The 144,179-nt window shown below is 40.4% G+C and overlaps 1 protein-coding gene across 1 annotated transcript; it reads right to left on the bottom strand.

The window, feature by feature from the left end:
* Positions 1 to 40,959: 40,959 nt before the first annotated feature.
* Positions 40,960 to 137,280, bottom strand: DICER1 (dicer 1, ribonuclease III). Its single transcript, XM_065404308.1, is given in 30 exon segments — positions 40,960 to 41,193; positions 41,514 to 41,589; positions 41,688 to 41,850; positions 44,398 to 44,666; positions 46,636 to 47,518; positions 51,553 to 51,708; positions 52,497 to 53,280; positions 53,586 to 53,761; positions 53,872 to 53,977; positions 54,308 to 54,490; positions 56,871 to 57,024; positions 57,447 to 57,660; positions 59,161 to 59,340; positions 62,815 to 62,954; positions 69,668 to 69,743; positions 70,224 to 70,356; positions 71,106 to 71,260; positions 71,351 to 71,593; positions 73,790 to 73,922; positions 81,055 to 81,527; positions 83,293 to 83,461; positions 91,183 to 91,343; positions 92,867 to 93,001; positions 95,080 to 95,210; positions 95,787 to 95,949; positions 98,806 to 98,928; positions 98,930 to 99,002; positions 109,813 to 109,890; positions 113,035 to 113,135; positions 137,146 to 137,280. Coding segments are annotated over 27 exon segments (5,769 nt in total). The 5' UTR covers positions 98,954 to 99,002; positions 109,813 to 109,890; positions 113,035 to 113,135; positions 137,146 to 137,280; the 3' UTR covers positions 40,960 to 41,027.
* Between the last annotated feature and the right edge of the window lie 6,899 nt (positions 137,281 to 144,179).

Raw genomic sequence — 144,179 nt, 5'->3', positions numbered from 1 at the left:
GTCCCCCATGATCATGCAGCTTTTTTCCTGCACATTATAGACAGGTGCATAAGGAGCCAGACATCCTAGTGTGATTTGGTGGTCTATAGCAGACGCCAACTAATACCTCATCTTGTGCTTTATCTATTAGGATGTTGATCCAGAAGCATTCAAGAACATTTTCTTCTGAGTTATCAGTGACTCAGAACCAGGTAATGCCATTTTTTATATAGAGTGCCACTCCCCACCTCCTTTTGCCCACTTGATCCTTCCTAAATATGTTATAGCCATTGCTTTTAACATTCCAGTCATGGGAATCATCTACAATGGTTTCTGAATTTATGCTTATAAACGAGTGATTCCAGTTCCTCTTGTTTGTTACCCAGGCTCCTAACACCGGGGTATAGGCAATTCAAAAATTTCTTCTCTTTGTGTCCTTTGGTTCATTTTGTTCTCAACATCTCGATTTTGTGCTAAACATGTGCTCAAATCTGCCCTCTTTTAACCCTCCCCTTAGTGCCCTCCTGACTACTCTAGCCAGCCTGTCGCTAAAGAGATTGGTCTCTTTTCTACTGAGGTGGAGGCCATCCCAAATTATACAGCTCTCTTTCCCCATAGAAAGTGGACCAATGTTCCACAAAACCAAAATGCTATGCCACTTACCTAGCCAGCGGTTCATTTACAGAATCTTCTGTCTTGGCTCATGGGACAGGAAGCATCTCAGAGAAGATTGTTTGAACATTATTCATGCTTCTGAGTACCCTGAAGTCACCCACTATCTACGAGATATCCCGTGACAGTGTCATTAATGCCAATATGAACCATCACCAATGGGTCCTTGACTGATGACTTCAGAAGCTATAGTGTCTTGGCTCTGGGAAGGCAGATCACTGTCCTGTTGTCCACCTCCCCCTTACAAAATGTTATTTCAATTCTTCTGAGTATTGGATCTCCAATAAGGATCATCTGTCTTCCTTGGACCATTGGAGAACTCTTTGTGGGCAAGCTTGATTTTCTTACAGGTTGGACAGAGCTCTCATCCACAGGTGTTTCCTATTCTGTATGGTTGTTTAAGTCCAAACAATGTTTCAGTCAAGATGTTTCGTTCTGTAAATGTTATCAGAATCATTACAGACATAGTTATTGACACTTAATTTGCCCCAAACAAATAGTTTTTTTTCAGGAAATGAAAAACGTCAATAACCATGTCAATACTGATTTTGATATTTGCAATAAAAATGTTGATAGAAAATGTTGCAAAAAAAATAGTAGAAAACAAAACAAAACAAAACAAGCAAAAAGGCAAGTTTCCCAAAATAACTTTTGCTCGAAGGAGAAAGCCCCTTTAGGGGGAAAAAAATGCTTTTCATTCTGAAAATTGACTAGCTCTAGCTGAGTGTCTCAAACAATGATACCAGTTACCAAGATTCTGGAAGTGAAATTCTTCATTTAGGAACACCTGTGTAAACTCATTGAAGGCTAATTTGATGTCCCCATCACAGCCTGTCACCATATCAGTATGGCAGCCTCAGCAGAGAAGCCAAGGTCTACCCAGGCATGGAGAGTGAATTACTTTCTCATTCCCTAGTGATGGTCCCTTTAAACTAGGGCAAGGCTGGCAGGGTACTGGAGACAAGTGTGTTTTGCCACTTCCCATGCTGTACTCATTCTGTTGTTTCAAAAGAGACTTCAGCCTCCAGAGCGGTCAATCTGGCACTTTCCATCAGCACTGAAGTCACTTCAAAAAACATTCAAAAACTATTAAAAAGTGAGATCCCCAAACCTGCTCTATCTGAACAGATGATAGTCTTCTGCACATGAAAGCCACCTTTGTAGGTGAGGCTGGCTGGCTTCAGCTATTCGATTTCTTTTCAATGGAGCAGGAGCTCCGTGTTTGTCATGTCTAAACTGTCCATTTCCATCAGCGGAAGGTCTTACAAGCACAAAACATATGCATTGCCTTTGGGCCCGGTTTCAAATTTCTGCAACACAGTAAATCGGTTTGTTTTTATTTCTTCATTCTGTAAACATTTCTCCATCTAATATGGTAACTGCAGTTTAAACAGAGCAGTAGAAATGCAGGTCAGAGCACAATAAGATTATAACCTTACTTCAATATGTCCAATCCATAATAAACTAAAACCTTACAAACTATCCAGAGGAACAGTTTGGGGTTCTCTATGAATTAATGTATGTTGTATGGAAGGATGTATTGGGACATGATATTTTCCACAGCTGTCAGGATTCATTTAAAAGGCAATATCCTTTCTCTGGGATTTTATTTAGGTTCTGTTTATACCATGAGTAGGATTGGTAATCCCATGATGTATGAGGCAGTGGTGTACGATTACTTGAAGGCAACATGTACAAAATGAGCTAAATCCTTTGGGACAGACTCTGGGTACCAGTTATGCTGGGCCAATTGCCGTTCAGGGGAGGAGACAGCACAGATGAGTGTAAATCACCTTTGTAGTGCCTCTGTTTTGTTGCTGCCAAACTGGTCTCCAGCCCAAAGTAAAGCAGCCTTCAAGGTTGCTCTAACTTATATCCAGCTCCCATTGGTCCCCCAGAGTCTATGCTGGTGAGCTGGGTTTGGCCAACAGGTGAAGCTCTTCAGCCAAGATTTGTTTTTCCCTACTCATGACACATGCACTACTAGGGCCTGTATTGAGGTGGCACAGAAGTGGCTCCACCAGCACTGTGCCCCCAGTAGCTTCTCGCAGGTGGGAGAAATATACCAGTTAAGATGGCTTGAAAGCTGCATTACATTGCAGGAGAGGAGCGGGCAAAGCAGCCTTAGCAGAGGCCAGACTCTGGTCTACTATTTGATATGATTTGTGAATGATTTACTGTCTTTGGATTTAAACATGAAATATAGATTTCTTTTATAGACCCTCACATTTACTGAGCTGTCCTTTCCATCAATTATCTTTCCTTTTACGCACAAAAAAACAGCAACATACCTAAACTCACTGGGTTAAATTCATCCCTGGTATAACTCTATTGACTTCAGCAAAGTTATAGCAAGATCATTTGACCCACTGACTTTCCCCACCCCCAAATTGTGATATATCCCTTCCAATGAAAGGAAACCATCTCCTCAAAACACCATAAAGAATCCATCTTTGTATGTTGTTAATTTTCCATTAGTCACTTATTTAATGCATTTGGTAGTTAATTGATCAGTGACTCATTTTGCTGGGGACAGTATCATCTTTTGTTTGTTCAGTGCCCAGCACATTGTGGGTGCTACTTGAAACAAGTAAAATAATAATAGGTAAGATTTGAAAAGTGCCAAAGGTTTCAAAGATATTTAGGCCCCTAAAGATGCAGAGAGGCACCTAGTGGGATTTTGAAAAGCACCTAGGACCCTAACGCCCGAAAATTATGTAAGCATGCATGGGAGAGAAGGATATCAAATGTATGGATTTGTTGAGGTGCCAGTTAGATTTCTGAAATCTAACAAACTAGATTTGCCAATTGAACAGCTAATATCTGAATGGAATTTAATGAAGTAACCCCCTTTAACTGAGCCCAGGGAGTGTGAGTTTACTAATTCTAATGCTAGGTTCTCCTGGGGTCTACTTTGTCCTGATCTGAGAAATACTGTCCAAGGTAAGTATGATCCAGAGATGCTCTTGGTGCCAACTGGCAGAGGGCATAAGGGGTACATAGGAGTTCACAGGGATCCCCTAGGTTGGATGTCTACATAATAGTGCACCAAAGGGTGGCATGTGAGATTTCTACCCATAGTTACTAACACACTGGTCATCCCAATCATTACAAGTTGTATGGATGGATGATATTTAAGGAGTTATGTATCTATATTGAAAACTATGTTTTTAAGGTATGCAAGTTAAGATAGGTTTCCTGAAGGTGATAAACAGGTTCTGCTCAGGCAGGAGACGTTTCTCTTTCCCTGGCTGGACCATTGTGTATTGTGTGTCTTATAATCTAAGTCTATTTGCATTCGGAGCCACCAGCTAATCAAGATTGCGCAGTCAAGAAGAGATCACACAAAATCTATAGGAAGGAACACAAAGCAGGCGAGTGTCCTGCTGGTGGCTAAAATCAAAGAATTAATCTGGTATATCAGGAAAATGCAGAGCTGCCCCTTCCTAGTGGACAAGCTGCCAGCATCCTTGTCTTATGAATGGAGGGTCACAGCCAGCCATGCTGATAAATGCTGGGAGAAAGCCTTGGGGTGAGCTAAACTTCATTAGACCAGGAAAGTGTCTTGTTAGTTAAGTCTAGACTCTAGAAAGTGTATTTTGATTTTATTTTACATGTAACCAGTTGTTTCCAGTACTTCTACCTACTTGCTATTATTTAAATCCCTGTTCTTGGTTAAATACACTCATACGGGTTTTCACTGTACACAAATTCAAGCACTGGAAGTTGAGCAGAGCAGTGATCCTGAGCTGAGGTGTTCTGCTCCTTTGGGAACAGCAGATCTGTGAATTCTGTGAGTGTCCAGTGGAATGGGGCTGGACACTTCCGGTGAATGCTCAGAGGGCTCAGGGGTTGGACAGTGCCTATTGCAGAGGGATAGTGGAGCATGCATAGGCTGAGAGGGGAGTGCTTGTGCTGCCCCTGGGCTGAGGGTGTCAGGGAGCTGACCCCAGGCAGGCACAGACACAGCTTCCTCATGCTAAGCGCAGGTGGTAGCGAGGTGCCTCACAACCCTGGGTACCCACCATGAAGCATCACAGTGAGTTTGTTACTCTTAACCAATCTACAGTTGTATTAATTCACCAAAAACTACATAGGGCCTAAGTGATTTAGGAGCCTAAGTCCTACTGACTTTCATTGAGACTTAGGAGAAGATCCTTGGCTAGTTTAAATTGTCATAGCTCCACTGAAGTCAATGAAGCCTTCAGTGGAGCTATGCCAATTTACCGCAGCCAAGAAATGCCTAGGTCACCTTTTGAAAATAAGAATTAGATGCTTTTCAAATTTTTATCCAATGATTGTCTGCAGTTTTGCCATGTGGGTAGTTTGATGATTTGTTGATAGCAGGAGGCTGGATGTTTTGAAATGCATCATTCTCATAAACAAGTGTAGTATTGAAGGCAGGGAAGCAAATTTCTACAGTGCTGAACTCAGCACCAGAGATGAGCTCGCTAGCAGAATGGAGTTAGTTTAAGGGGCAATTCTTTTATTTTTAAGCTGCTTTTTTTAAATACTGGATTTTGAAGGGCTTTGTGGGGCATCAGAAAACCAGGATAAAATATACTCACAAGACAGTCAGAAGGCATACCCCATGCTACCAGAGCTGGGTTGGAAGCAGTTTTCCCATCCTGTGAATATTTGAGAGTTTGAAAAAAAATTACTATCCAAAATCAGGACAAAAAGTCAAAAAAATCTCAAAAATGTTTGCAAATTGAAAAAAACTGTTTTTTCTCCTGTTCAGGTCAATAAAAATGTTATGATTTTGACTTTGTCATTTAAAAAAAAAATCATTTTTCAGCCTAATTAGCTTAAATTCTGAAACCAAAAATAATTTCAAACCAGAAAACTGGAATTTTTAATTTAGAAAATATAAAATGAAACATTGTTTCTCATCTGTTTCATCTTTCAAGTCAGGAGGCATCATAATAGGCATTCAAGGCACTTTCACTGGGTTTCAAAGGATGTGGTTAGATAGTTTTTATTCATTATTTGGTTATTAGAGATAAGAAACGAGTAGATGGTGCAAATGAGTAGATGAAAAAATAAGACATGCTGGGTGGCTAATCATGCCACTTTTGATTAGTGCTGTGTGAAATTTTTCCACCAAAAATTTTTCAGCAAAAATTGCAGATTTGGCAATGCTGAAACATTTCATAGATTCATGTCAGTTTCGCTGAATAGTTTCAGGCAACCCATCCATCCTCCACTCTCAAATTGAAGAGTTTCATTTCACCATTTTCAACATTTTAGTTCAAAACAAATTTCCCATTAAAAAAAAAAATTAAGGAACATTTTGAATCAGAAGTGATGGTTAAAATCAAAATATTTCACTTTAAAAAATATCAGTGAATTGTCTGACCTGAAACAATTTTTTTCCAATTTGTTTGAAAATTAAAAAAATCATTTTCAGTTTGACCCTAAATTAAATATTTTTATATTTTTTGAAATTGCCAGCAAACCAAAAACTCCATCATTTGTCCAGCCCTACTTTTGATATCCTGAACTTCATTGGAATGAAATGGTTATGTTTGTGAAACATTATGATATATTCTTAAAACCACCGCAGAACTAGGAATTAAAGCAGCAAGCTCAGTTATGTATTTCGTAAGGGACTGAGTTACTGAAAAACAGATTTTAAAAGGTTGAGTCGCATTAAGGTGATTTTTCTGAAATCTATCAATATGAGATCTATTATTAGATTGTGGAATAGTCCCTTTAGGGAAGTGATGGAAGCTCCACCACTTGGGATGTACTACTACGGCATGGATCATGGGTTGGGAGCCTCTAGTCTAGTCTAACTGTGGTTCATGGACCTTTGGTGGTCTTCTGAGCATCTGCTGGCAGTTTGCGGATAGCTGGCTAATCATATAGTGATGTATCTTTCCTCCTTATTCCCAGATTCTAACTTGCATTACAAGAAAAAGAAAATACTTCTGAATATCGCTTTGCCCTTATAAAAGTAATTGCTATAATTGCTACAGAGATGCCATATGATCACACCGGGGGTGGGGGCAAATAGTCAGTATTGGCAATGCCAAATGTTCCAAAATCATGAGTCAAGCCCCCTAAAATCAGGAGACTGATATTCAAATCATGAGATTTTTTTAAATGATAATTGTGGGGTTATTTTTGTTTGGCTTCTGGTTTTTTGAACCTTTAGGATAACCTTAAAAACATGAAGTGAGTGTTTCTGTGAGGTCAATAAACTTTTTTTGTTTTTGATATTAAAGCTGGGGCTTCAAGTAATACAGCAAATATTGTACGAGTTATGATAAAAATCGCAACAGTTGGCAGCACTGCCTAGTCCATGAGATGATCGCTCTGTTAAAATGTGGTGCACAGCATGAAAAAGTTTGAGAAATCCTAGAGAAACTTAATAAACTAACAGCTTTTGACTATGTAATCTGTCTATAAAATCTGACAGGTCTTTCCATTTCTCATTCCTATGGGCCAAATCTTGAAGTTTTTATTCAGCTAAAATCCCAATAAAGTAAGCTAGGCTTGAAGGAGCATTTATTTTAAGTAGGTGAGGACTGCAGGATTTAGTGCTGTGATTTAATCTCTGATACACACAAAATGTAGATCAGTCACATTTTGATACTACACAGGCCAAGGGTGAAAATCGTGAAGTCAATGGGAGTTTTGTCATTGACTTCAGCGATGCTAGGATTTCACCCCTAATCTTGCCTGCAAGTCTTTGTAAAGTTAAAAGGAAGGGCAAACAGACATCCAGTGTTGCGAACTCTTGTGATTTTATCACAAGCCTCACAATATTTTGTGTTTGTAAAGCCCCAGGTCCTGGAGTCATGTTATTACATTGCATTTTTTAAAAATGTAATATTTTAGCCCTCACAGTTGTGGAGAAAAGATTGAAAATGTGACTCCCTACAAGCTCAAAAACAAGGAGGCAAATAAAAAGCAGCCCAAATCTCATGATTTTTGAACAATCGGGGATGGCAATACTGTACTCATATTGGATTACCTCTTCAGTTCTGTGGCAGAATACACCCATGTATTCACACCCTACACACTATCATAATAAACTTTGTACAAAGTATGCCTTGTAAGGTAGTATTTGAAAATTCATAATTTGCTCATCAGTATTGTCCCGATAAAATGTGTGTGGCAACATTCTGTATGATGTTAACAACATGTTCCAAACCCCACAGCCCTGCCCAGGCAGAAGTCAGCAAACAGGTCTATCCTAAACAAAGGAATGTGAGCTTGCCTTGATTTGCATTTAAACAGTAAACAGAGTCATCAAGCAGGAAGGGAAAACAAAGGAAGCTCAAACAGGTGAAAAAAACCCAGCAGGGAACATCCTTCCACATAGACTCATTGTCCCCCGGTTCTCAACAGGAAATATTTTCAAGACGGGGAAATGAAACTATAAAAGGAGGGGCAAACACCCCAAGGTATCCCCCTCTCTCTCCCTGCCCATCATATTCTCAGTACCTGAGAAAACAAAGGAAACAGCCATTGGACTCTGGGGGAGGAGCCCTGACCTGAAGAGTTTGGTCAATGTGCTGGAAGCATATGGCGAGAAATTTTGCTTGAATCTAATATAGTTTGTTAAGTTAGGCACTAGAAAGCATTTTATCTTTATTTTTCTTGTAACCATTTCTGACTTTTACGCCTCATTACTTGTACTCACTTAAAATTTCTTTGTAGTTAATAAACTTGTTTTATTGTTTTATCTAATCCAGTGTGTTTAATCTGAAGTGTCTGGGTCACTCCATTTAAAGTAATAAAATGGTATACTATTCCAATAAAGGAATGACGGATTTAATATATTTGTATTGTCCAGGAGAGGGCTTGACAGTACAAGACATACATTTCTGGGGTAAAATCCAGGACTGGGAGTATGTTGAAATTACCCCCACAGTATAACTCAGGCTGGTGAGAGCCAGGGTGTGACTGGCAGGCTGTAGTACACAAACACATCTGGAAGTGATCTGCATGCTGGTGGCTGTTCATGAGCAGTCCAGGTTGGAGGCTACAGCGGCAAGGCATCCCAGGTTAGAGAGCATGGGTGACAGCCACACACACACACACACACAAGTCTGGAGTGTACCCGGGTGTGTCAGAAATTCACAACAATCTTTTTAGTTTTAAATGGCTGAGCACATAGAATCATAGGTCTGAAAGGGACCTCGAGAGGTCTTCTAGTCAAGTCCCCTGCACTCAAGTCGGGACTAAGTATCATCTAGACCAGAGGTGCTAGAACAATTTTTAATAGTACGGGTGCTGAGAGCCATTGAACCAAACTGTAAATCCTGTATATAATGGAAGCCACTTCAAGCCAAGGGGTGCAGCACCACCCCCAGTTCCAGCACCTATGATCTAGACCATCCCTGACAGGTGTTTGTCTAACCTGCTCTTAAAAGTCTCCAATGACAGAGATTCCACAACCTCCCTAAGCAATTTATTCCAGTGCTTAACCACCCTGACAGTTAAGAAGTTTTTCCTAATGTCAAATCTAAACCTCCCTTGCTGCAATTTAAGCCCGTTGCTTCTTGTCCTATCCTCAGAGGTTAGGACATCTCCAGCTAGAACCATTTACATCTAAAGCTTATGTACAGTTTTAAAGAGAAAGGGCCTGCTGGTGTAATTCAGCATAGCCCCCATGGACTTCGGTGGAGCTCCACTGATTTACATCAGGTGAGGAACTGGCCTGGAAACTCAGTAACTGTAGACCAGTGGCTCTCAACCTTTCCAGACGACTGTACCCATTTCAAGAGTCTGATTTGTCTTGTGTAACCCCAAGTTTCACCTCACTTAAAAACTTACAAAATCAAAACACAAAAATTAAAAAAAAAAAAAAAAAAAAAAGTCACGGCACGCTATTACTGAAAAATTGCTTACTTTCTCATTTTTAGCATATAATTATAATATAAATCAATTGGAATATTAGTATTGTACTTACATATCAGTGTATAGTACACAGAGCAGTATAAACAAATCATTGTCTATGAAATTGTAGTTTGTACTGACTTCGCTAGTTCTTTTCATGTAGCCTGTTGTAAAACTAGGCAAATATCTAGATGAGTTGATGTACCGTGGAAGATCTCTGCGTACCCCCAGGGGGACATGTCCCCCTGGTTGAGAACCACTGTTGTAAACCACCACAATTATGACATTTTAGAGCAGACAGAAGAAACAACTTTCAGTTGTCAGTTTCATGGAAACCCCAAGGCAAGACAAGCCCCCAAATGTGTATTTTTGAGAAAAAGAGGGCTTCACAATGACTCTAGCCTGTAATAACTAGGGCTTTCTAATGCTCATTACTTGTGACATACGTCACTTACATGTAACTCACTCCTCCAGCCCATAATGCTATTCACTAGTAATGTCACTCTCTTGCCTTCTATATCATTGTCAAGGTTATTTTATATGCTCAAGTGCCCCTGGCTTAGACACAGCCCTGCATACATCCTATGCTCCCGCTCTATAATTACCAAGCCATTGTAAAGTGAATTGGCAGATTCACTATTGTGATTCTGGCAGATTTATCTTTATTTGGCATAACCTGGTCCAAGGATGATTGGCTGTGACAAATGTGAATTCTCTCCCTGAAAGATAATAGGCAGGTGCTTCAATCATCCTTTTGACGGTTCAACATTTCTTTATAGCACTCAGCATTCATTTCCATAAAGAAACATTGGCCAATAAGCCAGATACATTAAGTTATACAAGCCCTGTACCTACCAGCTTATTGTGAAACAACTTTGGAACTTCAGATAATACGAGGGGCTTGCTGGGTAGGTGTCATTAACATGCCAGGAAAACCCAGTGCCATTGGGTCATGCCTGGACTTGTAACAAGCCTCAGCTGGGTCCTTTTCAGGTGCACAAGAGCAAAGGTTGTTATGTGACTGTTGCCGCCTTCAGGCAGGGCACCGCCTCCAGCAGTCTCACTCAGCAATCACAGGCAAGTCACTGAAAGCAAATCAAAATAGTCCCACATCAGGCCTACCTGCCCTCAGGGAGGCTCTAGCCACTTCTTGGCCCCAGCCAGGTTTCCCCCATGGAGTGAGAGCTAGAGGTCTGCTCTCCCTCCCAGCTAGCTCCCTGATGAGCTGAGCTCTCCCCCTTTTGACCCCTCCCTCCAAGCCTGATACCTGCTGCAGGTGTAGCGGGGCTGAGTGAGCCCTTGCTAACCCTTTCGTGGCCAGAGCTTGGTTTGTATTCCCCATCACAGCCAATGAATGGTTCAGCTCCATCAATTTTCCTTATTTGTGTTTATAAATACCATGTAGTCACCGATTCTTACATATATAAGCCCCTAAAGCCCATTACAAACAGAAACTGTACCGCATACCATCCGATTACACAAATCCACATCATAAAGGGATTTTAGATGGGCCTGAACTATCACATTTGGATCTGAACTTTTCCAACATTTATCAATCGTTATTGGGATCTGGAGTTTTGGGTTCTGTCAGTTCTCTGGAGAGGCACCAGCTGAAAAGTTCATATCTGGACTGGAGCTTTCCCAAACTTTAGTGGAGTTAAGAACTGGGGTTTTGTTTTGGGCATATTTCTGACTGGGAGCACTTCCTACCACTAAAAATGCAGCCAGTTCTGGGGGGTGGAGGGAGACGGGGACATAGCAGCTATTTATCAGCTGATAAAGACACTAATACAATAGATTTGAATATGTAGGGGGAATGTAGGTAGGTAGAATATAATAAACAAAATATGCTATGGGATCTTGAATTATTTCTATAATCCTATTGGTGTGCAATTTAGAAAAAAAAGTCATATTTAGTGACCACAAATTACCAGGACTGTGCTGGGACATAGGTTCAGAGGCCAAATTTGACCAGGTATCATTAGCAGCAAAATGCAAAAGGATTCAAAAGGAAAAGTCCTGACTACCAAACCAGTAACCAGGCGGTTACTAGTAGAGTTCCTCAGGGATCAGTCTTGGGACCAATCTTATATAACATTTTACTACTGACCTTGGCACAAAAAGTAGGAGCATGGTAATAAAATTTGCAGGTGGCACAAAGTTGGGAGGTATTCCCAATATGGAGGAGGACTGGAATATCGTACAAGAAGATCTGGATGACCTTGTAAACTGGAGTAGTACAAATGGGATGAAATTTAATAGTGCAAAGTGAAAGGTCATACATTTAGGAACTAACAAGAATTTTTGCTATAAGCTGGGGACATATCATTTGGAAGCAACAGAGGAGGAGAAAGACCTGGGTGAATCGATTGTCCACAGGACGACTATGAGCCGTCAATGAAAAAAGGCTAATTAACTCCTAGAAATACCTCACCTGATGCATCCTAGTAGAGACAGGGAAGTGCTAGTCCATTATACAAGGCACTACTGAGACCTCAGCTGGAATACTGTGTGCAATTCTGCTCTCCTATGCTTAAGAAAGATTTATTCAAACTGGAACAGGTGCAGAGAAGGGATACTATGATGATCAGAGGAGTGGAAAACCTGCCTTCTGAGAGGAGACTCAAAGAGCTTGGCTTGTTTAGCCTAAGCAAAAGAAGGCTGAGGAAAGATAGGATTTTCTCTATAAATAAGTCAGAGGAGTAAATACCTGGGAGTTATTTAAGTTTAGCACCAATGTGGACACAAGAACAATTGGATATAAACTGGCCACCAACAAGTTTAGGCTTGAAATTAGATACCATCAAAGGAGTGAAGTTCTGGAACAGCCTTCCAAGGGGAGCAGTGGGGGCAAAAAACCTAACTGGCTTCAAGACTGAGCTTGATAAGTTTATGGAGGGGATGGTATGATGACACTGCTTACAATGGCACGATCTGTGACTGCTAGCAGCAAATATCTCCAACGGCTGGTGATGGGACACTAGATGGGGAGGGCTCTGAGAACTCTTTTCCAGGTACCTGGCTGATGAGTCTTGCCCAGATGCTCAGGGTCTAACTGATTGCCATATTTTGGGTCAGGAAGGAATTTTCCCCCAGGTCAGATTGGAAGAGACCCTTGTGGGGGTTTCACCTTCCTCTGCAGCATGGGATATGGGTTTAACCAATGTAACTGGTGGATTCTCTGTAACTTGAAGTCTTTAAATCATGATTTGAAGAATTCAGTAACTCAGCCAGAGGTTAGGAGTCTATTACAGGAGTAAGTGGGTTAGGTTCTGTGGCCTGCAATGTGCAGGAGGTCAGACTAGATTATCATGATGATCCCTTCTGACCTTAAAGTCTATGAGCTCCGTCTCAGTCCAATACTGCTTTCTTATGAAATCTGATAGGATCACAGCACTAGTAGATATAGCTACTTACACTATAAGATACTCCAAGCAGTGCAGTTCTAGTAGCTTATTGCACTTCTTGGGTGACTTTCCCTCCTCCTCAAAATCAGTCCACATGACTGCATTTAAGGTCAAAACTCAGTCCCTTCCTAGGGTATGACTTCATTATCAAACAAACAAGTTCCAGTTACAGCTTTATTCCCAGGCTTGGCTCTTCCTAGGGTTCCTCTTTCAGGACTGTTCAGCCCACCACCCAGATCCTCTCTGCCTCTGATCAAAGATGCCTCTATCAGGGCAGCCCATTTCTGAAGCCTGCTTCCTCCTTTCCTATTCCCTCCAGCTGAAGGTCCCTCCCTCCAGACTTGACATTGCTGGTGAGTGTTGTGGGGGACAACCAGCCTCAGCCCATCTGCAGAATAGAAAACCTACCCCTTCCTGCCCTTGTTAAGTATTGGTTTTGTCTGCCCAGTCAATGATGGTTAAAGTCTGCCTGCTATTCCCTACTGTTTGATTACAGCTCTCAAGCCAATCCCAGTCATTTGTTTTATTTGGTGACTTGAGGACTGGTCAAAACATGTGTAAAACATGAGATCACTCTGGCAAGGCACTCAATCCTCTATCAATCCGTCTTGGCTCCTGCATGCAGCTCATCAGCATAGTGCTTGACCACTTCCCAAAATCATGACCTAAATACAAAGATATATGGGATCCTCTCCCTCTCTTCTCCCCCCACATGGATGGAGAACAGGGGCTAGGCCTTATTTTTAAAGTTTTTCAAAATAGTTTCCCCACCCATTCAGATCAGTAGGCGTGGAGCGTGATCGGCACCTTGCGGAATTGAGCCCCACTTTGGACCAGTCCTGGTGTCACCAAGGAGTATAATTGAAATACAATATCTGCGAGTGGTTGGGGGGCTCGACTAAAGCAGTAAGGCAAAACAGGCACTGTTTCTCTCGTGCAGTACTGTAACAAACAGGCCTCGAGTCCACAGGTACTGAATGGATTCAGCTCTTTGCAGTCAAAACTCAGTATTTTGCCATCTCAGTTCCTATAGGAATGAGTCTTGAAAGATGTCTGCATTCTTGAAGCAGTGCTTCCTTCTGATTAAATTAATCAGAGACTAATTCAGCAACACAGACACTATTTCTGGTAGTTCCCTGCCTTGGACTTCTTTGTTTTAATTAATTTTGGTATTTATTGGCACAGTAGTTATTAAAGATCTGGTCAGAAAACAGCTCCATCCTATAAAGAAACAAGGCCAAGGCTGCTTTTAAAGTTGTCTTGAATTAAAGCAATGGGAGACACTCATCATTTTCAAGGGGCTTTCAATAATGGCCCCTCTAATGTCATTGCTTCCTTGGTAGTTAAGGCAGAAGAATAAAAGATCAGAGTTTCTTTATGGAGTTTCAAGCCAAGCATATGTATGTTACTTTAAAAAATACAAACACAATTTCAGTTATTCTGTCTCCAAAATACTGCATAACTGTCCAGCTCTTATCAAATGCTTCACCTTGTCATCTCATTGTAAAGTCAGGGTGTCAAATACATGGCTAGCTCAGCGGATGCAGCCAGTGAAAAAGTGGAATCTTCCCTGTGGAGTAATTACAAAATCTAAAGGCACATTTAACCAGCACTGCTGGTTGCAGAACTTTCATAGTACAGATGAACTGGGAGTGGGAAGGGCAGCCAGGACACAACCATAAGTTGAGAATTCATATTTTGGCCGCTGTGTCCCCAGGGATCCATCTGTGGAACTTCTGTCAGTTGAAGAAGGCGGCTGAAGTGATCTTATTGGGAATACATTAGAGAGCTTAAGATGGACTTGCCTGGTAACTGCCTTTAGGAAAGTAAATCTTCTTGGTTGAAACTGGGTGGAATTGTATTCACTCTTCTGCCCCTTAGCAAAATCACTCTCCTCTTTTGGGCAGTCACGCTGTTGATGTAATCACAACCAGAGTCTATGGGTTTATTTCCGATGGAATTAGAAAGACATTACACCTGCAAGGAAGGAGCCCTTTTTTTCCCCATGAGCAGTGACAGTAGCAAATATTTTTCTAGAACTGTTCTAAAAGAAAAATGCTATATTTTATCCTACCATGTGCTTATTACAAATCCTAAGCAAAAACAAACAAGAATAAAATGAGGGCTAAATGGTTCCTGTTCCTACCATGATATAATGCTTGAAGGAGACGTCTTCTAACCCAGATTAAGTTTTCTATGGAGCACTCTCTCTAGGGCAGACTTTGTTACTTCCTAGAACAAAACATCCCAAAACAGCTCAGGCTCTCGTGACAACATTTTATCTAAATAGCAAGAATTGAACTTAAAGTGTCTTATTTCAGGTGTCCTCTAGACAAACTAATAAATCCTTGAACTTTTCATGAACTAGAAGTGCCTGGCATAGTTGTTGGAGAAAAGAATGGATGTCTCTGAAGCGGAAAAATGAAATGATATTGTGATAGTTGCTGCCTACACCAATTCCGAAGAGGATGTGGGGAAAGGAGACTCAACCAACAGCAAGAGACAATGTTCATTTAATATCTTGGGGAAGCGGGGGGCTGGTTTCTTTTCTTTTAGGCTGAGATAGAATTTCAGTGTCTTCCGTGATTTCCCTTTCTATGTTTGCATATTCCTGAGGTGTGTATTGGGGGAGAGTTGTTTTGTTTTGTTTCAGTTTCTTTCCTTCATGTCTCCATCTGCATTACAAAATCAACCCTGCTTGATTACAACAACAACATGGTTGCTTCTGATGTGATTAAAACATGCTTGCATATTTCATTATAGATAGGATCTAACTATGTCCCTTAATCATGTCAAAGTCCAAAGTGAGAGTTTTAGCTCACCACCACCAAGTTCTCAGCCTTAGCTTAACTGGAGCACACTTTTGGTTTGGTAGTATGATTAGAACCAGAGAAAGAAGACAGTATCCCAAAAATCAAAGCCTATCAACTTTCAATATACAAATTTGTTTGCAAGAGCTCAAGGAAGCCCAAGGTACTGTAAGCAAAGAATATAAATGTACAAAAACCAAGATATACTGAGAGTGAAATGGAAACAACTTAAACATTTGAAATCCAAATATTTTAAACACTGCACATAAGCAAAACAGCCTGCCAATATGGAATACATTTATCCCAAAATTCTGTCTCAGTTGGACATAAAATTCCCACTTTCAATTTCCAAAACGCCAATACACACACAAATATATTACTTAAAAGGACAAAGTCCACTTTGAATACCCACTATTTGTGTTGGTCTTTGGATTTTCTGTTTCATGTACTGAAAATTTATTATAGCTCATGTAATATCAGGGAAAATGTTCATTTATTGAATAATTTTATGCATTCCATCAACAATTTTTAAATTATTTCTTGAAAGAAGACTATTTGACCAGCTATAGAGTTAACTGAATAATTTAAAAAAAAAATCAAATAAGTTATTTGATTTAAAAAAATGTAAAAAACAATTAGAAACAAAATTGCCCTGTATGTGTCTAGTGGCATTCCATTTGCTCTACTATTTATGCAGTATTACTAGATATGTTAATTTTATGACCATTTTAACAAACATCATAAGCTCTTTTCTTTCAACCATCACCATCACTTTGATAGTCAGATGTGTTTACTTTGCCATGAAAACTAGCTGATTGGATCATTGGTATCAATCTAGTTAAAAGGAATAGCTCAAGTTTTACCTAGAAGTTAAAATATGGTGAATGGGAGGTGCACTGCTGTAATTCTCTGCTAAAAACAGAGGGAGTGCTCCACTCCTTTCTCTGGACTGGGATAGTAGTGTTCCCCCACACCTCCCCCTCCTCCTTGGCTGCTGTGGTAAGAGTTCCCCCTCCTGTCTCTATCTACTTTAATGATTGGTTTTATCCAGTGATACTGCACTCAGACCACCTTGGCCTGTGACCTTACTAGATCTCACAAGCGAAGCAAATGCAGGCAGAGTTGGTATTTGGGCAAAAGACCTTTAGGGAAAACATACCTTTCTTATCAGCAATTCATTAGATATACCTTGGTTGGATGAGATCCTGCTCGGTTCTTGAATTTGTAGAGTAGCTTTCATAGCACAAGCAGCGTAACAGGTAGTTTGTTCAGAATTCTCCTCAGCTCTCAGAGTCTGTGACCTACTGCAGAAATGTGTGTCTGCTTTACTTCCATATGCTTCACTGACAAGGACTTTATTACTTCTGACAAGATGGAGGTTTTGAAGGACACTAATCCTAATCAATGTTTCTCAGGTGTTTTATCCTCTCTGAAAGGCTACCAATCCCAGAGAGCCTAGCTGCTTCTTGCTCTTTTCTTATGCTCTCTGGGATTGAGCAGTCTGGCTGTCTTTCAGGAACCACTCCCAGGACCAGTTCTTCAGATTTCTAACAAAAAAATCTTAAATAGTGTGGTTGGCCCAATCGGTGGAGCCAGGGCAATCCTCCAGAGTTCCCAGGGGTGGTGCCTTGGCTGGGGGTATAGCCCTAATAGCTTTTCAGCCCAGCTGGTTTCAGTAGCCAGTGGATGGAGGGCCAGGGTTTGGCAGCTGTCTGGGGCCTCCCTGGGCCTGAGTTCAAGACCTGGGAGGTTACAGGTTTACACAGAGAGCTGGGGGTGTGATGCCCAGCTCAAGAAAATGTACCTACGCTAGCTCTGATCAAGCTAGAATGCTGAAAATAGCAGGAGGAACAAGCCACTGCTTCCCTGAGATGCTGGGCAAGTACTCAGGGTGACTAGCCCCTTTTAGTGCACTACCTTGAGCAGAGCTAGCATGGGTATGTCTTCTCGAGTTGGGAATTACACCCCCCATTTGAAGTATTGACATACCCACTGGCCCTGCTCTGAAGAGCTTATACAGTCTAAAGGCTTGTTTCCACGAAGCATTGAACAGCCATCACATACCCTTTGAAACTGATGAGACTGGATTCTCCCTGGGTAAGAGCGAGGCCTTTGTTCAGGCCACAACAAACCCAGGGGGATCAGTTCAGGTGCAAGAGGGTGTGGAGATATCACGGGCAAAGAGACTGACCTAGGGAGGCTTGATGAAAGTAATGAGGCTTAAGCAAGGATTTGCATGAGGGGAGAGTGCATATGTGGGGGGGAAGCATGAAAGAAGGTATAAAATCAGGAGTGGGACAAGGAGATAACAGAGCTGTAAAGAGGCTGAGGTGGAAGGGAGATACATTTACAATCTGGAGTCATTAAAACTGAATGACCAGTGAAGAATCACACATCAGTTATTAGTTTTGTGGAACCTGTAATATCACATCAATCAGCTAAATTCAGATCTGACATTAAGGAAGTGCCACTCCAACCAGCTTCAGGGAGTTTGCCTCTTTATATTAGAGGTCTCAATTAGTTCAGTGTACGTACTTAGCCAAAATAGACTGCAGTGAGATTTCCAAGTTGACATTATTAAAACACTGTGAAGGTAAGAAAATTTATCTGACCTGTTGAATTGAAATGAGACTTTTGATAGCTACATAAGTAGAATATACATCCTACTCACCAGTGCATTTCATATGGCCCATGCGATTGGCCTCAGCATAAAATACCTGTCAAGATTACTGATGAGTCCACTGCCAGCAAAAGGCAAATAAACCTCTTAGAAGAGGTACAGACTTCAACCAGCAGGGATCCAGAGGTTCCCGGTGGAAGCTGCTCCATTACAAACAAGCCTGTTCCTCTGCTTGGGGTGTGGTGAAAACATCTAATTTCTATTTAGTGGCTCAAAGGTTCACTTCTTTTCAAGCTGAGATGCAATATAAACCTGATCTTTAAAAAGTTATGAACTTTCTTGAACACTCCTTAATTTTAGCCAACTGAGCCTTGTTAACCAAACAGCTAGCGCTTGCTAACAGGGTGGGCATTCCAGTTACCTTACTGTTTGAAAAGATATCTACATGAGCTGCAACATTTTAAAAGCATTCTATCTTACAAGACACATCTCAGAAGCTGTATGTGTTTGCTAAGGCTACAAATCTTGCGTGCTCTCTTTTTGTATTACAATTCAGATTTCAACTTTTACTTATTTTTCCAAATAATTTGTATATGCCAGAGTTTAATATTTAATTATAGTTTTTATAATGTCAAGAACCAATGTAAAGTAACATCCACAGATGTAGACAAGGCAGTGATACTACCTTAAGATTCTTTAAAGAAACTATGCCAATAGCCATTATGACTGCAGGAAGGCGAGTTAATTCGCTAAACAGACTAGCTTCTCTGATATACACTTCTTCCTCTCTAATGAGCAACTTCCTGTTGAGATGCTGTGATGATGAATTACTCAAATAATAATAGTATCCAGGAATAACAGGTCTGGGAGCAAATTTTTTAAAAAAATAATCAGCAAAATGAGCAATACTTTCCCAGTGAAAGATATGAAACAAGCTCCTCTAACTCTATAGCACAACATTTACAATGTTGTATATTTCATAGGAAAGTAGGCAACAATTGCCATAGTGGATGAGACCCGTGATCCAGTATCCTGTCTTCATCAGTTCCCAGATGTTTCAGTGGAAGGTGCTTGTCATCCTTTAATAGACAGTTATGAAATGATTTTCCTATAGGAGAAGGTTCTCTCTAACCCCCATCATTTCATGAGCTTGAGGGTAGAAACCTTTCCCACTTTGGAATTCTTATTATTTATATAAATTTCCAATCCTTTTGGAATCCCAGAGTCTTCTTGGCCTAGTAATATCTCGTGGCAGTGAGTTCCACAGGTTAATTAATTATTTCCTGAGTTTCCTCCAAAAAACTCCAAGTCAAAGACAGTTCTCATCTTCCTTTGTTTTCAATAGACTCGGGGGCTCTTGGACTGTGCCAGACGAAGGCTGTACTGACAATGTGACAAAAAGCTCAATTACTGCATGTGAGTTGCATAAAATAGAGCTGATTCCAGCAGCCCTAATCTTCAATATAGATATGAAGGCCACATAAATTACTGGGCCCATGTTCCATCTTGATTCCAGGAGTATGGAGAACTGTTTATTGCAATATGTAGTCTGCATGGGGCATATCTCCATAGTAACAATAGAGGCGTCGGCACTCAAGAACACTATGGGTTGCATTTGGCTACTTTTGATGCAAGTCATGAGGGTAAAAAAAATTGTAACTGCGAAATGTTATCCCTAACAAATATTGAGTAGTCTTTTAACATGTTACTGCCAGTATCACGTCCTAGCTTCCTAAAATCATGTGCCAGCAATGCCCCTCTGCCATGTACACTGGCCAAACCAGACAGTCTCTATGCAAAAGAATAAATGGACACAAATCAGACGTCAAGAATTATAACATTCAAAAACCAGTCGGAGAACACTTCAACCTCCCTGGTCACTCAATTACAGACCTGAAAGTCACAATTATTCAACAAAAAAACTTCAAAACCAGACTCCAACGAGAAACTGCAGAACTAGAATTAATTTGCAAACTGGACACCATTAAATTAGGCCTGAATAAAGACTGGGAGTGGATGAGTCATTACACAAACTAAAAACTATTTCCCCATGTTAATTTCCCCCCTACTGTTACTCACACCTTCTTGTCAACTGTTTAAAATGGGCCATCCTGATTATCACTACAAAGGTTTTTTTTTCACCTGCTGATAATAGCCCACCTTAATCAATTAGTCTCATTAGAGTTAGTATGGCGACACCCATTTTTTCATGTTCTCTGTATATATATATATATATACTTCATCAGATGCATGCAGTGGAAAATACAGTAGAACGATATATATATATATCGTTCTACTGTATTTTCCACTGCATGCATCTGATGAAGTGGGCTTTAGCCCACAAAAGCTTATGCTCAAATAAATTTGTTAGTCTCTAAGGTGTCACAAGTACTCCTCATTCTTTTTGTCACAACACCGGTGAGGAAGTTACTCCTATGATGGTCACTTTCTCACTAGGTTTCACTTTTTGGACATAATATATGACAAACCCTGAAGATGTTTGTACAGCACCTAGCACAATGGGGGCCCAGGCTCCTAGGCACAACTGCCACATAAATAAAATAATAATAATAATGCATTGTTCTCCATTTACTCAGCTTTATACCTCCGAGTTCCCAGGCTTTCTAAATATGAGCTATTAGAAGAGCTCTAAAACTTTATACATTCCTTGGATCCTGTTGTAACTATTGGACCTACAAGATAAGCTCAAGTGTAAAAAGCATGTGAATGTTCATAAGATGTTACAATAACCATGAACAAACAGGTCAAGTTGTTCACGACACAGAATGTTGTAACAAGTGCAAAAGACCCAGACAAAGAAGCTGGACTGGTCAAAACCAAAAAGGCTACGTTGATATAATCCTAGGACTGTTGAAATTATGCTTGGTAAAAACAAAAGATGTAGAACCGGCTGTTAATAGACCAAAATTGCTGTGATGGATATTAGGCCTAATTGGTGGACAAAATAAGGAAAGAGATGATCTGTGACACCCACTTGTCCTCATTTGGGGCTCCTTAAAACAAGACTTTGAAAAAAGACAGGATCAGTTCTATTCAGATCAGTTCAGTACAACTCTCCCTCTTTTTCCTGTCCCACCTTGCATCCCAGCTCATCTCTGGAACTGCCAGCCCTGCAACTCATCTTCACTGATCTAAAGGATTTTCTTCCTGACAGAAAGGCCAGCTGGCTTTCACCTTGTTCAAGGAACTTTGTTTTCACCTGTGAGTACCAAAAGCCATCACATTATCATGAAATCCAATCCTCCACCAATCAATGGGGTTATCTAACTGCCAGTACTGCAGAGGCAGATAAGATCCTGCATTGTTTTCCCTTCTCTTGTGGTGTTATTTTCTGCTCCCTCCCCACCTTTCTTTCCTTCTGTCCTATTGCCCACTCTCTTGGTTTTTCATAGACTCATGGAGTCAACTATGCTGAATTCATCCAAATCTGCCTTGTCTAAGAAGAAAAGATTCAATCAGATGATGTCCCTGATCAGATGACAAAACAGGATTCAAACAGTAGGTGTCGTGGTCGACCTACCATCCAACAGCATCCACTCATAACTAATCAGCGGTGTAGCAGTCCAAAAACATCAACGAAAGTCGTATTTCACCCCCTTTTCGACCCCATCTCCCCTCCACCTTGTGACTGTCTGTCTGTTAAGCACAGGATAAGTGAATGCCCTCTACACGTCAAGACTGAGAGTAAAGGTTTTCATCAAAAAGAGGTTGCTTTGAAAATAAGAGACTCTGACATTTTTGCCTCCAAAAGGAGATAGGCTTTAAAGGTTCTAACATAGGTGCCAACTCCATGGGTACTCCTCCCTCCCAACACCTCCCGCCCTCCACGATCAGCTATTCAGCGGAGTGCAGGAGGCGCTGGAGGGGGAAGCAGCAGAGCTAGGGTGGGAGTAGAGCTGGGGTGGGAAGGGGTGAGTGGGAAGGGGGCCTGGGGCAGAGCAGGAGTCGAGCACCCCGGGGGGAAGTTAGAAAGTTGGCGCCCCTGGGTTCTAATTAAGTTTGTTTTCCATAATCACCCAACCACAGTTCCGATACAAATGTCTGTCTTGATTTCTTAATCACCCAACCACAGTTCCGATACAAATGTCTGTCTTGATTTCTTGTTCTTTCTTGTGTTTTATCAATAAACTTTTAATTTGAATGAATGCTTTTGGGTGTTTGCCAAGTAACTGAGTAAAACCAAGGCCCCTGTTTAAAATAACCCCGAACCTACCTATCACTGTTTAATGTTGGACAGTGAGAGAGTTTGTAAACACTTTTAACTCTTTAGGCCTTTGAGATCAATATCCATACAACACGTGAAGGACTAGGGACAGCTATTATAGATTATACAGGGGTGATGAAATGCAAAACTTGGAAGACTAGAGAAAGGTCCCACACGGTACCAGACCCTGCTTTGAGAGATTAGATGGGACATTTCTGGAAGCCTGTGTAGTAAGACTGTAGCCGCGGTTAACACTGACAGCATGTCATTCTTATCTTCCTGAGAAGACCTGCCTTATTTTTGAACCCATCACGTCTCAAACCAGATCAGCAGATACGGAGGTTTCCTTTCTCTCTCAGATTCCATCTCTCTTACTTTGAGGAATGAGAAAAGTCTAAGGTGACAGATTTTCAAAATTAAAAAAAACCTGGGATACATTCGTGGCAACATTTTTTAGGGTCATGAAATACTCCTAGAAAAGACAAAAGTACCCGTAGGATGTGCTAATTCCACGACTGCCAGCTTCTTATCCTACAACAACACATACACATTTCTGGGTGCAGAGGATTTTTTCTAGTAACCCAGCCTTGATCGTACAATGAGAAGGGGTTGAAAAAGCAGCTTCCAACTCAACACCTCCTGAGGACTCTCCCCCACACTTGGGGAATTCCTAGCGAGGTAATACCCAGAATCCATCCCTTTTGTGCCACAAAAGCCTACAGAGCAAGGCAGAGAATCTGGCATTATTTCTTCACCCCTCTACCTGGTACAGCATTTGTTCTATTTCCAGAGGCCTAGTGATCCTAGTATTAAACTGATCATGAGCACATTTATGTTGTACCATGGCATTAACAGTGGCTATAATTTTCCTTTAAAACTTCTGAGCAGCAGAAAGGTGGATTTTAGAAAAAGAAAGAATTAGAAATTGTACAATATGAGAGTGCAATTATTTTAAGTATAATTTTGAGCCCCCTTAACTACTTTAAAACAACAAAGAAAGGGTTCATTTACATTTTGATTTGCAGCTGAAGAGTGGAGTCCAGTAGGAATATTTGTCTTTGGATGTGCTAGTAAAATAACAAACCTATATTAATCCAGCGTTTAATATCACTGCCAACGTTTCAACTGTATCTGTCTGTTAACAGTACAGCAAAGCACTCAAAACAGAGCTTGTTTGAAAAAGGAATAAAAAGATGAAGCCACCATGAAGACAGGAGTCAGTTGCTCATTTTAATGCTTTTTGCAGCCATGCTTAGCGTCAGGAGCTGTGGAAGTGGTTGCTTTGCTTTGTCATCGACTGGATGGACGTGCAGTTGATATATGAGCAGCTATGCCAAAGACTGAATTAATAAACTTTTGTACCTTTGGGAAGAAGAGCAAGGTGTAGACGTATGGTAAAGATGTACTGTAAGACATTTTTCATTCTTGTTTCCTAGACACACTGGTACAATGAAGTCACCTACCGCATTTTACATTTGACTAATTAGTCATTATAGTCCAACTCCATCACACATTAACAGGTTTTCAACAGGAAAGCAGCTGACCTAAAAGCTGTTAAATGTTTTAATAGTGTCTACATTTAAATTCTACATGGTGGGGAACCCTCATCATTAGGAAGGAAGAGGTGGGGAAAGAAGAATTAACCAATTGCAACTTCAGAATTAGAAGATTAGAAGAGAGAGAAGGCAGAATTAACCAACATCAGCAACTTCACAATTAAACTATATTATATGTAACATATGTATTAGGGATGCCAATTTCGGTTGGACATATTCCTGGAGGTTTCATCACATGACATAATCTTTAATTAAATATTAATCTTAATTTCTGGAGACTCCAGGACAATCCTGGAGGGTTGGCAACCCTAATATGTATGCTACTCACACAAATGACAGAATTTCTCAGATGGAGTTTCTCTATGAAGCTACACCAAATCAGATTACAATGCCAGCAGGCTGAAACAATACTGGTATATTCACACTGGCCAGCACATTACAGGGGCCGATCAGCCATGCCTGGTACAGAGATGGCTGTAAAACAAATACCCAGGGCCAGATCCTCAGCATAGCTCGATGGAGGTCAGTGGCAGTAAACTGATTGACACCAGCAGAAGATCTGACCCTGCCTTTTTCAAGTACTCTCAGAACTTTCCAAAACATTCAACTTTAATGTTGAAATCCTCCAGTTTGGGTCTCTGCACCAAAGTGAAGTGTTTTTTTTTTTTTCTTTTTTCAGTTTGAGCAAAATCCCTTGAGCTGGACTGAGCCTGGGCGAAACAAACAAACAAACCAATAAATGTTACTTCATTTGAAATTGGAACCAATATTTTCCTTTTTTTAGCCAGGGTTACCCAAAGCCAAGAATCCGATTTCTTTCCTTTTTCAATAACAGCTCATTCAGCGTTTGCTTGTTTGAAGTATAATCAGAGATTGCAGGGCTGAGTGCCAGGCCTATCCCAGCTCAATTACACAAGAGCTTATTCGGGGGTGTTGGGGAGACCTGCTCTGTGGCATGCAGGGACCAATGCCCCTGTGGATCCACTCCCCCTATAAGCTCCATCAAAGTTATTAAATAATAATAAATATCACAGTCATGCCCAAAGACCTCAGTCAGTGTTGGAGCCTCGTTGTGCTGGGTGCTGTAACACACACAGATGAAAAGACTGTCTCTGCCCTGGAGAACTTACAATACACAAAGCACAAGAACACAGGGCTCAAACATGAGCTGGCCTATGCACTCGTGTATTAAAAATTGTGTTAAAATTGCACGCTATCACTTTAAATTATAAGGGGTTTCCTAACCCTGCTTGCAGGCTCTGGGGTTCTGAGAGAAATCATGTGATCTTGGTCCTCTTTGGACACTCTGCAAAGACAAGCCAGCCTAGAGCAAGGTGGGTTGAACTGTGCCTTAGGGAGCAGCCTGCTTTGTCTGTCTCTGTTTTTAGTTCTTGCATATTGGGATTCTGGATTCTAAAAAAGACAGTAGCGTTATGTTGCAACCTTACAGAATATTTTTACCTTACAGTATTTTTGTGTTTTTTCTAACTCGTCTGTGTGCACACCGTGAACATAACACCTGCCCAGGAAAGTAAGGGGACATAAGACACCTTTACTTCCACATTTGAGATCCCAACAAGGAGACTGGGGGAGAGAAGTTGGCAGCCTAATATTCCCCATCCCATACACTTAAGAGGAGCTTGTATCCACCCAAACTTCCCTCAGTGCACCTGTCAACTCTCTAAGCCACAATTCAACACCTGCACTGCCCCTTACTCAGGACAGATTGCAAGGTGCCATATACCCTATTGTGGTTAGTGCATCTTATGCCAGCTGTCTGCACCAGGAATGTCGAGTGATTTTTTTCCCCTCAACTTGTTCTGGTTTTTAATGCTCTGTTCAGATTACCCAGGTGTCTCAATAGCTGCCTTTACAAAATCTTCACTGTTTCCTAAGGGTCAGCTTGTGAGAGCCTTATTCACATTGAGGAGTATGAGCAAGGGGTTCACAACCTGGCCCTGAAATTACAAACTTTTATATCCTTTCGAAAGACACGTTTGAGGCCACAGTTCAGCAAAACACTTAAGCACGTACTTAACTTTAAGCACGTGCTTAAGTTCTGTTGTAGTCAATGGGTCATCGCCATGCACTTAAGTGCTTTGCTGAACAGGGATGGATTTAAGTAAGTGCATAAGTGTTTTGCTGAATCAGGGTCTATAAGCACTCCAGATTTCTGTCATTTTGGTCATTGATTTCATTGTCAATCCCATGTATTAATGAACCCACTTTCTCTTTAATACTTGAAGCTTTGTATTGATGCCTAAAATAAGAATTTCAATAACAATTGAGCACCATGCAAATTTAATGTCTTGGTTGGTGGCTGCTTATTCTAATGAGTAGAGAATATGTCTGTATAATACCTAGCACAATGGGGTCATGACTGGGGATCCTAGGTGCTGGCACAACACAAATAATAAACAAATGAGTCAGAAATTCTTGGGTAAAATCCTGGCTCCATTGAAGTCAATGGGAATTTTGCCATATATGTCAATGCAGCCAGGATTTCACATTTGTATTCCTGGCTTTGCCACTGACTTGCTATGTGACCGTGGCAAGTCACTTAATTTTTCCATGCCTCAGTTTCCCCATTGATGACAGGAATAATAATACTCAGCAAAGTGTTATGAACTTTAATTAATACTTGCTTGAAAATTATTTTGAGATCCTCAGATAATAAAGCACTATAGTTTACTAGTTTGCTGAGTGGCTCTTTAATATTATAGTTATGCTACTTTTTTTTCCAAAACTGCTAAAAGGCTTGCTCCATGATGTTAAATGCATCTCTATAAAATGTAGCAATTTGAAAAATAAAACACTGAAGGCTGCTTTTGGTTTGCAGCATTACAAAAAATATCTAAAACTCAAGAACTCGATTCATTTTGGAGCTCTCCAAAACACAAACTTTTTGCACCTTTGCCAATGACTTACGCAATCAGATTTCATCTCAATATGTTTTTAAGAGACTGAGGCAAGATTTAAACCCCCTGAAAATGACTGAAAAAGCTAACAGACCCTTAACAATGTTTGTCATAAGTACAAATAATACAAATATAAAAAACAGGATGGGAAATACTGTGAATATCAGGCAGGTTACAAACTTTAGAACACATAAAACTTTCCTAATAGGGCTCGTGTAGAAGTGTCTTTCTTGGACTTTAAAAAAAGTTAAAATTATTTTTCATGGTATCACATATAATCCAAATGATCTATCTGTTGCCTTTTTAATCCTTATTTTATTCTGAGTAATTGACCGTTATTTTCAACTTTTATTAAGTCTAGTAGTTCTTCCTGGCCATTTGAATCTTTACACTAAGATATATATTTAATTTTTCAGGAGCTCTGAAAAATGTTTTTTGTAGGGCAGTAAAAAAAAATGTTTTAAAGTTTTTTTCCTCCAAAAAAAGTTTGCATTTGTCAAATATAATTTATGCCCACACATAATTCATTCCTTAAAATAAATACTGAATCCCAAGAGAAAAGCCTTGTGCAGGATTTGTAAAGAAAAAAAGTGCCAAGTAAATGGAAGTGGTGGTTAACTTCAGCTACAGTCCTATTAGTATTCTCTGTGAGTGGTGTAACAGACTGGTTTTTTACTGGCCTCTATTGTGTCTGTTGAACTGTTGCTCTGTCTTTAGTAAAATCTCTAGCAACAGCAATCTTCTATTAAAACCACCTGCAAGCCTTTGTCAGCTGAGCTCCATGCTGTCAAATAACTTAGCTTCTTAAGCCAATACAAGTCATTAAGAAGAAGGTGAATTAGAGATTTAGACATTGCCGATAGTAACTATCTATGATCAATTGATATCTTCCTCTGATAAAGTGGAGTTCCACAGACAGCCCCCTCCCTTGCATCATCCATATAGGCCTCAACCACTGGATCTAATTATGACTGAAGAATACCAGGCCCAAGTCAGCGCTGAAAGGCCATCAGTAGGCCTATCCATTAATAACTCTCTAGTGCGCTGTACATTGTAATTGTCAGACTGCAATTTACAGTAATCCTCCAATGCAAAAACTTAAATAGCTGCAGCTGATTTGAAATTCATACAACCAGTTGAAAGAGAGAAAAACAAGATGCATGGGTTAAAAGGCCAAATTGTGCAAGTGTGTGCGCTGAGTGACAGACATTTTAGTACTAGCCTGGGACCATATTTTAAAAGGTCACTGAAAACTTTTGGCTTGGGCCCTCTGACAAACAATGAACTTTCCACATATTTATTTGCCATCTCTTTGTTTTTACAGCAAGCAGAATAAATGAGTTAAATGACGTTGTGCGGGTCTGCACATTGTCAGCACAGGTTATAAGTCATTATTAAACTCCATCAAATCAGCCCAAACCCGGTCTAGGCAATGAGACTAAAAGTTATTTGCATTCCTTCTGTCATAAAAAATCATATCCCCTTACCCAAGACTTTCGTTTCTTTATTAAATGCAGCCACAAGAGTATTTCAGGTCTGGCAATGTGAGCTCAGGAAAACCTACTCTGTATAACTCAGTGTAACAGCTTAGAACCGATTCCACTAAAATGTCCCAGTTGAGTGTATCTGGGCACTCAATCAAGACACACATATTACTTTTAAATAAGATTAGCTTTTATATTTTGCTGCTTAAGTTAAAACTTTTCATGTCATTCTCTCATTTTATGTAAACTCCAGCATAATTCTGTTTCAGAGAATACTTCAAACAAATTAAAAACCTCAAGCTGAATGTGTCTAACAAAACTTGCCTAATGGCCAAGCAAGATGTTTAGTGACACTAAAGCACATTTAAATAAGATGAATTTTCCCTGCAATGCCCTGGCTTTGTAATTACTGCTGCTGAACAGCATACGCCTTTGGCTACAATGGCAAAAGCAGCGGCTTGTGTTCTGAAACTTATTTGACAAATAACTTACAAGTGACCTGCAACATCTGTTTAAAAAATTGTCCTTTGGTATCTGCCTCAAGTCAAGTTCAGCATTAATTATAAAATGCAAACATATCATCTGGGGGCCAAGGGCACATTTTACACATACACAGGCTAGCGCGGGGCGGACAGAGAAGAGAACTGCAAACAAGTTTCTCTTACATGTCAAATGGAAACAAAATGTTTAAATAAACCTCCATTTGAGCTACCAGGTTGTAATGCTGTACTTCGATGCTGTCTAGGCCTAACTAAGGGCCCTGATCCTGGGAGGTACTAGGGGTCCTCAGTCCCCACTGACTCTAGTGGCAGAGGAATGCTTCCTTGATGCTTTGAGCCCTAAGCTCTGCATGACAAGGAAAGTTGAGCGATTTTTGTAGAACTGCTAAGCGCTCTCTGGGGCCATTGAATTCAGCTAGAGTTGTGAGTGCTCAGCACCTCTGAAAAATCAGGCTATAAGTCTTATTTTGTTGGAAAGTGCCCTGGACAGCTATGGTGTGGTGTACAGAACAACATATACCAGGAGCAACACACACGCCCTCACAAGGAGAATAAACAAAGGGCTATGAACCCAAAAGAATTGTAGTAATCGTACATTAATAAAACTAACAAGCGTTGAATTTACCCTTCACAGAATCCTAGAATCATTTGGGCTGGAAGAGCCCTTCTTGAATAAATAATAAAAATAGTTTATAAACAGTGTATTGCTACCTCATTAAGTCTCATTCCAGCTCATGAGGAAACGTGACTAGTAATGTAAAATCAGATGGAATACTGAAATGCGTCACTTACCTCTTCTTCAGAGATGGTGGGAATTTTTTTTTTTTTTTAAGTTTTAGAGAGTTTTGTGGTGGAACAAAAACAAAAAATAATGATCCTAGGTTCTGGATTAAACCAATTTGGTATCTTATTTTAAATATACCCAGAGAAGTCAAATTCTCTGAAATGCAATTAATATCTGCAGTACAGAAATGTCTTCATTATGTTTATTATTAATAATATTGCCACTGAACACAAACTTTCACAGAACTATTTGATCACTGTAATCTAAATACAGTCCTTCTAGTCTGTGTATAGAAGCGTATTAAAATACAGTTAGAAAATACTAATCTCCTGAGTTCTGCTTCTTTAAAATGTAAGGCTTTAAGGAATAAATCTGAAATCCACTTCCGCAGACCCCTTCACCCTACACTGCTGTTTCATTTACCTTGTTATATATGAACTTGACCAGCAAACAATTCAGCCATTGACTAAGATTTCAAAAGCTAATTATAGTGTATAGGAGTCCAATATGAAATATTACTAAGCGATCATATAATTCACATTTTGTGTGAAATATCAAGATACACTGCATAGCAAATGCCTACAGTAATTCACTGGATTTACACCCACCGTACTGTATTAAACATACAGTATCAACATTTATCAACCATTGCATTGATTCCTGTTTCAGCAGTATCTTGTACAATAGCACCTTCTACCCCAAAGCACTTTAAAAATCATACACGCGGGGATGAGTTCATTCACCATTCACAGTTGCCTATGGGGTGGAATGTGCTTTAATAGTACCTCGCCCACCTTGTTGCTCTAGTATCCCAGGACCAAGACCGCTACAACAACACTGCATTAACAGAGCTTAGTCACAGTACACAACTGATACACATGCTGGCAGGTTAGATGGATGGTTTGGATGGGAAGGGAAGAAAATTATGTCCAAGTATCAAGAGCATAACGTGACATAAGTAGGCACATGGCAGGCAAGGGAGGCGTGTCGCCAAGTTAGCTGAAACATATGCTAATTCAGTGCCTGGAAAGCCACCATCAGCAAGGTTTCTATAAAGCCCCAACCACTCACCAAAGCTGGTGTAAACCCTGAGGGAAGGTGGCAGTGCAAACACACGTGCCTTACAGCAAGGATGAATCCTGCCTGGAGGACAGCAGTCCCTGCGAGCTCAGGGAGTTGGGGCTGCTGACTACAGATCAGATCCTGTAGTTAGTTCTCTCTAGCTCTCTAGCTCCCAGACAAATCAACAGAGCCTGCAATGCCTGCTGTCACCACACAGGGTCTCCCAAAATCCTAAAATGTACTACTAATTACACTCCCGGGGAATCCAACCTAAGGAATGTAGGGCTAGTGTAGCGGCAGAGACATACTGAACAGAAATCTGGGGAATGGATAGCTGACTCCACAGTTAAATTGTCCAAAATAATCAATGACAGTTTGGTAGGAATTTATGATTTATGATCAGGCCACTGATCCAGTTAGAAGTTGGCCATCAAAGGCTGCTGTTCCATACACTGTTGAAAAGCTTTCACGTTGCCGATTTTGATTTCTGTCACTGTTGCATCCATCCAGCTTCGCCATACTTATATTTATGGAACCCAAAATAACCTCCACTGGCTTCAAGTCAACACTGAATCCTTCAGTCTGGCAACCCTATAAGAGAGGCCAACTTTCTACTTGCACAAAACTGAACACGCTTGCCCCACCCTCTGTCCCGCCCCTCCTCCGAGACCCTACCCATGCCCCACCCCTTCTCCGAGGCCACACACCCCTCTCTCTCCATCCCCCCTCCCTCTGTCACTCGCTCTCCCCACCCTTACTTCCTCATTTTCACCGGGCTGGCTCAGGGGCCTGGGATGTGGACTCCGAGGTGGGGCCAAAAATGAGGAGTTCAGAATGTGGGAGGGGGCTCCAGGCTGAAGCAGGGGGTTGGGATGCAAGAGGGAGTGAGGGCTCCAGCTGGGGGTGTGGGCTTTGATGTGGGGCCGGGGATGAGAGATTTGGGGTGCGGGAGGGGGCTGGGGTGCAGGCTCTGGCTGGGGGTATGGGCTCTGATGTGGGGCTGGAGATGAGGGATTTGAAGTGCATGAGGGGGCTCTGGGCTGGGACCAAGGGGTTTGGAGGGTGGGACGGGGATCAGGGCTGGGGCAGGGAGTTGGGGCACTGGGGGGAGTTCAGGGGTGCAGGCTCCGGGCGGCACTTACCTCAGTCAGCTCCCAGAAGCAGAGGATTGTCCCCTCCGGCTCCGACATGGATGCGCGGCCAAGTGGCTCTGCGTGTTGCCCTGTCTGCAGGCGCCACCCCCGCAGCGCCCATTGGCCACAGTTCCCGGCCAATGGGAGCTGCAGGGGCAGCACTTGGGGCGGGGGCAGCGTGCAGAGCCCCCTGGGTGCCCCTACACATAGGAACCGGAGGGAGGACATGCCAGCTGTTTCCTGGGAGCCTGCCAGCCCCGCTGCGCAGTGCCACCAACTGGACAGTCAATGGCCTGGTCAGCAGTGCCACTCTGTCAAAGAGTTAAATCTCAAATAGATTAGATCAGCCTATCTTACCTCAACCAGGCAGCTGAAATGACAAGCAGCAGTTGCTTCTCTTTTTTGAGCCAAATAATTTTGCTGTGCTGCATGTCAGATAGATTGCTGCAGAGCATGATTTAGGATCCTGTTCATGTGGTAAAAGTGCTGAATCCATGTGCCACTCACCATTAACACTCACAATGAGTATAGTCATCATCTGGGGATTTTAAACTGATTGATGGCAAAAGACCACTAATATAGTCAGCTGCTGCTGTAAGATCTGAGGCCTTTTTCTTTAGTAAGCAGCAGCAGCCATAAGCTAAGAAGCAGAGTCACACCCTCACAATCCTTCTAAATTACATCAAAACAATGTAATATCAGGCTGTTAAGAAGGCGCTCCTGGCCTAATCGATAAACAGATCTTAAGATTCTGAAAGAAAATTTTGTTTGATGGCATCACTTATTAACAGTTGTGATTGTGAAATCTATACTTATTATTGTTTTGCTTTTACGGTCCCTACTTCTCTATTGTTTATCTGCATGGGTTCTGTCTGATTCTTTGATTGTTTGTCTGTTACATAACTAATGTGCAAGATTTAAATCAACTAAGGTGGTGGGGTCTGATTGGTTCAAGAATTGTTTCATAATGGGCTAGGATTGGTGAAAAATGCTGTTTTGTCGGACTTTAGTTTACAATGATTGGTTAAGGGCTAGCTAAGCAGGACTCAAGTTTAACTATTTAAACTGGGGTCCAAAGAGAAGTTCTTTGGACCCTAACTCCAGGATACAGCCCAAAATCAGAGCTGCCAGCCCTCAGCACCCTTCCAACCATATTGTGCAGAAGCTGGAGGATCCCCGTACAACCTGATCCTGACTTGCCACCAGGAAAAGTTTGTCTGCCTTTTTGGAAGTGGCGAGTATTGGCCAACCCCCCCTGCTCCTTGTCCCCTGACCACCCCCTCCTGGGACCCCCGCCCCTTATCCAACCTCCCTGTCCCGACTGCCCCGACCCCTATCCACACCCCCGCCCCTGACAGCCCCCCCCCCCCCCCGGGACTCCCACAGTCCCACCCCCTATCCAACCGCCCTCTGCTCCTCATCCCCTGACCACCCCTGCTCCCTGACAGGCCCCCCAGGACTCCCACTCCCAACCCTCTCTGTTCCCCATCCCCTCCAGAACCTCTGCCCCATCCAACCCCCCTCCTCCCTGACTGCCCCCCAAGGCCCCCCGCTCCCCTTACCAGCAGCAGGAGCTCACAGCCGCGACACCCAGCCAGAGCCAGCTGCGCTCCCCACGCTGCCCAGCGGGAGCAACGGGCCAGAGCACGGCCTGTGCGGCGGCATGGCTGTGCGGGAGGGGCTGGGGACTAGTCTTCCCGGCCGGGAGCTCAGGGACTGGGCAGGATGGTCCCGCGGGCTACGTAGTTTGCCCGTGTCTGATCTAGACCATCCTTGACAGGTGTTTGCTCTTAAAAATCTCCAATGATGGAGATTCCACAAACTCCCTAGGCAATTTATTCCAGTGCTTAACCACCCTGACAGTTAAGAAGTTTTTCCTAATGTCCAACCTAAACCTCCCTTGCTGCAATTTAAGCCCATTGCTTCTTGTCCTATCCTCAGGTTAACAACATCATTTTTTCTCCCTCATCCTTGTAACAACCTTTTATGTAGTTGAAGTGTTGAGTGTTGCTGGCTGGAACATTATTCTGTACTATTCAAATCATCCTGAAAATAATAGGAATTAGGGCTGTCAATTAATTGCAGTTAACTCACGCGATTAACTCAAAAAATTTAATCATGATTAATTGCAGTTTTAATCACACTGAATACCAATTGAAATGTATTACATATTTTTGGATGTTTTTCTACATTTTCAAATATATTATTTCAATTACAACACAGAATATAAAGTGTACAGTGCTCACTATTTTTGATTACAAATATTTGCACTGTAAACACAAAAGAAATAGTATTTTTCAATTCACCTAATACAAGTACTGTAGTGCAATCTCTTTATTATGAAAGTTGAACTTACAAACATAGAATAATGTACAAAAAATAACTGCATTCAAAAACAAAACAATGTAAAACTTTAGAGCAGGGGTCCGCGGCCCGTGGAGTTATTAGCTGTGGCCTGCCAAGCTCCCCGTGCCCCCCCCCCAAGTTATTTCCTGCGGCCACCAAGCTCCCCTCCCCCGCCGCCCCCCCAGCGCACTGCGTCCCGCTCCTCTGCCTACCTCCAGGCGCTTCCTGCCGCCAAACAGATGTTTGGCAGTGCTTAGCGCTTTCGAGGAGGGAGCGGGGAGGAGGCGGAGAAGAGGCGGGGCAGAGACAGGGATTTGGGGAAGGGGTTAGAATAGGGGCGGGGCCTCATGGAAGGGGTGGACGAGGGTGGGGCCAGGGGTAGCGGGGTGTGTGTGTGTCAGTGATGCGGCCCTCGGGCCAATGTAATAGTCCTCATATGGCCCTCATGGTCATTTGAGTTTGAGATCCCTGCTTTAAAGCCTACAAGTCCACTTAGTCCTACTTCTTGTTCAGCCAATCACTCAAACAAGTTTGTTTACATTTGCAAGAGATAATGCTGCCCTCTTCTTGTGTACAATGTCACCTGAAAGTATGAAGGTCATTTTCCTTAAGGGAATGCACACAAGCCACTTTGATAATTTTACTTAAATGTTAAGAAATGTGGCAGTCAGAGTGGTGATCTTGCCTCTTCTTCATATAACTCAGTACTTTAGACTCAATTAAATGGAATCCATGAAATTATTACCCAATTAGCCACAAGCAGGTTTCAGGAGGTCTGCCAAGCAGGGCCAGTGTTTGGCTTTCTGCCCTGGGCCCCAGTGAGTCTAAGCCCCATTGCCTGGGGCTGAAGCTCGGGGCCAAAGCTCAGGGCCCTGAGCCCTGCCACCCAGGGCTGAAGCCAAATCCTGAGAGACAGCTTTACGGTGGCCCCAGGCAATTGCCCTGCTTGCTAACCCCTAATGCTGGCCTTGGCTTTTATATGCAGAAACCCAGTTGTCGTGGCACAGCTGGGCCATGGAGTTTTTATATCATACTGGGGTTGGCCTCAGCAAGAAAAAGATTGAGAACCCCCGTTCTAGGCTGCTCCCCCAATGCCCTCCCCCCAAAAAAATCAAAATGGCCCAGGGCACAGTTATTTACTTAACTATGCTGGTTACTGACGGGATGGCTAACTTTATACCCATTAACCAGATACCAGGCTGGAGAAGGAAAAGAAAAATGGTGGTGCCACACTGGCATTTTAGTAGGAGTTTCTTTATGCTTTTTAGTTTAGAGAGGAGGAGGGCTGGAAATTGCCCATTGCTGACGCCAAGAGGCAGATCAAACTGGGGTTTTCTCGAAGGGAGAGCAAATCCTTGATTGGTGACTGACAGGTCTCTCTTGCCTCCTTACACTTTGCAGCATGGGACTAGTGCACAAGCTGGACTAGTCTGTTTTCAGTATCCCAGATGAGTGAGATGCCAAAAGAAAAACACCATAAATGGGGAAAAAATGGTTTTACCGTCAATGTATTTTTATTTGCATAGGTTAACAAATTTGTTTCTTAAAAATATTGGCCCAAATTGTGCAATCCCACCTGTGCAGACAGACCCGGGTGCATACACGTCCCACTGACTTCAAGGGGATGTTGTGCAGGTGTAAGGGCACACCCACACGGATCCAGTTGTGGCTGCGGGGCCATTATTTCATACCTGAGTTAAGAGGTATGTATGGGGTTTTAAAAATAATTCTAAAGAAACCTTGAGAATTTTTTTCTGACTGGCCATCAGTGGAATGGGATGAGTGGAACTGTACACAAACATTATTTCCTAGTCTAGTTTAAATACATTTTACATTTACGTAAGACTTATTTAGATTCAAACTGAAAAGTAAAAATTGTGAGTAATAAAAGATTAATATTTCTTGAAAGGCTCTAACAGTCTAATTAAACTAAAGAAAGACAACTCAAAGTGAACAGACCATAACTTTATTGGAGATATACTCAGCTACAATTGTTACAAAAAACTATTAAAGGTAATTGTGATCCATAAGGTGCAGGCTGCACATTTCTGCAGCATGATTACAGTATGAATGAATTACATTTTATGTCCCTTAAAGATAGCTGCAGCATGTGATGGTAAATATTTTATTGTTCATCAAATTTTATTTGTTATTCATTCTACTTGATTTTAACCATCTTTTATGTCAAACTATATACAATAAAAACACCTGCAATTCCCAGTTCTTGTTCACAAACATTTGTTGTTGTTTTTCTACATAACTTGCTGCTGCAGTGCATTTTGAGTGCATCTACAAAGCAATTTAAATAGTCTGTGGTTGCTATCCAAATTAAAAGGGGGAAGAGATCTAAAGGATTTATTGGGTAAAGTGTATATATTTTTAGTTACTTTTGAAATAACTTAATTTTAACTGCTAGTGGAGTATACAACAATGACCTCTACTCATATTTGCCAACATAATTCTAATGGAGCTACAGCTGATATTTAGATTACATTTCAGGGTCGTAAACTGTAGTTCTCTGTTTTTTAACTTAATGTGTAAAATAAAGATTAATTTTCAAGAAGTTAAATGGATTTAAGTGGTTGAAAAATACAAATGTGTCAATAATCAAGTACCACAGGTAAAAATCCTTCTCATTGGACTCACAATAGATCCACTGATTTTCAATGAGACTGTTCATGTGGAAAAAAAAAAAAGTGAATGGGATGTGGCCAAATATAGACAAGTGTAACATCACCGCAAATTACATAGGAATGTGTTGTCTTCAGCTTCATAAGTGCTGCTAAGATTGTGATCCAAAGCCTCTTGTATTTTCTATATAGATAGGTGTGTCTACAGTACGTATGTCATACACATAAGCAATCACATTTCCCAGATGACGACTATTTTTAAACACCGGGACAGAAACCCAAACTCAGACAAACAATTAATGGCCTATCCTCAGCGGATGTAAACTGAAATGACTCTAAACCTCAATGGTGCCACGCCAATTTACACCAGCTAAGGATCTGTCCCTGTATCTATTAGGCTTTGCATTATACTCTGAACTGGTACTCAGATTGGCTTGAATTCTTGTTAAATTCTGTACTCTGTGGTCACAGCATAGCTTCATGTAATGAGACTGAAAAATAGTAGGCCTTTTGATATAATTGTTAGCAGCATCAACCTGAATAAACACTTCAGAAGTCACTACAGATCCCTAAATATCCAGAAAAAGGGGAGATTTAGTTAAAGTTGACCAAATTGCTATGGGCTGTCTTCTCGTAAAAACTACACTATGCGCACAACATGTTGGTTTGTTCAGAGATAACTACAGGAGTGTCAGAGGTCATTCTAATTTTAATTACTTCACATAACAGTAAAAATGATGTAATAAAAAACAATAGCTTTAAAATACAATCAAGAATTTCATAACGTCTTTGTTGTATTTTCATACCCAGTAAAAATGCCACAGACATTACAAATGACCTATATAAGTTGTGCAAGTAAATGACACATTGCAGGCATTATAATTATCTTTTTCAAACTCAGTAAATCAAAACAGCAGCAAGGCCAAACCACATTTTTCCTCTCTGTTAAGCATATTTTTTTCCTTGAAATGAGGTAAAGCATGGTACCAAGTGCAATGCTTATTTGTGCTACATGAATAGAACAGCGCAAAAAAAAAAAGCCATAAAAATAAAAACGCAGCATAGTTAGGAGGACTGTTTAAAGTACAGTATAATAGAACTAAGAAGATCAAAAACAAGATTCATGCCAACTAACCCCCATACTATTTATGAGGAGTCTGTGTGGTTGCTTTTGAAGATGGGTTGCAACAGTCCACTTACACTTGTGCTTACAGCATTGCCAAGTGATTTCTATCCCAACCTTCAAATGATCAGATTTAGGTCTTTAATAGCATACACTATCCAATATCACAATCATATCAACTGAAGAGTGAAACACATAGTTGTACAGCATGGAAACTAGGATGATTTTTCTATCCCAAAGGATATGAAACATTTCAATGAGGTCACACTGGAAAAGAGTTACGGCATTTAAAAAACATCAGCAGCAGAAACTATAGTCAGCCACTACACATTTCTTATTACCAATTCATAGGAAACACGGAACAAGGGGATCATTGGCCACTGCTGAAATACAGAGCATAACACCAAATTCAGTTTGTTTGTGTTCTTTACATCAAACACTTGGTAGCAAAAGTTTGATTTTCCATATCATTTTTTATTGCTAACAGATTTACCTCAAAACCGTGAGAATCCATGACTTTCAGGCATCCAAGAAAGAAACCTATTTCTTAAAGTGTTTGCAGAGGACCCCACCATTTTTATTTTATATTATTCATTGTAATATAATTAACTTTTATTCTTTTTAAGCCTTAGGGATGGTATGACTTATTTTAAAAATTGACCCTTGGGCCAGGTGCCATGGAATTTTCACGTTAGTGATAATCCACTTTCCGTTGGTGTGCTGTAAAATCCTGACTCCTGGCTGAACGAAATGGTTATCAATAAATGTTTAATTGTGTGGTGGTTCATACCAATTTACTCATACAAAGTTAATTCTTTTTTTTTCTTTTGCATAAAACAAGTTTAATTTAAATATATTTCAAGACTTGCAGGTTTTAAACTTCCCATGATACTTTTTTGCTCTCATAATGATTAAAGAACAAAAACAGTAATGTTATTTTGGTTTTAAAAACATAGCACTTGTATTATTATACTATTGATACCAGGAATTTGTTTTCAGGTTTCTATAAGAATTATTATAATTTTAAGATTAAAAAAACTTGAGATAGAAAATCTAATTACAAAATTCTGTATTTCAGAGAAGATTAATGTCCATCCCTTGCACGAAGGCTTTTTGTTTTCTTTTTCTAGAAAGCTAGAGCTGACAGGATTTGGTTTTTTGTTGTTGTTTATTTAGTGAGAGTGTATGGAAGGGAGTGGGGTTTTCAAAGCAGGAAATACAGTATTTATTTGTAATTTAAACACATAAAACAGCACCAAGTTCAGACCAATGTGCTGGAAAACATTAAAACACCTTGCTCAGCTTTCTCAAACTTCAAGCATAATTAACAGGGCAAAATTGCAGCAAATCTCTGCTGACATTGGTGGGAGTGCAAGACTGACCCACAGCTTTTTTAAAAAGGTAAATTAAGAGGTATTATAGTTACAGTGCAAAAAATTAAAATTTCAAGCATAATATATAAACATAGCACCAAAACAAAAACAAAACAAAAAACAATGCATGCAAAAAAGAAAAGAACAGAACAGAACTGAGGTATTTAAGTGAAGAGTGCCTACAAAAATCTAATTAAAGAAACATGTATGATTTAGGCAAAGCCTAAAAATGTATGATTTTTTTCAAATAGACTGAAACAACAATGAGCTAGTTTCTCTAAATTAAGGACCTAAATCACAGATTTATCAAAAGTACGGCAGTTTATCTCAAACATCAGCTTTCATGGCATTTAACAGCACAGCTTTGGTAAGTGAAATATGCATGCAACTCTGTGAAAAGCACAGTAAGAAATTTATGTGGAAATATTTCCAAGTGTAAAGGTGCTCCATTTGTTAAATAAGTAACCAATTGATTATAAAATCTGCAGCATATTTTAGGTGTGATATGTCTAAGGTTATTTTGTTAGAGCAACAGCCTGCACTGTGCAGTTATTCATTACTATTTGTTTCCAAGTCTTGGAACTATCTAGTTTGCAGGTTTGTGTAAAACTGGAATTTTAGCCAAAGACCATTTTTTGTTTGTAGTATAAAAAAAAAAAAATTCTGTAGACTTACCACCTCCTCTGAATTGTTAAAAATAACCTCATTACATATATATGAATACAATTTCTATTATAATCCTGTAATAAGTTAAGTCACAGCTATACTAATGTGTTGTACTGTAAATATAGAGCTGCATCATCATAAAATGCATAATAAAAATGAAGGGAATGTAAAACAAGTTTGCTCCAAAAAGATCAGAAATTAAAGATTGTTAATGAGGGTTTATTTACTTTTAAGGCAAGAACCTTTTTATGCAAGACTATGTGGCACCAGGAAGTTGAAATTTATTTCTGCCAGTATGCCAGCCATTTCAACTAAAAACCTGTCCCTAACAAATAAGTGCAATAATGACTGAGAATGTCATCTTGATGCAAAGATGACATGGGGGGGAGGGAGTGAAGGGACAACAATACTGGCACACTTATTCTCTCTTATACCAAATCATCCTGTACAGTTTATAAACTGCTTTATGACTGGCACTAGTGCACAGATTGAGGAATTTCAAGATTACTATGTATAAATCAAGCATCTGCATTAGGCATAAGATCCCTGGCCTTCTAACACTAAGCAAAGCTGTACTGACAGTAAAAATAAACCAAAAAAACCTGACAACAATTCTTTTGAACACTAACTAAATGTCATCATTAAAGCACTCTTGTGATTAAACAAAGCAGAAGTGAGGAAAGAAGACAAGATTGTGTTTGCGCAAAAACCTATAACTACAATTAGTTCCAAAATTTTATACACGTTAAATGTTTTGTTAGCTATTCTGTTATCAAACAAACATTAAATTCTGTCTTCAATTTGTTCCTCTCAACATCAACTTTAAAAAAAAATTACTTTATTTTGTGGGATTTTTTTTTTTTTTTTTTTTTTTTTAAGAGGCGTCTCAGCTGTTTGGGACCTGAGGTTGGTTTGCTTTGAGGCTTCGTAGTGCTCTTCTTGCAGCTGCAGATTTGGCAATCCTATAGCTTCTGCCAACACCTTTAAACTTTCCTTTCCCTACAACTTCCACTGTTACTCTGACCTTTCCATCGTAAGTTCTTTCTGCAGGACTGCAAAAAAAACAAACATACACATTACCACCAACATAAGCAAAGGTGAAAAAAGACTCTTCACATGGTCTTCCTATGGATAAAATATATAATGTGTATAAAATATGTAATTAAATAGGCTTTATTTTTATCTTTTACTTAGAAAGTTTTCTGAGGGAAAACGTCCTAAAAAAGTAATCAGTAAGCACAAAGAATATCTTTCTTGCTCAGTATAGGACAGATTAAATACAATCAATATCCATTAAAATTTCTCAGTAGTCTATGAAGCATGGTTTAAAAAATATTTTACAGCAATACTTACCAAGCAAATTTACTCTTACCTAAATTTGGCTGTCTCTGGTTCCATCTCCAGCAGCTCCCGCACTGGGGAACGAGGCACATTTGCAGAAAACTTTTCTATAGTTTAAAAAAAAAAAAAAGTAAACTTGATTTTTCCCCCCTTACAAGACAAATAAATACTAAAACTTTTTTCCCTATGAAAGCTGACACATTACCTATTAATGGCCTCATCATAGGATAGTACACATGCCAAACCATTTCCAAAGACATCCCACTATCCATATAAATGGCACCAGCTAGTGACTCAAATATATCTCCCATGGCCTTTGGTACTTCAATATCTTCTTCCTTCTCTTCATCCTCTTCAGATCTTCTGAGCTGTTTGAAATTATAAGAGACAGTTGTTACACTGAACATTTTTTTTTAAAAGAAACAATCTTCAGATATGGAAGTTCTCTCTAATGCCCTGTCCTATGTACCTTCTTTGAGTCTTTCAATGACACCTTCCCACAGCTAAATCATTGCTGTATTCCCAAATGAAACCAAGTAGCTGGATCTAGTGTTTTTCAAAATGTGAGTGTAAACAATAAAATAAAATAAACCCACCACATACAGATACCATATATGCTTTTTGAATCCCACTTGTACTAATTCTGCAGAATTTCACCTTAGGTCTGTTTTTCCCAGTAAGAAACAGACTTGCGTCTGTCAGTTAATGCTAGTAAGCCATGCATAACCAAGAGAGTTCATATTTTAAACATCTCCTATAAGGAGGCTTTCAAAGCCTAAGTCTAATTTTTGGTTGAACAGACCATGTTTAAATGGTATGAAACTCACATACACTCTTTCCATACGTTCTTAGTTACAAAAGGCAGGTGTAGCATAAGTGTAATTGAAATGAGCCATTATTAATAACAACTCAGTAGTTTCAGACTGAGTTTATACTATTTGTATGCTTAGCTACTTGATGCCAGAGAGGCTGCTTTTAACATATATGCAGCGTTTTATTCTATGGTTTATTATTGCTTTTATGCAGTTCTGTTATTTTTGCACTGTAAAAAGGTGTACGTATTGTGTTATGTGTACATCTTGATTTAAATATAGTCCTTTACAATAATATTTTTTTCAATTATATGCAGTTTTGTCCACATTTTGCCTTGGTGCAAATAACACAGGAAGCTGAATTGAATAAAACTGTTTTTGACCATCACACCCCCAAATAAATGGAAATGAACATTTTCCTATCTTTTCTCTTCCCCTACTGGCCGCCTCTCACTCACTTGGTTGTCGGTCAGGAGTTTAAAATTCTATGGCAAATACTTCGTCCGCCCTCTTAAGAGGTACAGTATTACTCCATGTATTAGTCCCATCCAACATTTACTCCTAAAATAGGTCTAACAGGGAATTAGACTGAATGTGCAAACTCTTCAAACAGCAATCTTATTGTTAAACAAATATGCACCTGTATTTGCACAGTGTATTTCACACCAAATGTACTGCAAAACACTTTAGGAAGTTCTATTCCCCTTATAAATAATAAAAGTAAGGTCCAAGGTAAGGGACAAAAGATGTTTTAGGAGTGAGATTTGAAAAAAGAAGAGCTGGTGACATGGAGAGATGCATGAGATTGGTCCAACTGGCAGGATCTGCTGAAGCAAAGGTTCTTGCATTAACTGTGATGAAATTAAAGGAAGAGACACAGTAACCCAGTGCCAGACTAGCACAGGGAGCAGGTAGAGTAGTAGATGGAAACAAGAACTAAAGAACTCGAGCCATTTGATAACCTGCTGGTGTTTCTGAGGTACCACCTCAACCATATTAAATGATTAGGTCACTTTCACAAAGCCAAAAACCACTGTTGTAAAACTTTAAGTCTAGCTTCTACGCCACTTACTCATACTGGGTAGACCCATTGTAATGAATACTACACAATATAACGGTGGAAGAGTCTGATCCTTTGTGATTACATCATTTGACACTTGTCCCCTCAGTTTTCTCATCTTGCAATGGAAAATTTAAAGGTTTTGGTTTGTAGTAAATGCAAGGGCGACAAAAATGTATATATACCTATATAGATTCAACTCCTTTGTCTCCTTTAAACTGAGTAATGGAGTGAACAAACTACTGAAGATAAAGATGGCAAGTATTTAGTCACAGATTTAATCAACACTATTCTTTGAAGGTAGGTTCTTGCTCTAAAAGCAATTAAACCACACTTATTAAGACTACTACAGAGGACACTTATCAGACAAAGATCAAACCAAAATGTTAAGGAAGACTGGATGGGGTTGATAATAGAAAGAAGGGTCTCATCTTTCTTTTCTAGGTAATTGGTTTGAATCTGACCCAGATCAGCTGAGACAGAAAGCCATTGCCATGATGTGGTTGTTTAGTAGCTTATCTGAAATGATTTGGTTTTAGTTCCTTTCCCAGCAAACAAGTGTCCATCAACATGTAATTTACTTAAGTTTTCTTGGCCAGTCCAAAGCCTGTGTTTACAAATCTCCAACCAAATTGCTCTTAAAATAGTTCACTTGAAAGATACTAACAGTGTTTCCCTGGCCAGTGGAAACAGGGCCTCTCAGTCAGTGATGATGAACATTGTTGAAGTGGTGTGGGGAAAAATTGTGGTATAAGCATGAAGGTGTGATATCACCTACATTGGATATCACAGAAGATTCCAGGGGTAAAATCTGGTCTCAATCCAATTAAGAAGTTATTTTCTGAGCACTTTCATTTAGTAAAAACTGCTTAATGAAAGCATGCAGTTATGCTAAGTAAATTACTACATTAATAGCATCCATATGCTTCTTTGGCTGCTATACATTCAAAACTAACACATTATAAAAATCTGTATTGTGCTAAGAATTCTGATGACATGCTAAAATCAGACACTGAACACAAATACTTTCAAATACTACTAACCTCAGAATCCATTCCTTGCATTTCATTCTTTTCCATCTGAAACTGTACAAAGTCATCAATAACATGAAACAGCTCAGGAGAGACAGCTTTGAAGTACTTGTGGTAGTCGTACTTTACAGCTAATGATGCAAAGATGGTATTATTGACTAGAGCGGATCGTAGGTCAGTTAGAACCCCTGGAGAGTGTTGCCGTGGGTCTTCATAAAGGTGCTTGGTTATGAGGTAGTCCAAAATCGCATCTCCCAGGAATTCCAAGCGCTGGTAACAATCTTAAAGCATTGGAAATAAAAAAAATGTACAGCAATACAATTAAATTTATTTAACTAACACATTCTTTCCGGGCCTCTCTGGATAGAAGGTTTGGTTTTTTACTATGTAAATACCACAAGTTAACCAATGCTCAAAAAAAGATAAATATCTATCCATGTTTAAACATAGATATCTTTTTACTGGATTTTGTTTTCAGTGTTATCTTAAAAGGTTGTTCTGCCTGTTTTAATGGATTCCAAATATAAGAAAAAGCTTCACAAATTATATGTAATAATGAAGCTTCTTCTGAACCAAATACTCACTTACAGCATCGTGGCAAAAATAGGGGCTTATAATGAAGGCTCAAATGCCTTAAATCTGACTGATCAAAAAGAACATCAAGTGATAGTACAACTGTGTTCATCTGAATAGACAATGATAACCAAGCTTTCAAAAATTCAATAAAGAAATCAATACACTAAAAAAAGAAAGTGGGGCACTTTCATAATTAATGTTTCTGAGCTAATTTTCTATTCCTTTAGAATTTTTGTAGTTTAAGTGTTCAATGATGTTTCACTCTCAGATGTGCTGTTTTTAATTTTGAATTAGGGGTTTTGTTGTTAATGTATAAATAAAAGCCAGCACAAATCTAGAAAGGCATGAGAAATGGGTTAAGAAAGAAAGAAAGAAAGAAAATCAAACAAACAGAACGCTTTAAAAATGAAATGACTAGAATGAAGCAGTTTTCACTACCTATAATATGGATCCTGACACATTTTAACTTTTACTTTTCATGAAAACATTTATCACTAACATTAATAGTTTCCCCAAAATATTCTTCCCTGTCAACTAAAGTAGGAGACTGGGAATTTAAATTCCTAGATTCCATTCAAGTTTCTGCCGCTGACTGTGTAACTTTGGTCAAAGCACTATGCTTCAATTTTCTCATTTGTGTAATAGGAATAACTACCTACCACTTACCTCATATGAGTATTGTGAAGCTTAATGTTTGTAGAAGAACAGCTCTTTCTCCAGGTAAAGCACTTTAAAATGCTATGTTAATTTTTAATACTACGTATATTCTCCTTGTTAGACCGCTATCGTAGCATATTAACATTTCAATAGGATTTGTGTTAAGAGCTCAGGGTTTTTTGAGAGGAGTTTCTCCTGGAAAATGATCACTCCCACTTTCCGAGGCCCCATGACGTTTGGTCAAGACGTCACTTGATTGAAAGTGATCCTTTCCTAAGATCTAGATCCCATTAGGTACAACACCCCTCAACTACCACTGACCTCAGTATGAGTTGAGGACACTCAATACATATACTCCACAGGACTGGGCTCTAAAGGTACTCCTGAGCATTCCCAAACTTGGCCATTCCAACGAAAAACAGACTAATTCAGCCTACAGGTGAAATCTCGGCTCCAGTGAAGTCAAGGTGGTTCGTGAATATTGTCAAGGTGATGCTCTTGGGATGAAAATCAGTGAAATAACTACTGTTTTTTTTAAAAAACACCATTTTTTAAAAAACTTTTTTTTTTTTTTTTTTAAACCACGGTGGCTAGTTCTAGAGGCACTGCAGTTTTGGAGGTTCTTTGCTAAGTCACCATGCTGAATGTAGGATTAGTATTGAGCACATAACAGCTGATGAGAGAGGGGACAGAGGTAAAATATGAAAAAACTCCATAGTCTAGGAAAAAACCCTGTGTTATGGTGCCCTATACCACGCACTTGGTCTAGGGAATTGTGAGTCGCTCATGTGCCCTGATAACATTTTAGGGAGTGAGAGGTCACACACAGTTAACTGGCAGACCCCTTAAAAACAGCAGAAAGAAGATCCTTCTTGGTATTCATTTTTGTATTAAGAGGCAATTATTTTCACATATAAAAAAGGTCAAGATCTGTGCACAAAAAATAACCTGCACTGTACATCCTTTATTTATATCAATCTAATACTGAAATGAAGTAATTTCTTTCAGACAACTTACCAGTAATGGTATTGTAATGGTAGGAGGCATGAGTAAATGCCTGAAGAAGATAAGCCTTATTCTTAAAACTGTAGTTAATTTTCTTCTCAAAATTTTCAAAACCAGATATCAGGTGATTCAGGGTTTTTTCAGCATCTGGGTGATCAAACATACACCTTGGTGGAATCTTCAAACAGCCATACTCCATTTCTTTACACAGAGAACACTCTGAATTGGCTACAGAGGCAGAAGCACAGTTTGGTGAAAGATTTTTCTGTTGACTGTTAAAATTCTCCCTGCTAGAACACAAAGCGCTGTTCCATTCAGTTTTTTTCATTACTGGGAGCACCTTCAACCCTAATGAACACAGGAAAAGCTGAGCAGCTCTTTCACCACAGCTAGTCAGATAGCAGCCCAGCAAGGCTTCCACACAATCTGCAATGCTTTTGTCAGCAATACACTGCTCTGTATGCAAGTCATACGAGATGGACTGTTTTCCTGTGTCAACACCACAGTTTTCTTCTGACGGATTCCAGAAGCCTACTACAAAATCATCTTCTTCGACAGCCTTGCTAGGATCCAGATAACACATAGCATCCCAAGAACTGTAGTCAAAATCATCAAAATCTGAAGAAAATTGAATATTACCCAGGGATGATTTTTTGGGTGCTTTCCATTCATAGCTAGAATCAGTGGTTGAAAAGGGTGAGAGAGAAATTTTCTTCACAAAAGCCCCAGATCCCATTAACATATTATCAATGAATTTGATATGTTCCTGATCATATTCCAAAAAATCATCTTCAAGGTCAGCTTCTTCCTTGGGTAACCTCCACATTAGGTCTTCATCCTCTTCATCGTCATAATCGTCATCAAGTTTACCATTCGCTAACAAGCTTTCTTTTGTCTGAAAGAAGAAATAAAATGAGGCACGGGGGAAAAAAAGGTATCATTACCTTTTAAACAAGTTTCATAACTCTGAAAGCAGAAGAGATAATAATTTTCAGTTACAACCACTGTCAGCTAACTTTAAAAGCATGACCATTTGTTTTTTGTTAATTGATATGAATTAACTTGTTTAATCAGATGCAAAGAGCAATACCAATTATTATTCTCATTCTAAGACTAAAGCCTTGGAGTACAATGAAATTTTCTATAAGCAACCTTTATTGTTACAATATATATTAAATATAATTTCTTACAATGAGCATCTAAGTTTCATAGGAATACAAAAAAAGCAGAGGATTTTTTTTTGTTTACTTGTGTCTAGTACATAAGTCGCTTAAAAAAAATAAAAACCACCCATAACCCACTTATGCACATAGAAACGGGGGTGGGGGGAAGACATGACACCAATTTTAAAATAGTGACATTAGATGTACCAAAATTTATTTTTCTCTCTCTCTGGTTGCTAAGTAATGCTACCATACACAATCAAGAAAGGTAACATGAATAGCATTTCTACAGTACATAAATTTTATTATAGGGTTTTTGCAAACCTTATTGGAGGTAAATCATAGGCATGCTGCCCCATATTCATGCTTTTGAGATATTCACATCAACATACATGAAACATGAAAAAGGGTTCCAGTGAAACAATTATAAAAATCCCTTTTATCCTTGGGCTACTGTAATAATTTTTCTCTAAGCAGCAAAGTGCCAGTTTTCCCACATTATCAAGTAGTTTGTAGTCTACTGGCAAACATGAAGGAAAACAAATTTAGAGAATCAACATACGGTGATTTTTATAGACAGACAGAAAAGACCAAAAAAACCAGGAGCTCTAATGGCAATTTGGCAAAAGTTTGATGTTTATGTGGGTGATGGCCTGGATAGATTGTAACTTGGTAAGTCATCTAACTAAAAAAAAAAAAAAGGGGGGGGGGGAGGGGGGAAAGCACAGGCCAATTTTTGATTATGCAATACGAGCTGTATTTGAAAAAAGTGAGTCAGAAAAAAATTAAGACAATGTAGGTTCTAACAGAGAACCTTCCACACTCTGTTTTGCCAAAAAGATTTTTCCAATTTGTCATGCATTTTTGTAATATTGCTAAGAATGGAGAAAACACAAATTTAGACAGCATGTTTCCTAAAAATTGCATTTTTGGACAAAATATTAATGTGCACATTGAGTGAAACAATACAATAACTCAAAAACTACTCCAAAGGGGATACATTAAGAGACTGTTAATTCTCTTAAGAGGTATTCAGTTAAGCAAAATCTCCTGGGTTACATTTTAGTTTAATTAGAAGTAGATATAATTTTTGTTTTACATTGTTGCTCGATTTTATTTCTGCTCTGTGAATTTGTCATTGAAAGGAGGAAAAATTAGTGATGCATATGATTAATGAAAAACAACAGGTATCAAATTTGTATGGCTTGGAGTAAATCATCAAAAACAGGTATGTCAAAATGTTACCTAACTAAGGATTGCACTGGCAGCTTGCTAAGGCCCTCACCCAAGAAATCACTTAAGGTCAGTGCAGTTGCTTGTGTGCTTGATCCTGCACCACTGAAGTCAATGGAAGTTTTGCCATTTCATCGGAGCAGGATCAGACCCAAAGCACTTTCCTGGATTGGGGCCTACAAGCCTAAGGACCATTCCACTTTGAATAAAATAGAAGAGTTTATATTTGCCCTCATTTTTAAGTATGGATGTATGGCTTGGAGATACTATGGCCCTAACATGCAGTGCTCCAAATAATCTGATCAGAAGGGAGCATATAGTATTTTGGAAAATGACGTATTAGGAGGCCACATTTCCATATTAGAAAGGAAAATGAACGGTAAACGCTCCATACTCCATATCTGGCCTGAAAGCAGAATTTTGACCACTCCAATTAAGAATGACAGATGCCCAAACAGCAGTTTCAAAATAGACTTAAGTGATTATGAATGAGATCTATCAATTTTAAATTTTCCCAAAGGAAAAAACAACACCCTGAACTCTGAGCAAAAAAGAGTTTTGATACAGATACGTGAACTCTGTGAGAAAGAACAAACTAGTCCTAATATTTCATTATATAGTCATTTGGAAGCCAAATTCTGATCATTTTGCTTTGTGCTAGATAGCACTTTTTCAGAAACTACTGCCCCTAGGCTTCAAAACCCACACAGGTCAAAAAAACTTCAATTTATTTTAAATAAATTATAAACACATTTTTTTCCTGTCACTACTTATATTTCAAACCAAAGATCAAATATGCTTAAATGTTCCTTTTATGCTTCAAATTTAGTTATTTAATCAGACAACTAAACTACTTGCATTTTTCTTATATGGTTCGGCCAGGCCAAGAATCCCAGCATTTGTCTACAATGTTTTAACAACAGTTATTCAAAGTATTATCAGAGTTCTAGTTAACCCTCTCCCCAAAAAGAATGGAATTTATTCCTTGACAGTGAAATTACTATTTTACACTTGGCAGCAATAAACATATCTTGTGAGATCACTGTCCGATATGAGTACTGGACTGAAATATATATAAAATTTGTGACTGGCAAGGACATAAGCAGTTAAAGGGTTACGAAGAATAATTTTTCCCCCCAAGTAATTTATCAGCTGCAGCCTCAAAATATGCCATTTTATTTTTAGAATAGTATAATGATAAATCCTTTTGAAATGAAACTTTGGCAGAATACAGAACTACAATAATCAGGTTTTATTCTTCAATAAAGATTTAGTCAGACAGTACATCTGTTTAACAGTCCTCTTGTGTGCCCTCTGGTGGTTCTGTAGTCAGAGTATTGTATTGAGTAAAAAAAAAAAAAAAACAACATTCTGAATATTTACCAGATTAAGTCATTAATGCCATATGATTAGTGATTTTTTTTTTTTTTTTTTTTAAAGCAAGAGCACCCATTTTTACTCTAACTTTTTGAGAGTTCATAGGGTGAAACATGCAGGTATTACAAGTCATTTACAAAATGAAATCTGCAAAGTTTTTAATTGAGAGTTGCCATTCTGAGCCTGCTGGTGGGCACAATCTCACAGAGAAGTGAAATCCATCACCTTGGCAGTATCGGGGCTTAACATTAGGGACCAAAGATCAGTTTACAGTCAGCTGCAACTCTGGTTTAGGATCAGCAGATGAACTGCACAATATGTTTAGAACTGCACTGTATGAGAGACAAACAAAATATCTAAAAGTAGTCCAGATATTTTTGTGTTCACTCTGGATAGGAGCTAAACAGATTCTTCAGCCCTCACCTATTTAAAGTTTAAATTTCAAAAAAGAAAAATGGTTCTGTTTGAGACCACTGTAGAAAAGGAATCATCAATCTTTAACCATTAAAGATAAAATGCCATCTGGCAACAGTCAATTACTATTGAGAAACTTCTCAAACCAATCATCACCTCCACTCAATCACACAACTAAGAAAATACTAGTTGTACTAGGTAGCAGTTTGGGCACCTGGTAAAGCAGGACAAAAACTAGCTCACAGAATCTGATGTTGTGCTGCCCATATTGCCAAAGATGGGCTCATTTTTCAGCAAAATGATGTTTAGCCACCAATAGTGTGCAGTACAGAAATGTTAGTCAAAAACATCATTTATGCATATATTTCACAGTTTGCATGAGGGGAGGAACACTTCAAATTACGTGCGCTTCCACAAAAGTGTGCTGAGAATAATGGATGGAAGCTTTCTTTTAAAATATTTAAGCTATTATGCCACTAAGCTATACACTCATTTCTGAACCATCTTCAGTAATTTGTTTCACAAATTGCCCTTCCTAAGTTCTCCATCAACATTTCTTTCCCCCATATTTTTCATAAATGATATAGATATTTTAAAGAAAGGTAGGAAATGAAAATGTAGGAAGCTACATTTTGCTGAAGCCTGATAAAATGAGAGCTAGTTTTCCCATCCCTCCACTTTGTGATATAATATTATATACAAAAAGATATTTAAGTCTTAACATATTTCAATGAGCGCTTACCATTTCATCTTTCTCCCATTTGTCTGCGTTACTCTTGTCTTGGTTTACTATGTAACCAGGGGGGAGCCAGTTGACGGGTGGATCAAAAATAGATACCACCATACGACTAGGCAGCCCTTTCTTCTTCCCAAGACGATACAAGTTACAATTGCTGACCTTTAAGAAAAAACCACTTATAAACATCTACGTATACATGCATACAAAAGTATATGAGAATACAAATATAGTCAATTTTATATGCCTAAACAAATTCTTGTCCCTTTAAAATAAATGATAGCATATTTGTAAAACAGTCATGCATTTCTTATTTAAAATAAAACACGCATATAATAATTTATATACAGATATATTTTCCAGTTCTCAGAGGTTATTATGCAGCCTTCCTAATATTGTACCTGTGACTGGTCAAATCCTGGCCTAAAAACAGAAGTAACATTTTAACATTTATGTCTATAGTTTCTTGAAAAATTAAAGCCTTATTTATAAATAAAATTATAACTTTCTGAATAATAGTAAAAATTTACACAATACACATCCCATTATACAGTAGCATTCTTGATTACCACCTTAACAAGATGTATCACAAGCCCATTGTTTAAATTAAACCTTGGCATAAAAAAAAAAATTAACAGTTCTGAGGAGAAGTTTGTCCATAAACGTAGCTTTAATTATGATATAATCCAGATATTAATTTATTTTGACGGTATATCAAATGAATTATTTTAGTCATTTTAAAGAAGAAAGGATTGTATTGTACAATTTTATTCCTAACATGCATGCAAGCAAATTTATAACACAGGCTGTAATTTTCTTTTAGACAGACAATATCTGGTACATATAAATATGTATTAACATATTACCTATTCAGTGTTCAAATATTTTATCTATAAATCATGTTTGTAGCCAATGTTTAACAAAATAGTGATAGATCATTAGCTACTCACTTTTTTACTTCGCATATATGACAGGCGTCCCTCATGAGCATCTGGGTAAGTGCAAAACAAATATGTAGTGATGGCATGCTTTAAAAATGAATCACCAAGCATTTCGAGCCGCTCTAGATTAAATCCATCACTAGCATTTGAAAGAGTCAAAGCCTGAAGAATGAGACCAGGGTTTGGGCCAAGAGTTTTTGAGGAGTATCCACTGGAACAGTTCTTTTCAGAATCCATTCTGTCTTTTGAAAAATTAAGAGCTTCTGAAATATTGGTGGTCACTGCCATTTTGAGGCTTCCATCTGAGGTAGATTTGTTAACATTTCCGTCACGGTATTTATTACTCAGTAGAGTACATTCATTGCTGGGCTTGGGCTGGTTCTCACTGTTGTATAAATTCTGAATGGGATATGAGGTAGTTGGTTGTACAGGTATTTCCTGCCTGCAGTAATTCAGTTGATTTCCTTGGCAAAAGCCTCTGTTAACTAAATCACAATTGCCATTGGCAAGATTTTTATTATAAGAAACACCATTAATTGCTGCAAGTTCTACCGATACATCAATTTGGAGTTTACTGGGTGACTCACTGAGCAATGTTATGTAGTTCACAGACATTTGGTCATGATTTTCTGCAGAGGAGGCTCTAGTAGCACCTTGATGTGCAGCATTTTCAGGGACTACAATTGTGCTGTGCTTACAGTAATTTTCATTCTCTGCTAAAGAAGAGCTAGGAATAGAGATGAAGGATTTGCTGTCAATGGACTTTTTCCACCCAAAGTCCAGGTTAGGATATCTGCAAAATAAATGTTGATTTTGATTAAAAAATATCTCAAAGCAAAGGCATGAGAAAACTCCTTATGTATGTACATTTTTACATATTAAAAAAGTAGGGCAATTTTTTTTTAAAAGAAAGAACAATCATTGTAGTATCCAACTCCACTATTTACAATCAAGTATTTTCTAGCTATATGCCCAACTGAAAAAATTATATGAGCCATACAGAGCAGATCAATTTTGCACTGTTGCAGCATTTGCAAATTTTCACTTAGTTGTTCAAGAAGATTTATAATGCATATATATGTGTGGCATAGTAAATACCTGAAGTCTGCAGGAAGTGATTTAACCCCTACACCAGCATCAGTGGCTGTTTGGGCTCTCAGTTCCTCTGCTGTCAACAGGCAGTGCAGACGATAAAGTATGCTGGGGAGACAAACTGCTTTTCTCCACAGCGATGCTGGAATAGGATGTATAGCACAGAGTTCCGGAACCAATATCTTTGAAGGAGGGAGAGAGTTTTACTTTTAAAAATAATCTCAAAAGTTCTTAAGTATGGTTAATTAAGTAAGCGGAATTTAACAGTTTAGAATGGAGAGCAGTTCATTACCTGCTTATTTTGCAGACTTTCCCACTTAGCTTTCCTCTTCTCAGCACTGCTTAGTGGAAGAGCTTTCCCCTTCTGGTTCAAATGGCGAGGAGTCAAAAGATTAAGTCTAAAAATATATTGTGAAAATATTTCCTTTAATGTAAATATACAAAAAATTCTAATTAAACCATGTTGAACTAAGTTTTCAAATGATTTTGACCACCAACACTTTTAAAAAAACAAACTTATTTTCAGAAAGCATTTGCCCGCTGAAAATCAGGCCCTTTAATGATGACTGCCCAAAAAAATGACATAAAATTTTTTGAAAATAAGATTGTCAACTTTATCACAGAGTTTACAACAGAACAAAATGGTTCATTATAAATGTTGCAAGACCATAAGATATAAAACCCCAAAAAGAGTTAAACTAGGTTTATACTATTCAGAATCTCCTCACCTTGAAGACGTGTGGTCCACATCCAGCAGTGGCTGGTTGAGATTGGTCAGGTCAAGATTATACTTAGTTTTATAATATTCAGCAAAAGTTTCATATTCAGGGGAAGGAAATTTACTGAGTGGAGTAAGATCAGTGTATACATCAGCTACATAGAATCGATGAGGCTGATCAAAATTTCGATACCTAAACAAAATCAGATAGTTTGGAATGAAAAGCATTCTTTGAGCAAATTTTCTACCTAAGGCTCTGATTCTGCATTGTGGGGAGGGTCAGCTCAGTGGTTCGCGCATTGGCCTACTAAACCCAGGGTTGTGACTTCGATCCTTGAGGAGGCCATTTAGGGATCTGGGGAAAAAAATCTGTCTGGGGATTGGTCCTGCTTTGAGCAGGGGGTTGGACTAGATGATCTCCTGAGGTCCCTTCCAACCCTGATATTCTATGATTCTAAGATAATACATAACTCAAGTAATTAGTTCTTTGTGCAGAAACTGAATAGATGTACCAAATCAAAGACTATGGTGATGAGGAGTACAGTATAAGAACTTATATACAACAGAGTAGAAAAAAATTAATTACCCTATACAATTATTTTCTGTGAAGAAATAGGAACCCAGAACACCTAATTTTAATAAAATTAAGTATCAATTTTAAAAGGGTTATGTATAATGAAATAAATATATACTTTAGACTGTCTGCTTCAATCTGAGCACTTATTTTACAAATGATAAATATTTTTGTTAACCAATATAGAAATTTATTCCCAACATTTTTAATTTTTCAGAAGCTCTTAAATATGTTTAAACTTTTCTATAAAAAGACGTTGGTCCTATCACACAATTTTAGAATGATTAAATAAACAGAATTTTTTTGTTATTTCAATAAGCTGTTATTTCAAATAAATAAAAAAATCCCTAAGACAAACCAAAAACATCACAAGCCAAATGCAAAATTAAAAAATCCCTTGAAGAAAGATATAGGGTAGGTGAATGTTCCACAGAAGCCAGAATGATACAAACTTATACCAATACTACACTTGGCATTTGAGTCTGGTTCTCAACCCATTTATGGCCTCTTCCTTCTTACAAAAATAGAAAAAGTTTCAAATATCCATTTTCTAACACTGGAATACTCCAGAGGTTTAGTACTGCCCTTTAAAGCTAGTATAAATGTGATGTTCACACACCATTTTGCACAAATTGAGATAGCTAGCAAGATATATTCTTAACTATGAGATTTGCATATATTTTTTGGCACTTTGGTCTTAGTTTCTGATGTGTCTGTCATTTTCAATTCCTATCTAAATATTTACATATCTGAGTAGACTTCTCTAAATGAACTAAAATCTCTAATAATTTATTTAATCTTTTCAACCTTATTCCAAAATGGCAACCAAGACTGTTACTTTCCATGACCATCTTTTTTTTTTTTTTATTAATTTTTTTCAAAATTCTAGAAAACAGTGGATGCTTAAGTTAAAGCAGCCTTCAGGAAACTCATTTAACTTATCAGCCCTTGCATACTTATTCTGTGTACTCTAATGATTCTGGGCACTGTACAAACACATAGTTAAGAGACAATCCCTTGCAGTCAAACAGGGGTATAACAAGGGTAACTGTGATAGAAACATGTTTATGTAAACTGAATACATGCACTATTTGCAGGTTTTAAGAGGTTTTCTCTTTTAAGATACAAACAAATGTGACAGAATATTCAATTATGTCAGTAGTCCATGTTGTCCACCCCACCTTGCCTAGCCATTACCAGTTGGCAACAAATAATTCTCGCTAGGAATGTAATTCAAGTCTCCCCCTCCTCAACTCCTAAGTCTCCCATTGTTACTACTACCAATGCAGTTCCACTGGGGGGTAGCAACAGAGGGGGTGCTAGTGAAGACCATCCACTGTCTTTTAACCACAACGGGGCAAATCCCCAGCTGGGATCAAATGTCATAGTTTCACTGAAGTCAATGAAACTATGACATTTATGCCAGTTTAGGACCTACCCCCATGTCATTAAGCCATTCTTAGATGACACGGTGGTTAAAACACTGGTGGCCACTAGCAGCTTGTCTCCGCTATCATTTCCATCATTGATACTGCTGATGGAGCTGCAGTGAGAGGGTCATTCTTCACTGTCTTTGGGACTGCTCTGGCAAGACTTCTGTATCAAGGAGATGTAACTAGAGATAGGCTCATCACCAGTCTCCCCAATTTAAAATAGTTCCAGTAAACTAGCTGCTGGTATTGTCACAGGTTTTGGCAGAATACTATGAAAGTTATGTGGTGACTTGCTCTGTTCCTTATGGGGATGTAACAGATTTTGTAGTGACAATACATTAAAATCCCAGTATTATATTTCTGTATGAATCATACCACAAACTTGTCATCAAAATGACACTATTATTAAATAATGTAATTTATCTTCAAATGTCATCAGGTTAATTGTGTATACTAAATATAGGCAATTGCTTTGCTCCAATACATAAGTTACATAACTTATATGGCAAATATTTATACAGATACATTTTCTACACACTGAACGTCACAGATGATACAATCCTCACCTTGGAATGATAACTGCATCCTGGTAATCTTCTAATTTGAAAATAAATGGAGTTTCCTTTGTGTACTTTGTACTGGGAATGCCTGTACGTGCTTCAGATTTTTCAATATCTTCCATAAACTTAAAATCAATGTCCAAAGTGCTGGAGTCATCAACTTAAAAAGAAAAGACATATTTCATTTATTTTGTTGGGTTTCCCAAACTGGAAGTTGCATTATTTTTAACTTGCAAAGACTATTTGCTGTCAATACACTCTTTGCCTCCCCTCTTCCCTAAAATCTTGAGGAAAACCTTGCACTTATAACAGCACATCTAGATAGTTTTAGATTCTTCCTGGTTCACCTGAAAACATACTGCTAAAAGATGATTTGTACTAATTTCAAGCACACTTAGAATTGCAAAGAAGTGGGGAAAGGTAACAGAAACCAACCTGCATACTAACATATTTCTGCTGTTGTTACAATATTAAAATGATATATGAAATATGATAACTCTGAAGGCTGACAAAATACTAAAGTAACTAGTTTGTTGTTATAAAGCAAACTAAAGGGAATGTTTAAAGAAACTCAATCCTTACCAACATTAAGAGGTAGAACACAATAGGCTGAATCAGCTTCTGTAGGTCTGAACTCTAGTGCAGGTTTCTCAAGCCGAAGAATATGTGAGAAAATGTACTGGTGAAGTCTTGTGATCAGCTCAAGCATTTGTAAAGACAACATAAAGCCAGACTTCTTTAGCTCAATAGATATAGTAACCTCTCCAGAACGTGTGTACACAGGAAAATGAGGAATCTAAGTACATAAAGAGAAACCAAAAGATAACAAAAATTAGATACTGAAAGGTGTCTTAGAAAATACCATACGTACTTCTTCCAGAATAGGACTGTCCCTATAGAACAGTGATTAATGTTTTTGTCAGGATTTAGGTATTAATGAACATTAATTTACACATACAGAAATGCAAGTGGAAGCCATCATTTTGATAAACTTTTCTGAACAGTGAAACTGTAAGTTCTCTCTAACCTAGAAAATGACCCTTTTTTAGAGAGCAGGGGCTACCTGATAAAGTTCCCTTTTTAAACTTTGGCTTCTCTCTAGAGTTTTTCTTAATTGCCCTGCATTTTCTTATCAATAACAAGGGCAATGCTATCCTCATGTCTTCACTGAGGATTTCATTCTCTCCTGTGAAGAGAGACTAGGTGAAGGACATTTTCTTCTGGATTTGATCCCTAACTGTTTCTTTCAGGATTGATCAGAATCTGAATCAAAAACAATGCAATCATCCCTTTCCTTGTGCTACTGAGAACTAGCATGAAAGATTTTACTTGTTTCTCAACTTGTCAGCAAGTTTTAGAGGAGGCAGGTGTGGAGAGCCATTGCTAGAAACGGGCTCGGTTGTGATGCTGTGCACGAGCTGATACACAAAGAGCAGGCACTAGTGAAATTGCAATTACATAGTTTCCTAGAGTCTGATAAGATTCTGTGCCCAGAAGGGCATAGAATTATAAATGAGTGGCCCAAAGGGTCTTAACGACATTGGGGGAGGAGTGTACTGAGAAAGAGGATGTATAATGGGGCTTGTGTCCCTATAAAACACAAAATCTATGGGATGATTTATGGGGAGGGAGATATTACCTTTACCAATAGTCAGATGCAAACTTCTGGGAGTGAGGGAGTTGATGAATGTGGGACAGGCACCCCAGGAATGCTAGGTGGACACTACAGTGAGGGAGCAGCAGAGCTCTAAAAGTGTCCATAACCCCTGCACTGTGATGCCACAGACTCCTGCTGCTATAGAGGTGCTGAAGGAGCTGCAGAGTGCTGGTGATACTGCTGAGTGCAGGGCTATGGTTGGTATTGTGTGGACAAGCCCTCTGAACAGGTAACAGAACATGATTTGTTCTGAGCACAACATAAGCACAGATCTCCTCTCAATGGATGGTTGGGAAAAAACAAAGAAAGAGGTATATTTCCTCAGCCTGTGCTTAGCCTTATCTCCCATTTTCAGCTCAGATGAGGCTAGTCAGAAATGTCCTACCTTAGAAGAAGAATTTGGCACTCTCAATCAGAGAATATAAAATTACAATGAGAAAAGTTTGATAGGAAGAAGTTAAACTGTGGAAATAACTGTACACAATACTCTATGATAATTGGAGATCCAGTTTTCAAGACTGCTCCAAGGAAGGCAGAATTGACATGTGCTCTGGTCTCTGGCCTGCCTCAGTGCTTTGAGTCATGAATAGTAGTAGGATTGTCAGGCACAGATGGGTAAGAGAAAGTCAGATTCATTACCTGAGGTATAGGTTTGGCTGTCAGTATTCCAAAGCATCGTGTTGTATCCTCAGGAGGATACAGCTTTCGCCTCCTAAAGTTGAGCTCATCAGGCAAAGGGGTAGTTAACACCATTCCTATTACATACAGATAACAGGGATGATCAGGTTTGGGGTAACTATCTCTCAAACATTCTGGAATCTACAATCAAAGAGAGAAAAATATGTTAATATGACTATTTCAGCAAAGTTCACTTGAATTCTCATTCCTAGAACAAATATTTCATAAGATTTGTTGAGACTGGTATGAAACAAAATCATAATACTTTATTAAAACCTTTGGAGAGATGTTTCTAAAAGGTAGAACAGGAAAATTCACCCAAACTAACCTGAATTTCTCCCCCCCCCCCCCCCCCCGCTTTTTTTTTTTTTTTTTTTTTTTTTGGAACAACAAGACCCATTATAACTGGTCTTCAGCCTTCTTGCAGGTTGGGGTCAAAACCAGACTTCAGAGTCATTAGTCAGCAGGAGAATGCCTCATGCCCAGAACTTCCTGCTAGCTGAGACAAGTATTACTTTCCTAAATTAACAATTGTGTTAATTCTACGCTGAAAAACAAAAGTCTCTCCTACTGCAGAGCACCAGAATAATATTCCCTATGAATAAAATGAAAGTTCTGAATGCCATTTTCCATATCTATCCACCTCTGGGTGAGCCCTTTGTGTCCATGCTCTATGGACCTTATTTCTCAAATAAAGGCAGCTTTTATATAAAGATTGGATAAGTCTTCCCATTCTTCATTCTGCTAAGATTCAAAGACCCATTGCACTAGGATTTTCTCAGTAGTATGCCTCCAGAATGAGAAGCAAGTTCAACCTTTACTTATGTACACCAAAAAATGAGGCAAACTATATCTACACCCCATCTTTCCTTGGCTGTGGCACTGGCCACAGAATTCTTCTGCCTAAAATGACACTGACTGAAGTTTGGATGACCAATCTGAGGATTTCAGTGAACATATGCATTTATGGTGACCATGTGACTGCCTTCCAGCTCTCCTTGTAGAAACGATATAACTTCTCTGCTCCTGTGCTCATCATTGCTCTTAAGAAATGGGATTTGATATTTGATAGATGAGTAAGGTTTACTATTTTGTAGGAGTGAAAAATGATCCATCTGGATTAATAAAAAAACTAGATGTTTTAGATACCCTCCTGGCTTTTACATAAAAAACACTGCGTGCTTCTTGTAGATCTGAAGTGTGCTAAAGCTTCTTTTCCAGATGCAAAGAGTTGGGACAAAAACACGTGAAAAACTCTTGATTTCTATGGGGGAAAAAAACAGTTTTCTTTTTGCCAGTTTGAAAAATCATCTCAGAATGACAGGTATTTTACCGAGCCTTTTGAGCATACTCCATATTGCAAAAAGTCACCTTATTGAGGTAATAGATATTGTCATATTTCCTTTCCATCAGTGTGTCCTTCCCAATACCTCTTCCAGTGGTTCAAACTGATGAGTTCTTAGTGCTGTAAGAAATAGGTTTTCCCCATTTACCCTGGATTGTTCAATCTACTGCTTCTGAAGAGGTCGTCTCTTTTGTTGTGCTTCTGAGACTGAAAATTTCATGTTATCTATATTCCTTTCTATAATATCTGACTAGGGTCAAGTTTTCCCTAGACTTTTCTGATGTCTGTGACTACCTTATCCATTGGTTTCCAAAAAGCTGCCCACTGGAGTATGTGGGAATTTCCAGAAGCTGATTTACCTGGACAAATATTCTCTACGATTGATGCTACATATGCCTACACGATATTGTATTGTACCCCACTGCTCTGGGTGAGAGCAATAGGATATCCCTAGATGTGACTGAAGGCTGCTGATAAAGAATTTTTCCAGAAAGATGACACAAAACTTCTCTTGCAAAGTACACAGAGGTTGTGGATGTCCACAGTCACCTTGCAACTCCTTCTGATTAAGGAGTCCACTCTCCCATCCATGATGTCTTTTTGGTGGAAAAATCTCCCTCAGCTGGGATCACCAACTCTTTGATAGAGAGGAGTGAGATACGTGTATGCACCAAGTCTATTTCTGGGACAGACACCAGGTTGGATCTGGACTGGTGCATATGGTAGAACCTTTGGGTTGTTTTTCCAGTCTCTTGGCTCTGTTTTTAATTGAGGTTGCCATGGCCCTCCTGAGCAGCTACAAAATACATTGGTTGAAAGGATATATCCTGTACTACTAATTACCAATCCTCTGGAAGGAATTTCAGGGAATGGGGCCTTCTTCTGCTACCAGTGACTGATAGGGCTGGTTCTACATCCATGGAAGCAAGTTGAAGACCCATCATAACGAATCTTTGGAACTTTCCATGATGAAGAATAAAGAATGCAGCTTATAACAAACCTGTCAAAGTGACAGATCAACTCTGCACTAGTTGTCCTATTATATATTATGTTAAACAAATCTAACAGAAGAATACTCCTGTAGAGTGATAAACATGTTTATGAAATAACGTGACTTATACCAACACTGTGCCTTAATAAATCTCTATTTGAAAAAAGTGATCTCTACCAACTTAAGGTTCAAACCGAAATTTGATGTTCCATGTTCAAATGCTAAACCTTTAAATCAAAATTAAATATCTGAAATTAATAAAAAGCAACAGAAGGTCCTGTGGCACCTTTAAGACTAACAGAAGTATTGGGAGCATAAGCTTTCGTGGGTAAGAACCTCACTTCTTCAGATGCAAGTGAGGTTCTTACCCACGAAAGCTTATGCTCCCAATACTTCTGTTAGTCTTAAAGGTGCCACAGGACCCTCTGTTGCTTTTTACAGATTCAGACTAACACGGCTACCCCTCTGATACTTAATAAAAAGCAGCAAGTTCTGCCTCTGGAAATGTCCAAAAGTCAAAATTACCCACAACACTACAACAGTCTGAGTCACATGACTTCATTTCACAGACTTTAGAAAAAGAAATTCTATACTTTGACATATTGAACTGGATGCTGAAGTTTTACAAACTTCTTCTGACACTTGTTAGTTTCTTTGGGATATGTTTTCCACTCAATTACATTAGTGAAACTTCACGGACTTCAACAGAATTGCACTGGTATAACAGAGAATTTGGTCCATGATTTTCAAGACTCCATCAGGGATAGAGAGCTATCTTTGTGATGTACAGAAGAAAAACGGTCTGGATATTACAACTAGACAATTTTTTTTCAAAAGAAGAAAAAAACGGAAAAAACTTCATCCAAAATTTCACAATTTCTTTTTGTTTCTTTTAACCAGCTTTGAAAGCTATACTATACATAGTAATTATACATGGGATAAAATGCAACTAGCTAATTTTTTTTAAACAAAAAAGAGTGCTAGCTAGCATGCAAAATATTTTTCATTCCTCTGAACAGATTTACCTTGACAGCTAGTACCTACCCTCTTTTCTCTAAAAGAGAGACAGACATGCAGCTAGAAGTCAGTACTATATATTTTTTAATGTAAAGACCATCCTGCTAAAAAGTTTGAAACACACCTTAAAATAAAACCTTCAGTTGAAAAACACTCCTTTGTCAGACAAGTTAGAGACTTAAACTTAGAAAGCTTGTCTTATTTCCAGCCTATAACAGAATCTATTAAATCTTAGATGTGGACAGCAATGAATGATACTAACAGCTTTAGGGTAGCATTGCCTTCGTTTTGTAGACCCTGGTCTTCCTGGAACACTGGTTTCTTCTTCATCATGTAAATCAAGCTCCTCCTCATACTTAACCGTTTCTTTTCCAACCGGCATCAAGTGATCATCCAGTTCACCTAATTTTATTAATGAGTACAGGTGAATAGTAGTATGAATAATCACATTTCAATTTTTCAAATATTATGGATTAGCTGTGTTCATTCAATGAAATAACTAGCATCTTGCAGGTTTTATGGAATTGAGGGTATGTCTACACTGCAATTAAAAATCTGCAGCTGGCCCATGCCAGCTGACTCAGGCTCACAGGGCTTGGGCTAAGGGGCTGTTTAACTGTGGTGTAGATGTTAGGGTTCAGACTAGAGCCCACGCTGTAATACCCAGTGAGGTGGGAGGGTCCCAGAGCTCAGGCTGCAGCTCAAGCCTGAACATCTACACTGCCATTGAACAGCCCAAGCCCCGCAAGCCCGAGTCAGCTGGCACGGGCCACCCACCAATGTCCGATTAAAGCGTAAACATACCCTTAGAGGCTACACAATATTTAGGTGGCCTCACTAAATATTAGTGAGAACATGCTAATCATGATACCGTTCACACTAACTTCTTACCAGTTAAAGTTGCTAATTTGTTCTGAGTAAAAATAATACTGATGCAGAACTCTAAGATTTCCAAAGTACATTTAAAATAAAAAATTTAAATATTCTCCCTGTGCTGAAGTTGTCACGGAAAAATCAACTTCCCACACCAATTAAAGGCAGCCTGGGACTGAATTACTTGATTGAACTAATTTGCACACAGTAATGTCAACTACCCAGGATTTCTTACTCCCTTTTCTTTGGATATGTACAGACTTTCTGTACTGGTTTAGAGCACCTCTAGCAATATTCTATGGGATGTTGGTTTAAAAAAAACACACTAATAGAGAAATGTACTTATGACATATTTACTAGCAGCAATACAGCTGAAGTCAGCATGAGATTTTCATTTTTTGACCATGTTCTATGGCTCAGAGAAAATCTGCTTTGCCCTCTTTAGAAATGGAGATTACTTACTTTTAACTGGAAGTTCTTCGAGATGTGTGGTCCCTGACTGTATTCCACATGTGGGTACACATGCACATTATGAGCCCGAGACCAGAAAAATCTTGCAAATAGTGTCTATTGGTCCATGCCTGCGCCCTGGTTTCCCTTGTGCTCTGCTCTGGGGATATAAGTGGAAGTGCGGACCAATGCCTCTCCAGTTCTTTCTCTACCACAAATCCAGTTGTAATTCAAAGCCGGGGGGAAGGAGGGTATGTAGTGGAATACAGATAGGAACACATCTTGTAGTACTTCCAGTTACAGGTAAGTAATCTCCATTTCTTTTTTGTGTGCTGGTCCCTATGTGTATTCCACACGATCGCTGACAAACAGTATTCGAAGAGGAGAGAGATGCGAGGATGCAGGCAGTATATATGCTTGCCACACTGCAGCTCCAAAGGCTATGTCAGCAGAAGAGGCTTGGGCCAATATATAATGTTTTGCTAAAGTGTTGCAGGAACTCCAGGTTGCCACCTTAAATGTCCAGTAGAGGGTCTTCTCGGAGAGAAGCTACTTAGGCTTTCCGTGCTCTAGTGGAATAGATGCGCTTGTTAAAAAAAAAAATCCATGCAAGGTATGGCTGCACTGCATTTAGACACCCATGGCTGACCCGTGCCAGCTGACTAAGGCTCGCAGGGCAGTTTAATTGTGGAATAGACATTTGGGCTCAGGCTGCAGCCCGAACTCTGGGACCCTCCCACCTCGAAGGGATCTACAGCCCAGGCTCTAGCCTGAGCCTAGAAGCCTACACCGCAATTAAACAGCCCCTTACCTTGAGGCCCATGAGCCCGAGTCAGCTAGCATGGGCCAGATGTGGGTTTTTAATTACAGTGTAGACATACCATTAGAGTCTCTGAGAAGATATAGCAGAACAAGCATGAGGTCAAGCAACAGCAACAAACAGTCTAGGAGATTTCCTAAAAGGTTTCATTCTTTGCATGTAGAACACCAGTGCTCATCTGAGCTCAAGAGAAAGAAGTCTCCTGTCTTTTCTCGAGGCGTGAGACGTTGGGAAGAATACTGGTAAGTGAATCTATTAGTTTATGTAGAATTCAGATGAAGGCGAAAGGATACTGTATCTTTATGAAATGTAGTATAGGGTGGGTCAGCCATAAGAGCCCTCAGCTCATTCACCCTCCTGACTGACATAATGGCAACCAGGAAGGTGACCGTCCTTGATAGGTAGGACATTAAGCAGATGGCCAACGGTTCTACAGGTGGCCTGGTAACTGTTGAAAGTACAAGACTGATGTCCTACTGTGGCATTGGCTTCATTACTGGTGGATCAGTCCTGGTCAAACCCTTTAGGAATCTGGTTCATACCAAATGAGTAAAGAAAGACTAGCTATCAATCAGAGGATGGCATGCACTGATGCTGCTAGGTGAGGCCACAGCAAGCTAATAGAGAGACTCAATGTCTTAAAATAGCAGGAATACCTGCTGACTCTGATAATACTGAATCTGTTGTGCCTAGATATAGAAATGCCTCCCTGTGGCTAGGTAACATCTTCTGATAGAATCTTTCCTGCCGTTATTCAGAATAGTTCAACTGCCAAACATGAGTGCTTTGGGTTTGAAAACTATCCAAATACCAAGCAGCGAGGTGAAGAGAATCTGGGTTGAGATGCCTGATCCTGCTGCTTTCTTGAGTTAGAAGGTCCTTCCTTATCCAGAAATGTTAGGATTGTATAAATGGAAGGAATGCATTGCAGGCCCACCTGACTGCTCTTAGTTCTAGGAGGTTGATATGCATACTGGCTTTCCGAGGTGTCCATCCACATGGGATCCCAGCTCACAAGGGATGTGAATGTGATTATCGTCATGTTGGGTATGGGAGCTAGGAAATGGACTCCAACATATACATGTCCCAAATTCGTCCACCAGATGAGTGAAGCTCTGACCATGACAGCGATTGTCACTACAGAGTTCATGGTGTGCCTGACTGATGTATACGCTGACAGGAGCCAGACATGTAGATAATGGAGATGCCTGGTGAAAGGCATTACATAGGTATAATAGTCCACGTGGCCTAACACAGAAAGATAGAACTGGACCATTCGACATCTGAAAATGACTTGGTTTATTAGACTGCTCATGGCATGGAACTGTCCACAGGAAAGTAGGCCCTTGATGTAGTTGAGTCCAGGGTCACCCCCTATAGTCTTTGATCTGCATGGAATCAGGATAGATTTTTTTAATGCAGATTGCCAACAATGCCAAAAAACAGAGTAATTACGAGGTTGCCAACAGAGCTCCTAGGCATTATCTACTTGTTTGAAGCCAGTCATCCAAGTACAGGAAGATGGTGTAGCTGTTTCATCTCATCTGCGCGCCCACCACTGAAAAGACCTTTGCAAAGACCCTGGGTGCTGTTGCCAGATTGTGCAGGAGTTCCCTGTATTCACAGTGTTCCTGACCTACCAGAAATCTGGGGAACCCTCTGCGGGATAGGTGGATGATCACATGAAAGCAAACATCTTGTATGTGGACAGCTGCGAACATGTGTCTTTTTCCAAGGAAGGAGTTATTGACGCCAATTTAACCATTGGCGGAATTTTAATTTGTAAATAAAGGTATTTAGCTGATGTAGGTCAAGAATCCCTTCAGCATCCCTTTTTATTAGGAAATATGAAACAGTTGGAATAGAACCCTTTCCCTTGATGCTGAGGTGGCACTCACTCTATAGTTTAGCTGGTGGCTGAGGTTGGGTAGCTATCACTGATATAGAGACTGCATATCTTGATTTCTGTAACTTGTTGCGCAGTTTTGTAGAGTCATCGGTGATAGAAAGGCTAAGGAAAGAGGCGTTGGCTTATATGATCATTTATGATGTTTCCTCTTCAGGCCCAGAGAATAAATGCCTCGCGAGCAGTGGGTTGACTTGCAGTTTTTTATTAAGTGCAAAAACTTGTCTGTCTTCTCGGTAAAGAGATTAGTTTCATTACAAGGCAACTCCTTGGTGGTGTTCTGAATCTCTCTTGGGAACCCTGAGGAGTGGAGTCATGACTCCTGGCACATTACTATTGTGGTTGCCATAGATCTTGATGCGGTATCAGCTGCTTCCACTGCAGCTTACAGTGAGGTTTTGCCACAAGTCTACCTTCCTCAAAAAGGGTCTGGAATTGAGCCCTGTCCTCCTGGAGAAGTTTTATCTTTGAACTCCAGTAACACTGGATTGTTCATAAAAGGACCTGGTAGTTAGAAATTCACATCCATCAGCCTTCGGTTGAGAATACCTTCCTTGGGTAAGGAATGGTGTCCTTAGCCTCTGTTTGTCAGAGGATGGAGATGGATGGCAGGAGAGAGATCACTTGATCATTGCCTGTTGGTCCACTCCCTCTGGGGCACCTGGCATTGGCCACTGTCGGTATACAGGATACTGGGCTAGATGGACCTTTGGTCTGACCCGGTACGGCCATTCTTATGTTCTCCGAAGGTCAAGGTGTTGAGCTCCCTTGTACGTTTGGGTAGTTCCCGGGTGTCGCTGCCTGGATCTTTCCATGGCTGCTTGCACTAGGGAGTTAGGGGTAGAGCTGGTGAACAAGAATTCTTCCCCGTAGGAGTAGGGGTACAAGTTGTCAGTGTACGCCATACCACTTTAGCTCGCCTCCATAAATGCCTCATTCACAGGGATGCTACCCAATTGGGTCCAGTTGGCTGCCAGATGTTCAAGAGTTTGTGCTGCATATCTTGAACTTCCTCTAATGGAATTTGAAGCTCTGCTGCCAATATCTGCAACAGTGCTTGGTATTGCCTAGGGTCACTGGGTGAGAGCAAAGACAGGGCAACTACCTCATCAGTTGAGGAAGATGATATGCCTGTTGGCACTGCTAGTACCAGAGGATCCAGTTCATCACCTTCCTCTTCCACATACTCCTGCAGAGCTGGCTGCTGTTGTCTAGTAGGAGAAGGATGGTGAGACTCTCTGATTGAGTGCATGGATTCAGTATGTCATGCATAAGGGTCCCATGGATGCCAACAGGGCCAGTATGAAGTGTTGAAGGCTGGCTGGGATGAACCTCAGGACAGTGGGTACCAGCGCTCTTGGAGGGTAACCCTGTTTGCGCAGAGGACAGGTCCAAGACACTCTCAAAGTCCTGTCTGGGATAACCTCTATAGGTTGAGGAGATGATGGTTTGCCTTGGGCATCGGATTTAGCCTATGGCAAGGACAGATCCAGTTCCATCGGCAGTACTGTCAGTACCAGTGGAAGAAAACTCTGGCTTATGGATGGAATAGGGGGAGTGAATCCTCCTCCTTGAAGTGGTGTCCTCTTCTGGGGTCAATATGGGCCTCAGAAGGACCAGGCCAAAAAATAGAGGAAATTGCGAGTCCAGGAGGATGAAGATTTCCTCTGGTGTAGTGTATGTCTCAGTCCATTCTGGAGTACAAACAGTCCTGGTTGTCAGTTCTGCTGGATCCGGTGCCATGACAGACTTAGCTGTTGGCGGGTGCTTTCAGGACCGGGTTGGTACAGCTGGGGAGAGAGGATCCCATCTGGTGCTCATCGGTACTGGCAGCTGATGGTACTTCGACTCTTTAAGGCTGTGGTCAGCACCAATGTTGGTACCGGTATCATGGAAGCTATCACAGGGCTGTGGGCAGAGGGTTGGGGTGCAGGGGGGTGAGGACTCTGGCTGGGGGTGCAGGCTCTGGGGTGGGGCTAGGGATGAGGGGTTTGGGGTGCAGAAGGCGGCTGGGACGGGGGGTTGGGGTGTGTGTGGGGGTGAGGGCTCTAGGGTGGGGCCTGGAGATGAGGGGTTTGGGGTGCAGGCTGCCCCGCCACCCAGCCAAGAGGGAACTTAGGTGGTCATCACTGACCAAGAAAGAGCAAGGGCAGGATGGAGAGTTTTTGAATCCTGAAATTCTGGCATAGTCCTACTCCCAAAAGGGGAGACAGAGAGGGTTCCCCACCAGATGAGGAACTAAGCTACACTACACCAATACAGAAAACTATAAAACCACTTAAAGTATATACAATTATATTTACAAGATGAAGACAAACTTGATGTGAGGATAGATCCAGACACTGGAGGATTCCAACTCAGGCCATGTGGTGGTACGAAGAAACTGGAGGAGCCAGTCCACACCTCCCCTTATATCCCTGGTGCAGAGCCCAAAGGGAACCTGGGCTTGGAGGCAGACCAATGGACACTACTTGCAAGATCTCTGTGGATTCAGGTGTATGGTGCACATGCATACTTACACATGGAACACACATAGGGACCAGCATTTGAAGAACTTAGAGTTCTCAAATATTTTGTAGTTAACTAGAGAAGCTGCCACTTAAAGCATTGAATTTTTGATTGTACATAACAAAAGCTGTTATAATGAACTTTTAGAAAATAATATTCTATGGTTATCTCATGGCTGAGAAATATAGCTCTCAAATTACACAGAACTCTGAAATGTGATTTGCTAGCTGACACTGAAATTTTTTCCTATATAAAAACCATATTCCATGTCAAAAGTTATGTTACCGCAACTGATATTGAATTTACCATTTTAAAAACCACAGAAATTCAGTGGTGAGATTCCCTTGACAACCTTAAACTCTACACCTCTACATGGATGCATGTTAAATTATTTCATTATATGATCACATCACAGAACATTGCGCAATGGGAGTCAAACCATGAACTCCACTACTATATTATATATGACAGAAGTCTTTACCTACAACTTTCCAAATGCCTCAATATAAAGATTTTTTTTCCTTAACCAAAGAGATCCTTGTTTTCAGAGACTCTTACCAATTTTGTGAAGTTTTTCACAGCAAATAAGAGCTACCACTCTCTCAGCCAGTCTTGCACAACTCATTGGAGGACCCTACAAAATATTTCACAAAATATCTTAAATCTATCTTTAACAGTACATACTTTACTAATATATTTAAATGGTCAGAACTTAACATTATAATGGTTTCATAAACTCAGACAGAAGAGACATTAAAACTCATCACAAAAGAGTTACTGTTTTTTAAAACATTATCAGCTCTTATACTGCCTATGCAAAGTGCAGAAATATATATCTGAAGCACATCCCACAACTCAAATAAGCAAATGTGTAGGAAGATGAGGCTGCAGGAAAAGCAACAAAAAAGTCTTTGGGATGTACAATGAAAGGAAGTTGCTGAGAAAATAGACTACAAATAAAAGAAGCTGAAATGGTCTGCAAGTAGTTACAGAGTGTGTTACAGCAAAAGAAAAAAGCATATATACTGGCTACAAATTAATGCCAATGGAAAATTCATTCACGCATATATACATACATAATTCACTTATTTCCATCCCCAAACCAAATACTTACAACAATAGAGGCTCGAAGAGGTGAGTTGATTGGCAGGTAGAGAGTTGAATAAAATGTATTATCAGATAGTTCTCGGGTTTTACACTTAGGAGCCAGATGAGTAAATGGATCGCTTGGTAATCTTGCGCAGTACCTAATTTGACAATAGATTTTAAAAAGCCTATCTTTCTAAATCCAAAAGCAAGATCCAATGTACAGCTTACAGGGACTCTCAAATTACTAATGCAGGAAGTATGGAAGATTTTAGTTCTGCCTATCTCTTGAATTTCCCAAAATTAGTATTTAGTAAAGTAAAATGATTTAATGTCATCATCCAATACCCTTTTTAAAAGAAGGCAACAGATCATAAACTATCAGAAATGTGAGCGAGAGGATTTTATGTGGCCTCTCTCAACTACAGCACTTTTTAAAATTTGGTTTTGTCAAAAGCAACTACATCTCTACCCATAGGATGACTGAATGGTGGACTTTATTAAATGTGCTGGTGGTTTCTATTTTACAAAGGTTTTTATACAGCCTATATCACCATAGTAACTCAGTACATTCCAACAATGCATTAAGCAATGGGAGTACAAATCAGTCATGTTATGTTCATATCCCTGTGCAGTTCCTAGTAGAAAGTCAATCCACATCACTAATACCAACCATCAGAACTGGTATCCTTGTTGGCAGTCTCAGACAAGGGCTGAATGGATCTGACAACAGGCCTGTCCTCTCTAACTTGGGGTGATCTCATTGAGAATAGAGTTGAAGCATGTTGGTATAGTGTTATGGGGAAGTTTGCAGTGCCATGCCTTATGCTGCCCTGTTGTGAGAGTCAATGGAGAACTTCAGTATCTGAAGATGTCAAAGTGAAAAGAAAAAAGTGAATTTGCCTCATACCTATTGATGTGTCCAATCGCAGTGTTAATTGTAACTCTTGGACTGCTATCATCTGGCCTCAACACATAGGGTGGAAAGATATCATCATCATCCACGATGGGTTCAGTTTCAGTTTCACTAGTATCAACGGACTTCGAGCATTTGTTTCTGAGGATCTTAACATTTTAAGAACAGTATGTGATGAGAAACAGGCAACTTTTTTTACTACTATGCTAACCAAGAAGTATGTTCCTTTGGATACATACCTTTTCAATTGCTTTGTAGGTTTTAAGATCTTCTTCAAAACTTTTGATTTTGTCTGTGTCTGCTAACATGATGTAATTTGAGATTGGTGCCCTGGCTCTTCCTTTGGATTGCACATAGGAACGATATTCTGTGGGCAAATCAAAACGAACCACCAAATTGCATTTTGGTATGTCAACACCCTCTTCAACAATACTAGTAGCAATAAGTAAGTTGGTCTCATGTGCTCGAAATTTTCTAAGTACCTATAAAAGTAATCAAGAAAAGAAATGTCTAAGAAATCAGTTCTGTACATAACTGTTTGAATTACTTTTAATGAATTTTGTAATGCTACGGAAACCCCCCCCCAAAAGGATGGAATTGGAATTCTAAAAACATGTTTAAAAAGAATCAGAAGGATTACAGTGTTCAACCAAAATAAACAACAATAAAAAAAAAAAAAAAAAACCTTTTCAGAGACTCTTAGAGCAACAACATTTAATGAAAAAGACAGTATGGCTTCCTAGGAATTAAATCTTAAATATCAAATTATGAGGGAATCTAAACAAATCTGGGAACCTCTAATCATGAGGGTGGGGAAAACCTGCTTATTTACAATGCTACATATCTTTTGGCTATGCTCCAGCAATGTTGTGTTCAGAAAAGCATTTCTGAACATCAATTTGGGAATAACCAATCAGCAGTTCTGATGTTGAAGCATCACTTTGGAAACGACAATTTCCACAGTTGATGTTTCTGCTAATTATGGTCAACCTGCTAAAAGAAAAGTCACAACAGATATATAAAAACAAACAAATAAGAAATCCAGACAAAAATACTTGCAAAAAGAACAATGTCAAACTATACTGTAAAATCCAGAAAAGTAATATAAAAGGAAGTAAAAATCAGGTTCACTTAAAAGGAAAAAAAAACATAAGAATTTATAGCCCATTATACTATGTGTGAAAGAAATAGCCTCCCTCCCCTACAAAATAAACTACAGTAAACTACTTGTTGCAGTTCATATGGTTTTAGGCTACTTTTTAAATCAAGTTTGTTACTGAACAACTGCCAACAGTATTTACTAATTCCAAATTTCCATGTAGGTAAGATCATAAGAGCGGCCATACTGGGTCAGACCAAAGGTCCATCTAGCCCAGTGTCCTGCCTACCGACAGTAGCCAATGCTAGGTGCTTCAGAGGAAATGAACAGAACAGGTAATCATCAAGTGATCCATCCCGTCGCCCATACCCAGCTTCTGGCAATGTTGGACATACTAATTTTCAAAAGAGATTCTGTTTTGAAATAGGATTAACAAAGATTAATTTTTCAACTGTTTTTAAATTGCAAGTATTTTAAATGATAGATAGGAGGGTTCTTTCTAAATATTTTCCTTTCAGCTAAAACACTAATCATCTCCCTAATTTTGGTCCTCTTCGACTTTTGTTTTAGGATCTTATTAAAATAACCATTGGCTTTTTAAATGAATTGGTTGCTAAATCATTAATGGACTCTACTTAATACCTGTTACACCACATCACCATTTAACAACAGCCTTGAAAAATACAGAGCAATATTGTAAGTCTTTCATTTGTGAATACTCCCCCACTCCCTATCATGCATACAGCCCAAACAAACATTCCACACAACATTTATTGTAAAAAGGATCCTGGCCAATAATACGTTCTAACAAACCTTGTAATGCAAAATTAATCAGTCACCCAGCCCAATTAATCAAATACAGATTTCAGAGTGCAAGGATGTTCCATTTTCATAGATTTTATCATCAAGTTGGAAGCTATGTTTGTATTTTTGAAAGTGTTAAATTTTATTTCTTTGAATTTAATAAGCTAATGGTATCAAAGTACGTCAGGCTGTAATAGGGTAGGTGATTTTAATTTTTTTAATAAGGCAATTACTGGGGTTCAGGTTATAAATATGGCTTTTATCAAGTTCAAATCCAAAATGCAGTTAAAACTTTTTTTTTTTTTTTTTTTTTTTTTTTTAAAAAAGGTCCCAACATGAAATTCAAGACAATGGATTTTTATTCTACAGTAGACTCAATGTAAATCTGAGCTTTTAATGATCAGCAATTTACTGTTATTACAAAAGAGCTTAATATTGTACACAGCAGTCAGGAAATTCCAAAACACTTTATTTTCTGTGAAACAGTAATGTAGCACTGTTAACCCATTAGAGGAGAATTAAGTGGTTGATTATGTGACAAGACAAGAAACTAGTTATACAGACCATTTTAAATTCTATTCAATTATATAACTTGACCACCCAATTTTTCTAAACACATATTTTTTGTAAAAACATCTACACCACAAATAAGTGTGCAGATCTGTCAAGTCAGAATACTTCCTGAGATTCCAGGAGTTACTGAACACAGATTTTGCCTGCAAATGAAATGATTCTGAACATAGTACTATTGTATAATTCTTTTCACTTAAGTTACCTCTTCTTGTTTTCTGAATTCCACTTCCATCTGTTTGTTACGAGGCTGATTCTTTCCAATGCCATGTCCAGTTATAAAATTGCTACTGATGTAAGCCAGCTCTGGATCCTGTTTTCCAGCTTCCTTTATCAACCTAAGAATATTACACACATTTTGGAGTCGGGCATAGCTGAGAAAATGAAAGTTAATCTTTCGTTTGTAAGACCTATATTAAAAATTGAAGTTTGGTAATTGGGTATTTTGCTAACATATATACAGATGACCTTAGTATGTTTTTTTTCTAAAAGTGAAAGTTTATGGTGAAAACTTCTGTAGGGATAATCAAAGATGGACTGCATACATACGCACATGCTTTGGGTCTATTATGGAAAACCCTATCCTTGAAGGCCATGATTTTCAGAAGGGACCAGTGATTTTGGGATTCCTCAGTTTCTGGGTGCCCAAACTGAGACACCTTTAAAGGGACTTACTTTTCAGGAAGTGCCAAGTATCCCCACTGGAATAAAAAGGCCCCTCGTAAAGTATGTCTACATAGGGGTAAAAGATCTGCAACACAGCTGCAGCTGGCCCGCATCATCTGACTTGAGCTAGGGCTGTGGGTCTAAAAATCACAGTGTAGACATTCAAGTTCGGGCTCCAGCAGGTTTTTTATTCCTGTGTAGACATACCCCAAGGGACCTCATGTTGGACATCCTAGAACTCAGGGTCCCACGTCACTAGTCATTTGTTTAAAATCTACAAAGGACGGAAACTAAGAAACCAGCACCAAGGGTTCACATCTATTCCAAATGTTACAAACCTCTGTACTCAAACATTTTACACCTTTATCTGTTGTGGCATTGTCAACTACATTGAATGTGTATTCTGTATAGGTGTACATATGCACACATTCATAAATAGAAAAACTGAAAAGCGTATGTGTGTATACCACACACACACACAAATAAAAACGTCTTGAACATGAAATGTAAGGTCCCGTATCCTGGAACTATCTGTGTGTGGGTGGACCCCGGGCACCAAGGAGCTAGCTGTATGATCAAGGCTTAGCTCTGTAAATTAACAATGCTTCCGAAAGAACACCGACTCCACAATCACAACACAAAACAGTTCAAGACTCACTTGATTCTTTGCAGCTTAAATAAGGTAGTATTAGAAAGTGAGATATACAGAAATTGTTTTAGTGTTATGGATAATTGTGTTGGAATGCAAGATCATCAGGTTAATGTTAAGGATAATACCTGCATAATTTAAATTATATTTTCTGTTCATTTAGGATAATGACAAAAAGTTTTAAGACTTTGCTGTAATGTTTTGAGAAACATTTAGCACTGTGATTAAAAATATAGACCTGTATCTTTCTTATTTAATCTAAATATGTTTTCAATTAGTTGGTGAAATTAATAATAAATTCCTCAATAATACTGAACATAGATTATATGATTATACATATTTATTCATCCTTTTGCATTCATTTTTCAATAGGTCTCTTCTTTTGTATTTCCCCTTCTTCTTATAGGCCTAATAAGCTAAAAATTTGTCTGTACAACACTGTGATTTCATGAATAAGTTAAGCAACTAGCTATCTGTCTGTATAAATACACGTGTGTGTATAATCACAGTAATTGCTTGTGAAATGCAATGCCCCATGGTGAGTCCTCTGCAGTGGGGGATGAACCTGGAATCTCTGGGTCTAAAAATGTGTCTTTACTGCCTGTGTTAAAAGACCCAGAGTCTGTTAGTTCAAAGGCTGCATGGACATCAATCCCTCCCTGGTCCAGCCACTAGAAAGGGATATTGCAGAAAATTGGGAGGGCAGTTATGTGCCTGATTTGGGGGGGTGGGGGGCAGACCCTGAAAATCTTTACCTTTGTTTCTTCTTATAGATGATATTCCTATTCTCTAAAGCTCTTTTATTCCATCAAAGATGATCAAAAGTAAGAAATCTCAAATTTGGATTTCTACTTAAAGATTCCATAAGGTCTTAAATGCACTTCACTTGTAGAGAAATATACAATTAATGACATTGCAATATAACATTTCAGAGTACACAACTTTATAGGCAATTACTTACAGGAAAATGTATTAAGAGCTTTACTTCTATTTTTAACCATAAACTAGTAACATACTGTGACAGAATGTATCCATATATTCACAACTTACACAGTATTGTAATTATCTCTGTACAAATATGTCTTATAAGGTATCATTTGAAAACCTCAATTTGCTGGTCAGTATCCTCCTGATAAAATGTGTGGGGTAACACTGTATGTGAAGTTATAAGATTCTACAATATGGTGTAAACGCCGTATGTTCCACACTGAGGTTGGCAAACAGGTCTGTCTCAAACAAAGGAATGTGTGATCTGTTTAATTTGCATTTAAGCAATAAACAGAGTCATCAAACAGGAATGGAAACAAAGAAAGCTCAAACTGGTGAGGAACAAGCGGCAGGGAACATCCTTCCCCATAGGCTTTTGGTTCCCTGGTACCCAGCTGGAAATGTTTTTCAAAGGGGGGACTGAAATTATAAAAAGGAAGGTTAAACACCCCAAGGCACCTCCCTCTCTCTCCCTATCCATTGCATTGACAGTACCTGAAGCAACAAAGAGAGCATTCATTGGATTCTGGGAGATGGGGTCCTGACCTGATCCTAAGAAGGATGTGGAGAGAAAGCTCTGCTTTGAATGTGACATAGTGTGTTAAGTTAGGCACCAACTGTTTTATCTTTGTTTTTCTTGTAACCATTTCAGACTTTTATGCCTCGTTACTTGTACTCACTTAAAATCTCTCCCTTTGTAGTTAATAAACTTGTTTTATTGTTTTATCTAAACAAGTGTGTTTAAATTGAAGTCTCTGGGAAAATCCAATTGGGATGGCAAGTTGCATGCATATTATTTCTATTAAAGTAATAATGGACTTTATATAAAACTTGTATTATTCAGGAGAGGGCTGGGCAGTAATGGGCATACATTTCTGGGGGGAAAATCTAAGACTGAGGGTGTGTTGGGGACACCTTGCAGTATAACCAAGGCTGGGGAGAGGGAGAGTATAACCCAAGTGTGGCTGGCAGGCTGTAGTTACACACAAACATTCGGGGTGTGGCTTGCATGCTGGAAGGCTGCTTGTGAGTGGCACAGGTGGGAGCCCCTTCAATAAGGCATTGTAAGGCACCCAATGTTGCAAGGCAGGGGTGACAGAACTGTTCATTAGTCTGGATTGTACCCAGGAATGTCACACATATACTGTGTTTTCCCTATATGGACAAACAAAAACAGTAAAAAGTATATCAAAAACCTCTTAAATAGATTTTCCCCCACGTTTCCCTGAGGTATACAACTGAAATACAAGTTAAAAAATACCTATGGCAATGAATGAACAAATGCTTTTAAACACACATCTAATAATTTATGACAACTGATTTTGTTGTGCATTTGTAACTGGTGGGTGAAAATGATATGTGATCATTACTATGCACAGATTAGGCAAATTTTTGGTCTGACCAGTAATATTTACAATTTAGGCAATAATACTAGTTTCTGAAGAAAGGGATTAGTAGTTAAGTATCATTTCATATTAAATTCTTACCTGTTTCTGCCACAGGGTATGTGTACACTGCAATTAGACTCCCAAGGCTGCCCTGTGCCGGCTGACTCAGGCTCGCAGGCCTGGGGCTAAAGGGTTGTTTAACTGCGGTATAGACATTCGGGCTCAGGCTGCAGCCTGAGCTCTGGGACCCTCCCACCAGCCTGAGTGTATACACCACAATTAAACATGGCCCAAGTCAGCTGGCACAAGGCAACCGAGGATTTTTAATTGCAGTGTAGACATATCCATGCACCCCTTTTTATCACCAGTATCAGACTCCATTACATAATTCCAGGAGCTGTAGACCAAGTATAATTATAACAGCAGCAAAACAAGTCAACAGTGCCTATATATTGATCTGGCCCCACTTTGTGATGTGCAGGGCTTGGCTATTGGCTTCTGGGTGGAATTTAAGGTGTTGGTTATAAAACTTATAAAGCCCGAAATGTTTTGGGACCTTCCGACTTGGGAAGACTGCCTTTCTCTGTGTGCCCTATTGCTGAAACTGCAATTAGCGGATGCCTTTGAGCTGAATCCCTCTCAACTGAAAGGACAGGGAACTGGCAGTAGTGAGAGGTCTTCAGCCATTGGTCTGAAACACCTTGGATCTGCTGACCTTCCAAGTAATCTGTAAACCCAATCTATTCACAAATGTTTTTGGAACAGTAGGACAATGGAACAGACTGCCTGGGAGGTTGTGGAAGCTCCTTCACTGGAGGTTTTCAAAAGGAGGCTGGATAGCCATCTGTCTTGGATGGTTTAAAAACAACAAATCCTGCATCTTGGCAGGGGGCTAGACTAGATGACCCTTATGGTACCTTTTAACCATATGATTCTATGAAGAGGGAAGGGTTTGATGAAGGTTAAGTTTGGAACTTGCGTGAGGGTGGGGAAACTTTTTTTTGAGAATCTTTGTTCGGTGGTTGACTTTTGGAGGGGGAGTTAGATGCTCAATACTCATTTTATACTTTGGTCACCATAATTCATGTGAAGGTTGCCCGGAGTCTTAAGATAAGTGCCTTTTTGTTAATTCTTTATCAATCTAAATAAATAAAATGTACTGTAAGTTTGAAGTGTTGTGGCAGCCAGGGTGTACTTTGATTTATAAATCATGTAAAGTATGTACAGTGCAATGGAAAAAGTACAATAGCATTTCAATCAAATGTATAATTTAGTAGTCTATATTAACTGTGGCTTCATAATCCCCTTTACTCCCTGAAGTATAATGTAATATTTATTTCAGGTTGCCAGGCATATTTATCAGATTTCATTAAATGTAAAGACCTTTTAAAAAGTTATTAAAAACATGTATTCATTTCACTGGAAGACTTGACTTGTATCACATAATACACTTCCATGAACATATCCATTTATGGGTGCAAAAAGGAAAAGAAAAAGGATAAAATACACAAAGTGTGCATGTGGGGAAATGCACAGTTCAAAGGATATGTCCAGTGATCAAATAACTAACGTGTACATTCAATTAAACACACACTTCATAAATGTTCTGATCCAAAACTTGGATTTTGGATCAGGCCCAAATTCCAAATAAATAACTGGCAGGTGCAGAACATTACGTTTCTTTCCAAAAGAAATAAAATTATTTAGCTATGCAGTTAAAAAAAAAAAAAAATAGGAAGCATTTACTGAAAACTCCACTGAACAAAAATCAATAAGCTGTTGTAACTGCTACAGGCTTTTCAATAAAATGTGGGCCAAATCTTCAAACAGACATGACTTAATTTATGCCTCTTCAGAATTCATATGTGCATCCATGGCAAACATTTTCATTTGTGTGTCTCTGGATGCAAACAGGTAATTAGATATGCAAACATTTTATGAGTGCAACAAAGTTTTACCAAATCTTGACTTTAGCCAATGTGTCTTACAGTTGGGAAAACTGACCCCACAAAAAATTATGGAGGTGCCTAGAAGTGACTCCACAGTTGTGTTCCAAAATGGGCTTAACAGTCAGCATAAAATCCTGTTTCTCTCTAAATGGAGGAGATCAGTTGGTGTGAAGTTTCAAACATAGTTACTTTTTATGTCCTCTGAATTTTCTATGGAAAATATGTAAAAAAAACTATGAAAAGAAACTAAACAGGAAGTCTTTAAATTTGGGCTCTGTCTGAAACTTTTCCTTGTTGACTGATAGACAATATTTTTAACAGGTATCTACACAAAAATTGGCAGAGAGGTGGATCCTGAGGAGCCCTAATGCAACAGAGTGTGCTTTTGTTTTTAAAGACAGTTTTGGATTTAGGGTCACTTTTAACAATTATCCACTATTTTTATAATTGAAAATGTATTTGGAGTGAACACAAACCTGACTGATGGGGCATATAACCTTGCTTGCTGAATGGGGACTGGGTACACAGAAGACTGATTGGAAAGGGAGAGAGGGGTTGAAAGATGAGTGCAAGGAGCAGGCTCATACAAATCCCATTGATTGATTTGGTGGGGTGAGGAAAGGGAAGAGAGAATGAGGAGAGGGAAGATACATGTAAGCGTGATTGATAGGGACTGGTGAATGCAAACTTGATTGATAGGGTTTGGTTGCACATAAGGGTTGCTCCCCCATGGAGGTTTTTCTGCAGATTTTATCCTATAACTAGGAGTTCATGCACAACTGAAGGATAACGTTCTCTTGCTGTCCTTGCATCCCCACAGGTGTGATACCCTCCCTAATTAAGCTATAGAAACCCAGGAAATTACCACAAAAAAAAACATCCTTCTGCATAAAACCCTTTAGTATCTTCCTACACAACCAACTTCTATTGTTGGGGAAAAAATATTCTGGTAAAATGATATGAACAGACGGGTGAAAACGGAACAGCGCTAAAGCTGTGGAGCAAGATCTGTGGTGTACCACAGCTGTGGAAATGGCAAGGTGTGCTTGTGCATGGTGGAGTAGAGGACATGTACTGTTAGGTGGAATAACTTTTCATTTCCTTCCATGAGAGATCTTGTTTAAATATTTTTACTTAAGTTGTAAGTTTAATGTTAATATGTGATGAATGCACAAAATAAATTGTATGGGGTATTTTTTCAGCATATTAGCTGTTTAAAAAACAGAAAAAAAAGTTAATTTATTTGCTGAAGTACCTCTTTCATTGTTTACTTGGGGCAATCAGCACTTACTGATAAAGTGGTGTTTATGTACAGCTAATGCAGATCACCTTTTCAGGAAAAAAAATACTTTATGCAACAAGAGTATTGCACACATCTTCAATATTTTTTGCCAGATGCCCCAGTGGCCACCTTTTATGTTGCTGATAAGGAACACAAGGACTTGACATTTTACTGAATAAAGAGTTTTGTAAACTCCAAATGTTCCAATATTGCACGTATAAACTTTTTTTTAAACTTATAATTATAAGCTTGGGCTCCACTAAGCTGGAATCACATTGATATATGGTCACAGGATAAAATTTTCAGAGGTGCCTAAGTGATTTTGGAGCCTAAGTCCTATTTTCAAAAGTGACTGAGGTACTTTTGAAAATTTTACTCAAAAGCTCATATTGGTTCTTGGACAAATGTTCTAAGTCTCTTGTTTGACTCAAATACAAAATGGAGTGGCTTTCCTGAAATACAACACTTAATTACCTAGATAATCCTAACACACCTTTCCCTTTGTCAATGTGTTACATTCTTTAAGATTTTCATTTTTAAAAACTTTACCTGTTTAGGACGACTGCTGTGTATCTCCTTTCCACAAAAATAATTCCACATAAAATATTAGTAAAGGGAGAAGGGAAATTTGTCTCTGGCTTCTCTTTCTCCTCAATTTCTTCATCCTCATCATCATCTTCAGAATCACTCCAAGACACATAATTATCCTGATTCCTATTATTATACCACTCAACACTTTCAAACTGCTGCCGCTCATATGGTTTATATTTGCGCAAGATTTCAAGCAGTTTTATTACTTTCGGGGTTACAAATTTCAGATCAAGTGAGGCAGGTGAGAAGTGCTCTTCACACAGTGCATGTATTTTTCTTAGGAAAGTGTCTGTAAACAATAAAAATTTCCTGTGCAGCTCCTCTTGCTCATGTTTGATGTACTTCTGTAGCTCTCTCACCATCATTCCAGCTACCTTATCTGCACACCAGGGTCCCAGAACCACCAACACAGCTCGACAGTCTGACAGTATCTACAACAAATGAATTCAAACCCCAGTTCAACAGGATATAGTAATAATTTATTCATTTTATATTGGGCTTTCATTTATAATATGAGGATAATCCTCATTGTAAGCACAATAGTGGTTGGTTTCTTTGTAAAAGATATCTACAGTTATTTCATTTAGAAGTCCCCCACAAACATGATAGGAGAAAACATAAAAATACTTCACCAGAAACACCAGCCGCTAGAGCTACACTCTATATTTTATCACTTTTGTCCTTGGACAAGATGGATATAATTACTATTTTGTAGTCCGATGGCACTGAATCTGGAAATCTGCCTCAAAATAATTATGCTAAAAAATAATTCATAATGCAGTTATGAGCAACTGGACAGTATTATCCCCCTAGTCTAATGGGGAACAAGTTTTTAAACAAGGCAATATTTTCAATAGGCACCTCTGCATTATTATCGGAGACTGATAATTTGCCAAGAAATTCCACAAATAACGATCTCGATTCATTATATATTATTCACTGTATTTAACTAGAGCTCATGAAGTCTGTTCTATCAAAGGAAATCTTTTAAATTAAACTAAGAAAATGAAAACTATACTTTAAACAGAGAAAAGAACAGTTTAAAGAAAAAATAAATTTAATTTCAATTAATTTAAATAGGGTTAGTGCAACAGTACTCAACCTGCTGGAAAGGCATCTTTGTCACTGAGTCAACCAGCCAAATGCCACATAAACACTATACTGTGACATCCTGACATTGTGCTGTGATGTTGCTATATCATTAAAACAGATTCATGACCCATCCCATCCTGATGCAATATTACAATGAAAGCATCACAATACAGTTAAAATATTGCACCATGAGGTTTTTTTATGGCTCTACAAAATTCCACTTGAAAACACTATCCTTCTCTCTTCCCCTTCTTCTCTGCCTCTCCATTCCTGACTGCTCAGAGGTATCGGGAAGACTCTTTGCAATCCCTGTGCAATTTTGCACTCCTTTCTCTACAGCTTATTTGGCAGGTAATGTAGGCAATGCTCCTGTAACTGAAGAGACCCAAAGAATGTGGGAACTGAAAGAAGCGGAAGAGTTTGAACCAGAGTATCTGGCTAAGAGTTTATTTCATCTTGTGACACCAACTGGGGATATTTTTTCAGAATACTTCCTGAAGTACCATTTCCCTTTTTTTTTTTTTTTTTTTTGTTGCACTATTAAAATCTTATTTGGAAAAGTCACTGGGTCTTAACAATAATGGCCAATATATAAGCAATAAAATAATTCTGCAGAATGAAAAAGAAAATACACCTCTACCCCAATATAAGGCGACCCGATATAACATGAATTCGGATATAATGCGGTAAAGCAGCGCTCGGGGGGGAAGAGGGGGCGGGGGGCTGCGCAATCCAGTGGATCAAAGCAAGTTCGATATAATCCCGTTTCACCTATAACGCGGTAAGATTTTTTGGCTCCCAAGGACAGCGTTATATCGGGGTAGAGGTGTATATATGATCCACAAATCTGACGAAGTTCTAAAGTCACAGAGTTAGGGGGTGAAATCCTGGACGCATTCACATCAGTGGGAGTTCTGCTATTGACTTCAATAGATTTCACCCACAGTTCAAAGGAAAAACTTCACAATCAGTCACAGGAAATTAAGATTAATTTTGTTAATATATTTGAGGTTGGCTGAACTAAAATAAAAGCTTCTGTAATTAACTTGGAAAGCAACAATAAAAATTTAAGTATGTGTTTCACATCGGACATAATGTCCTTACCTGTTTAGAAATTAACGTAGAGTCTCTCTCTTTTGAATGTACAGATATGTTGCAGTCATTTAGAAAGTTAAGTGCTTCATCCAATTCTTTTAACAATCTTTCATACAGCCCACTTTTGTCGGTATACGGTCCACAATCTACCACAATCTCACATGGCTGAGAAGTATATCTTCATTGAGAGAAGCAAAAGATTTGGTCAACTATAGCTGTTGAAAGTCAGAGTTGCTTTTAGCTACGAAGGCTATACATTAAGCAGGAAGGACAGCCATAAACAATTTGAGAGTTTTTTAGTAGTAACAAACAGAAAACAAATGAATACACAGTTTAAGATATTATATAGTACATCAAAAATAGTGTACTTATTTTTTAATGCCTTAAGAGTTAGTATCTCTCAAAAAAGACTACATAAATATAATTCACACACTATGCAGGAGCCAAACACATATATTTGAACTTTTCAGGAATGAATGAGTAAGTGTCAAAGCCATGTATGAAATGAATGTTACTTACCTGTAACTGAAGTTCTTCGAGATGTGTGATCCCTATCTATATTTCATACGTGGGTACGCATGCCTGCCACGTGCCCGCATCTGGAGATTCTCAACAAGCAGTGCCTAATTGCTCTCTTTGTGCTCCAGATTGAGGGTATAAGAGGCAGTGAGGGCCAATGCCTCTCCAGTTCCTCTTCTTAACCGTGAATCCAATGGGATCCAAAGCAGAGAGGACGGAGGGTGGGTAGTGGACTACAGCTAGACACCACACATCTTGAAGAACTTCCAGTTACAGGTAAGTAAACCTTCATTTCTTATTCGAGTGCTAGTGCCTATGTGGGTGACTGACAAGCAGTATTCAGACTGGAGACAGGGTTCGAGAAGGCTGGCAGTAAAGATGCTTGAAGGACTAAAGTCCCCACTGCTGCCACTGAAGCTGAGGCCTCAGCTAGCATGCAATGTTTTGTGAATGTGACTGGAACTCCAGATAGCCACTCTGCATACATCCAGTATCAGTACTTCCCACAAAAATGCTGTAGAAGCAGCTTGGTCTCTTGTTGAGCATTCCCTTACTCCATCCAGAGGATGGATACGCTAGTAGCACATGATGATGTGATCAGAAATCCATTTAGAGATTTTCTGAGAAGATACTGCTTGTCCTTGCAACTTTTCTGCTATAGAGAGAGAAACAGTCTTAGTGATTTTCTCATTGGTTTGGTCCTTTGAAAATAGTATGTCAGGGCACATCTGACATCCAGGGAATGAAGGTTCTCTCTTCAACGGAAGCATGAGGTTTTGAAAAGAAAACAGGTAAGTGGATTGGTTGTTTGACAAAAAAATTCAGAAATTACCTTAGGGAGGAATTTAGGATGAAGGTGAAGGGAAACCTTCTCCTTGTGAAAAACTGTATATGGTGGGTCTGCCATGAGTGCCCCGATTTTGCTCACTCTTCTGGCTGAAGTAAAAACTAAAAATGCATCTTTCACAGAAAGGTGAGAACACAGAACATATATCTAAAGGTTCAAATCGTGGTCTGGTGAGTACTAAAAGGACAAGCTTGAGGTCCCGTTGAGGTAAGGCTTGACCATTGATGGAAAGGCCCTTTATGAATCTCACTATTGTTGTGCGAGTAAAAATGGAACATCCATTTACTGGAGGAAGGAAAAGTACTGATTGCTGTGAGATGGACTCTCAGTGAGCTAAGGGACAGACCCAAGTTCTTCAATGACAGGAGGTAATCTAACATGACTGGAATATCTGCAGAGTCTGAGGAAGACTGACTGACCTGCACCCAGGTAGAGAAGCATCTCCATTTAGCTAGGTAGCAGTTCCTACTTGACTCTTCCATATTTTAAAGAACATAAGAATATAAAAATGGCCATACTGGGTCAGAACAATGGTCCATCTAGCCCAGTATCCTGTCTTTCAACAGTGGCCGGTGCCAGATGCTTCAGAGAAAATGAACATAACAGGGAATTTATCGAGTGATCCATCCCCTGTCATACAATCCCAGCTTCCGGCAGTCAAGAGGTTTAGGGACACCTGGAGCATAAGGTTGTGTCCCGGACCATCTTGACTAATAGCCATTGATGGCCCTATTCTCCATGAATTTATCGAATTCTTTTTTGAACCTACTTACACCTTTGGCCTTCACAACATGTCCTAGCAATGGGTTCTACAGACTGACTGTGTTTTGTATGCTTGTTTTAAACATACTACTTATTAATTTTATTGGGTGACCCCTGGTTCCTGTGTTTGTGAAGGTGTATGTAAAACTTTCTTATTCATTTTCTCCACACCACTTATGATTTTATAGACCTCTATTATAAAGCTCTTTAGTTGCCTCTTTTCCCAGCTAAACAGTCCCAGTTTTTTTTAAATCTATACTCATACGAAAGCTGTTCCATATCCCTAATAGTTTTTGTTGCACTGGTCTATACTTTTTCCAATTCTAATACATCTCTTGAGATGGGGTGACCAAACCTGCACACATTATTCAAGATGCGAGAGTAACATGGATTTATATAATGCCACTATATTTTCTGTATTATTTTCTATCCCTTTCCTAATGGTTCCTAACACTGTTAGATTTTTTTGACTGCTGCTGCACACTTAGCAGATAATTTCAGAGAACTGTCCAGGATGATTCCAAGATCCCTTTCTTGAGTAGTAATAGCTAATTTACAACCCATCATTTTGTATGTTTAGCTGGGATTATGTTTTCCAATGTGCATTACTTTGCACTTAACAACACTGAATTTCATCTGCCATTTTCTTGCTCAGTCATCCAGTTTAGTGAGATCCATTTGTAACTTTTCGAAGTCAACTTTGGACGTGATTGTCTGCAAACTTTGCCACCCCACTATTTACCCCTTTTTCCAGATCATTTATGAATATGTATTGGTCCCAATACAGTTCCACTATTTACCTCTCTCCACTGTGAAAATGAAACACTTATTCTTACCCTTTGTTTCCTATCTTTTAACTAGTTACCGATCCATGAAAGGACAGTCCCTCTTATCCCATGACTGCCTATTTTGCTTAAGAGCCTTTGGTATGGGACCTTATCAAAGTCTTTCTGAAAGTCCAAGTGCACTATCAACTGAATCACCCTTGTCCACATGCTTAACGACATCCTCAAAAAATTATAATACATTGGTGAGGCATGATTTCCTTTTACAAAAGCTGTGTTAACTCTCCCACAACATACTGTATTAATCTGTGTGTTCTTTACTATAGTTTCAAACAATATGCCTGGTACTGAAGTTATTGCCAGGATTGTCTCTCAAGGCTGATTTAAGCAATAGGTTACTTATCACAGTTAGCAGTTCTGCAGTCTTGAATTTGAGTTCCTTCAGTTTTGTCACCTAAAAAGAATGGCTCGTGTGGGAATCTCCCTCACATCCTTTCCAGTGAAGACCAATGCAAAAAAATCATTTAGCTTCTCAGCAATGGCCTTGTCTTCCTTGAGCACTCCTTTAGCACCTCGGTCATCTGGTGGCCACACGGATTCTTTGGTCTGCTTCTTATGTACTTTAAAAAAAAACGTTGCTGTTAGTTTTGTGTCTTTTGCTAGTTGCTCTTCAAAGTCTTTTTTGTCCTGAAGCAAGAGAGGGATTGCAGACTAAGAGAGCAAGACGATGGGCTGAGGTAGACTGTTCTCATTTCTAGCAGGTTGATGTGCAGTCTGGCCTCCTGTGGGGTCCAAGTGTACGGTTTGGTTATTCAAGTGAGCACACCAACCCAGAAAGGATGAGTCCATTATGATGGAGGCACTAGGGATGGGAATGTTGACGTGAACTCCCACTTGCACTGGTTCCAGGTTCGACTACCAGGTAAGAGAGGTGATGATCCTTACGGGAACGGTCACTCTGTTGTTGATGTGGTCCTTGTCTGGTGAGTAGATAGACCAGAGCCAAGCCAGTAGTCAGTATAGCTGAAGTCTGACGAATTGTGTCACATAAATGTAAGAGGCCAAGTGGGCTAATAAAGATAAGCATACTTTAACCGTAGTCTTTGGTCTGCAAGTAACCTGTGATATCAAATTGCTCACTGATTGGAATCTTTCTGTGGGGAGGAAAGCTCCTGCTGAAATTAAGTCATGTCACTCCAATAAAGTTTATTGTCTGTGTGGGGATCAAAATGGACTTCTCTTTGTTCACGCAGACACCCAGCGCTGCTAGAAGATAAAGCAGTAACAAAGTCACCAACCTGACCTTATTGTTGGAGCAATTTCTTGGGAGCCAATCATCCAAATATGGGAAGTAACTTTGACATCTCATTTGGGCTGCCAGCCCAGAGAAAATCTTTGTGACTATCCTGGGCGCTGTTGCTAGTCCAAAGGGAAGGACTCTGAATCATTAATGCACTTGACCTACCAGGAACTGAAGAAACTTTCTGTGGGATGGATGAATATCTACATGAAAATAAGCATCTTTCATGTTAAAAGTCATGAACCACTCCTCCCCACATAGAGGAGGGAAATTATTGATGCTGGTGTAGCCATCCTGCATTTTGACGTTTGAATAAAGATGTTCAGTTTTTGAAGGTCCAGAATGGGTATCCACTCTCCATCTTTTTGGAGGACTAAAAAAAAAAAAAAAAGTCTGTGGAATAGAACCCTCTCTCGATACTGAGGTGGCAGTCATTCTATCGCCCCTTGTTGGAGAAGAGAACCCACCTTCTGGAGAAGAATCTGCTTGTAAAAGTGATCTCTGAAGAGGAACCAGGAAGTGGATTTGTGGGAAGAATAGGAGAGAAGATTGATGGATTAACCATAGTGGATAATTTCTAGACTCCAAATATCTGTTGTGATAGCATTCCAATTGTGTGCAAAAAGTGAGGGCTGGCCCCCAAAGACAGGGGGGCTAGAAGTTGTTGGCATCAATCACAATGGGAGGTTCTCAACTGAAGAGTCAAAAGTAACCCTTTACAGGTGGGTGGAATGGGTGGAGGTCATGGTGGTAGAGGCCTCGATTTTCAGCCCATGAGTCCTCTGCCGCTTGCACAGAGGCTTGGCTGAACACTGGTGATAAAAAGATTGTTGAGGGGGCGGGTCTTGGTCTATACACCTGCCTGCAGTATTTTCTCTTCAGGGACGGGGTGTAAATTCCCAGGGTGTGGATGGTTGATCTAGACTAGAGTCTTTCAACAAGCATAAAGAATAATCAGTTTTCTCATTAAACAAATCTGATTTGTTGAATGGTGAATCCTCTGTATGTTCTGATCCTCCCTGGGGAACCCTAAAGAGTGAAGCTAAGACTTACACCTCATAACTATAGAAGTGGCTAGCACTCTGGCTGCCACATCAGCTCCATCCACTGCAGCTTGTAGGGATGTTTTTGCCACTAGCCTGCCTTCCTCGATGAAGGACTGAAATTGGGCTCTGTCCTTAAAGTCTGTAAGTCTAAAGTAGAAGTTAAAATCTTTTTACGGTAACAAAGCCAGATAGTAATACAGAATTGCAGGCTCACAGGAGAATACCTATCTTCCCAACAGGTCCAACCTCAGAGTCCTCCTTGCTTGGACTTGTAGGTTGCAGAACATCAAGCAGTCACTGCTGGGAATCCTGGATCTCCTCCAGTGGGTTATGAAGGTCATTCACTATTCTCTGCAGTAGCTCCTGGTATTGCTTGTGGTTGTCCGGTGAAGACAGAGGGATTCCTTCATCCAGAAATGAGGATGTTGGTATCACTGATTCCTATGGATCCCGATCAATTTCCTCCACCTCCTACTTCGACAGATCCAAAGGATGCCAAGTGGGAGACGTGCCGCAGGATTCATGGATGGATCCAGGAGTCTACTATATGGATCCCAAAAGCTCCAATAGGGCCTATATGAGGGGTCAACCAGTTGAGGGGGCTCCCATGGCATTGGGTACCAGCAATCCCTAGGAAAGTCATACCAGGGAGAAGGGAGTCCAGATCTCCTTGACTCCCTGCCAGGACTCATCTCTCTATGAGGAGATAAAGGACTGGCAGGAGCATCTGACTCGGAGGGTGAGAGTGGAGATGGCTCCTGTGTTACTGAAGTAGTTTTATCCTCTGGTATGGCAGTCCTTCACAGGAAGATCAAGCCTAACAGGAGAGTGGACTGAGAATAAGGGGAAAAAGATATCCTCTCAGGAGACATAACTGTCCATACATCCAAGTGTTCGGGGTGCTCCGGTGGTCATGACTGAAAGTGACGATGTGTCCTGAAACATTGCTGTAGGCCGGTCCTTTGAAGGACGAGATGGTACTGCTGAAGTGTCAGATCACCAACTCCATCCAAGAGTTCTGGGATGCTGGTCTTTACGTTTAGGAGACAGAGCCACCAAAGGAACAGATGGATCCTTTTTCTTTCATGCTTTACCCTCCTGCTAGGGGGTCTTAAGCAGTCCTGAGCCCTTAACATCTGCATGCAAAGACTTGCTCGACCTGTCTGGTGTTGGAAAGGGATCTCTTCTCTTAGGAAGAGACATGGACAGGGATTTGTCCTCATAACCATGAGTTTCACTTTCTCTCATACAAAGTCCTTGAGCTTAGCAGCTCTTGACTCCGTTCCCAAGCTTGTGCTGCTTGTCCGTTGGGGCTGATGTACAGGGGTCTCCCTGACCGAGATCAGAGTGAGGTCTCATAGCCTTCTCCAGAAGGTGTTTCTTCAACTAAGGTTCACGAGCTGGGTGTGTTTGCAGGGGGAAATGAGCAACAGATGCTGCACTTTGCAGAAATCTGAGTATCATCCAAACAGCAGAGGCAATGTTGGTGGTCATCACTCATGGAGAAGGAGCAAGGGCAAGTGATGCAACGTTCTTGAACCCCGAGACTCTGGGCACAGTCCCAGACCGAGGGAAGGGGCTCCCAGCAAAAGGAAAAGCAAGCTCTACTAACTATACTATAAAAAATAATTATTCTAATATAAAAACGCATTTACAATATCTATTTACAGGGTATTAGAAGAAAGAATCTGAAGATAACTGGACACAGAGGATTCCGACTCAGGCAATGCAGTGGTAAGAAGGTCCTGTAGCGGCATCGGCCCACACTGTCTCTTATGCTTTTCGTCTGGAGCACGAGGCGAGCAAATGCTCACATGCAGGCCAACAGACAGTGCTTGTTAAGAAAAACTGGGTGAATGCGCATGGTGCACATGCATACCCACGTGTGAAATATACATAGGAACCAGCACTCAAAGAAGAAAGTGAGCTTTGCAAAAGAGAATTGTTCAAGTTCAGATAAGGGCCCCTTTGAAGTGTATGCTAGTGGATAAAGCGATTGTACCATCTTTTACTTTGTCTTAAATAAAGCATCTACTTATGTTTATACCAACCAAACGGGGGGAGGGGGAGGAGGAGAAGGGGGTCAATTACCATTAACTCACTGACTATGGATGCAAAAGTTGATGAACGTACACATTTTTCTTCTGCTACGTGACAAGCAAGAGGCATACTATTATTACTACTTATTTGTATTTAGGTAGCACCCACAATGTTCTTGACTCTATACAAACATACGGAAAACGGTCCTTATCTGCGATAGTTTTTCTGAATTGCTTTTGTCATTTTTTAATAACCACAGTAAAATTTTAAAATCTGCAAGACCTTGCAGTGGGAGTTGTAAAATCCTTCCAAAACCAGCTCACAGGTTATGAAGCGGAACAGTTGCTTTTCAGAAATCTCTTCTTAGGTAATTCTTCACTGCTCCTTTTAAAAATATTTAAAAGCTCTCACTATTCAGAAAGAAACTTAGCATCGATTTTTTTAATAAAGTGATGGCACTGTATGTATAATTTTATATATACACACATATATATCCATGAGCATAAAAAACATAGCTACTAATAGTGTTCTTTCCTCAGTCTTACTGATATGAAAACACAAATATAAATTTAACACTGACAATTGTGTATTAAAATTTACCTATCTAAGACCACCAAATCAGTTGCAGTTTCAGCATTGCTCTTTAGGATTTTCTCCAGTTTCTGAATCTTCTCCTCTAACTCAGCAGGATCACATTTCCCATTTAAAATGGAAGCTGTTAATCCCAGGATTCGAGGACAGGATGGACAGTTCTCACAGATCTGTGAAGTAAACCAGAACAGCAGGATAATAAAACTGTCAATTCCTCCGCCAACGCCTCCTGAGTGCATCTTTACAGATAAATATCTAGATCTCAGGTTCAACTAGTATTTCAGCACCAGGTGTCAGAAAAAGAACAATGGATATTTTCAATCTAATATAACTAACCAACTACAGTTAAATTAGAAAATTGAAACATGTTAAATATAAAATTTTAACTTTTATTGTTTTAGTAAAAGTATGCAAAGGCAGAAATTTGCTAAACATTCTATTAAGTAGAGATATTCAAAGCACATAAAAGCAGGTGTGAGGTACCTTGTCAACATTTATACCATAAAAACGACCACATTTTAAGTGTTTACAACATGTCAAAGGATTAAAATACCACTATAAAAAAATTAAACCTACCACATGATCCCTGGTTAAGCCTGTCATTCATTGGGGAAGGAGTGGAGGAAGAAGGAAGGATGAAGAAAAAAAAGAGATACAGAAGGAGATGCTCTTTGAGTTGCTTGGTTCACTTCAATTAGGGCAAATAATGCACAGGGCCAAAAATGCCCTCACAACAAAAGAAAGCTTAAAGCTTTAGAAATCAGTACCTATGTATTTAAAAAAAAAAAAAAAAAAATCCACACTCTCTCAAATGGTTATGTTATCAATGGCTTTTTAAAGGTTCAGTAATTCCATTCACTCAAAATAAGATTCAATTTTAAATTCACAATAAAATTAGCTGCACTACTACATCAATTCCTGACCAATCACCAATGTACGTTATGGTAAAGATACTGGTTTCACCATTCTATGGATCAATGATGTCAATTTACTCCAATAACTCTTCAGTAAATTCAGCAACCCAAAATACACTGTACACTTTCCATAGTTTCTCATCCTCAGTTTTGTAGTGAAGAGGAGTGACACTTAAGCATTTTATTTTAAAAACATGAAATACCTTTTAAGGTACAAATCCATATTTTAGCTGCCATGCAAAAGTTAGATACATTTCACGTTTCTAGTCTGAAATTTTACCACAAACAAGTGTTAAGTTCTTGTTTCCAAGCAACTTGCTTAATGAAGGAAGCCCATGTTATCTACATGAAAAAAAATAAAGTGCTATTGTTCTTACTGCCCCAATTGTAACTAAACATATTTTAAACGGGAACACCATAATAAGAATATAAAATTATTTGAGATAAATACACTAGAATAAATTATCAAGAAACTCTACAGTATATTTATAATTTGACTAATCAAAAACCTACACAGCACCAAACAATTTGATGAAGAGTTACATTTTTGAATAGCGTTAAAGCATTGACTATCAGTTGCTACATCGTTCTGTCATAAAATGGTAGCCACAATTCAAATATTTTCCTTCTTGAGAGCAATACATACCAAAATGATTTTAAGTAATAATCTTTACACTAAGTCAAATTAGCCAGTGAACTTTTCACTAACAGATTTGTGATCTGAACCTCAGTGAAATTAGAGACGCTAAAGATAAAAAGGTTAAATAACGGTGACCTACCTTCATAATTTCTTGATACGGATGGTCCTGAATTGCAAGATGGCACTCATCAAACACCAGAAGATTAATGTTTGACAGGGATAAGTATTCATTTTTTAAAACATTCAAAACGACATGACATGTCATAACCAGAACCTAAAAATACAAAGAGAAATGCAACAAATACTAGCTATTAGCATGTTACCACGAACATTGCTAGCTTTTTTGACTACCACTACACACTGAGCAGATGTTTTCAGAGAACTATCCAGGATGACTCCAGGATCTCTCTCGAGTGAGAACAGCGAATTTACAACCCATCATTTTGTATGTTTATCTTGGATTATGTTTTCCAAATGTGCATTACTTTGCACTTATCAACACTGAATTTCTTCTGCCATTTTCTTGCCCAGTCATCCAGTTTAGAGAGATCCCTTTGTAACGCTTCACAGTCAGCTTTGGACTTAACTGTCCTGGGTAATTTTGTATCATCTGCAAACTTTGCCACCTCACTATTTACCCCTTTTTTCAGATCATTTATGAATATATTGAGCAATAGTGGTCCCAGTGCAGATCCTTGGGGAACCCCCACTGTTTACCTCTCTCCATTGCGAAAACGGACCAGGTATTCCTACACTTTGTTTCCTGTCTTTTAACCAGTTGCTAATTAATGAAAGAACCTTCCCTCTTATCCCATGACAGCTTACTTTGCTTAAGAGCCTTTGATGAGGGACCTTGTCAAAGGCTTTCTGAAAGTGCAAGTACTGAACTCTATATTGACTGATCACCCTTGTCCATATGCTTGTTGACACCCTCAAAGAATTCTAATAGATTTGTGGGGCATCATTTCCTTATAAAAAAGCCGTGATGACTCTTCCTCAAAATACTGAGTTAATCTAGGTGTCTGATAATTCTGTTCTTTATTATAGTTTCAACCAATTTGCATGGTACTGAAGCTAGGCTTACCAGCTTGTAATTACTGGAATTGCTTCACGAGCCTTTTTAAAAAATTAATGTCACATCAGCTATCTGCCAGTCTGGTACAGAGGCTGATTTAATCAGTTACACATCACAGTTAGTAGTTCTGCAAATTCATATTTGAGTTCCTTCAGAACTCTTGGGTGAAGACCATGTGCTCATGGTGACTTATTACTGTTTAATTTAATCAATTTGTTCAAAAAACCTTCTCTACTGACACCTCATTCTGGGACAGTTCCTCAGAAGTATCACCTCAAAAAATGGCTCAGGTATGGGAATCTCTCTCACATCTTCTGCAATGAAGACCAATGCAAAGAATTCATTTAGTTTCTCCGCAACAATCTTTTCCCCCTTGAGTACTCCTTTAACACCTGGATTGCCCAGCAGTCCCACTGATGGTTTGGCAAGCTTCCTGCTTTCGATGTACTTTAACTTTTGCTGTTAGGTTGTGTCTTTTGCTAGCTGCTCTTCAAAGTCTTTTTTGGCTTGCCTAATTATACTTTTACACTTGACTTGCTAGAGTTTATGCTCCTTTCTATTTTCCAGAGTAGGATGTTAGATTTCCAGCTTTAAAAGGATTTCTTTTGGTTTCTAACTGCCTCTTTTACTCTGTTTAGCCATACTGGCATTTTTCTGGTCCTCTTACTGCTTCTGTTATTATTATTATTTGGAGAATACATATAGTTTGCACCTCTATTATGGTACCAATGTTAGCCAATGTGATAACCGATGGGACACAGTATTACCAGGGTACAAACTATATAGAAATGACATAGTAGGTTGTGCTGGTGGGGGAGTGGCACTATATGTGAAAGAAAGCATAGAGTCAAATATAGTAAAATGGATAGAAATTCCATGCTTGAATAATAAGAGTATAGCAGTAGGAATATACTGCCAACCACCTGACCAGTGTGGTAATGGTGACTGTGAAATGCTCAGAAAACCCAATAATAATGGGGGATTTCAACAATACCAATATTGATTGGGCACCCATCAATCAGAGTCATGGATGATATGGTGATTGAAAAAAGGAGTACTGAAAGCCCAGCTTCTCAAAGACACACCGTGGGTACTCTCAGGAATATTGTATCTCTATGTTTACATCTAAATACCCCAAGTATGTTGAACTTTGCACCGAGCATGAGAAGGACTTGGTCAAAACCATAGCATTTAGTTTGGGTAAAAATTAGTTTCTTCCCCAGATTACCTGCACTGTAAACTTTTCACTTTTTTGGCAGTTATATTACATCTCTTACCTCATGTTTAGCAAATTCTTGATTCCACTTCTCCTTTGTCCATGATTCAATTATTTCTAAAACTGAATACTCCCCCACCTTCAGATCTGAATGGGTCCTGACAGCTGACACTTGCTGAGCAACTTGATTTGCTTTAAAAAAAAAAAAAAAAAAAAAAGTTTACAGTTTTCAATTACAAAATGGCAAAGAATTTTTAAATACTTTAGTCTTAAGTGTACATGGCATTGTATCCATGAGTTTTATAACACCTTTAAAATTAGTATAAAACTAGATAAACAAATTAACTAAACTAGATACACACAATTATAAGAAAACAAAAATCAAGCACCATACAGAGAAGCATAATGGTTCATAATACCATTCCATGTTTGTCTCTCATCCCCCACCAAGAGAGATCAGAAATTAAACAACATCTCAAAGTAAATTGGCCCTCACTCACTTCTTGGTCTGGTCTTGGGAACTAGCAAATCAACAGTAAAAAAAATGTGGAGTTTCTAGTGGACAAAAGTCATGGGGGTAAAGAACACACAGAAGCCTTCAAACCCTTTATGGAAACTATGCCTGACTGAATAAGCGTAATTCTATCCTGCAATTTTGTGCAGCACGTCAGAAACAAAACTGGTCACTTTTATCTAATTTTTATTAAGGATTATTCCCGTAATAAACAAACACACAAACCAAACAAATAAACCCCATTTTCTTGTTACCTGAGTTGACCAAGAAAACTGTTCTCTTTCCATTTTTGTTGAAATCTCCCCTGATCTGATAGGACAGCTCTTTAGCGAGTAGTACTGCAATAAAAGTCTTCCCTGAGCCAGTGTTTAAACAGACTATCGTATTATGATCCAAAGCTGCTTCAAGCAGTTCAACCTAAATTTACAAATGATAAAAGTCACTATTTGCACAGGTGGAGTAATTAAAAACAATGAACAAAAGCAAAAACTATATACAGAAGTTGTACCTGTATGAACTGTGGATGAGCCAATGGGTATTTTTAAAGCTAACTAGTCCCTGAGAACTGCCACTGACTTTATAGTACAAGAAATTTATTTACCACAAAGCACATTGTCTGGTTTCACTCAAAACATGGAAACAAGTTTTCAGCTCTATAAACCAGGTTGTGTTTTAAAAGCTATAGTACCTCACTTTGCTAGTACTGTAAATATCTGATTAAATACATCTTTATTACATGTAATGATGTCTCGGTGTCCTTGGTTTAATTCCTGCAGATGACTTTTGGATCTAAAAATATGAGCCTCACCAGTTGAACAGAAAGACCAGATCCATTAGCTCAAAGGCAGCAGCAGTCTCTAATCTCTATATGGTGTAGCCACTAGAGAAGGATAAGGAGCCATAGCATGTTAACATGGGTTACACATTTATACTTGTATGGCTTCTACATGTTGAAATACTTGTATGATTCACCCTAGCACAGCGCTAGATGAAAAATTTACATCGACTTAAAGCAATTTTTATTCTGATAGCTGGATGACCAACATTTTAGGTCATCAAAGCAGCTGTTTCAGATCACTCGTCACACATAAGGCTTTCAAATAATTAAAGAAATGAGAATGACAATACTCCTGAGCCATGCTTTCTGGCCAATTTGCAAACTAAACAGTGGCTGGTATAGAAAAATGATGTCTTGAATTTCCAGTTGGCTAGAGGTATGGTACCACTATCATTACTGCAACTGTTAAGAAGTAGAGTGAGCACTGCAATAAGAACAGCCACACTGAGTCAGACCAAAGGTCCATCTAACCCAGTATCCTGTCTTGCGACAGTGACCAATGGCAGGTGCCCCAGAGGGAATGAACAGAACAGGTAATCATCAAGTGATCCATCCCCAGTCGCCCATTCCCAGCTTCTGGCAAAAAGAGGCTGGGGACACTATCCCTGCCCATTCTAGCTAATAGCCATTGATGGACCTATCCTCCATGAATTTATCTAGTTCTTTTTTGAACCCCGGCCTTCACAACATCCTCGGCCTTCACAACATCCTCTGGCAAAGAGTTCCATGGGTTAACTATGCATTGTGTGAAGAAATACCTGTTTGCTTTAAACCTGCTGCCTCTTAATTTCATTTGGTGAGCCCTAGTTCTTGTGTTATGAGAAGGGGAGTAAATAACACTTCCTTATTTACTTTCTCCACACCAGTCATGATTTTATAGACCTCTATCATATCTTCCCTTAGTTGTCTCTTTTCCAAGCTGAAAAGTCCCAGTCGTCTTAATCTCTCTTCATACAGAAGACATTCCATACCCCTAATCATTTTTGTTGCCCTTTTCTGAACCTTTTCCAATTCCAATATATCTTTTTTGAGATGGGGAGACCACACCTCCATGCAGTATTCAAGTTGAGGGCGTACCATGGATTTATATAGAGGCAATATGATATTTTCAGCCTTATTATCTCTCTCTCTCTCTTGATCATTCCTAACATTCTGTTAGCTTTTTTGACTGTCGCTGTACATTGAGTGGATGTTTTCAGAGAACTATCCACAATGACTCCAAGATCTCTCTCTTGAGTGGTAACAGCTAATTTAGACCCCATCATTTTATATGTATAGTTGGGATTATGTTTTCCAATGTGCATTACTCTGCATTTATCAACATTGAATTTCATCTGCCATTTTGTTGCCCAGTCACCCAGTTTTGTGTGATCCCTTTATAGCTCTTCATAGTTTGCTTGGGACTTAACTATCTTGAGTAGCTTTGTATCATCTGCAAATTTTACCACCTCACTGTTTACCCCTTTTTCCAGATTATTTATGAATATGTTGAATAGGACTGGTCCCAGTACAGACCTTTGGAGGACACCACTATTTACCTCTCCCCATTCTGAAAACTGACCACTTATTCCTACCCTTTGTTTCCTATCTTTTAACCAGTTACCAGTCCATGAGAGGACCTTCCCTCTTATCCCAGGACAGCTTACTTTGCTTAAGAGCCTTTAGTGAGGGACCTTGTCAAAGGCTTTTTGAAAATCTAAGTACACTATAGTCACTGGATCACCCTTGTCCACATGCTTGTTAACCCCCTCAAAGAATTCTAGCAGACTGGTGAGGCATAAAAACCATGTTGACTCTTCCCCAACAAATCATGTTCATCTATGTGTCTGACAATTCTTTTCTTTCCTATAGTTTCAATCAGTTTGCCCGGTATTGAAGTCAATCTTACTGGCCCATAATTGCCGGGATCACCTCTGGAGCCCTTTTTAAAAACTGGCGTCACATTAGCTATCCTCCAGTCATTTAGTACAGAAGCTGATTTAAATGATAGGTTACAAACAACAGTTAGTAGTTCTGCAATTTCACATTTGAGTTCCTTCAGAACTCTTGGGTGAATACCATCTGGTCCTGGTGACTTATTACTGTTTAATTTATCAATTTGTTCAAAACCTACTCTAGTGACACCTAAATCTGGGACAGTTCCTCAGATTTGTCACCTAAAAAAAATGGCTCAAATTTGGGAATTTCCCTCATATCCTCAGACATGAAGACCGATGCAAAGAATTCATTTAGTTTCTCTGCAATGGCCTTATTGTCCTTAAGTGCTCCTTTATCATCTCGACCGTCCAGTGGTACCTCTGCAATGGAAAGCTTTTAACACAAATGCACATAAAACAAGAAAACCAGTCTCACAAAGGTTATCTCGAATAAACAGATAGAATGAAAATTAAATCTTTTGCATAAACAATGAAAAATAATAATATTGTCATTAGTACCTGATATTTTCTTGGCGTGTAAATGTTATCATGAATTGCTTCTTGTTGCCATGGCAGTCCAAAAAAAGGACCCATTGGTGAGGAAGCAGGGGTCATAAGCTGCAGTCCTGCCATGCTGAGGGATTGCAAAGCAGGGCTTTTCATTCATTCATTCATCCAGTGTTTTTTTCATTGCATTTTTGTTCCAGCACAGCTTACTATGAAAAAATAAGGCATTAAAATCATGCATTATTAAAAGCACAAAGCAAAAGACAGGCTTTCGGTATGAGTTTATCTGGGAACACCTTTACTGGAATTTTATTTCTTGGAAGTTCTAGCTTTTTATTTACTCATATCTACAGAACAGTAACAATAAGTAAGAGGTAAACTAAGAGGTCTAAATAAACAGCCATTTTTCAATTTCATATTTATACTGAGGACAGCATATTATTAACCAATGTCACAGAAGCTCAGAGAACCTGCATTTTTAAGGGGAAACCCAGAGTAACGTCAAGTTCACACTCTTGAATTTGTCTTAATTCTGTTAATACAGTCTCTATTTACGAGGTCCAGAAATATGTTCAATTACAAGATATGAGAAGTAACATACTTGTGCTAGTTCCACTTTAAGTGAAACAGAGTAAGATGATAAAATTCTGGAAAGTTGGTCCAATAAAAGATATTACCTCACCCACCTTGTCTCTCTAAAATTCTGAAAAGTCTCTCTTTTGCTGGAAAAATTCTGATGAGGAAATAATAGGACACAGATTTCCCTCTGAATATTCCCCAGAAGAAAAAACAATGCAGAATATCAGTAAGATTAGGGAAACTAGAAACTCATTGGGTACAATGGTACAAAGTTTTTGACAGCAAGAAATATATTAATTTTGAAGCCAGACACATGTAGAGGTCAAATCAATATTTTAATTTTGTAATGGTGTAATAGATACTTAAAATTTAAGTGTGTATCAAGGACCTCAAAAAATGTGTAGCAAAGGATTAAAAACCATAGCAATCCTGTTTCACCATCTTGTAGAAAACGGTATGTGATTCCATAGCTCAACAGGATCCTTCATTTTTGCGCCTCACCGTGCTTTGTGGATATATGCAGGAGTAGTCCCATTTCATAGACAGCACAGGCAAGCATGAAGCCTTGGCCTAATTATTCTGAGAGGTAGTCTGGTTTACTTGATGAGATTTGGCTCTGTCATAGAGGTTCTACTCTCAGCAGTGTCTCAGGGTCTTCACTTCAGGGGCATGACACCCAAGACCTTGCTCAATAAGTAGTGCTATGAATCACTCATAATTAATTCCAGTCAGCAAAAGAGGGAAGACTTGGACTCATGGTATTCAGGCTCCCAGCCCAACGCACGTTTCCCTAGGCCAAAATGTATTTTGATGGAGAGCGCGCGCACACACACACACACACTTCATTAGCCAAGGAACTGTATGACAATATTGCTGAAATTTGGCCGACTGGATTGAACATTTTAGTTTCAACTAAGTAGAAATTGTCAAGTTTGGAAGAGAACAGCTACAGAATTCCAAAAATGAAAGTGCAGTTCAAACAAAGGGGAAGTTGATAATACTGTGAATTTTGTAGTTGGGGATGCTATGGGTTATGTTCATACAGGTATAAAATTTGGTGAGACACCAAAACTCATTTCAGAAAACTTGTATGAACATTTATTTCTTTTTCCAGGAACATGTTCCAGTGACCAAAATACTTTCAAAAAATTTCAATTTTGGACATAAAGCCAGAAATGGAGCATGTCTCCCTTCTTTCATACCCCTCTATGATAATAGTGACTAACTTCCTGCAATTCCATTTAAGCCAGACATTAAACTCCCATGACATTATGCTTTATCAGATGCCATCTATCTGATGAGACGTCTATAATTTATGGCATAAAGGTCATATTCATAAGCAGTTTAGGCTGTGTTTGTAAAAGACTGTGAACATCACATCACATTTGTTCTAAAACCATAATTTTGTTTTTTTGCCTATCATCAGGAAAAGTTGTCATTTCTAGGGTTAAAGTACAGCAATCTCCCTCTGCCAGAGCAGTAGTCTTTTCTGGAGGCAAATGAAGAATTATGTATCCAATTTAAACTCAGGATAAATGTAAGAAGATAGAAGATAACTACCATAGTTGGATTTTTTTTTGGTCATACTACTGAAGCAACCACCACCCTACAGTGAAACAAATAGTACCATGGGATCTCTAATGAGCACAAATGTCATGAGTAATGCCATACAATGACATACATTGTCTCATCAGGTAAACGGCATCTGAAATAGCATAATGTCATGGGAATTTGGGTTAAGTTGAGGGAAAAAGGCCGCCTTCTGAACCACTACCATTATCTTCTACAGCAGCAGGGTTTTCCTTATATAGCTCACATCCGAGTAAAGGGCAGGGACATGTTTGCTTAGCTTTAAGATTTGACCAGATCACAGTCTAAAATGGGTATGGATGTAAGCCATAAAAAACGATTACTAAACTTCCATAACTGCTGTTCTTCGAGATGTGTTGCTCACGTTCCATGTTAGGTGTGTGCACCATTGCTGGAGATTTTTCCCTCAGTGGTATCCATCAGGCTGGCTCTAGCACGTTCTCAAGCCACGCGCTCATGTGCTGCTTTAAAGGATGCCGCCTGCCACACACCCTCTCAGTTCCTTCCTCCCGATCAACTGCAACAGAGGGGTAGGAGGTGGGTTGTGGAATGGACATGAGCAACATATCTCAAAGAACAGCAGCTATGGAAGGTTAGAAACCCTTTTTTCTTCTTTGAGTGCTTGCTTCCACTTTAGGGGACTCACAAGCAGTACCCTCAGTAAGTGGGCTTGGAGTTCATGGACATGCTGACTGCAATAGTGGTCTTCCAAACCTGGCATCATCTTGAGCCTGTCGAGTGATGGCGTAGTGGGATGCAAAAGTATGCACTGATGACCAAGTTGCTGCCCTGGATTGGGACTTGTGCAAGGAACACCAATGAAGAGGCCTGATCTCGCATGGAGTAAGTGATTAGGACAGGCTGGAGGTGTGACATTCGCCTGCTCATAACAAGCCCAAATACAGGCAGTTATCCAGGAGGAGATCCTCTGGGCTGATACTGAAAGTCCTTTCATCTTTTCTGCTATTGCTACGAAGAGTTGTTTAGATTTGAAAAAGGATTTAATCCACTCAGTATAGAAGGCAAAGGGAGGTCTAACATCTAATGAGTGACGCTGCTGCTCCTCAGAGTTCTCGTGAGGCTTTGGGAAGAAGACTGGCAGGAAAATTGCCTGGTTGCTATGGAATTGTGAGACCACCTTTGGCAGGAAAGACGGGTGGAGGTGCAGTTGGACATTGTCCTTGAAGAACACTGTGTATGGTGCTTCTGACATAAGGCCCTGATTTCAGAGACCCTTCTGGATGAGGTGACCAGAAAGGCGACCTTCCAAGAGAGAAGTAGTAGAGGGCACGATGCTAGTGTGTCTAGAGGAGGGCCCATGAGCCCCAACAGAACCAGGTTTAAGTCCCATGGAGGGATCAGTTCGCGTACCTGAGAGTAGAATCTCTCCAATCCCTTGAGAAACCAAACCATTATCTCATTAGAGAACACTGATCTGCTGTTCACAGGCAGGTGGAAGGCCGAGATTGTTGCTAAGTGCACCTTGAGAGATACCAGGGCCAGATCTTGCTGCTTTAGATAGAGCAAGTAGTCCAAGATAGCCTGGAGGGAAGAACAAACGGGAGAGAGATCTCACTGAGATACCCACAGGAAGAAGCACGTCCATTTGGACAGGTAGGTAACCCAAGTGGAAGGCTTCCTACTACCGAATAAGACCTGTCGAACTTGCTCTGAACAGGCCTGCTCCTCTGGGTTCAGCCATGTAACATTTATGCAATTAGGTGAAGGGAGGCAAGGCTGGGGAGGAGCAACCGGCTGTGGTCTTCTGAGATGGGGTCTGGACGGAGCGGAAGTGGAAGAGCGGATCCTATTCACAGATCCAGCAGTGTGTCGAACCAGATGTGACGTGGCCACGCCAGGGCTATAACAACAACCCACATCTTGTCCTGCTTGATTTTCAGGAGGACCTTGTGAACCAGAAGGACTGGGGGAAAAGCGTACAGCAGGAGCCCTATCCATGGGAATAGGAAGGTGTCGGAGCCTGGACTGAGCCTGCGCAGCGAGCAAAACTGATGGCAGTTCCTGTTCTGCTTGGTCGTGAACAGGTCTACCTGTGGAGAACCTCACCTTTGGAAGAAGAACCTGGAGATCTCCAGATGAAGGGACCACTTGTGATCAGAGAAAAAGGATCTGCTGAGGTGATCCGCCAGTGCATTCTGGGATTCCGGAAGGAGGACGTGGGTGAGAGGGAAGAGTGGATGAAAACTGAAGGGTAAAGCCAACTGTCACTGTACTTAGCACCCAGAAGTCTGATGTTACGCAGGACCACACCAGGCTGAAGTGCGACAAACAGTCCAAAAATAAACGGGAGGCAGGATCTGACAAGTGCGCTGGTATAGCGCGCTCAGGCACACCTTCTAAAGGCCTGCTTGGGCCCATCGGAGTACCTATGAGACCCTGGCTGGGAGGTTGAGATGGACAGGAGAGGCTGATGCCGCTAGTAAACCCTCCCTTTCTTTTTATAAGGCTCCTGTCTCAGAGATGGCACCAAGAAACGAGGTGGCTGTTGGGGCCTGAAGTGCTTCCTGGAAGCAGCTGGAGCATAGAGGCCCAAGGACCGGAGAGTGGCCCTTGAGTCCTCCAGGGTGTGAAGGCTCATATCTGTCTGCTCCGAGAACAGTGAGGAGCCTTCAAAAGGAAGGTCTTGGATAGATTGCTGGACCTCAAGAAGAAGTCCCAAGGACTGGAGCCAAGAGCAACGCCTCATGATGACAGCTGAGACCTTTGTATTGACTGTTGTGTCAGCTATGTCCAGAGCCGCCTGGAGAGAGGTCCTGGCCACATTCTTACCCTCCTTCAAGATAATTCCTGCCTTGAATCTTGAGGCAGAGAGCCTTCAAACTTGGCCAGGGAGTCCCACAGATTGCAATTGTATCTCCCTAACAAACCTTGCTGGTTAGAGATATGCAGTTGAAGGCTACCCATTGAATAAACCTCTCTCCCAAACAGGTCCAGTTTTTTGGTGTCTTTGTTTGGGGGTAGCGCTCAAATGGCCCTGCCTGTCCCTCTCATTGACTGCTGACACAACTAGGGAACCTGGGAGTGGGAGGCGTGCGCAAGTACAGGTACTCAAACCCACTTGCTGGCACGTAGTATTTCTCCTCTGCCCTCTTTGAGGTGGAGGGCAGAGAAAGAGTTTGCCACAGGGCCTTGACCAGACCCATTACAGCCTCATTAATGGGGAAGGCCACTTTGGAGGAAGCTGCTGCAGCCAGAATGTCAATAAGGCTGTGGGATGTTTCCTTAAGCTCCTCAGTTTCCAGCCCCAGAAGATCCTGATAGGCCTTGGAGATGTCCTGCGGAAGCGAGCTACTGGGCCCTGAGACAGCCTCGTCTGGGGAGGATGAGGAGGCAGCTTGCACCGGAGATGGGGCTCCTTCCTCTTCTTCAGCATCAACAATGTCCATGGGAGCCAACTCCTGCATGTCTGTACCGGAGTCAAGGTCCAGTGCCGAGCGGGAAGGTACAGTATTCCGCCTCTATGAAACCACAGAATACGATCAATGGGAGGGAGGACCTGGTACTGGAGTAATTCACAAATGGTTCCAGTATGGCCACTGCACAGGCCACTGACTCATGGGCCAGTGCCAGCGAGGGGACCCACACCGAGGTCCGGTGGCACATAGGCTGAGTACTGGTGGGGATTCTTAGGCTGCACGTAGGTTTCCCCTTTGGACTCTGATGAAGAATCCTCCCCTGGTGACCATGGTGGAGCGGTACCTCTCTCTGCCTCCATATGGTGCCAAGGGTACAGGGACTGGCAGCAGAATGGAGATGGATGCGACGACAGGATTAGAGCCAGTTTGCCCCTAAAGGGTGCCGCAGGGCCTGGTGGCAGGAAGGAGTTTGACACTCACTGCTCTTTCCTGCTCTCAGTCATCGGAGGAGACAGCTGTCCCATTGGAGCTGGGGTAACCGGGAGTGAAAGTAAATCTCTGGCCACTGCAAATGCCTCTGGGGTTGATGGGACAGTGAGACCGCTAGAGCCGCGGTAGCTTCTGGGTGTCAGCAAAGGGTCCTGCACCAGACTCAATGCTCTGAATGGAGTCAACGGTGCCACCACGGGACAGGGGGCGAAGGAGTAGCCTGGTGCAGGTTGCACTGAGCTGCCTTTCCCCATGCTTTTCTTTTTTCTGCACCGGTGAGCGCCCTGCTTTTTGTGTTTCTTCCTCAGCACTGGAGATGGTGAACGGTGCCAGGAAGAGTGCGGTGTCGGAGAAGGGCTTCATACTGAAGCGAAAGTGCTCGGTGCCGAATCGGAGCAACTTGGCTTTTAAGCTGGTCTGAGATTAGGATAGCCTTCAGTTTTATTATTCTGTCCTTTTTGGTGTGGGGTCTAAAGTCCTGACAAACTGGCACTTATGCAGGGTTTGAAACCCGGGGATCGGGGCATGCCCGGCCCCTGGGGCAAAGGAAGTCCCTCGATGATAGGGACTATATAGCTACACTAATTATTTACACTAACACGAACTATAAAATCTATGAACACTGAAAACTAGATTTAATTAACAAACTAGGGATTAGAGCCCCAAAACCACTGGGAAGAAGCCCTGCCGAAGAAAGAGGGGTCGTTCCAGCAACCGTCATGAGCGATAAGATGGAACAGAGGGTGCGTGGCCAGCAGCACCCCTTATACCGGCGCATGAGCATGCAGCTCCCAACGGACACCACTGAGGGAAAAATCTCTGGCAACAGTGCATGCGGAATGCATATACCTAACATGGAATGGACATGAGCAAGCCCTGGAAGAAGAATAATGAAAGATTTGTACCCTTCAAAGTTTCTATTTCAAAAGCAAGAAAAACAATAAGTCCTTTAATAAACTGAAATAATATAGAAGTACCTAGAAACCAAGAAAAAAATGTATCTGTTTATCTGAAAAAAATGTAAGGTTATGATTGGAAACAGTCAACAACTAAGTACTTGTGTTCAGAATCTACTGAGAGGAATTAACTGGACCCTGAAACTATCCAAGAAGGGAAGCAGACAACAGCTGGACAAAATAAAATAGTTGGCCTGCCAGGTCAGTGTGGGCAATGAACATACCTGCTAATCTTTATCTTCTACATTACTTTGTAAATTAGTAGAAGTGAAAAAGAAAACCCAAAGAAGCTGTTGAAGCCAAACTTGGGGAGGGAAAAAATGCTTCAGAATTATTGTATAAACTATCTGCTGGCTCACAAAAACAGAGCAGAGGCAGCACAACATGCAAGCTTATTTGCTGTGTCAAAACAAAACTGACACGTTCAATTTTAGGCCTACTAGCCTTGGTAGGATAGCAGCCATACCACTTTGGACTGTGACTGTTTGGTGACTGTTTAAATGGGAGACCTCCAAGAAAAACTCAGATGCAGCAAAGAGTGGTAGTGATTCAGTAGGTGGTACTTCCATTCACAGCAATATTGAAATTATACCCTTTCTGAGTCTCATGGGAAGAAAATGTGCTGCTGGAGCTGAAATCTTTCAGGTCAAATGTAAAACCAAGGTCCCGACTAGCCCATTCATTAAACAGATTCCATAATAGATTTGAAAGAGCAAAAGATGTTAACTCCAGAATCCTGCTCACATTATTACTTCAGTAATACACTCTGCCTAGTAAATATTTTCTTTGTAATTTCAGTTTGAGTAACTAGTCTCATCATTAAAAATTACTACATTCTACTCTTGAGGTAGCTGCACTTCAGCAGTAGGTGAGTACATTTTTATTTTCTGTATAGATTTTACACAAAAAGTGTGTGTGTGTGCACATGTGTATAAATAAAACATATTACAAACACAAAAACTATGTTAAAAGAACATATTAAAAGTTGCAAAGTAAATCACTTGATTTAGGAAATGTCAAATTAGGAAGACTGGGAGCTATGCTTTGAACATATAAAGTGTTACAAAATGCTAAGTACTCTGAAAAAAATCAAGTCCCAGTCATCTCAAATTAGGCACCCAAAGTTAGTGGAAACTTTTCACCTTAATCTCTGTGCCTCTGCTCCCCATCTGTAAAATGGGGATAATACCATCCCCTCATCTCAAAGAAGTGTTGTGAAGATAAATTCATTAATGTTTGTGAAGCTCCTGGATACTATAGTGTTGAGTGCCATAGAAAAACCCAAAGAAAATTAATAATTCCGTGTTCAGAGCAGAATTTGAATACACATCTACCCCGATATAATGCGGTCCTCGGGAGCCAAAAAAATCTCACCACCTTATAGGTGAGACTGCGTTATATCGGGGCCGGTACGCCGTGCCAGACTGGACCGGCTTCCCCGGCGGTGATTTAAAGGGTCCGGTGCTCCAGCCGCTGCGGGGAGCCCCGGTCCCTTTAAATCACCGCCGGAGCTCTGACAGCGGGGCTCGGGTGGAGATTTAAAGGGCCTGGGACTCCCCGCTGCTTTACTGCGTTATATCAGGTCGCGTTCTATCGGGGTAGAGGTGTAGTATGCAGTAAATAAGACCTGGGGTCACGAACAATGAGAAAACAAAATATAGAGTAGGTGCTCAGTAAGTAAGCACCGTCTCTCTTGTGAACTAAATGAGGACAGGAGTCCTGTGGAAAAACTAGTATGTGATCATGTAACCACAAAGGGGCTGAATTAAGGTTGCATAAGCATTTCCTAACTTTTCAGTACTTGACTTTGCAACTTAATGTTTTTAACATAGTTCTTGTATGTGTAATATATCATATACATGAATCTGTGAAACATTTTAGGATTTTTCTGTTTCATCAACAGAAGATAATTGTTTTCATATCCAATAGTTAAGTAATCTGTTCTTTCAGCAGTTACTAATCTTTATCTATGAATTTATATCTGACATAATCCTAGGGATGTTAATGTTCTGTACCTAGCTTTCACTCTACCAACAAACTTCTAGTTTCCCCTCTAAATAACACACACAGATGTTCAGGAAATATGTTTCCAGGAATGAATCCACAGGATAGGCAGCAAATTTAAAAGCAAGTCACTCATCAACTATACAAAAATTGCATTAGAATTTCTCTGCTTAACTGCTCTCATTCACTACAACACTCAAACACAGTTATTTTTAGAAAAATAAATTATATATATCAGCCAAATACTTCATTTTAAATAAAACCCAGAAAGATCAAAAATGATATCATGTTCCATCTGTTGGGTATCAAGAAAGAAAATGTAATGGAACTTGAGCATCAACAGATGAAAGTAAACATTAAACCATGAAATGGAAAATATTAACTGGAAGCATTCCATCCCAGTTCCTGCAAAATGTGGAGAGATTCTATACCTATTTTTGTACATTTGATGACTTATTTGCTTTTAAATTTGCTGCCATCCTGGTGGATAACGTCTTTGAGGCAGAAGTTGTCCTTTCTTTGCCAAACTTGGGGCATACACACAATATACCTTTCACAATACTAATATTTAACAAAAGGTAGCATATACATTTTTAGCTAATTTTAAAACCAGCATTAAACATTTATTCGCTTCCATTTGCTTTATCAAAGATATATTTGGTGACCATAAGAACTGAAAATTAAAACAGTATTGGGATTATTTATCCTAAGATTTCACTTTGTTTTTCACTTGAGAAGTAGAAGTCTTACATGAAAGACACTCTAACCCTGGAGAAAACCTCAACAATAACCAGATGGAGTGGGAAAAGTTTCACTTTCATTGAAATAGGATTCTCTTCCTTTCTACAGTAATTGATTTCTTGAATATTTCCAAAATTAAGAGTTAAGAATTCTGGATTGCACTTCAGAGTCTTGTGTAATGTCAGTTTCTTTCATCTTTTTAGAAATCGATTTTATACAGTCGATTGTGTAGGTCCCAACTAAGCGCATTAAGTCAGCGGAGTGCATCCTCACTACCGTGGCTAGCATCAACTCACGGAAAGGTGCACTGTGGGAAGCTATCCCACAGTTCTCGCAGTCTCCGCTGCCCATTGGAATTCTGGGTTAAGCTCCCAATGCCTGATGGGGCAAAAACATTGTCGCGGGTGGTTTGGGGTACATGTCATCAGTCTCCCTCTCCCTTCCCCTCCCTCCATGAAAGCAACTGCAGACAATAATTTCGTGCCTTTTTTCCTGGGTTACCCGTGCAGACGCCATAGCACCGCAAGCATGGAGCTTGCCATGCTGACCAAACAGGAAATGAAATTCAAAAGTTCCCGAGGCTTTTCCTGTGTACCTGGCTAGTGCATCAGAGTTGAAAGTGCTGTCCAGAGCGGTCACATTGGAGCACTCTGGGATAGCTCCCGGAGGCCAGTAACGTCGATTTGCGTCCGCACTACCCCAAATTCGACTCAGCAAGGTCAATTTTAGCGCTACTCCCCTTGCCGGGGAGAAGTACAGAAGTCGATTTTAAGAGCCCTTTAGGTTGACGGAATGGGGTTGCTTGTGTAGACGCATTCATTATAAAATCGACCTAACGCGGCTAAATTCGACCTAACCCTGTAGTGTAGACCAGGGCTTAGTTTTTGTTTTGTCTTCCAATAGTCTCTTAGAAAAGTTTGGGATCTCAGGTTTGTTTTCTTTAAACTCAAGAAAAGTGCAAAGAGATTGTATTGTAGCTGAAATACTCAAAAGCCCTCTAGGAACAAGTTTCCCTGAGGTATCTTTCACTGGAAATATGGTGCAATTATTTAACTTCATTTTTAATTCCCTTCTTGAACCCTAGACTTTTTCAGGCAATGTATAACAAGATGTGAACCAACAAGATATCATCTTTATACACACGCTATACAACATGTAAGCAGAATACTGCTTTCTCAACAAGCATACTGAGAGAATAAAAGGCTGTTTTTTTGTTGCTCAGCAAAGCCTCTTTAATAATTTTAATAAGATCAGGATTATGTTGAGGCTCATGTTAGACTGACCTGCCTCTGAAGAGCTTCTTCTATAACCCATGTAGTATTGTCAACAGCTGGAGTTCCTGACGGATTCTTCCTGACCTGCTGAAATGGTGGACAATTTAGAACTTAGTCTCAGCAAATTAAGGACCTTTGAAGTCCCTCATCCTAGGTCAGGGGTGGGCAAACTTTTTGGCCTGAGGGCCATATCAGGGAATAGAAATTGTACGGCGGGCCACGAATGCTCACAAAATTGGGGTTGGGGTGTGGGAGGGGGTGAGGGCTCTGGTTGTGGGGCTGGGGATGAGGAGTTTGGGGTGTAGGAGGGTGCTTTGGGCTAGGACTGAGGAGTTTGGAGGGGAATCAGGGCTGGAGCAGGGGTGCAGGAAGGGGTGCAGGTTCTGGCTGGGGGTGTGGGCCCTGGGGTGGGGCTAGGGACGAGGTTTGGGGTGCAGGAGGGTGCTCTGTGCTGGGATCGAGGGGTTTGAAGAGTGGGGGGGGGATCAGGGCTGATGCAGAGGGTTGGGGCATGGGGAGAGGCTCAGGGGTGCAGACTCCGAGCGGCGCTTACCTCAAGCAGCTCCCGGAAGCAGTGGCATGTCCCTTCTCTGGCTCCTAGGCGTGGAGCGGCCCCCGACCCTCAGAGTGGGGCCATGGCGCGGCTTCCGGGAGCAACGTGGTGCAGTCCCAACCCGGCTCCCCAGCGGGAGCTCGCAGGCTGGCTTGAAACAGCTCGCAGGCCATAGTTTGCCCACCCTTATCCTAGGTTAAAACTGTGGTATCTCTAATGAGAAAGGAGACTAAAGAACTGACACTAAGGTCAGATCTAAACTAGAAAATGTTTACTGGTATAGCTATACCAGCAAATCCTCCAATGTAGATGCAGTTTATACCAGCAAAAAAGTGATTTTGCCGGCATAGTTTAAACCAATTCTCAGAGTGAAATAAGCTATACCAGCAAAAGGGCATTTATGCTGGCACAACTGCATATAATGTGTATACTTTTGCCAGTGCACAAATTGGCACACTCCTAACTGACACCGATATGCCAGCAAACATTTCTAATGCAGACCAGGCCTTAGAAATAACAAAACAGTGTCCGTAAGTTTTAGAAAGGAAAGTTCACACTTTAGCAGAACAAAAATACATAGAGCCAGATTCTGGTCCACATTGTAGCCCTTTTGTACCACCCTGCAAAGGGGTGAAGGAGAGGGGCTCTAAAGCTGCCCTAAACAGACAGCTAAGGATTGCCCTGGAAGGTGCAGAGCTGGCACTACACAGATTCCCCTTCTATGGCCTCCTTGGCACAGAAGATATACTGGGGGTGCTCAGAGGGTAGGAGGCGGTGATAAATGAAGGGGGGGGGGGAGGAGTAGCTCCCTTTTATGGACACCCAGTCAGCCAGCAGCTATAAAATCCCTCTTAGTAGCTGTTCTCTAATTGCCCTACCTGTAAAGGGTTAAAAAGTCTCACTGGTATGCATAGGTAAAAGGAAGTGAGTGGGTTCCTGGCCAAAAGAGCCAATGGGAAGGCTAGAACTTGTTAAAATTAAGAAAAAATTCCCCTTTTTGTCTGTCTGTGATTGTTCTCCTGGGGAGGGGCAGACAGGGCAGCAACTATGCTGTAAGAAGCTTAGGCCAGGTATGAAAAAATTATCAGTATCATACCTAGAAACTACTCATTTAAAACCCCAGATATGTAAGTAGATCAGGAAATGTCTAGGAAGACACAATTAGGTTTATCCCTTTTATTTCTTTATGGCTTGTGTATTCCTCTGTGCTAACCCCAAGTGCTTTTGTTTTGCTTGTAACCTTTAAGCTGGACCTCAAGAAAGCTATTCTTGGTGTTTAATTCTTGTAGTTGCTCTTTTAAAATCTAGCAACAGCCTGAGTTCCCAGATGCATTTTCTTTCTTTCTTTCTTTTTTTTTTTTTAAATAAAATTTCCCTAGAATTGGATTTGTGTGTCTTAAGAGGTTTGTGCAGATGTTTAATTAGCTGGTGGCAACAGCTGATTTCCTTTTTTTTTTCTCTCTCAGCTCTTCCCTGGAGGGGGGGTAAAAGGGCTTGAGGGTACCCAACAGGAAGAAATTCCCAAGTGCACCTTCCTGAGCTCTCAAAGGGGTTCTGCACTTGGATGGTGGCAGCATCTACCAATCCAAGGTCAGAGAAAAGCTGTAACCTTGGGAGTTTAATACAAGCCTGAAGTGGCCAGTATTAATTTTTAGAATCCTTGCAGGCCCCCACCTTCTGCACTCGAAGTGCCAGAGTGAGGAATTAGCCTTGACAGAGGCAGTGTAGCCAAAGCACCCAGCTCCAGAGGTCCCAGCCTCGTGTGATTGCTCACTGGGGCCATTTCAAGCTTATGTCAGAGCAGCCCTGGCTCCCAGCAGTCACAAGAATCAGGACAGCACACCTTCACCCCATCAGCTAACTGAGCAGAGTTCCAGGTTAGCTAAAAATGTAGCACAGATAGAAGCACACTATTGCAAATTTAAAAAAATAAATAAATAAATTCTGCATCACTCTTCATTGTGAAACCTCCTAGAGAACTAAAAAAAACCCACCTTTTTCCCCCGCTATGAAAAATAACTTTGATAGTGTTTTCTTCTCCTGAAGTTATATATGGAGCTAAAATTGAGTCAATGCAAATCCTTACTTTTTTTGCCTTATCATTAAAACAAAGTACTTTTTAATCAAATCTGACTTATTTTGTGCTGTTTACTTCCTGTATTTCTTTCAGTTTAGATAAGCACACTGGCAAGATTCCACCCCTCCATCCTTTTTTTAAAAGTATATATTCGTTCTGAGTTTAATTCACTTGCATCATAATGCTTGAGTTCACAATACTGCAAATGTTTAAATCTAAAAAATCATTGAAATTTAAAAATAAGTTAAACATTTCTAATCATATTACATTTCATAAAATTTTTAAAGGTCTGTAGTTTATGACTAATCTAATAGTAAGTATTTATAATTGTTTTTGGTTAGCTACCTGCCTCTTACATAGTCCGCACCTATGGAGAAAATAATGCTACTACTTTGTAAAAACTGTGTGTGTGTATACAAAATTAAACTACAGATTATTCAATAATTTTATATTCGCCTAGATTGTGAACCTAAAAAGCCTTTACAGTATTGTTCTAAAGGTTTAGCCATTTAAAGAAATTCAATAAAACATGTTAATGCCTAATTTGATACACATATACTTGTTCATAATCTGTTTCTCTCATATTATAAAGCAGACTTACCGTTTTAATTTCTGAGATCTCTGTGTTTGTGTTCTTTGAACTGCATTTTGACATCATGATATCAGTTTGTACATTAATTGCATCATTTGCAAGCTTCTGCTCTAAAATGAAAAAAATTAACATCATCAGTGTGGAATTTAAAAAGGATAGCTCAAAAATTCTGTAAATAGTGCAAAATACAAGGAATTTGTAAAAGAACGGACAATAATATTTTGGTCATAAGTAGTAATGTAAAGGTCCCTTATGTAATTTCTCAAAACCATCCAGAGAGATAGATCTATATCAGTACACAGAAAAAGTAAGCTCTTGTGTTAAAGGTCTATCCTGAAAGTGACAACATATTCTCTAGTATTTTAGTTTAACAGTGAGAATCAGATGTAAAAATTTCAGAATTTGTATTTTTTAAAGTGAGTAAAAAATATTTCAAGAAATGAAAGTTCAAAAAAGGAAAAGACTCAGCAAGAAATGAAAAGACAAATTACAAGATTTATTTTACCTGGACATTTTAAAACTACTACAAAAAATCATATTTTAAGTTCAGCAACTGCTGAAAACCAATAGGCTATTAGTAGTCAACAAGAATGACAATTAGAAGAGAAATGCAGTAGTTCTGTATCTCGTTTAATTATGCTAAATTTTTCACAAACACCAATACAGAATTCCTTTCATTTCACTTCTAAGTGATAAACAAACAAAAAAGCCAAAAACAGTTCAAATTATGTTTTGTGCAAATTTTAATTTGAGCCTCAACAAACGCCCTCAATGTATGAAAAAGTACTGAGTGTATTTTACTGCCTCCTGAACATGTCGATACATTCATATTTGAATTAATTTTAAAATATCTTATTGATTAATTAATATCTAGTAAGATGGTGCATTGTCCAAAATTGAAGTTCAATTTAAAAAGTATCCATATATTTAAATGTCATTTGTATAAATGCAACTATCAGGATTTAACAAAGAATTTAGTTTAATACAAACATTGTAATTGCTGCTCCACAGACTTGCATCTGAACCACAAAAGTATGGATAGTCTCTAAGCAGCAATTGTACTTCGTGTATCCACAACTATATACATCCCCATAGAGAAAAGGGAGCAACAGAAGTTACTCAATTTATTCCCAGAATGACTGAACCATTCACCAAAAGAAAAAAGCTCTAAAATCCATTTTTGTAAACAAACTGTTACTGAAAAGATAAAATACAAAATGAACTTTGATAAGAATTTCTATCCTAATCGGTTTTAATAAAGTTAACAAAAAAGGACATTCCTGAAGATTACTTCAGTGGGTTCATTTTTACCTCAAATGCTGCTACTGAGCTTTTCCAGAGTTTCCAAGCCTGTAATTTTGTTTCACCCTAGGTAACCTATAAGGTAATATAAAAAGAGAACACTTTAACATGAACTCCCATAAAAATCAATCATGCCATGTGGTAGTCTGTTTTCTTGCATTTTAATATTTAGCTCTGTGGCAACAGCACATGGTCCTTCAAAATCTAATCATCATATGTCCTTTCTTGGCTGGGGATACAGACAGTGAGTGTCTGAAATATCGGTTCTAAGTGCTCAGGAGATATTTGCATATTTTTTGTTTTATTTGCTAAAGTAATTGCTAAAGTCCAATTAGATTTACAGCTTTAAAAACAAACAAACAAACAAAAAAACCACTTCACTGTGTGTTTCATTTATTACCAAAATGGAGTTTTAAAGAAACTTAATATTGACCATACTTTAAAAGGCTTACAGCATGCATTAGTTTTATGGTGAAATAAATGCAAACACAATTATTACTTCATTTTACAAAAGGGTTTTCCATTACATTCAGGAAAATATAGAGTACAGTATGTAAAATCAAATGATATATTTTGCACTCTTGTGCAAAAGAGAGAACTGCTTGAACTTTATATCCCAAGCTACCATATTAGGCATCTGTCTCATGAAAAGACCCTTTTCTCCAGGATAAAATTTCTTTTTTCCTTTCTTTTCTCCAGAAAGTACAGACAACCACTTGGTACATTTAGTGATCAGTGCTGAAGTTTAATGAGTTCCCGTTATGTCTAATTTGTTAGTTACCATCAAATTGCTCATTCGCACTGTCTAAAGCGTGCATGATTTCTATTGAAATAGCATATGGTCTAACAGTAAAATCATTTCAGATGCTGTTAGTATATTATTAAAGAAATTATTGTTTTCTGTCTAGTAAAATTGCTAAATCTGGTAAAAAACTTGTTAAAGATAGAAATGGTTCTCTCTACAAGGGGAGCAGAATGTTTTCTCTGATGCAGAGAGGTAGTCAAAATATATTATTATAATATTAAACTTTTAATTTCCAGTGATGTACTAATCTGAACATAAAAAAATGCCAGAATCCTTCGGCATAATATCTAACTTCATATACTACATAATATTAGTTTTTGATTATTAATGTAGGAGGCAAACACATTAAGGTGACAAAATGGAAATGGATTAAGTATCACTGATTCATGACAAATTCACTGACAACTTCTGTTTTAACACTACATAGCTGTAAAACGGGATTGAAATTTTAATTGATGGGCATCAATGAATCATAGACACTGACTGCCCTTCAGCACGATAGGCCCTTTTAAGGCCAAAACTAACATGTATCCCAGATAGGCCACATACCAGAAACTCAGTCAAGTTCTAGTACAAAACAGCAAGCTTACAACACATTAGCATCTAAATGATGTTGGTTGAAACCTTGGACAAAGACCTGTTGCAGCAGAGAGCCAACCCTTCCTGTCTGAAGGCCAAAGGAATCAACAACTTGCCAGTAAGCACTGCCGAAAGATGGCAATAGCGAATGGTTACCAAAACAAACTACAAAACCCACTCCCTTCCTTCACTGCAGTGTGTTGCAGATACCAGTCAAATTTTACAGTCAAAAGGTCTCTTTTACTACACACTGAACAAGCAATCTACAGTAAGTGGGAAGTGTGTTAAATGAACACAAAGAAGAAAAGGGGAAACCATGACACTGCTAAACGACAAAACTAGAAAGAGAAGATATTTAATGTACGATGGCGTTACTGTGGAGAAAGAAATTGTATAGCCAAAGTAAGTTTTTCATTTTTGTAGGATAATAGGACTCACACATTCATTTGTGATTAATAAAGGTAAAATGAATGACAAACGTTCATTAAGAACAATATAACATGGGGACTTCCTATGATTGGTTCATAAGCTTTACAAGGTTAGTTTAGCAGTATGTAACTAAAATTTTCTTTGAGTTGTTTATGCAATATAAAAAATTCACTTATAATTAAAGCTAAAAGCTGAGATTTCCAAGAGTAACTATTGATTTGGGAGGCCTAACTATACTAATTTTAAAGGGTCCTGATTTTCAGAAAGTGTTCAGGACCCTCCCTTTAAAAATCAGGCATCTTTAAGGTGGCTCAAGTTGAGCACTCAAAAATATCATTTCCAAACTCAATAGTCACTTCTGAAAACCTTGGCAAGAATCTTCCAGGCATTTTGTCTAATTGCTACTTAAAGTTCAGCCAAATGTCAGTAAACTTAGCCAAAACACACCAGGCCAATAGGAAGGGCAGATACTGATTCACAAGCATTGTGGTACCTAAAAAGTAATTCAAAGAGCTGTGCTGTAAAAAGAATAAAAACTTAAAATTTATTTTATCTATAGTTAGTAATTCAAAGATTGCCAGAAAAAAAGCCAAATAGAATTTCAGAATTAAAAAACCTCCAGAAGTGTGGTAATGACAGTGTTTTCCAACACAAATTATCAAAGCTGCTGTTTCTTTATTTCAAACTATAGAAGATTTTTAAATCAAATTTCCCCCCTCAAATTGCTACACTAATTTTCTAATAAAACCATAGGGAATCATGGAAATATTAAAAATAATTCACAAAATTCACTCATTAGGCCCCTATCCTGCTGCTGGATCTGCACAATTGATCTCATGTCAATCGATCTCCATGCAGGAGTAAGGGTTGACAGCATGGGTCCAATTGCAGGAACAGTATTTATGTCAACAGTTGCCAAGTCATTTCTAAAATTGCTAAAGACTTCATGCAAAATCTCCGGGATTAAAAAAAAAAAAAAAATCTTCATTCTTCCCATTCAGTACCAAACAAAGCATTCAGAAGGAATCAAATAGTTTGACAACTCAGGGTGATTGGCAGCCCATAGTAACATTAAGTAGCAAATAAACCTTTTCTAAGGTAAGCAGTGTTTAAATGTAAATTATTCTTTAGAAAACAAAATGCAACGAAACAAAGCCATGACACTATTACAGTAACCAAAAAAAAATTAGTTTTGACTAGATGCAATTATTAGCATTATAAATAGACACATTTTGTACACAAAAAGAGACATACAGTAAAATAAAATACCATCCTAATTATAAGAGATGGGCTTGCTTTAGGCCGATTCCCCCGAATCTGGCCCCGCACCTAAGAGGGCCCCGCGCCCTAAAGAAGCGCGCCTAACTTAGGCGCCTTTTAAATTTTTACTCACCCGGCAGCGGTCTGGGTCATCGGCGGTGGGTCCTTCACTCGCTCCGGGTCTTCGGCGGCATTTCGGCAGCGGGTCCTTCAGTGCCGCGGAAGACCCGGAGCGACTGAAGGACCCGCCGCCGAAGTGCCGCCGAAGACCCGAACCGCCGCCGGGTATTTGAATCAGGCCCCGCACTTCCTAAATCCAGCCCTGTATAAGAGTAGGGCTAAAATTCTGTCAGCAATTACCCTTACTGTCTAGACTGAAGAGCCCATTATTAACTATGTGTTGTCTATACACTGTAATCAAGTCACCAATTAACCTTCTCTTTGTTAAACCAAACAGATTGCGCACCTTGAGTCTGTCACTAATAGGCAGATTTTCTAATCCTCATCATTCTCGTTGCTCTTCTATGAGCCCTCTCCAATTTATCAACATCCTTCTTGAATTGAGAACACCAGAACTAGACATAGTATTCCAGCAGCAGTTGCATCAGTGCCAAACAGAGGTAAAATAACCTCTCTACTCCTACCTGAGTTTTGAATAGGGCTAGAAAACCCATTAGAGGCAGAGAGTCATAGAAATGTAGGGCTGGAAGGGACCTCGGGAAGCCATCAAGTCCAGCCCCATGTGCTGTGTCAGGACAAAGTAAACTTAGACATCATTGACAGGTGTTTGCCCAATGTGTTCTTAAAAACCTTCCATTGATGGGGATTCCACAACCTTTCATAGAAGCCTGTTGCAGAGCTTTGAAAGTGAAGACAGTACAAAATTTTCTAACTAGCCCTAACTTTCTCTATAGTCTTACAAACTGCTTTGAGGCTAAGGACATGTAGGGCTGGGAGAGACCTTCAGTTAAAAGGGAACCACACAGTACTAACCAACACACAACCACGGGCACAGGAAATTACTTCCTTCCCCTTAATTGACTGTATTATAGACAGTTATTGAGTTGTAAATCCAGTATAGGGAGCATATGTACACAGCTTTGAAGTACACTGCAGGGAGCATTTCTGAGAATTACAAGACTTAAGGGTTTAGCAGAAGGAGTATGTGCAGGGGGGGGGGGGGGAAAGGGTACTGGTACCAAGACTCTCAGGACAAGTGGAAGTAGTTATGGTGGGTATTTGTGTGAAGTGCCATTGAAGGTGTTTTTCCTCCTTCTATCTGAATATGGTTGTATTCTTTCCAGTATGATGCACGTTCTGGAACAGCAGCAGATAGGCAGGGTGTTATCTTTAAGACTGCTCTGCAGCTCTCTCAGTGTGATCCCAAAGAGATTGCCAGGAAAGTAGAGGTTCCACTGGAAGTAAAATGGTAATCCGGAAAGGGGGTGGGGGGGGAGGTGAAGACTAATGTTCAGGTGCCAAAACCACCTTGCTGGACCGTCTCAATTAGCCCCAGTTCATTTTGAAGCTATTCAAAAGGCACCTAAAGACCTTTGGCTGCAAGAGAAAGTATGGGGAAAACATCTGGTGCTCAGGGAGTGAATCCATTCCAGTGGCTACACTCTATTACAAAACAGAAAATTCCTTTAGCTGGCCATGAGATGGAAAAGAGGAGCAGGAGTGAGACCTGGAAAGGGAGGTTACGATTAGAGCTCCTCAAGGATTAGTCCTGGAACCAATCTACTTAAGATTTGCACTAATGACCTTGGTACAAAAAGTGGGAGTGCACTAATAAAATTTACAGATGACACAAAGTTGGGAGGTACTGCCAATATGGAGGACAACAGGAATCATACAAGAAGATATGGTCAACCTTGAAAACTGGAGTAACAGAAATGGGATGAAATTTAATAATGCAAGGTTTAATTTAATAGCACTTCGGGACTAGCAAAAAGAATTTTTGCTATAAACTGGGGATATATTACTTGAAAGCGACAAAGAAGGAGAATGACTATGAGCCACCAATGTGATGCAGCTGTGAAAAAGGCTAATGCAATCATACGATGCATCAGGTGAGGAATTCCCAGTGTAGATAGGAAAATGTTACTACCGTTATACAAGGCATTGGTGAAACCTCATCTGGAATACTGTCTGCAGTTCTGGTCTCCCATGTTTAAGAAAGATTAATTCAAACAGGAATAAATACAGAGAAGAGCTAGTAAGATGATCAGAGGAATGGAGAACCTGCCTTACAAGATGAGACTTGGGGAACTTGGTTTGTTTAGCCTAATAAAACGAAGGCTGAGGGGAGATAGGATTGTTGTATATACATACATCAGAGGAATAAAAACCAGGGAGGGAGAGGAGTTATTTATATTGAGGGCCAATTCTGGCACAAGAACAAATGGATACAAACTGGCCATCAGTAAGTTTAGGCTTGAAAGTAGACACAGGTTTCTAACCATCAGAGGAGTGCAGTTCTGGAACAGCTTTCCAAAGGGAGTAGTGGGGGCAAAATAACCTAACTTCTTTCATGACAGAGCTTGAGAAGTTTATGGAGGGGATGGTATGGTGAGATTGCCTACAATGGCATGTGGCCAATCTGTGACTGCTATCAGCAAGTATCTCCAATGGCCAGAGATGGGACACTAGATGGGGAGGGCTCTGAGTGACTACAGAGAACTCTTTCCCAGGTGTCTGGCTGGTGGGTCTCGCCCACATGCTAAGGGTGTACCTGACTGCCATATTTTGGGTTGAGAAAGAATTTTCCCCCAGATCAAAGTGGCAGAAACCCTGGGTTGTTTTGGGATTTTTGTTTTGTTTTTTGCCTTCCTCTGCAGCATGGGGAATGGGTCACTTGCTGGTTTGAACTACAGTAAATGGTGGATTGTCCGTAACTTGAAGTCTTTAAGATTTGAGGACTTCAGTAACTCTGCCCGAGGTTATGGGCCTACTACCGAAGTGGGGGGTGAGGTTCTGTGGCCTGCAATGTGCAGGAAATCAGATTAGATCAGGGGTTCTCAAACTTCTTTGCACTGCAACCCCCTTCTGACAACAAAAGTTACTACATGACCCCAGGAGGGGGGGGGGACCGAAGCCTGAACCTGCCCAAACCCTACTGCCCTGGGTGGGGGTGAAGGTGCCAAAGCCCAAGCCCCACCGCCCTAGGTGCGGGGGGGGGGGGGGGAGAGGGGTCAAAGCATAAGGGCTTCATAGAATATAGAATAGAATATCAGGATTGGAAGGGACCTCAGGAGGTCATCTAGTCCAACCCCCTGCTCAACGCAGGACCAATCCCCAACTAAATCATGCCAGCCAGGGCTTTGTCAAGCCTGACCTTAAAAACCTCTAAGGAAGGAGATTCCACCATCTCCCTAGGTAACCCATTCCAGTGCTTCACCACCCTCCTAGTGAAAAAGTTTTTCCTAATATCCAACCTAAACATCCCCCAATGCAACTTGAGACTGTTACTCCTTGTTCTGTCATCTGGTACCACTGAGAACAGTCTAGATCCATCTTCTTTGGAACTCCCTTTCAGGTAGTTGAAAGCAGCTATCAAATCCCCCCTCATTCTTCTCTTCTACAGATTAAATAATCCCAGTTCCCGCAGCCTCTCCTCATAAATCATGTGCTCCAGCCCCCTAATCATTTTTGTTACCCTCTGCTGGACTCTTTCCAATTTTCCACATCCTTCTTGTAGTGTGGGGCCCAAAACTGGACACAGTACTCCAGTTGAGGCCTCACCAATGCCGAATAGAGGGGAATGATCACATCCCTCGATCTGCTGGCAATGCTCCTACTTATACAGCCTGAAATGCCGTTAGCCTTCTTGGCAACAAGGGCACACTGTTGACTCATATCCAGCTTCTCATCCATTGTAACCCCTAGGTCCTTTTCTGCAGAACTACTGCCTAGCCACTCAGTCCCTCGTCTGTAGAGGTGCATAGGATTCTTCCATCTTAAGTGCAGGACTCTGCACTTGTCCTTGTTGAACCTCATCAGATTTCTTTTGGCCCAATCCTCTAATTTGTCTAGGTCCCTCTGTATCCTATCCCTACCCTCCATCTTATCTACCACTCCTCCCAGTTTAGTGTCATCTGCAAACTTGCTGAGGGTGCAATCCACGCCATCCTCAAGGCAGTGGGGCTCAGGCATCAGCTTTGGCCCCGAGCCCCAGCAAGTCTAATACCAGCCCCGGCAACCCCATTAAAACAGAGCCCTGACCCACTCTGGGGTCACAACCCACAGTTTGAGAACCACTGGACTAGATGATGATGGTCCTTTCTGGCCTTAGAGTCTTTGAGTCTGTTATTTTTAGTTAATGTTATAAAGCACATGCTGAAGATGAAAATTTGTATTAACTACTCTGTGTGTTATAAAATGAGATTAAAAAGTGTTTAAATACAACTTCCTTTGTACTTTAGTTTTTTCTTGTTCCTTTAGAGTCAAGCTATATTTGCTCTTCAAATGCTTTAAATTATAAATTTACATATTCAAAGTTGTTTAGCAACATAGCAATCCATTTTCTTCCATTTAATCCTATGGCACTAAGTCAGGAATTTTCAATGTAAACAGCAAGAGGAGACTTGCAGTCCAACTGCATATGTTTTTAGAGGTGTAAAAGCCCTACTTCTTACAAAGTGTTCACATCATAAATATTTCACAAAAAAGTGTTCAAGAGAACCGTGAAATATTACAGATGTTAACTCTCAAACTGTTACTTGTGAAACTAGCTCCAATAATGTCAGTAACTGCCAGTAAGGCTGACATCAATTATTCAGCCTGTAAATACAAACTGATAAACTACAATCTACACAAACCATGCAAGCATTAACCCCAATAACGACTTCCAAATAACCAACATTGGAAGCAACTCAATTTAGTTTTTGATGGAATTCTGGTAAAAGGCTCCTATCTCACCCGTGCTATCCCTAGTAACCCATTTATCTCCTTTTCATATATTATAAAGATTGTAGCCTCTCCTAGTTAAAGATTGCAACCAACTTTCATTATGAAGCCCTATTTTGGGCCCCCTAAAACTATGGCTTGGAAATTTTCCATGACCTGAAATTTTCCACTTTTGCTATGAAGACAAAAATATTTCTGCAATATCGGGGGGGGGGAGGGGCGGGGGGGGGGGGAGAGAAGAGAAGGGGCTGTTTTTAACCTGTAAGTCACTAAAAAGTTACCCTGATTTGTGATTTTCACTTTTATCTCAATCTAGCTCACCTTGTTGCTACTGCTTACAATTTCCCATACAGTTAATGATTTTTGTTGTGGATAGTTTGGGATCAAAGAGGATTAATTTCAAATGGGAGTTAAGGGCCCATTTGCTCACAGTTATTTCAAGGGGGTATGGTCTGGGTGTCTCACCCGGGCATTACCCTAGCCTTCACCGAAGCCCACCCCCTACTCCGAGTAGTAAGTGTCTTAAATCTTAGGTATGTAGATGGATAAAATAGATCACACATGGAAGGAGGAAAAAATGGGGTGAAGGAAGATGCACAACTTTTAGGTTAGCATATTTAATTTATGTTCCTTTATGTACTCGCTCTCTCTAAGTTTGGGAGAAAAGGAGCGGAATGGATATCTTAAGCCCTTGAATTAAGGTTTAAAATACCTTCCTATAGGGATCCTTAACTATGATGTCATGACTGCATAATATTGCTGGATAATTTGGATTCTAGAGTTACATAATTAGGAAAAAAAGAACCTAACATTCACCAAATGTCTGCAAAATGTTTGGACAAAGGAAGACCTTGCACCTCCAAATAAAATGGTTACTCACCTTTTTGTAACTGTTGTTCATGTCCATTCCAAGCAGGTGTGTGCGCACCGCGTGCACGCCAGCTGGAAGATTTTCCCCTAGCAGCGCCGTAGGGTCGGCCTGTGCGCCCCCTGGAGTGGACCCTCCATGGCACCCTATATAGGGGCCTGCTGACCCTCCACCCCCTCAGTTCCTTCTTACCGCCGGTGACGGCTAGCTGGAACTTTGCTCACTCTTGCAGCTAGGGGAAAATCTTCCGGCTGGCGTGCACACAGTTGCTTGGAATGGACATGAATAATCACTCGAAGAAGAGCCCCACCTTATTTGGAGAACTGTCCCAAAAAATGTAAATGTATAGTCATTAACAGATACGATATAAGCAACTGGATTTCTTCTTCTGCAGAGAAAGAGGCTAGTGGCAGTCCAAAATTTTCCCCCTTCAATTCATTTATACAGAAGGTACTATTATAGAAAGGAGGAGAAGGGGGGTAAAGAAGGCCCTAAAGAACTTTGGCACTCTCCAAAATCTTAAGATGGTCCTGTGGCCAAAAGCTTAAGGCAAATGTGGAGAGAAGAATTGTTTAGCAAGCACATCACAAAATACTAAAGCCTTCTCGGTTTCTGTGTGGAGCAAATAAAACCAAAGTGATTTAAACGGTTTTATTTAATGACAAACTAAATTATAAATACTGTATTTTGGTAGGGGGAGGGGAGGGAGACAGGTGTTAAATACCACTACTAGTAGGTCTTTTATTTGAGTTTTACAAAACTGCTACAAGCAAAAAACAAAACAATGAAAATTAGGGCCTTGACCTGCAAAGACGGAGGCCATGTTTACACTACAAAGTTAAGTCGACTTTCCGTAAACTGACATCGAGCCTCCAATTTAAGCAAATTGATCCTGCGGGTCCACACTACACTCATTGTGTCAGCGGGATGTAGGTCTTGCTAGTGAGGATGCACTGACACATGGAGCACTGCACTATAGGTAGCTATCCCACAGTGCACCTAGCAGAGTAGAATTTTGGGTTGGGCTTGCAATGCGTTATGGGTCCAAAACATTGGCATGGGTGGTTATGGGAACATGGTGTTAGCCTCCCATGATGGCACTTACCTCCCTCCCTCTCTGAAATCAACAGTAAACAAGCCAAGCCTTTTTCACACCTTTTTTCGTAAGCCTGGATTATCCACGCGGATACCATAGCACGAGAAGCATGGACCCCGCTCAGCTGTACACTGTTGTGAGCATTACAAACACCTTGCACCTTATCCTGCAGTATCTACACAGCCTATACAGGAGCCGCCCTGTGGAACAATGTGATGTCACACAAGCAGCCCTGCTGGAAGACAGAGCGGAGCAGTTGGCAGTTGCTGGCAACAGTCACGCATCACCTTGACACTGCTGAGTGCCATTTCTGGGCCCGGGAAACAAGTACTGGCTGGTGGGACCGCATCATTATGCGGCCATGGTGTATGGGGAGACTTTGGCAAACCAGTAAAGTGCCTAAAACCACTATGACTTATTGTTAAAGGCGGCCTAGTCAGCAAGCTGTAAATTGGCCATTCAGCAATCTCAGCTTGACCAAGGCAGGAGGGGAGGGGGTTTGGGGGTGCCACAGAAAGGGCAGCTTGACCCCGCATCCTTCATGATAAGAATTGTGTTGAAGTTGCTGATACATTCATTTTAAAAGAGCAGGATGTACCCCCAGGAATGTCTATTGGGGTCTCAAGGCTGCAGGCTCTGGAAAGACCCACACCTGGTTAATCAATAATCAGAAGGAGCCTCTTGCTTGCCCAGTGGAACTGCTTGCTTGACAAGTTTTCTTTAAGGGACATGTCATTGTATTACTAACATATAAATAAGGGGAAAAAGCTTGAGATGGGGGGGGGGGGGGGACTCTTTGGGACTGGTCTCTCACTCTGGATGCATCTTGTGTACCCCACTGGCAGACGGGCTGCCACTGTGCCACTCGAGAGCCACATTCAGCTTTGTTAATTAAAGGGTTGGGGGTGTTTGACTAATCGTGTTGCGGACGTGTGTAAGTGCTTGAGTCTAAGTAAAGTTTAGCTTTAAGTGAAAGCACTCTTGTGTTGTCCTGTTTGTGCCAGCCATCTATCCGTCGGACAGCCATGTCTCCCCTGATTTATTTCCTGACACCTCCTCGCACAGAGTAAAAGTTACCAAGAGCTTTGGGTTGAAAGAACCCCGGGTAACAATGGGAGGATAGCAGTGGCTGCAGAACTTTCGAATGCATAAAGCCACTTTCCAGGAACTGTGTGAAGAGCTCTCCGCAGCGCTGAAGCGCAACAATACTGAAATAAGAGCTGCTCTGACAGTGGAGAAGCAAGGGGCGATAGCTCTGTGGAAACTTGCCCCACTGCCCGGTAACAGGCTGGCATTGCATCATTTTGGAGTGGGTAAATCTATCGTGGGATCTGTTCTGATCCAAGTTTGCAGGCCATTAACAGACTTCTGCTAAGAAGGGTAGTGACTCTGGGCAATGTGCAGGACATAGGGAACCACGTCATGGCAAAACCATCCACTAACTGCAGTGAGGCGATAAATAGAACGCATATCCCTATCTTGGCACCAGACCACCTTGTCAAAGAGTACATAAACCAAAAGGGGCATGTCTCAATGGTGTTGCAAGCGCTGGTGGATCACAGGGCTGTTTCACTAACATCGGGAACGGTGCACGACACGCACATCTTTAGGAACACAACAGGTCTGCTCAGAAAGCTGAAAGCAGGGACTTTCTTTCTAGACTGAAAAATAACCATTGGTGATGTTGAAATGCCAATCATGATCCTGGGAGACCCAGCCTACCCCTTGCTCCTATGGCTCATGAAGCCATACACTGGCAGCCTGGACAGCAGTAAGGACCGGTTCAATCATAGGCTGAGCAAGTGCAGAATGGCGGTGGAATGTGCCTTTGGACGTTTACAAGGTCACTGGTGCGGTTTGCTTACGAGGTTAGACCTCAGTGAAAGCAATATCCCCATTGTTATTGCTGCCTGCTCCATAATATCTGTGAAACAAAGGAAGAAAAGTTTCCGCCGGGGTGAGGGGTTGAGGCAGATTGCCTGGCAGCCAATTTTGAGCAGCCAGACACCAGGGCAGTAAGAAGAGCACATCGAGGGGCTCTGCATCTCCGTGAGGATCTGAAAACCAGTTTCAGCAATGAGCCAGAGTAATGTGACACTTATCTATGTTGTTCCTTACCAAAGTGTCCCCTCTGTTGCATTTTTTCCCCTGTAAACTCCACCTCCACCAACCACCATTTGTTGATTGAAAAAAAGAGCCCTTTCTCCTCAATCCATTAAGTTTTATTACGCGCGCACACACACACACACAGCGCAAAGAAAAGTAAAATCACCTGGAGCAAAAGGGCTAATAACACTGGGGGGAGAAACAAGGAAAATTTGCTTACAGTTGTTGCTTACACTGCAACAACAATCAAAGGTGTGGGAATGAGCGCCTTCTGGTCCTTGTACCCTCCCCTGGTGTTGAGTGCAAGGGATACTGAACCACTCCTCCGACACCTCATAGGACATTTGGGCAGGAGAATGTAGAACTGGGTGATGATGGCGGCAGATTCAGCATAGGCTGCAGAGGAACTCTAGCATCCAGCTTCCTTTCTTGAACCTCAACCAGATGCCTCAACATGTCTGATTGCTCCTTCATAATCCACAGCATTCCTTCCTGCATGGCACACTCTTGTTCCCTGCATGCTCTCCTGTCCACGTCCAGGTTCTCGGACAGTATAATCCTCCACGCTCTGAGCTTGGTCTTGTCACTCTCGGAGGCATGCATTAAGTCTTTTTTTTTCGCCTTCTAATCTGGGAAAGTCTCTGTGTGAAGGATGCACCGACGGACCAGATTTCAGCAAAGCACGAGGGGAGCACTGACAATGCATACATTGTTTCTGGCGCAAGGTTAACTTTTTTTTTAAATAAAAAAAAAAAAATACACCCCTCAATACACTTCACTGCAAGCCACAACATAATCACAACTGCTGGCTATTGCAAGAGTCGGTTTGCTACTTCAGCCATGGTGAATAAGACCACGAGGCATGGGCGAGAAGTCTTATGCTGCTGCTTTCATGAAGACATCCCTGGGATCATAGGTTGGAACTTGAAAAAAGCCTGTTCCCCTAGCAACCTGGATGGTGCTTGAGGACATGCACCAGAGTAAACCTCCCCCTCCCCACACATAGTTTGTTTTTTTTTACATAAGCAGCACTGGTGGGGGGTGGGGGGGGGAGAGACAAACAGGAAGCTGCCACACACCCCCTTCCCCAGTACTGCTTGCAATATACGGTGATCCCTTCCAACCACATCATGTTTGGGAAAGCATGATTGTGTCACCCATAGTTCACCAAATGGGGGGAAAGAGGGTGGATTACTTGTTGAACAGTTCGCAGTTTAAGGGCCAACATTGAAAACGTCCCCATTTCCTCTAGGTGACCATATACGTTATCACTCTGGGTACAGAGACCTGGTCCTTATGCTACAATGCTGTGTGCTGCAATGGTGCCAGCAGAGTTCCCATGGCTGGCCTGTGCCAGCTGACTTGGACTGGGGCCGTGGAGCTGTTTTGTTTCTGTGTAGACTTCCGGGCTTGCACTGGAGCCTGGCATCTGGGACCCTGCAAGGTGGGAGGGTCCCAGAGCTCGGGCTACGGCCCAGGCCCAGAAGTCTACACAACAATGGAACAGCCCCACAGCGCATGCCCTGCAAGCCCAAGTCAGTTGGCACGGGCATCTAGTTGCTCTGTAGACATCCCCTCAATTGCCATTTGTCTAACAAGTTATCTTTGTTATAGTTGAGCAAACTGAAGAAGTGAGGTTCTTACCCACGAAAGCTTATGCTCCCAATACTTCTGTTAGTCTTAAAGATGCCACAGGACCCTCTGTTACTTGTATTTTAATGTTTCAGATACCCATTACACCTAATTTTTTTTTCAGATTTAAAAACACAAACAAATAAAGTGTAACCCCTACAGCAGGGGTCGGCAACCTTTCAGAAGTGTCAAGTATCAGAGGGGTAGCCGTGTTAGTCTGAATCTGTAAAAAGCAATAGAGGGTCCTGTGGCACCTTTAAGACTAACAGAAGTATTGGGAGCATAAGCTTTTGTGGGTGTGCCGAGTCTTCATTTATTCACTCTAATTTAAGGTTTCGCGTGCCAGTAATACATTTTAACCTTTTTAGAAGGTCTCTTTCTATAAGTCTATAATATATAACTAAACTATTGTTGTATGTAAAGTAAATAAGGGTTTTAAAATGTTTAAGAAGCTTCATTTAAAATTAAATTAAAATGCAGAGCTCCCCGGACGGGTGGCCAGGACCCAGGCGTGAGAGTGCCACTGAAAATCAGCTCCCGTGCCGCCTTTGGCATGTGTGCCAGAGGTTGCCTACCCCTGCCCTACAGTTTGATTGGAAATGTGTACTCGCCATAGGTGCCTTCCCCAACATCACACCCTGCTGCCAATTGGTCCTGTGAAGGGATGTACCAGAGTTAAAAACAGTTCTTGGCTGTCGGGGAGAATGAATCCTCTGCTTGCCTGCCTCACATTCTTCTCCTCCTAGTTAACAATGTCCTCCTCGTTGTTGCTCAAGGTCCCTTGGGAGTGTTCTGGGGTAGTGGTGGGGTCGCCGCCGAGAATCACATGTAGCTCCTCATAAAAGCAGCATGTCTATGGGGCAGAACCAGAACGAGTGTTTGCCTCCCTTGTCTTCTGGTATGCTTGCCGAAGCTCCTTTATTTTCATGTGGCACTGCTGCATGTCCCTGGTGTAGCCCTTCTCCCCATGTAATCTTGGCATAGATATCAGCGTTTCTTCTGCTGGATCGGAGCTCTGCCTACACAGACTTCTCCCCACCCAGCAATAATATCCTCCACCTCCTGTGTACTCAATGCTGGAGTGCGTTTACGGCCTTGAGTCTCCATGATCAGCTGTGCTGGCCAACTCTCCATGCTTATCAAACAGGAAACAAAAATTCAAAAGTTCCCGGGGCTTTAACAGGGTAGCAGCAGTTTCCTGTGTACCTGGCTGGCATACAGTGGAGTTGAAAGTGCTCTCCAGAGCGGTCACAGCAGAGCACTGTGGGACACCTCCTGGGGGCCAATTCATTTGAATTACACAACGCAGTGTCTACACTATCCCTATCTCAACCCGTGGATGTCGAATTAAGCGATATGCCTCTGACAGAGGTGGAGTACAGAAGTTGACTTTAGAGGCCACCTAGGTCGGCAGAAGGGACTCGGTAGTGTAGACACATATATTATTAGATAGGTTGACATAAGCCAGGTTAAGTTTGTACTGTAGACCAGGCCAGAAGCAAGTACATAGCTTAACTCACATGACTAGTGCCATTGACTTCAATGGGACTACTCATATGCTTAAAGATAACCATGCTATGTGCATCAGGCACTAAACCTGTATTTTTATTAAAAATTTCTTAGTGACATTAAATCTTTGTCATTTCAAAACAAAACTGCTGCAGCATTAACAATGAAAAGTTATTTAGACTTTCAGTACACTAACAAAGTTAGTGAACTTTTTTGTACACAGGCCAAAATTTTCAAACACTGAAATCTAAAATTAGGTTCCAAAGCCCATACTTAGGCACCTAAGGCTGACACTGTCAAAAGCACCTAAGTGACTCTGGAGCATAAGTCCCATTAATTTCAAATGATAAAGCCTGGTAGAGGAATACAGCAAGGTTGAAGCTGTTCAGCTTTCTTGATTTGTGGAAATTCAGTGTGTCAGAAGATGGTGCTACTGGTAAATATAGTGCAGACTATTTGCTAATCAATTTTGTGTTATTCTCATGGTCAGGATATTAATGAGATCTTAATCTTTCCATAGATCATCCTGTTAAATGAGAAACTTCTTAGGAAAAAAAGATAGTATAATTTTAGATTTTACATGTAACAATTAGGAAACTAGAGAAACAAGTACAAAATATCCACTTTAGCAATTTAAGACTTCAAAATGGAAAGTATAAACACTAGCAACATGTACATTTAAAAATGGTTTTTTTAAATCATGATTTTTATCCACCCTGCTCTGTTCCTACTCCTTTCCAGACTTGCTTTGAGTAACCAAAAGCTTAGACGTGGGAGTTTAGCTTCTTTCCAAAATCTTTGTTATTAGATTTTACAGTAGCTAGCTTTTTGCTTATGAAGCTACTGAAATCTTTCATTAGATATCCAAACACACAAGTTTGTTCAATCTAGTTTCTTCTTCCCAGATGATATATTAGACAGAAAGTCTTCAGAATACTTACTTTGGTCCAAATCATGGCTTTACCTAGCCAATTTTTGTGACATAAGCAGCTCAAGATGACTGCACCAGCTATCCTAATCAAGCATCTCTCTTTACAAAAAACAAACAAAGTATCTAAATGGAAAGTGAGAGAAAGGGAGGAGTGTGGGATATAGAATTAATTGAATAAAGGAAAGAGGGTATTTTATATATCACGGAATATGAAGCTACTTAGCTTGAGTGAAAGATTTGGATAACAGGCTTTTGACTGTTGCAGAGAAACACACACTAACTTATCTTCTGTCCTGCTGTCTTGTGTTAATGGTCTTGCTCTAATGGCAATAAATGTAGAGTTCCAGAAGCAAGTCCCTTATTGATTATTCAGGGAGAGAGTGATTGAGTTTAGTAGGAGAGAACATTAGTGGTGGTGGGCAGCAGGGACAGAATGGACTGATGGACATTTTTAGAAATTATAAATATTCTTGGCAATCGACTTCCATTTTTAAAATAGTTAGACATATTGCTTGAAACCCTGCCAGAAAAGAACACCTGCTCCCCATCCCAGCCACAACATACTGGATAGCATTTAGTGTAATTCCTTGTAGGCCCTTATCCACTGAGATAAAGGCAATCAGGCTGTCTGTCTGTAAACAGAATTACTGAAATCATGACTTTCCTTGCTAGAACTCCCCTTCCATTCTGCATAAGTAAAATGCAGCCCTGAACAGACTGCAGTTTTGCCAGAGCACTCACTATTAACCAAGACACAGGTTTCACATCTCAGGTCCTACACAAGTAAAGCACTAACTGTGTTAAGTAAGCCACAGAGAAAATTACTTGTCTCTTGGGACCTGATTGCATGTCTTTCCAAGACCAATGAAGCTCAAACCTTTTTGGCCTTCTCCCAGTTCCTTTCAATGAACTACTTCAAGGTAAAGTACAGGCCTAGAACGCCTATAATCTTCCAAAAAACACCTGCTCCTCCAAAATTTTGTCATCTGTTACAGCTCACGCTTTTTCCCAAAAGATCCCAGTAGGAAAATTCCTGATTAAATGCTCTAGTTACCACTGTTCAAGAGAAATTCCACCATACTGAGCATCTTCTGATGGTTTCCCAACTACTTTCAGTTCTGTCTAATAAAATGTATTTATTTATTCAAAGCATAATCCTAGGATTTAAAATACCTTGATCCAGCCTTGTGAATTGAACTGATCCAAATTTAAGATATATTAACAGCAAGTGGTAATTTTAACTTTCAAAGGGTGAATTGCCCTTGATGTCTTACTCCTGTGAAGAGTGGATTAGTGGACCTACCTCAACTAAAATTTAAACGCTTTGAAGGTAACCTGCAAAGTTCACTGTGCTTTTTTGCTTCTCTACAATTTATAAAATCTGAAAGATGTTTTTGTCTTAAACAGAAGATTCAGGTGGCCCAATCTGGAAGCCTATGGTGACTGGAGAACTAATGATATTATAATATATGAATTAGGAGAGTGAAAGCTGAGCAACTGAAAAAGGAAGGAATTTTTAGAATGGCTGTTAAAAATAATTTGGTTTTGTTAACACCTGTTTAACACCAGTTAATAATGAACATTCTGAAGAAAGGAAGTCCTAGCCAAAAATTGTACACCCCTGCCACTTCAATCAAGACAGCTCACAATACACCTGCTCTGAGACAACCAAGAAGTACTCCAGCAACAGTGGCAAGACCAATTTTAGTAATCCAAATACTTCTAATTTTTTTCCTTTTTAGAAAGAACTTTTCAGGCCCTCTTTACACAGTATAAAGCAATAAAAATGGTAGAAGCCACTTTTAAAAAAAATCTGCTATAGGGAACCTTTGCGTCTCTCTCTTGCATCCATGTATACAACTCAGATAGCACCATTATTTTTAAAATCTTGGAGATAACCACACTTATTGCTATCCCCATAAATTAAAAAAACCTACACCAAGCATCCTCTATTAGTGATCATACTTTTAACTACATGGCACACACAAATTTCAAACTAACATTTTTAAGGGCCTGTTGCCTAAGAAAATTCCCAGGTAACATGTTTTACTACCAATTTGTATTACATTTATATCTACAGGCATCATCATCTAGACAACGTACAATCACAGTAAAAGACAATCCCTGCTCCAAAGAGCTAACAATATAAATTGAAAGGATATACAAAGGAAAGAAGGAAAAATAGGTGCACAGATGCTAAGTAACTTCCCAAGGTCACACAGCAGTTCAGTGACAGAGCTAGGGATAGTCCCCAAGTCAGCAGCCTATCCAGCCTATCCACTAAACCAGGGGTAGGCAACCTATGGCATGCGTGCCGAAGGCGGCAAGCGAGCTGATTTTCAATGGCACTCACACTGCCTGGGTCCTGGCCACCGGTCTGGGGGGCTCTGCATTTTAATTTAATTTTAAATGAAGCTTCTTAAACATTTTAAAAACCTTATTTACTTTACATACAATAGTTTAGTTCTATATTATAGACTTATAGAAAGAGACCTTCTAAAAAGGTTAAAATGTATTACTGGCACGCAAAACCTTAAATTAGAGTGAATAAATGAAGATTCGGCACACCACTTATGAAAGGTTGCCGACCCCTGCACTAAACCATAATGGCTCTGAACTTAGTTTTTAAAATATCAGTTACTAAGGGATGTTAACCCCTAAGCAAATGTTGTAGTTTTCTCTAAACAAACCCAAGCCCAGAAAAGTTTATAATAGAGTTTACACTAAAAAAAAAAACCAAAAAAAAAAAAAAACCACACACACACACGAGAATATGTTATTGTCACATCTTTAACAATGCTCCTCTATCCCTATATTGTGAGGTAACAATTATTCTCATATTACATACGAGAAACAGAAGTGCAGAGAAGTTAAGTGAATTGGCCAAGGACACACTGAGTCAGGATGAGTTGGAAGAAAGCAACACATAATCTAGTCTCCACACAACAAGATTGTTGCAGACAACCTAAGAAGAGATATTACTATTTTTCTGCCTCTTTCCTGTCCACTAGTAAAAAGACACGTTTGTTGTCGCTGCTGTTCCTGAACATAAGCAGGCGCGTCAATGAAAGCAACCTTCTTGAGACTTATGTTACAGCTCCCCTACCCCAAGAGTATCAGCAATATGAAACTTAGCAGCTTACATTGATCTAACTCAGTAAGCATCTACACTAAAATGTTGCTCCTGCCAATGTAACTTGCCCACTATGCCAACTTAATAACTCCACCTCTGTGAGAGGTGTAGTGCTTAGATCATCATAGTTAGGTCGATGCAGAGTCAGTGCAGACACTGCATTGCTTACATCGACTGTTACCACCTTTCATAAGCTGTCCCACAATGACAGTTAAATCAGTGCAAGCACTCCTGGTAAGTATGTGCACTGCCAGCACAAGGAGTGTAGTGTGGACATGCAAAAACGATTTAATTACTGCAGTGGCTGTATGTTGACATAACTTAAGTGGGCATAATTTTGTAGTGTAGACATACCCTTAAAAAAATCAAATCAATTTCACTAAGCTGATGCAATCTGTAGTAAAGAGCAAAAGCAGCAAGAGATGATCCTGGGCATACTGCTAACCCTTCAAACCTGAAAATGTGTGACAACTGACCAAACTGTGGAACACCTGAGTTTTCTAGTGTGCTGCTCTATAAATGATTAACAAAAAACAGTTGTACATTGTGTAAACTAACCATCTTTTAAACAGAAAACTGAAACTAGAAATTTCATCATGTACAACCATAAGGCTCTCCCCACATAAGTCACCAGCACCGTTTGAATACTAGACCTTCAGATTCCCACCACAAACCTCTATCTTTTGAGCTAAAGTAGTACCTACCTCTATGTCAGCATTTCTCATCCAGTTTGTCATGACTCCTAGGGGAGTTACAAAGTGTTTGTAATAAAATTTCTATCTAAACCAAAGAAAATATAATTTCCCCACTCCCACATACCCTTACCCTTCAAGCTCAAGTGTTCTCTTTCATCCTCTTGAAAGACAAACACAAATTAAATAGGCTTGTTAAAAATTGATGCACTTACATAAAATAAGAGTAAAAAACGTAAGAGGATTGTGAATGTTTTTTACTTCAAAAAAGGGGTGGTAATCTGAAAAGGTTGAGCGACTCTGCTCTACATGAACTAAGCACCAGAAGGAGATGGGACACATTATCAGTAAGTGACACAATATTTGCCAGATAGCAGCAGAATTTTGGAGATCATGAACCTCTGGTTCTGGGAGTGGAATAAAGGAACCATCATACTAGATCAGACCAGTGGTCCATCTATTCTAGTATTCTGTCACTAACAGTGGCCAGTACCAGATACTTCAGATGAAGATACAAAAAGAAAAAGACCAAGAAAACAACCTTGCAATAGGTAGTTATTCCGAACAGTCAGAGATTAGATTATGCATGAGGGTTTATATTCTTCCCAAAACTCTTGCCTATACTCTTCATATTTACAATAACTAGTTATCCATATAGCTGTATAATTTTTTTTAATCCTCTTAAGCTCTTGCTCTCAACTATATCATGCAGTTAGACCTACAGGCTAATGGCACATTGTGTGAAAAAGTATTTCCATTTATCATTTTTAACTTTCAATCTCTCAGTCTCACCAGTTGTCCTATTGTTCTTATACTAAGAAAAAGAATAGACAAACATTCCTGATTTACTTTCTCCTGTGGTTAGCATGGCATTTAGTGAGAGATAGGAACATTAATTTGATAAACACATAATGAAAGAGTGTGGATGAATTGGTAAGGCTCATGCTCTACCCTCAGCTCTGCTGGAAATGACCTCAAGTTAGCTATCTGTAAAATGGGAAGGAATGATATTTTACAGACCTCTTGAGCAGGATATAAGGCCTTACTCAATAATAAAGGCTATGAAGTGAGCAGAAATATGGATACAAAATTTTTAACTCCAGGCTCAGTGCCTGAAATGCATCATCACTGGACTTTTTCCTAGGCTACAGAATATTTGAATGGGGAAATCTCTCATTAGTGCAATCTAATAGTTTTGAGCACCATTATCTCTATGAATTAAAAGTGAAGGAACAGGAAAAAAAATCACAACTTTTTACTGGGTGAGCTACTTAGGACTAAAGAGGAATATTTTCATATTTTTCATTAAGTACTACAGATTGTGACCCCACAAGATGTGACCAGTGTAGAAGGTCCTTCCCTTTAGAAAAGTATTTTAAAATATACTCAATTCCCATATGTGCCTACATCAAACCATCAAAAAAAACCCGTTATTAAAAATATGTATGTAACACTGCTTCTGTACATAGCACTTCACAAATATAAAAGACATGTTCATTGTCCCAATGAACTTACAATCTAGCAGAGAAAAACAAGACACAGGACAATGGTTCAGGAGAAGGAGGATGAGCATCACTAAACATATACTGACTGGCTGACTAAAGATATAGGTCAAGGTTTTTTTCACTTTTGTGGGGGGGAAGGGAGAAGAGGTGCCTAGATTTGTAAACTAAATTGCCAGGATCTCTCTCACCCACTAATGGAATGCATTGTCACTGGGCTTAAACAATCATTTGATGTTAAAAAAAACTGAACAGCCACAACTAATAATATTAAGTGCAAAAGATCTAAGTTTTTAGTGATCAAAGTTAACCTAATCAACCTAATCTTGCATCTGAAGAAGTGAGGTTTTTTTACTCACAAAAGTTTATGCCCAAATAAATCTGTTAATCTTTAAGGTGCCACCGGACTCGTTGTTGTTTTTGTGGATACAGACTAACACGGCTACCCCCTGATACCTAATCAACAAGATACCTTCTACCAAAGAAGGCCTGTTACCTCTGGAAGAAAACCAATACACAAAGAAGTGTCTGAGTTTGTTTCAGGTTATATCAATACATGACCCACTTTTTTTCCCCCTACTGTAGAGCTTTCTATAGCATATGGCACTAGAATATCTAAATGCTTTAATGGCACTACTTTCACTTTGTAATATTTTACATACAGGTTTTGGAGGAGGATCTTTCAATTTTATCACTGTATATTTACAGCATGCAGGCCCCCCCCGCCGTTTCAACAGGGGGAGGTGGCGAAGGAAGAGAAAGAAAATAAAGATCCTTAAAATATTACTCTTGGCGAGTTTTAAGTTATAACTACTTCTCTCCTCCGCCCGCAACTCATACCCAGAACAAGGGCCCCTTTAGCAGACGGTCCCTGAGTAGCGGTGGGGAAACAGCTCCCGGGAACCACAGGCCTGTTGTCTGAGCGGGCAGCGGTGTCCGGGACGGGGCCCAGGACCCGAGCGCACACGCCTCAGCAGGCCCCAAGTGCTGCTGGCCTTGGGGCGAGAGAAGACAAAGCCAGCGAGAAGGGCTGGGACGCAGGCCCCCGTCAGAGACCCTTCGCCGTGGGCTCCACTGAGCCGGGGCCACGGCGGCAAGGGGGATGGCTGGGCCCGGGGTAGGCAGTGCCAGGCGGGGGGCTGTGCCGGGGGCCCTGCGCGGCTCCGGCAGGTGGACCATGCGTTGCAGCGGGCGGGAGAGAAGGGAGGCTCAGCCGGGCGCCAAGGGCTGGGGAAGGGGGCTGAGCCGCGCACATGTCCGGAGCGGGCCGTGACCACTCGCCCGGCAGAAGCTGCCTATCCCCGGTGCTGGGGCCCCGAGCCCGCCATGAAGCCGTCGACGAGGGCACATGCCAGGGCCGCCTCCTACCTTCCGGACTGGACCCAGCCCAGAGCTTCCCCGCTACAGGCCGCGTCTCATTGTGCTGCTCCCGCCGCCATTTCCCCGCCGCCGCCTCACTCCCCCCAGCTGTCAGGTTCCTCCATTCACCTGGGCCCGGGACAGCCTCCTGCCCTCCCTTCCCCCTGCGAGGCCGGCCCTACGCAAATAGAGCACCGCCCCGAGCCCTCCGCCCACAACAATAGGCCCGCCCAACGCAAGCAGCGTACTCGTGCTCTGAGAATTCCATCCCCCACAGCTCACACCCTCCACCTCCCCCGTCCATGAAAGGAGTGAGGCGATTGGAGTAAAAAGGGGGGTGAGAGGTCAAAGGTTTACAGAAAGGCCAATTAGGTGACAGGAGACAGCAAACGCTTGGGACGGCTGGAGCATTCCGCGGACTCACGTGTGTTCCTTCTCTCCCTCAATTCCCTGCTGAACTCTGCGTGGCGCGAGATGGTATCACACGCCGATGCCCTCTCCCTGCACAGGTGGGGAGTATCACACGCAGATGCCTCCTCCCACCTCCCTACATAAGGGCGGGGGGGGGTACCGCATAGCTGCCCCCTCCCACTAGGGTTGCCAACCCTCCAGGATTGTCCTGGAGTCTCCAAGAATTAAAAGATTATTTTTTAATTAAAGATTAGCTCATGTGATTAAACCTCCAGGAATAGGTGCAAGCAAAATTGGCATCCCTACCTCCCTATGCGGGGGGAAGGTTACCCCACATAGATGCCTCCTCCTACTTCCCTGGGCAGTCAGTGGGATGGGGGTATCTCATCACAGAGCTGCCCCTCTTATCACCCTGGGCAGTGATGGGGGATGGGGTACAGGAACAATTTGTATAATGGGGGTGCAGAGAGCCATTGAACCAAACTGCAAATGCTGTATATGATGGAAACCACGTCAAGCCAGGGGGTGCAGCAGCATCCCCTGCACCCTTAGTTCCAGCACTTCTGGTGGGGGAGGTCATCACACTGACACAATGGTGTCCTAGTGCAGGGGTAGTCAGTTTTTTGTCAAGGTCTATATTTCTTGGTCAAGGTCCAGACTCCAGAGAAAATAATAAAATAGTAAGTAAGTAAGTAAGTAAAATGATTTTGGGTTCTGTTCAAAAGCATCTGCTGGCCCATAGGCCCCCTGTTTACTACCCCTGTCCTAGTGATGATAGTCCCAGAAAAGATTTACCTGGGCCTGGTCAGCATTTGGATAACAGCAGCCCCTTCCTACGGCCTCCTGTAGCCTTGGTGAGCTGCATGAGTTGCTGCTGTGCAGCAGCGTCCAATTGAAGAATCGCAGCCTTGGGATGGTCCATTTTATGTGCAACACAGTTGGAGCCTGACGAGTCGGCCTTCACCACAGCTGTACTCTCACTGGTGGGTGCAGACAAACTGCATGTGTAATGCAGTGCATACATGGGGTCATGTGCTTTTCACCTGTACTGCCATTCAAATAGCAAGCATCATCCTTCAACAGACAGGGTGGAACATTGGAACCCAAAGACTCCATTGCAGTTGGTGGCCCAGTAAATGGAACTAGAGATAGAAAGAATTTTGGAAGCCTGAGGTTCCATGCCATTACCCCCTTCCCTCCCATACACACACTGGGGCGGATAGGCAGGAGACAGGGTGGATTGTTGGAACCAGGATGTACTGTGTCAGTTGGGAACAGCTGATAGATCTCACCCCATTACAAGTGCTTCTTTCTAGTCCATTTTCTATCCTAGATGCCAGCAGCAAAATTTTCCTATAAGCCCAGTGTGAGGTATTTTACAGACTTGCCAGCACTTGCACACACTAAATTTTGCATCTCAGGAACTCCACTAAAGTCAGAAATCTAACAGGTATCACTGACCTCAATCATTCTACTTCTGCCAGCTGATCTGTAAGTTTGCCTCTCCCCACATCCTGAGCATTAGCAGAGTTCATTCTTACCTTAACCCTGGGTCTACTGAAGTAATTATTCATTCCTTAATTCACTTCTCATCTACTGCAATTCACTTTCAATGGCATAATGTGCATGCTGCTGTATATTGTGTCCTCTGCATGTATCTTTGCACTGTAAAATTCAGGAGGCTCAGTAAGCTATAGCCAAAAAAATATTATTTTTCTCTCTGCAGGAATGGGGCAATATCAATCATATTAATTATTAATATTATTAATTTGCATATCTTGGCAGTAACATGAAAGCCAATGGGGATGTCCAGAAGGATATCATGTCACAAAATGGCAACGTTTACATAAGTTTTGGTCATCAAAAATCTACAACTTAAAGGCCAAACTACAAATCTTCAACTCAAATATTATTTCCAACTCACATGGATATAAAGCTGGAAATCCACCAAAGGTACAGATGAATGTCTAATGCCTTTGAAAGCAAATGCCTTAGAAAACTATTACATGGAATTAATTTATGACAAATGCTGAGATTCTTCAAAGAGTTCAACAACCCCTTATCTCTAAAGTTATCCAGAAAAGAAAATGAAAATATTTGAGATATGTAAAGCAACTGCCACAGCTGGCATGCCTTTGGGCAGCTAGAGAATCATGCAGAAGGCTCTGACCAAAAGAATCCCTCCTTTCAACATACTCAGAGAGGGAGGGAAAGCATATGGGACTTTACAACACAAAGGACATGCAAAGAGTGGTCCAGGATAGACAGAAATGACTGAGCCTTATTTGTGCCCAATTCAGTGACATGGGAAGGATTCAGAATAATTATAATCATTTGTATTGTTGTCAGACTCAAAGGTCCCACTTAAGATCAAGGCCACAATTAGGATTAGGCCCATGGTGCTAGGCACTGTGCAAACACATTAGATGATATGTCCCTGCTTCAAAGTGCTTACAGTTTGATTTAAGACCAGACACAGCAAGTGAGTGTGACAAACAATAGGAGGAAAGTTGGGGAGGGAAAGAAAGAGAAGGTTACTCACCATGTACAATAACTGAGGTTCTTTGAGTTGTGGGTCCCTAGGGGTGCTCCACTGTAATTGTAATAACACAGGTATTCATGAATTAACCATATGTATAACTTGATGGGTTCAAATTATGAACATACTACAGTAGCACCTATAGGCCACAATCAGGATAGAGGCTTCATGCTAGGCACTATGCAAACAAATAGGAAAAAACGGTTACCTACCTTTCGTAACTGTTGTTCTTTGAGATGTGTTGCTCATGTCAATTCCATTCTAGGTGTGTGCACACCCACATGCAGAGTTGTCGGCGAGTTTTGCCTTAGCAGGATCCGTTGGGCCAGCTGGGGCACCCTCTACAGTGCCACGCTCATGCCGAGTTATATCAGGCGCCGCCGGCCCTACGCCCTCTCAGTTCCTTCTTGCAAACAACTCCGACAGAGGGGCAGGAGGGCGGGTAATGGAATGGATATGAGCAACACATCTCGAAGAACAACAGTTACAAAAGGTAAGTAACCGTTTTTTCCTTCTTCGAGTGCTTGCTCATGTCGATTCCATTTTTGGTGACTCACAAACAGTATCTATGGAGATGGACTCAAAGTTCACCGCTTGGCGGCTTGCAGTACTGCTCTATCAAAACCAGCATCACCCCAGCCCTGCTGGGTAAGCGCATAGTGGCATAGGCGCCGACTCCATGGGTGCTCCGAGGCTGGAGCACCCACGGAAAAAAATTGGTGGGTGCTCAGCACCCACTGGCAGCTCCCCGTGGCCCCGCCCCACCCCTCTGCTACAGTTCACCTCCGCCTCCTCTGCGAGCGCGCCGCCACATCCTGCTTCTCCCCGCTCCCTCCCAGCGCTTGTGCCATGAAACAGCTGATTCGTGGGGCAGGGAGGGAGGGGGGAGGAGGGGGAACGCAGTGCGCTGGGGGAAGAGGCTGGGCCGGGGCTGGGATTTGGGGAAGGGATCCAATAGGGGCAGGGAGGGGGCGGAATTAGGGCGGGGACTTTGGGTATGGGGTTGGAATGGGGGCGGAACCAGGAGCGGGGATGGGGTGGAGTCGGGGCGGGGAAAGGGGGGGGCACGGGCACCCATCGGTGCCAGAGAAAGTTGGCGCCTATGTATAGTGGGACGTGAAGGTATGGACCAACGACCAGGTGGCCACCCTACAGATGTCCTGGATAGGCACTTGGGTCAAAAAGGCTGCCAAAGAGGCCTGCACCTGGTAGAGTGTGCGGTGATGATCGCCGGGGGCAGCACCTTTGCTTGATCATAGCAAAGGTGAATGCAGGCAGTTATCCAGGAGGAAATCCTCTGAGTGGAAACAGGTTGACCTTTCATCCTGTCGGCCACAGCGATGAATAATTGCATCGACTTGCGGAATGGCTTGATCCTTTCAATGTAGAAGGCCAGAGCCCTCCTGACATCTAGGGCATGTAGCCTGCGCTCCTCCTCCAACTTACGCAGCTTTGGAAAGAAGACCGGTAAGTAAATGTCTTGGCTTGAATGAAACTGAGAGACCACCTTAGGAAGGAAGGCCAGGTACGGTCTGAGCTGGACCTTGTCCTTGTAGGAGACCATGTAAGGCGGCTCCGAGGTGAGCTCCCGAATCTCAGATACCCAGCAGGCTGATGTGACCGTGACCAGGAACTCGACCTTCCAGGAGAGGAGAAGGAGACAGGAGGGAGTCAAAGGTTCGAAGGGGGGCCCGTGAGCTGCGAGAGCACCAGATTCACGTCCCATGGAGGACCAGGATCCCTGACGTGCAAGTAGAAGCGCTCCAGGCCCTTGAGGAAACTGGCTGTGATATCCTGAGAGAAAACCGACTGCCTTCAAGCAGTGGGTGGAAGGCCGAAATGGCCATTAGATGGACCTTGACAGATGAGAGCGACAAGCCCTGATGCTTGAGGTGCAGGAGGTAGTCTAGCATGATCTGCAACAGGGCTCGCTCAGGAAAAAAACCCTTATTTGCCATCCAGCAGGTGACTCGCTTCCATTTGGCCAAATAGGTGGCCCTGGTGGAGGGCTTTCTACTGCCCAACTGGGGTATTGTGAGGCTTATTTAATATATGTAAAGGGTTTTGCGAACCTGAAATGAAAGGTGCTATAGAGGTGCAAAATATTTCATCATCTGTGTCACATGGGTGAACCTCTGACTGACATTGAGCACACTGTCCCCATTATTAAACACAACAAAATGACTAGGTATTTCTTCTAGTGCATACAAGGGGCATCCTTCTGCTTCTTCTTAGAAGAATAATTATATCCTCTGACAGAACCTAGGAAAGAACAGCTGTTCAGTCCTATGCAGTGGGAGTTGTCACAACACATGGGTCTATTTCTCCACTTATGTCTGGAGCACTGGTGGAAATTGGCATTCTTAATAATTTCTGAAGTAAAATTTAGCAGAAAAAACAATCCTTAAAAATTCTTTGCAGGCCACCATTAAAGAAACAATTTGTTTCTGATTAGGGGAAGTTCAACTAAAGGGTACGTTGGGGAATTAGAGTTCTAAACTGAAAGGTTATTCATGGAAAATAAGCAAAAGGGCCCAGATTCTCAAGGGTATTTAGGCACCTAACACTTACGGATTTCAGTGGGAGTTAGGCACCTAAATATCTTTGAAGATCTGAGCCAAGGACTCAGAGAAAGAATTGTGGGCAATTACCTTCATTTCCACACCTCTGCTCCCTCAATCAGTCACAGGAACATTTGATGTAAGGATACAGTAAGGATCACACTTGTGCTGTATTTTATCCTCTTTTATCATTCTGATTTAGGGTGACCAGATGTCCCGATTTTATAGGGACAGTCCCGATTTTTGGGTCTTTTTCTTATATAGGCTCCTATTACCCTCCATCCCCTGTCCCAATTTTTCACATTTGCTGTCTGGTCACCCTATTCTGATTGTTTTTCTGTTTTGAAAACACTGATTATTTTAGGACACCAAGTTTGTAAGTAAAATTGATTTTAAATGTTTATCCCCAGACTGTAAATTCAGATAATTTCTTCACAAATTTCTTACAAAGATTTTAACACTAGGCTATGTAATGTAGCCTGTGCAATACAGAACACTAAACAAGTACAGCATGCAGGGCATTTCAACTTCCTGGACATCCTGTAATGTGTTTTTATTATATGTTATTGTTGTTGTTATTTATTAATATTATTATTATTATTAAAACAGGTTGATTGGATTGAGCAAGAGAAATAGGCATTGCCAACTAATTAAAATCTCTAACAAAAAAGGGAGGGAGAGCTCAGTGGTTTGAGCATTGGCCTGCTTAAACCCAGCGTTGTGAGCTCAATCCTTGAGGGAGCCATTTAGGGATCTGGAGCAAAAATCTGTCAGCGACAGTACTTGCTCATGCTGTGAAGGCAGGGGACAGGACTGGACTGGACTCAATGACCTTTCAAGGTCCCTTCCAGTTCTATGAGAGAGGTATATCTCCATATTAATAAATAAAAAATTGATGTTTTATTCCATGTGACAAATGTTGTAAGGCAAAGAGAAATTTCTTTTTTTCCATTTCAAAATTTATACTGTTTAGTTGTGTTTTGTTTTTATTCTGTCATGAGAGATTTTTTCCCCTATTTGTGCTAGAATACTCAAAATTGCAACCTTTAAAATTATTTTACTCAGTCTGTTCCGGTACCTGGCTTTGTTCATGCTATTGAGTTTTGAAATCATGCCAGGAGAAAATAGGTCGTGCTTTTTGTCTCTGTGCATCTGCTAATTGTTCTAAAATGGATCCTGAAGTGATTTCTTACTGTAAGTCAATGGTGACCTCTATTGTTCTCTGCTGTTGAGACCAGCTACAATGTTGTCTTGTTACTTTACTACACACACTACATACAGTTTCACTGACACGTTTTGAAATAAGTAACAATTATCTGGGAGGGAGTATGGCCCCATGGTTGAAGCAAATTGCTAGGAAGCAACAGACCGTTTCTATTCTCAGTTCTGGCACTGGACTTTCTGTGACTCTTTGGTCAAGTCACTAAAATCTAATTTTCATCTGGACTGCAACCTGGCTGCCATTTTTCTAATTCATAATTTTGCACTAGCATGTCTGCAGCTGCAATAAATGACAAGCACAAATGCTTATG

The sequence above is a fragment of the Emys orbicularis genome, chromosome 4, assembly GCF_028017835.1.
Source record: "Emys orbicularis isolate rEmyOrb1 chromosome 4, rEmyOrb1.hap1, whole genome shotgun sequence".
NCBI classification, from domain to species: Eukaryota; Metazoa; Chordata; order Testudines; family Emydidae; genus Emys; species Emys orbicularis.
This window is presented reverse-complemented; position numbering and strand designations above follow the sequence as displayed.